Genomic DNA, 134,970 nt, shown 5'->3' with positions numbered 1-134,970 from the left:
AAGTCTATCTTAGTCCTGTTTAGAATAACAATAGACATACTAGTAAAATTCTCAGGATCTGGGGTTGTTGTGTTCCTTTCTTATCTGAACAATCGGTAGCCACTGGAAGGCAAGGTGGAACAAAGACTAAGCTGATACCTCCACTCATCTGTGAACCATCAGTTCATTTGGACATGGCTGCCAGTCTTTCCACACCTGAGCATCATCATTTGAGGTAGCTCTAGCCCTTCATGTCTCCCTACGAGTAACTTGTTCAGAGTAGCCTGCTGTCTTGATGTTTTACCCACAGGTTTTATTAAGAAAGTTTTACCTGTTTTAGAGTCTGACTTGATTCAAATCATAAACACATCTCTTATATTGAGTGTTTCCCCCTAGGCCTTAAGAACAGCAATTATAAAACCATAGTTAAAAAGAGAAACTTGTACAAATCCATCTCAAACTTCCCCTTCATCAGTAAGATTATTGAAGACGTTTTGTTTCAACAGATAAAGACCTTCTGAACCATGACCAGCTGCTCTCATGTCTTCCAATCAAGTTTCCTTGCCAACTACTGCCCTGATTAAGGTGTTGAATGTAATCCTTGTAAAAAAGTTCTTTTATCTGGTCATATGGTCATATGTTAACATGTCTCCTTGTGATGTCCTTTAAGGAACCCCCCATTACTTTTTTTAGAAATGTCCCATGATTACTCACTCTCAGATTGCATTAAACAATTTCTTAAAAACAGGCTCATATTGACCACACTTTCTCTCAGAACTTGTCAACCCCTCAGCACCATTTACTGCTGTATACTCACTGCTCCCATATACTTCCAACACTCCATCCTCCCTGCTGCAGCTTTTCGTCTTTTCTGTAGAAGCAAGACCTTTCAATGCATAATTAATTTTATTTCATTAATCTCATTTCCTTGATCTCCTCTCTTACCACAAACTCTCCTGCTCCTTAGTACTGTCATGGTATTGGTTCTGTTTAAGTATATATTTTTTTGAGTTTTCATTAATTTCATTTCCATTTTTTGTTGTTTTCTGCTGGTATTTGTCTTATGTCTTGTTTACCCTCTGTTGCCCCCTTGTGCCAGTCTCCTTTCCCTTGCCCCCTCTAGATTCTTCCATCCACACCTGCTCCTTGTCTGCTGATTTGCATAGTTTTTGTTCAGTCTCCCATATATATACCCTTCTTGTGCAGTTTCTCATTGATGGTTCCTCATCGTTTCTCTGCTCCTGAAGGGGTTTCCCTGACGTATGCTGTTATTTAGTTTTGGACTGTTGCTTAAGTTGTCTGTACTTTTTTTTATTAAATCTGCAAGAAACCACCTAATCTCGGGTACTCTAAAAACCTCCACCCAAAATGAAAAGTGCCTCCTTTCATTCTCCAGATCCACAAAAACCCACTTGGATCAAATTACCATCATTATTTTTTATCTAGTTAATATAGTATTTTGACTTTTTCTGGTCTCCTTAAAGTAATCATACCGGAAGGTTGGATGCCTAAAACCAAATATAATTGAAATGTTTAACGTCGAGGGTAGTACACATCAGTCTAAATTTATAACATCCCTCAGCATCAAGTTAGGGTTGGCCCCATTGCACCACATGTCAAGTCCTATTTTATTACATTTTATGTCAAAAGACCCAAATCAAATTAGTAATTATTTTTTTTATAATACTTTGATCTGTGAAAACTTCTAGTTTATCTCAAAGTTCAATCTATGTGTTGTGAACAGCATCATTCACACTGTACCTCACAAGGCACTTTACAGAGACAAGTCAACCAGACTTTACAGTCCAATTGGTTCAAAGTTTTCCAAGGAAAACCAGCTGATTACATTGACTCATTAACTCATCAGCGATCCCTCACACCCACACCCTTAAAACTCCCTTTTAACAGGAAGAAACCTCCATCAGAACCAGGCTCAGTGTGAGCGTCCATCTGCCGAGGCCGACTGGGGTTCAAGGAGACAGAAGCAGACATCCTGTCTCCTTGAATCTTCTATAAATCGCCTGATCAAGGCAAATGTAAACTCAAGACACTTTACTACACCAGCAGTTCCCATTCAGATCCAGTTGTGCATAACAAAATTAATCTAATCCATTCCTGACTCAATGGCATGAAATCCTCCAATTATAGTTACTATATGTTGCAATATCATTTCATTTTATTACACTAGATGGTATAAGTTTTCTACTTTGAAAGCTTACTTTGTTGCATTTAGTTATTTTCATTGAGAAAAATCCTTGCATCTGATGAAGTGTGTGTGGTGGAAGGAACTAAACTTTTTTAGAAATGTTTTATCATTGTTTAAGTAATCTGTGGGACAAAAACAGGTGCCTGTTTGAAGGTTTAAATGGCTATGACTCCTTTGGTTGCTGGATTTGCCTGCAAAGTAATCCAAATAAGTGGTCTTATAAGATAGAAACTAGAACAGTCTATTACCCCCCAGTGGTTTCACACTGTAAATATCCTAACACATAACAGCAGCAAAGTGCTCACATCATGATGAAAAAAAAACTTGCTTACGTCATTCTGTATCATTTCTTCTAAGATCTCTGCCATATCAGTACTTAATTCAACAGCAATATTTAAGTTACCCACATTCAAAATAATGCTAGAGCAAAGGTTCAGTTCCACTGAAGATAAACATCAGTCTAACAATGTTGACCTAAGATTTCTCTCTGAAGCCTAATCACTCACTGAAAAGCTGTTGAAATGAGAAGTAATCGAGTTTTACTACCAACATCATTTGGAATGGTAAGATTTAGGTCAAGAATTATGATGGAAACTTTACCTAGTTTTTTCTGACAATTAGTTTACTAAAGCACTAAACAAAAAAATTGTCTTTGGCGGGTTCACTTTATTGTACTGTTGACTTCCTTTGATTTTCAGTCTTCTACAACCCTTTTTATACTATAAAATAATATAATAATGGGATAATGATGGGATAATATAGTGTATATAAAAATAATATATACTATATTATCCCAACCATTACTGATTGCTACAAAACCAAAATCTTATCCTATGCAATTCCTACCTTAGTCCTAAACCTAACCGTTTAAAAAAGTAAGTAATGACCAGCACAATTTCCTCACTCTGGTACAATCAATCCTTTATTGGTACAATCAGCAAAATATTCTTTACACTGGAGCCCACTTTACACACACCCCGATCAACATAACCAGAGCCATCTGTAGTGGTGTGCAAAGCGTCTAAAGTGCTCGATGCCCAACTTTTCAAATTGAAATCGTGTTAATTTAAAGATGTTCTTTTATATGACAATGCAAAATGAAAGCCTGTCATTTGGGATTTTAGAAATTCTGGTTTAATTTCATCTTAGATCTGGGTTGAAAACAGTATAATTTATAAGTAAGTTAACTTATTTTAAACAGATTTAATCTGCATGTTATTTATTAACAATATGGTCAACCACAGTTAAAAATGTCAAGTACAAAGTCATACAGAGTTTAGAAATGGTAAAAATGTTAACTCTATTTAAATTTGATCAACGTCATATAGTAAGATGTTCCAATTTCTTAAAAAAACACACTAAATAATATGTTTGTATTGTTGCTCTCCTCAATAACTGTGTATTATGAGTCTACAAGAGTAAATTTTGAGTGGCAGTCTTGTTAAAAATGCTGTCCTCCAGCCACAGACTTAGACAACTCATTTGCATTTTGTTGCTACAGCAACAGGAGCAGAAGCGTAAATGAGACTAAATGAGCATTTGTGTTTCCTTTCTGGGCTTGAGGTGAAGGGGCAATCTCAGATTGTCGCTTAGCACAATAGACTAGCTGGGTCATAACCGGCTAACGTGACAGCTAATATGCAATAGATAGTATGTAGCACCTTTTGTCTGGGTTTGATTTTTTTTTTTCTGTCAACTAAATGTAACATTAAGCAAATCCCTTTTGTAGATAAGCTAGCCTTTTGTTGGAGATAATGATGCCACTAAGGTATGAGTGACCAGTCCAGTTCATATCACTGTCTCACTGTGTAAATGTATTCTTGAATGTTTAGCCTCAAGGTGCATCATATACATTTCTTGTTGTATATAAGGTATCTTACTTATTTTACCGTTGATCTTTAGTTCTGATTTAGTCTAAACACCGTGCAGAGTTTTCTTAATCCTTTTCACTTAACCGGGTGACCAGCCCCCAGTCAGCTGAACAGCTGAAAATACTAATGGTTGCAACCAATCTCTGAACAGGCTTTTTACTTTCTGAATCTGAATCATCCACCTCTGGAAAGTAAACACTGCTCATTTTAAAACAAAACAGGGACACATGACTTTGCAAACAATCCTGAAACAGACTCCAAACACAAGACAATCAAGCAGAGACTGATGTGATGAAATAATTTCATCTTTATCATTTAAGGTTCTCCATTAACCCCTGACGATAACAATGAAAAAAAAAAATTAAGGTTATAACTATCTGTCTGATTCTAGGTGCCTTGTTAATGAATGAGACATAAACTTCTTTGAACCCTTAAAATAAGAAAGTAAAATAGTAATCATCTGAAATTTGGAATAGATAGCATTCTATGATTCAGCCCACCTTTCTAAAAATCTTATTATTAACAATCTTAACATTGGTTGCTCTGCTTTGGACTTCTGCAGTCACAAGGGGGTGCTGCAGCCTCAGTTCTTAGGCGCTCTTAAATGCTTGTGGTCCCTAACACAACATGATGAGGCTGCTGTCAGCTGGGCTGATGAAACATATGGGAAGAATGGGAAACATTGCTGCTGATGTGTGTGGGCAGATCTGAGCGGCCTGCTACTCACAGAATGAGTCTGGCAGTGCAGAAACTATCTTCATAAACATACATTTTCATATATTAACTTCACCCACAGAGTGCATCAGACTGTGCGGTTTCGCTGAAGATCATTTCATTGGGAGAAAAGAAATATGTTGATAGTCTGAGAAGTGTGAAACAGTACTGTTAGTGTCACATTTGCTTGGCTGTGGTGCAGGCTGATTGATAATGTTGACAGTTTATATGAAGCCAAAATTAATTAGCTGTGCAAAAACTCTTCTAAGGGTAATATAACAAAACTGACACAATTTTTTTTTCTGTCATGGTTTTATGATGTTTTGGAATGAAAAAAAGGTCAAGTCGTATCTAATTTTTATTATTTGAATGTTAATGTGTTTTTTTTTTCTGGGTTAAAGTATGTCTTTAAGTGCCAATCTCCACTATTGTCATATTCGTTTGAATATTACTGGAGATGATGGATTTTTAGGCTGATAAGAGACTTAATACCCCCTGGGCCTAATATGAGATTTGTGCGAGGGTGTACTGTCACTTACTTCATCGTTGATTATATCCTTAGGGCCACCCGTACAGAGAGAGAGCCTCTTTCTTTGACTGCTCTCCAGTCTCAGAGAACTGTTCTCCACTGATAAGACTGTAATGAGGAACAGAGGATGTGGCTAATCAGCCTACATTTTCACCTCTGGTATTACAGGTAATTTTCCCGTAAAAACCCTCAGAGGAAGCTTTGCTGAGCTGAAGAGGCAAATTAAAGAGCTTTACTGATAAAAGTTAAAAGGTTCAAGGCATTGGCTGTTTGTGAAAATGTGAATACGATTTTCCTCTATGCACACAAGAACAAACCAGTAGGCATTGTGTGGAGATTGTAATGTAGTGATTATAGAGGCTTTTTGGGCTTTTTTCAGGTTGAGATAAAACACCAGCACTTCAAGAATGACTTGAGTCTTGTCTGTTTTTATTTAGGCTTTCAGATTGAGCAGCATTATGAGGTCAAATTAAATGAATCCATATAAAGGCATATGTAAAAGTAAATTCTTTGCCATTTATTCAAAACACTATTATTTATTTAAAAATGTTATCACATGTATCTCCCACTACTTCCAAAAGCTCATGATATTATTTTGACAAAGTGAGCATCAAAGAAAACTCGAACGTGCATGTAAAGTTTGTTATGTCTGATTTCTTCTTTATATTGCTGTCAAAAGGTCAAACTTCCTCAGGATCTCTATAAGATGTTTGGTTATTGTTGTTCAAACTCTCTGATGGAGTCTCATAATGCTTCTTTGTAATTTTGCTTTACTTATTTTTCCCAGTATTTTATTTAAACCATTTAAAATAAAGCTTTGCACTGACCTACGAATCTGAAGGAGCAAATCAGAGTTTTACCGATTTTGTTGTTGCTGCGTTTTAGCCCTTTTGTTCTCATGTCCTTAGTTGGACCTATGACAAATACAAGTAGCAGCTTTAGAGGGTGAGGCTAGCATTTTAGTACAAAGAGATTGTGTAAAGAAATTAAACTAACTCAATTGATGGAGGGGCTATATTTATTCAAAGTTACGTATGTTTTACCAAACTTTGCTTAAACACTAATAAATATCACTTAAAAATGCATGAAAGTCTGGCTGTTTGCAAGCAAAAACATTGAATTACTAAGTTGTTTACAATTGCACAGTCTGTATCTGACAGTAATTTCTTTAAATGTCTGAAAAGAACACGGAAAAAATAAATAAAACTATCGTTCTTTTTTTAACAGAATGTTCAGAATAATAAACCTATTCCGTTTTTTTCCCCCACTAGTCTTTGTCCTTCACTTATCAGAGATCGGGTCACTGGGAGTAACCAGAAGATTCAGGAAGAAGACCCAGGCATCCCTCTACCTAACAACACTCTCTAAATCTGTAAGGGAAGGGGTTAGAGTTGAGAATGTTCCTGGGACTGTAAGAGTCCTCCCGTAAGTGGGAACTCCAAAAAGAAGGTAATTCTTATTAGATGCCCAACCTAGCACAGCTCAATCATTTTGATCCATAGAAGCAATGATTCTACCTTGAGCACAACCAACTTCTCATCTCATTCTCTGGGTCATAATCTATATAATAAAACCATAAGAGAGGTAAAGAATATGCAGCTTTCACACTGAAAGTTTGCAGTTCTTTAAAGTTCTGAAATTTGTGGTCCACAAAACAAATATGTACAAAATTGTGGGTAGAAATGTCAAAGCTTTCGTTATCTTCTTACATCCCAGTTTGTGTAGGATTCACTGCACCATCAGGGGGATTTCTATATATATATATATATATATGGGGTCACAGACTAATGCATTTTTTTGTAACCAAAACAGAGAAATACATAAAGCTCTATCTGATTAAAGTTCGTTCAGTTATTTCTTTTAGCTGTGGTCCATCATCCATAAGTGACACACAGATACTCCACCACAAACACACTCACACCTAAAGACAATTTGGAGACACAACTTAACCATCATGTTTTGGGATTGTTGGAGTACCAAGAAAAAACCCACATATGCATGGGTAAAACATGCTAACTCTAAGCAGTAAGACTCTAGGTCAGGACCTTCGTGTTGCCAGGCAACAGTTCTACAAACTGTGCCACCATGCGGGGTTTATTACATAATTTGAGGCTAAATATGATTTTGTAAAATCTTTAACACAGAAAAGAAGCTCCATGTCTGAAATAAACTGAATGGAGTCACATTTAAGGGCATTTAGATTAGCTTTGGAACTCTAGTTATTTCTCTTTTGCAAAGGTTTACGTTACTGATGCAAACTGTCAAGGCACGTCAAAAGTTTTAGTAAATTACTGCAGACTTTCAAGCATTGTCAGTTTTTATACTGTGCTGAGTTGTGCTGAAAAAATTTCCACCTCAAGATTTGTGTGCATACGCATGCTTTGTTTATCAGGTTGCTTTAATTTCCTATGTTTCATTCAGACTGACCCCTCAAACAAGGGTTGGGCAAGTCTATTCCTTAAAGGCTAGTAACTTGTGACTTTTAGATACCTCCTTGGTCCAACACACCTTAATCAAATGGTTGAATCCCTCAGTATGTAGAAAAATCTCCTCTTGTCTCATCTGAGTCCTCTTGTCTAATTACTTGATTAATGTGTGTTGGCTCAAGGAAACATCTAACAGTTGCAGGATACTGGCCCTATAGAGGACTGCAGTTGCCCACCCCTGCCTTACAATGAACAGCCCGCCTTTTCCTGGTTGAGAAATATGGTCTCAAATGTAGAGGAATTCACATCTCTGATTCTGTTTTTGGTGTTCATAATCAGGATCTCAAACAAAGATCTGGGGAGAAAATAGAATAGGGTTTCTGAATTAAAGGCCTCATGGCGTTATTTAAATTTTTGCCAGATAGGATAGTTCTTTTGACATTTCGGGCTATGACCTTCTGCATTCATTGGAGCGTTTTGCAACCAAATGAAGCAACTAGCTCAGTTTTCTTTTTTCTTTTTATACCACAAGTCCTTCCTTTCAAAAAAATTAGAGGCCCTGGACCAGTCTGATATTCCAGCAGTGACAGAGGATATGGGTAAAAAACAAGAGATAAGTGAAGAAAATGCTTGGGGACATGTTGACCTTTCTTCTTTACCATAAGTACAAAGAAGATCACATCTAACCCAAGAATAAACATATCTAATCTGACTGTAGAGCCTGACTGTCAGGCCTGAAGAACTGAATCTCTCCTCTTTGCATCTCATTGGCTCACGGAGCATCAAACAAAATTTTGCTTACAGTTAGACCTTGTGCACTCCTTGTGAAAAATTATACATTTAAGTAAAAAGTATTATTAGCAACTGTAGACAATGTTCTTTTTTGACCTCCAGAGAGGTAGAAAATTCCAATTTAAAGAATGTGATGAGTTAGCATTATTACATGTCCAGCAGTGGGGCAGCTTAGCTAGAGATTTCACAAGAAGTGGCATTTTGAGATACAAGCACAAATGCTGATACAGTAATAGACACACACATAAAAAAGTGGATATTGTGCCACCTTGAATTTTGAAAAAATATATCCAACACTGCAAATAGTTTCTTATACGTTTTTGCATCAGTGAGACATTTATTGAGATGTTTACTGATATAAAAGGCCTTGGTTTGTCTACCATAATATTGACAAGTATAAGGGGTTAAGCCAGTGCGATTGACTAGCAACCTGTCAAGGGTGTATCCCGCCTTTCGCCCATCTACTCCTGGTCGTCAAGGTGAACAAAAACAAAATGTCCAACCATATCCCAGAGGACCTCATAACCTGATTTTTAAAACAGCAGGAGCATTAGTGAGCCCAAAAGGCATCACCAAAACTCATAATGGCCATGGGTGTATTAAAAGCAGTTTCAATCATAAGGCCTATATGGATGTAGAGCAGTGGCTCTGCTTTTATTAAAAACCCCCCAGTGATTGTGATACTCCACAGGAACCTTAGAGAGATTGGGGTAATAATCATCCTGACTGAGGCTTCTGATTTGGCTGAGCACAAGAACCAAGACAGGAAGTAGCCCAGCCTAAAACCTCCAACTTCTGCAAGTCGATATATGGATTGTGCTTGGTTAACCAGGTTAATCCTAAAATGACTGGAACCTGAGGAGAATTAATGATTATAAAGGAAATAATCTCAGCATGATTACCACTCACCACAAGCTCCACCAGTTCATGAGCAATGACTGATTAAGTTCATGACCATCTAAGGCTAGAACTTAATGGCTTAATGCCGGGTTGTCTGGCCAAGTCCCCATCCATAAACTCTGTGTCAGCTCCATCGTCCACTAAAGCTGAAACACTAGGACTGAGAGCGCCGACAGAAACAGTCACAGGAAGCAGGAGTTCTGGGGAGGTTCTAGCTTGGCTCAACAGGATCCTCCCCGCTCCTACTGAGCCTGTCCTTTTACTGGACAAGATCTCAACAGATGTCCCTCACCACCTCAGTAGAGATAGAGGCCCAGCTTGAAGCAGCAATCCCTTTCCTCCCTGGAAAGGCATGTGCTTCCCAGCTGCATCGGCTCTGGACCAGAGGAATGAGGAGGTTCTGAAGCAGTCATGTGAGCCACTGAAGCAGAAGAGCAAGTGAAGCGATGATCTGCAAGTCCCCGCTCTCCACGTTGCTTCTGAAGGCGAAGATCGTTCGGGGTTGAAAACTCTTCCAGCTGCTTAAGGGAATGAGGATAATCCTGGGTGGAGATCTTGTCTTTCACCCTCTCACTGAGTCAAGTGATGAAGACATCTATGAGAGCGTGCTCATTCCACAGGCTTTCTGCAGTCAATTAAGTAATCAGACACAGACCAATTCCCCTGTCTTAAAGAGGTCATAGAATGCAAAACCAAGTTTACATTGTCATAGATAAATAATGATAGTTCAGTGGATGAAATGGATGTACAGACAAGTTCAAACCCCATTGACCCCTCCTTTCTCTGCAAATCTCACAATTCTAAACTTCCACCATAAACCATAGCTCTGTACAACTGCGACTATCGAGGAAAACGGATTAAAATATGACCAATGGAGCTACTTGTTGTTATATTGATGATATAAAAACGTTTAAATATTTCTCTCATGGGAAAAAAATGTGGTTATTTTGTAGATTGATTTACAAAAGTACGGGTGTTATGATCAACATTAAATCCAAAGATTTTGTCCGGGGTACGGCTGTTTTATTTGTTGTGCTCTCTTGTTATTCACACACAACAATAAACAGCGATAGCCGGCGTGAGTTTTGAAACTGCAAAGCTTTGTCTTAAGCGGAAAATCAAATGCGCATCAACACAGCACAGCGTTCAAAGACCAGTGTGATGCATTCAGACATTGGGACATTTCACATTTACAAGGAAAGAGACATAAACGGAACAGAACTTTACTCATACAATAATGTATTTACTCAGAAACAGTGTGGGCTGTCTTAAAATATTGTATGCTCTGTTGGGATCCGGAGGCTTGCCCACCAGAGGGCACCGGTGATCCCTTCCTGAGGGCTTGTGCTCACCTGCAACACCTGTCTTCTATCTGCTCATCAAGAGGACTCCTACTTAAGGAGGAGGAGACGGACACTCCAGTGCCAGAGTGTTTGCCAGTAATGATATACCTGCCTGACAATCTGAAAACCTGGAGAGAAGACTCTCTCTGGAGTCCGCCTGTCTGCTCTCAGTGAAACCCTGGAGGGCAGTTTCTACCTGGAATCTGCCTGCCCGCTCTCAGAGAAAACTGAGAGAGAAACTCAGTCTGGAATCCGTCTGCCTGCACTCAGTAAGCCTCCGCTCCGCCCTCAGTCCTCTGCCTGTCGACCAGCCTCTGGACTCACAAGGTTCCCCCTCTGCAGATCTGAATCCCTTCTCTCAGCCTGAAACCTGCCTGCCTGCACTCAGTCTCAGTCTCTGCCTCAGCCCTCTGCCTGCCGATAAGCCTCTGGACTCACAAGGTTCCCCCTCTGCAGATCTGAATCCCTTCTCTCAGCCTGAAACCTGCCTGCCTGCACTCAATCTCAGTCTCTGCCTCAGCCCTCTGCCTGCCGATAAGCCTCTGGACTAACAGGGTTCCCCCCACCTGCTGATCAGTTCCACCTCTAGCAGTGGAGATCCAGCCGTGACCAGTCTGACCACCCCAGTTCCTGTTCACATTTTATTTACACTTTTTGTCAATAAACCTTTGAACTTTCTCCTAACCTCCGTGTGTTTCTGCATATGGGTTAGACATCTAATCCCATCATGACATGCTCTATAATTGTATTTCTGTTATTTTTTATTCTGCACATCTGCTAGCTTTTTATTCTAAAAAATCTATAATATTACAGCAGCAAATTATCAAAGCTTTTCAAAAGCCTTTTTAAAAGCTCCAAATGAGTTTTCAGATCATACAGCGACAATTACACTGTCATTGTTTTACAGGGCAGAATTTGCATTTGCTGACCCTTGTCCTTTAACTACTGATGGATATACAGGAATACAGTCATACAAGTGTCAACTACTCTGAGATAGCACGGAATGCCATCTTTGGCATTTCTATTTTTTTTTTATTCAATGTATAACATGAATGCAAATATACCTCATTTTATTTAAGTGTTAAATTCTGCTTAAAGTAACAGATCATTAAAAATGTCTCCAGACCTTTACTGGTTGATGATTTTTTTTATTCAGACCTTGCAGATTTTTAATTGGTTACCCCTGGTTTAATGTTTACAAATATTTATTTCATGTCATGTGAGCCATCCAATGCAGATCTTTGGTGCCATCCAAATCTAGTGAAAACTAGTGTAATTGGATGAGTCATATAATGCAAACACTCATCGGCAGAGATGGCAAAAGTACTCACTTTCCGTACTTGAGTAAAAGTACAGATACTTGTGTTAAAAAATACTCTGGTAAAAGTGGAAGTACTGATTAAACTTCTTTACTCAAGTAAAAGTAACAAAGTACAGGCTTGTAAATTTACTTAAAGTATAAAAGTAAAAGTAGAAACCACTTTTTTCATGCCGTTGCCTACATTTTAAATGATGTCTGCCAATAGGACTAGATCTCCGTTGTGTTCATTTTCAATCATCTCGTCGTCCATACTACTATGCTAACGCCACCGCCACCAAGCTGCAATGATTTGCCGCGAATGAATACCGCCGAATCTGTCGATTCATCTTTTAGTGGTGCGTCAAATGCAACGTAGATTCCCATCCAATTAGATTGAATTTGGTATTGATGACGTGAAAAATAATAACGGTAACTCCATTGAAATGATTCAAAACTAAAGTAACGAGCCAATTTTTTAAAATGTAAGGAGTAGAAAGTACAGATATTTGTGTTAAAATGTAAGGAGTAGAAGTAAAAAGTCGCCACAAAAATAAGTAGTAAAGTAAAGTAAAAATATCAGAAAAATCTACTTGAGTACAGTAACAGAGTATTTGTACTTCGTTACTTCCCATCTCTGCTCATCGGTTAGCTATTTGTCAAATTTGCCCTGATGCCAAAGGAAATCATCAAAAGCAAGCAGGTGTTCTTCAAACTGCAAACGTGAATTGTCTATGCCATGCTACAATGTCGGATTCATTAACAGATGTTGAAATGTCTGAAAGTTCAGACACAGGTGAGAGCATATCGGGAGATGGAGACGGAGACCAACAAGACCTCCCTCATCCTTGGCCCTATCTCAAAGAATTTTTCGAAATTGTCATGATATACATAATAAATTATATATAATGCTTGCATATGTTATAGTGATAATATTTTATTCATTCAATTGTGAAATAAGTTAAACAAAATTAATTCATTCTTTAAACATTAAATTTTACATGGCATATGGAGGTTTTTAAGCTTTATTTGGACAAATTGCTTTCTTTATCACCCCTTTATGAAAGACAACAGCGTAAAATAAAATATGACACTAGGCACCCTCAAATCACCCCCACAACCCCATTCCAATACACCACTTCCCTATCACAACAGGGACTTGTGCCACAAGTCCAGGGGGACTTGTGCCACAGACGCCCCTTATTTTCATTTATAGGAGATGGTAAATCTACACATAATATAGAGCATCCTGACCTGCATCCAAGGGGAAACAACTTCAATAGGTCATTAAGACTGCTTCGTGAATCATTGGCACACCACTCCCACGCCTGCATAAAAAGCTGAGTGAGCTGTCTCTTACATTGGATCACAAAAGTTTGGATCGACACACTTCACCTTCCATCTGACTTTCCTCTGGGAGACTTCTCAGCTTTTCTTCATGGTTGTGAACAAACTGTCATAGGAGCACACCAACTTGCACACAAAAAACAAGCACATACTTCTGCCTCAAGGTCCAATAAATGAACTACAATATTTTTTTTACTCTAAAATTAATGCAAACTGTTTAAGCAATATACCTAAACTATGTCCAACTCACATTGACATATCTTAAAAGAGACGCTGCCAAATGAAACTGTTGTTTTATTGGGGAAATTGCAAAAAGCTTCTTCTATGGAAAAAGTAAAAAAACATTATTAGACTCAAAGTGTTCACACAATGTAAAGCAAATAATTACATGGCTTAGAGCAGAGCTAAAATTATTTCAACCTATCAAATGATAAATGGTGGTAATTATGAAGCAAGTCATTAAAGACTTATTCTTGCTCTTGAAAGATGGAGATATATCATGTAATGGATGTCATTCTTGTCTTCACATATCACTGGCTTTCTGAAACAGTGTTTTTATTCAAAAAGCCTGATGCCTAAACTGGGATAACAAAAACAAACAAACAAAAAACAAACAAACTGGGACATATTTACTTACACTAAAACAGAATTTGGGCTTCTGAGCATGCCTCTGACATGAAACAATGGTGTTAAAGTGACTAAAGATGCTTATGTAGATCCAGCGTTTAATAGAATTTTAATAGATTTTTTGTTCAGAGTGAGCATTTAGGGTGTTGGCTTTATGGCTAGAGCGGTGCGCTTCTGCTCTGAGAAGGTTGCAAGTACCCAGTTCCATGCCCACAGCCTGTACTCTGGTTTCCTGAGCAAAATGCTTCACCCCACATTGCTCACTGGGTGCTACACAGTGGCAGCCTACTGCTCCCCAAGGGGATGGGTTAAATGCAGAGAGTTCATTTCATTGCTCTGTGCTTTAGACAGTGTAATGACAATTAAAAAAAGCTGGGAAACAAAATTTTATACAGAATAACATATATTTTTCTCCTACTACAAAGGATGTGTGTGTATTTAAGAACTAAGTTACCAACAGATAAAAAGCAGCTGAATTAAAAAAGAGAAAAGACAGCAAAGCCAACTATTGTGTAGATCATCCTGCGTTTGTGCTGCTACATAGCGTCTATTAATAGTGATGCAGAGGAAACTGGGAGTTTGTCTAAGTCTAAGCTGAATGGTTAAATTGGGATGTCCTTTAAGCTAATGACCATACTGCTTTCTCTGGACCTCTTCCTTGTCCATCTCTTTCTAACTGTGGGACAATGGAGAGGGACTGTATTGAGCATATCAGCTTGGAATTGGATTTTATTTCTGAGATCATTTTAAACTATTTTTGTGTGTTTGCATTGTGCATGTTCCATGTTGCATGGAGCTAGAGAATCCAAAGGACCCATGCAGAATGAGCTGCAGGCCTCACGGCTGACTTAATGCTACATCCTGCAAATGTGAGCGTGACCTTGGGTTCACCAGCAGCTACTGTCAGGTTGATGCTTGTTTAACTTCTCCTTTTTTGTATGGAAGAGATTAACCTTTCTGTTCTGTCTTTGTATGTTGTGAATTAGATGCAGTATACAGTGTTTCTGCAGTCGTTCCAAAGAACAGTGCTTGTGTGTGTGATGTTCTCAGTGGTTTTAGTGTAGCAAAGGCTGCTTTCAATTTTTTTAATTTATTTATTAATTATTTTTTTTGCTTTCTCCTGCTGTTACGTTTAGAGCGCTCTTACAGTACTCCATAATATTTCAGCTTTGGTACAATATATGCAGTACATACATTATGTAGTCTATATTTTAAAGCTCACTGCTAGGAACAAAAAAAAAATTAAATTCTAAATTTTAAACCGAAACAGAAAATAAATTCTCAACCTTTCATTTATTATAATTTTATCTAATATAAAATACCACAAAGCAAAATTAGAGTGTATCCATTAGATCCTCAGAAAATGGTAGGAAAAAACTGAAGAAAAACAGTACTGGGACCTTCTTAACTTGTGTCATGATCATCTGCAGTGCCCAGGACATTCTTGTCTTGTCTGTCACCACAACTTTAAAATGCAGTTTTTTGCTTAGAATTCTAAGTAACTTTAAAATTGCTTTACCCCTTTTGGAGTAGTTTTCAGAGATTTTAAATGATACTGTTGTCTCTCACTAATCTTTTTTGCTATTCCCAGTTGGTTATTAGGCTCTTCTGTTTTCCATTGTGGTCATTTTGCAGCCACCTTATTTTGTTTAATGTTACAGATTTTCACTGTTATTTCTAAAAGTTTTTTTCTCTAAAATATAAACAATGTTTATGCCTTAATACAGCAATTATAGTAATCATTTATTAAAATTAGGTACAAAAGAACTATGATAAAGTTAATATTTTTACCTAGTAAATAGTATCCTATATGTAAAATGGACATAAATAATTAAAACTATCTACTGATTACATGCCAGGTCAAATGGTTCAGCTGTAACCTTACAACAAATGGGACTTGGTGTCTTCTCAGGTTTAACCCTACTGTGTGGCCAAACCCAATGCCAGGAAAGAGTCATGTCTGTGCCTCACCTGAGACCTGTTACCAAATTAAGAGAACTGGTTGTCATTATGAGGGATTTTGACTTAGGGAAATTTTATCTTAGATTCAAGGCCCAAAAGTCCAAGACATCCTGGTGTTTCATCTGCATAAGCTGAAAGTAACATCGACGTGGAAACAAGAAACTTCTGAATAAGTACAGCACAGCTATTTACGCTGGCACCTCTAATACATGTTGTTATAACACTACAAATCAGGTCAGATTAAGTTTTGTCTGGCTATTTTCTCTTTATGACAGTTTGGATAGCACAAGAGTAAAGTGTATTTTCTTCTTAACAGGTTTGACATATACACCTCAAAAAGACTAATTTTGCTGGCACACAGGGGAGATCCTTCGATTCAGCAGCTTTGCCTTTGGGCTACCTGACAACCAAAGGTATGAAGCATATTTCACAACAGACTTAAGCTGCTGTGGCAGCTATCATAAACAAAGACAGCAAAGGGCATTGGGTCTTGAACAAATAAAGTGTCACCACATGAAAAAAATGTGTTGTGCTCGTTCTTCTTATAAAAGTAAACTTGGACACAAGTTTAGTCTCAGTGGCATCGGAAGCATTTGACATGTGGGGGGACAACTTGGTTACAGGAAGGGAGGCTAAATTGCTATTTACCAGCCGCACACAGCTTTCTCTATTATTTAGAAAAATATTGACTTCCACATCCGTTTGACACACGTCTAAAATTGAATCTTCTCTAAATATACTCCATTAACCCTAATCTAACGATGTTTCCTCTCCTCTACTGTAATTACTATAGGCCCCCCTAGAAAAACACTTATGTGTATCCAAAGGAACGTACATGTAACATGTTTAGAAACTACTACAAACAATGAATCATAATCAGAAAGCAAACTAAATCCAGAGATGCCCTAACTCCACCTTTACAGCTGACTGCTTTACAACTTCTGTAACTATACCACCATCACAGTTGTACCCAGTGAGCTAATACCTGTCTAAGTATCACTTCTGTCTCCGTTTACCAAGCATCTACTCATCCATCGTCAAAAGAAGGCTTTAATAATCAAGTGAACAAGATAATTTAAAAGCTTTCTCAGCTTGGTCATTTCTTTCCCCTGCATTTTAAATCCAGCCTGAAAAAAATACCATTTACCAAAGAACAATGCTCTCCCAGGTAAATTTGTTGTCGAGGTGTTACACCATTTTCTGTGACTCATAGTAGTGGTACAGCGAAGTTTTAGCAAAAGCTAGACATAAATGTCAGAGATCCTGTCCAGTTTTCAGTTGCCATTCTTGATTATGCTTGCTTCTGCCTGGGAAGCAGTAAAAAGTTCTGGGTAGCCATGATAATGAGGAGTTTTAGGCCCCGTCCACACAAAGTCAAAACGAACACGAAACGCTGATATTTTCCAAAACGTTTGCCGTAAAGACAGAGACGTAAAATAAATGTGAGCGTCCACACGAATGCATGAAAACGCTGCAAAATGTATGCCAGGCCTGTAAGTGGCGCTGTGGTGCCAAAGCAAAAATAAGCGACGAAATGTTGGGCATGCGCACTAATATTTATACATGGTAGCCCTGCGGGTCCATTTTCGTGGTTAAGTCAAATTCAGGTGCTGAACTATGTCGTCGATATTGCTCTGTTCTTCCTGGAGATATTCCAGAAGAAGAAGATTCTGTTGTAAGCCCGATAGCAGGGTGAGTAGCATTAGCAGCAACGGCGCCATTGTTGTTGTGATACTGTGACGCCCATGCGTGTTTAGAGGCGACGCTATGATGCATGCGTGTAAGAAAAAAAATGCGCACTGCATGAAAAGTGGGATTTTCGTCAATATACGGCACTGTAGATTGTCGTGGAACTTCAGGTTAGCGGCAGTTTACGGCAATTTGCAGGCTTCGTCGAAAACTCCCGTAAATTGTCAGAAATTGACGTGGACTCTCTTAGGCAGTGTTCCCCCCATGCCTCCCCCCCATGGAATTCTAGGGGAGGCTTTAACATGTAATTGAACATGCTGTGAGCTATACAAATGCAAACCAGGGTTGCAGGGGGGGTTTTACCCCAAGTGACATCTTTCTGAGGAAGAAAATCTCTGATACAAAGAGATCAGGCTTAGTATAGCCTCTCACATTTTAGCTTGAATTGATTTATTTAATTAAAGTATAGAGACCAAAACAGATCTTTAGCTGACAGAGCAATACATTTAGAGCAGTAATTATTTTAAAAAAAATTTTCATTTAAGATAAAAAATAAAATATTGTCTGTCAATATGCTCAATTCACAATTACTTAAGTGGAAAAGTTTCAAGAAATGAGTCTGAGATGATTCACTTTATAACATGGCGCATTATCCTGTTGGAAGTAGCCATCAGAAGATTGGTACACTGTGGTCATACGGTCTGGCCAGGTCAAGATCCGCAATTGCAATTGCACCAAACAGGAAAAAGAACATCGACAAATTCCGGTTCGTCAAATTAAAATATAGCAGCAACAGATTGGTGACTAGAAATTATAGCACAATTCTTATAAATATCTAAAAAAAAAAAAAAAAAAAAAACTAACACCGTTTATTTAAATGATTGGATCCAAACTATTGGTTATTCACCAACCAGGAAGCAGATTTCTCATCTCCATTAAAATATTTATTTTATACCGAGGGACTTAAAGTTTAATCAAATCCAGTTAAAAGAAACTTCTTATTACAGGAATGAAAAGAGATGCTAAGTTGTAGAGAACAAGTTCATAAAAAAAAAAAAGCAGTTTTGAATTATCCTTATCTCTGTTACAAAAATCTACAAAAATATATATATATATATTTGGGCAGAAACTGAACATATGCTGGATGATGGTGGGATTTTTTTAATATGTCATATTAAATTAAGCGCTCACAGGGTTCATACAGGAATGAGTGACTCTAATTTAATGCTATTTTAATGCTATTAGAAATGATTTTAATGCCATCAACAAGAACCATGTACACAAGTTATTAGTGTACATGAAATATGAAGGAGCTGCAAGCAGAGTTCCATGACTCCTGTATGTATGTAGACACACACACACACACACACACATATATACGTATATATATTCTCTAGCTTTTTCTCTGCCTCGAGCTTCCTTTCCGAACATACGGCTTTATAAACAGTTCCACGCAAATTAATAGCGATATAATATCTGACGAAATTGTTTTTAGAAGCATTTTTATTAAAGAATCATAAATGCAACGATAAACATATTTAATTAATTTTAGTGCCAATTAAGGCCTTGATTAAAAAAAGAATTATGAATTGTAATTATTTTTAATGATCCGCGGAAACCCTGGTTCATCTGGCGCATGCCCTCTACGATCTCCAAGGAACTCAGAGAGGAGGGGAGGGGACCACAGCGGCGGCTGTAGGCTTTGCTTTGTGCAGGCGGTCTGGAGCGCAGCGGGGCGCAGACGGAGTATGTGGGATTTCGGGGTAAAACTCTTCTTGGACGCGATGGCGACTCTGCATCGAACAAGACGAACTCAAAGAAGAGATGCTAGCGGTAAATATATGTTTGATTACTGCCTGCTAAGCTAAAAGCGGCCTAGCCTGAGCTATGGCTAATAGCAGCCTAGCTATTAGCCTATCTAGCCTAGCCTTGCAAGAACAAGCTTTATTAAAGTGCATTTTTTGTGATTTACAGGATGCAGTACGCCGTCTTAACAACTCGGAGACTAATTGCAGGCGCTATGAACCGGAGCAAGGGTAAGATTTAAAGAATATGCTTTCATTCTGCGGTAAAAGGTAATGGATACCGATCATAGCTTTACATTTTGTTTTCACAGACCTCCTTTTTGCTCAGAGCCATAATCAGCAAGTCCAGATTTGCACGATGATGATAAAGACGACATTGTGTGTAAGTGACTTGTTTTAATGTTTTCTCCTTCCTTGTTGCTGTGACTTGCGTTTGATTTTTTATTTATACCGCTCTCATTTAATTGTTTTCCAGCTGCCTGTAAGACGTATTTTCAGACGGTACGCAGGAGCTTCAGATATACGCAGCCAGCCACACGCTGCGTGCGGAGGCTATCTGCTCGGAGTCGGGCCAGAAGAAAGAGGGTAAGACTTTATTTGGTGACTATTTTTCAGGTGCATTAATAGATGTGTTGTGTCCATACGCAGTGCGCTGATTCATTGTTTTTTTTTTCATCTGCTGAAAGCGAGGCAGAGTGTGCTAGCAGATGAGGAAGTGGAACTCTGGAAGTCCGCCGTCGTCAGCGGTGTCTCTGGATGGATTGTACGGTCGCCACCATTTCGTAGGCCGGATCCCTCTGAACTCTGTGTTAAGCTGCAGTCCCGGTTAGAAGCGATGCCGAAGTACAGGGCCACGCACAGTAGGCGTCTGCACATCGGACCTGCCTCGGAGGGAATGCTGCCAGTTACCTCCAACCCAGAGGAAGCAAACGGACCGTTCACAGACTTTTAATTTTTAGAAACGCATGTGTTTGGATATGCGTTGTATATAGTTGTGTGTGTTTTAATAAAGCTCTTTCTTTGCATAAACAGCTTCCTGGCAAATGTTCATTTCCTGTATAAATTCATTCATGTCCTTGATGGTAGCATAATAATTGTGTAGTAGTGTATGTGGTGGGATGGTGTTCCACCCTCCCAACTACACACACCAGGTGTAGTGACTGATTGGGGGGCGGGGCAGATAGCTTTAAAGCTGAGCAGTCCGCTGCGAGGTGCGTGTGCTTTGTTTCCTTACCGTGTGTCGGCTGCCCAAGTGGCTGGTGTGCTCGATCCACTCATCCAAAATAGTAAGTGCCATTTTGCCATCTGGGCTGGGGATTGTTGTCGGGTTCTGGTGCAATACCTGCCGTGCATTTCTGCAGCGTTGCGCGGCTGGCGTTGGCGGCTGCAGTTGGAGGTTGGTGCGGCGAGCGGCTTCCGTCCGGCCCTCGCCTGCTGATCCGCTCCCTCCCTGGTCGGCTGTGTCACCACATCTGGGTAAGCTACCGGTTTAGAATTTAATTTACTCTTACCTGAATCCACCGTTAACAAGTTTTCTAATTTAGGATTCTTCCGGAGTTGCAGCGCTTGGACGCTCCTGCTGTCTTGTCTGTCTTGCCGGTTTTGTTTGGGCCGCTCTCGGCGGAGCCTGCTGACGCTTGGGCTGGTGGAACGAGCGGGGCACGGCTCCTCTGGCCCCGTGAAAAGACATTAGAAGTCGGACAACGACAGTTTGTCCCATCGTTTGCAGTGGTTGTGTTCTTTTCTTTGCCGTTTGTTTGCTTATTATTTAAATTACTAATTTGTTTGCTTTCCTTTGTTTTGATTTACTAATTTGTTTTCTTTTGCATTGCATGATTTGTTCGTTCATTCATTTTTTTTGGGAATAATTTAAATTGTCCTCATTTTTGATGCCTTTTCCTTCTAGGGGCTGAGTAGTGGGCCCGAGGCCATGTTTTAAAAGGAAAATGTTTTAATGAAATTTGTTAATAAATCATTGGAGACTACTCCGTGCTCTGGTGCGTCTTGCCTAAAAAGATCTACCTCCTCTACTGGTCACATTTGGCGTTGCTGGTAGGATTCACCATTGAGCACGGACTTGTCTTTGTTTTTTTTTTGTTTTTTTTTGTGTGTTTAGGGTCTTAGCCGTGTTTTTATTCATGATGTTGTAAGACAAGACTGCAGTAGCTATCCAAGGAAAACTTAACTGTGGGTTCAGGATTTATTTTCACTGTTTGTTTTGTTTGTTTTTTTCTCTCTCGCGTTTCCTTTTGGTAGTCTTCCCCTGTAGGTATGGAGGAGGTGGCAGGCCGCCCGGTGGATGGAGTTGGTCCGCAGAATGTGACGGTTGGAGGTTCGCTGGGCGCTGCTCCTTCCCCAGCTGTGGCTGGTGGTGTCATGCCTGCTGGCGCTGTGGTTGCTGAGCGGTTGGTGGTTGTGCCCAGGGACCGGCGATGTCCCGTGTTCGGTGGTAGGACTGGCATTGGGATTGGTGAGTGGATCGAGGAGGCCCAATCATGTATTCGGGCCCGCCATTTGTCAACGGCAGACCAGGCTTTCTTCCTTTTTGATCATCTAGAGGGGGAAGCAAGGGAGGAAATAAAGTACCGCACCAGTGCAGAGAGGAATGATCCAGCTAAGATCTTGGCTATTTTGAGGGAGTTGTATGGTTGCACCGAGTCCTATGTAACTCTTCAGCATGCATTTTTTTCTAGGAAGCAGCAAGAGGAGGAAACACTGTTGCAGTTTTCCCTAGCATTGATGGCCCTTATGGAACCAGTTAAGCAGAATGCTCCTGATGGGTTGTTGAATGCTGATATTCTGCTGCGTGACCAGTTTGTAGAACATGTGTTGGATAGTGCTCTCCGCCGGGAACTTAAGCAGTATGTTCGGGGTCATCCCACTGCCACCTTGTTGGATGTGCGTGGGGAGGCAATTCGGTGGGAGAGGCAAGGGTTTCCAGGTGGCGCTAGGGAGCGTAGTCATTCTCTCCCTTCTACTTATGGGCTGCAGTACAGGGTGTATGGCAGTTCTCGGCTAACTCCACCTACTGCTGCCTGTTCTGAGTTTAGTGAGTTAAGGGAACTTCTAAAACAGCAACAAGAACAGATTAACCAACTCACCCAGTGTATTGCTTCTCTGCAGACCTCTTTACCACAGGTGCGGCATCCTCGTCCAGGTTCTGTGGTCTGCCACAGGTGCCAACAGCCGGGTCACTTTGCCAGAGAGTGTGATGGTGAGCGGGTTCGTGCCCAGGTTAACTCTGTGGCAAGGCCAGCTAATGTTAACCAGGCGGAAAACTAGCACCCACTGAGCTGTTGAGCCACAACTCAGGTGGGGGAATAGCAGGCTCGCAAACAGCAGCCGCGTCAAAATTGTTGGCATCCTGCCCAGTCATTGATGTCGTCATGAGTGGTGTCTCTGTTACTTGTTTAGTAGATACAGGTTCCATGGTGTCGACAATCACCGAGAGCTGTTTTCAGGAACATTTTGCATCATTGGGGCATGATGGCCTTCAGTCATGTCACTGGCTGCAGCTTCGGGCAGCCAATGGTCTTTCCATCCCATACATTGGCTATTTAGAGTTGGATGTCACTCTGTGTAACAAAGTGCTTCCTCATTGTGGAATTCTGGTTGTGAAGGACCCCACTAATGTTGGTTCTTCTGTTCCTGGCATTTTGGGAATGAACATAATTAATCGTGTCTACCAAGAACTTTTTGGGGCACACGGAGGCTCTTTCTTTGATTTACCTTCAGTAACACAGTCTCCTGGTCCAGTTGTGGAGGCCCTGCAGCAGTGTCATCAAGCAGCAGCTAAGTCCCCAACACAGTTGACTGGTGCTGTTAGGGTCCGGGGCCCTCGACCAGTGAGGATAACTGGTGGGGTTATGAAATTTGTAGCTGCAACCTGCCCTGAACAACTTGCTGGTCAGGTTTTATTGTTTGAGCCTCCAGAGTCCGGCTTACCAGCTGGCTTATTAGCCTCTCCATGTCTCATTCAGGCTGTGCACGGGTACTGCTTATGTTCCTGTCCTAAATTTTGGAACTACAGATGTTGTACTCTATCCCCGAACTCACCTTGGTTTGTTGAGTCGAACCGAAGTGGTTAGCCTGCCCCGTGATGTGACAGAAATAAGACCCTGTGCTACAGTTTCTTCTCATGTTGCTCTTGGTCCAGAACAGAGTTTGCTTGATTCTGTTGATTTGTCTGTACTGACAGAAACTGAACAAAGGCAGGTCCAGTCACTTCTACAGAAGTACAGCTCTGTCTTTTCAGCTCATGAAGGTGACTTGGGGTGCACTAATCTGGTGTCCCATGACATTCCCCTGTTGGATGAGGTCCCGGTCCGGCAGAGGTACCGACGTATCCCTCCCTCAGAGTACGAGGCTGCCAAGTCACACATTAATCAGCTCCTACAGAACCAGGTAATAAGGGAAAGCAGCAGTCCTTATGCCTCTCCCATCGTTCTTGTTAGGAAGAAAGATGGCAGCCTGCGTATGTGTGTGGATTACCGTCAGCTTAACAGCAAGACGAGAAAAGATGCTTTCCCATTGCCTCGCATTGAGGAAAGCCTGGACCATCTTTCTGGGGCCCAGTGGTTTTCCACCCTAGATCTAGCCAGTGGGTACAATCAGGTTCCTGTGTCAGAACAGGATAAGTCAAAAACTGCTTTTTGTACGCCATTTGGACTCTTCGAGTGGAACCGTATGCCCTTCGGGCTTTGTAATGCACCTAGTACCTTTCAGCGTCTAATGCAGAGGATGTTTGGGGACCAGCAGTGCCAGTCTCTTCTTTTGTATTTGGATGACATCATTGTGTTTTCAGGTTCAGTCTCCCAGCACATTGAGCGCCTGGAAACCGTTCTTGCTCGGCTCCAGAGAGAAGGTCTGAAGGTAAAGCTTGACAAGTGTTCATTTTTCAAGCGACAGGTTAAATACTTGGGACACCTTATCTCAGATAAAGGTGTAGCTACAGACCCAGCCAAGACTGAAGCTGTGGCTAAATGGCCACGTCCCACACATGTTTCAGAGCTTCGCTCCTTTTTGGGCTTTGCAAGTTATTACAGGCGCTTTGTGGAGGGTTTTGCTAGGCTAGCGGGTCCGCTTCATAGGCTGGTGGCACAACAAGTGGGCACAAAGCCCAGGAAGGGGTCTGGCCAGGCTTTTCAATCTGCTTGGACATCAGAGTGTGAGGAGAGCTTTGAGGCCTTAAAAGTTAAATTAACATCTGCACCAGTGTTGGCATATGCTGATTTTTCACGTCCCTTCATTCTAGAGACTGATGCCAGTCACAGTGGACTTGGGGCAGTACTGTCACAGGAAACAGAGGATGGAGTGAGGCCCATTGCATATGCCAGTCGAGGTCTTAAACCTTCGGAGCGTAACATGGCCAATTATAGCTCTATGAAGTTGGAGTTTCTGGCATTAAAATGGGCCATGACTGAGAAGTTCCGGGAGTATCTCTTGGGCCACCGGTGTATAGTTTACACAGATAACAACCCGTTGAGTTATCTTCAGTCGGCCAAGCTTGGTGCCATGGAGCACCGTTGGGTTGCGCAACTTGCTGCTTTTGATTTCGATATTAAGTATCGTTCTGGACGCAGCAATACTAATGCTGATGCGCTTTCCCGCCAGCCAACATCAGGAGCCAGCCTGGCAGAACTCTTGTCATGTACCTCTGTTCCAGAGGCTCTTCAGTGTGCCCCAATTCCTGCTCCATTGTCGGTAACCCAATCTATGGTGACCGTTTTGCCGTCTCATTCTGTGTCTGATCTTTGTGCTTTGCAGGAAGCTGATCCTCTCCTGAAGGACATTTTGGGTTTTTGGAGGAGGCAGGTTTATCCTACTCCTGAGGAGAGGCAGCGCTTTCCCAAATTATCCTTGGTTCTTTTGAGACAGTGGGGTCGTCTCGTGGAGAGAGATGGTGTGGTGTACCGTCGGGTCCATCGGTCAGATGGTGGTGAGGAGGTCTTACAGCTGGTTTTGCCGTCAGTTCTTAAACCGGATGTTCTGACTCAATTACATCAAGAGCATGGACACCAGGGTGTGGAGCGCACCACAGAGTTGGTACGGCAGCGCTGTTACTGGCCGGGGATGTCTAATGACATCAAACAGTGGGTACAAGAGTGTCAACGGTGCCAGGTTGCTAAAAATGTACCATCTAGCTCTGGCACTTTCATGAGTCATCTGTTGGCTTCTCAGCCAAACGAGATTTTTGCCATGGATTTTACCATGTTGGAGCCTTCACAAAATGGCCTGGAAAATGTTCTTGTAGTTACTGATGTATTTAGTAAGTACACCATTGCTGTTCCAACTCGGGATCAGAAGGCAGCCACTGTTGCCCAGATTTTGCTCACTGAATGGTTCTTTAGATTTGGGATTCCAAGTCGCATTCATTCAGATCAGGGTCGGAGTTTTGAGAGTGCGTTAATTCAGCAGCTCTGTAACCTGTATGGGGTTAAAAAGTCGCGCACTACCCCTTACCACCCTGCTGGAAACGGGCAGTGTGAGCGCTTTAATCGAACACTTCATAATCTGCTGCGCACTTTACCAACATCTAGGAAGCGGGATTGGGCTTCCTGTCTTCCACAAGTACTCTTCTGTTATAACACTACCCCTCATCAGAGCACTGGCGAGTCTCCGTTTTTTCTTATGTTTGGCCGTAAACCTCAACTGCCTGTGGATTTCTTGTTGGGTCGCATTCGGGACCCTGCACCAGGTGAAGTGGTGGACTGGCTGGCTGAGCATCAGACCAGGTTAACTATGGCGTTCCGTCATGCTCAGGATCACTTGTTGGCAGCTGCAGGGCGTAGAAAAGAGCATCATGATCAGGGCATCCGGGAGGTTCCATTGCAGGAGGGACAGTTGGTTTACCTGCGCGATCATGGTGCTAGAGGTCGCCATAAAATCCAGGACATCTTTAGCCCGGTTATCTATCAGGTCGTGAGAACTCCAACAGCTGGAGGGCCGGTTTATACTGTGGCGCCGGTGGGTGATTTGCAGAGAACTCGAAAGGTGCATCGTGACATGCTGAAAGCTCGGGTTGGGCCAGAGCCTACGCCAGTACCCCTGCAGTTAAAACCTACCTTTCCTTCAGGGGGACTGGATGACTCTTTGGAGGATGATTTGTGCTTATTGGTCCCCGATACTTCAGTACCATCCACCTCTGCAGCTCCACAGGTCGCTTCAGGACATGGTCACCCTGCTCAAACTTCTGGGACAGCTCCTCTACCCTTGCGTCGCACTGTTCGTTTTGGGGCTGGTCAGCACTCGAATGTCCATCACCTTCCTCGACCTGTGGGTCATACTGCAGGATCTAGTCAGCCAGTCTCCAACTCCCAGTTAGCAGTTTTTCGTCCTTGGTGCTGAGGTTTGTAGATTCATCGTCGGGGCGACGATGCAACACAGGGGGGTAGAATGTGGTGGGATGGTGTTCCACCCTCCCAACTACACACACCAGGTGTAGTGACTGATTGGGGGGCGGGGCAGATAGCTTTAAAGCTGAGCAGTCCGCTGCGAGGTGCGTGTGCTTTGTTTCCTTACCGTGTGTCGGCTGCCCAAGTGGCTGGTGTGCTCGATCCACTCATCCAAAATAGTAAGTGCCATTTTGCCATCTGGGCTGGGGATTGTTGTCGGGTTCTGGTGCAATACCTGCCGTGCATTTCTGCAGCGTTGCGCGGCTGGCGTTGGCGGCTGCAGTTGGAGGTTGGTGCGGCGAGCGGCTTCCGTCCGGCCCTCGCCTGCTGATCCGCTCCCTCCCTGGTCGGCTGTGTCACCACATCTGGGTAAGCTACCGGTTTAGAATTTAATTTACTCTTACCTGAATCCACCGTTAACGAGTTTTCTAATTTAGGATTCTTCCGGAGTTGCAGCGCTTGGACGCTCCTGCTGTCTTGTCTGTCTTGCCGGTTTTGTTTGGGCCGCTCTCGGCGGAGCCTGCTGACGCTTGGGCTGGTGGAACGAGCGGGGCACGGCTCCTCTGGCCCCGTGAAAAGACATTAGAAGTCGGACAACGACAGTTTGTCCCATCGTTTGCAGTGGTTGTGTTCTTTTCTTTGCCGTTTGTTTGCTTATTATTTAAATTACTAATTTGTTTGCTTTCCTTTGTGTTGATTTACTAATTTGTTTTCTTTTGCATTGCATGATTTGTTCGTTCATTCATTTTTTTTGGGAATAATTTAAATTGTCCTCATTTTTGATGCCTTTTCCTTCTAGGGGCTGAGTAGTGGGCCCGAGGCCATGTTTTAAAAGGAAAATGTTTTAATGAAATTTGTTAATAAATCATTGGAGACTACTCCGTGCTCTGGTGCGTCTTGCCTAAAAAGATCTACCTCCTCTACTGGTCACATGTAGGATAACATAAATACACACCACATGAATGAATAAATATATGAATGAATAAATATATGAATGAATAAATAAATATATATATATATATGAATAAATATATATATGTAAATATATATATATGCCAACCAATCACGAGCGACTTTACTTGTTCAAAAAGAAGCGGTTCCGTCCAATACTCAGTAAGAAAATTAAAGCCTGGCGTGGCCACGTGTGGTTTTGCTGCCAATCACGAGCGATTTCATTTGTTTGAGAATAGTGGTTTCAGCCAATACTGAGTAGGTTATTCAAGCCAGACCTGGCCAGCCGCGCGGGTTTGCTGCATTCATATGCTAATTAGGGCCATTAGTACAGCTGATCGCTCTCCACATACGTCACGGTACGTTTCCGACAATTTGTGGCACGACAAACGCGGGTTGCAAATTGTCGGAAACTGACGAAAATCAGGCAGATCTGCGGGAGTTTACGGGGGTTTACGGGGACGAAAATCTCACTTTTCATGCAGTGGCGGTTAGAGCGTAAAGATGGAAACGCGAAAACGGCATTTCAAAATCTTCCCACTATCAAGGCTGAATAAAAAAAGATCGTTTACAGACCCCCGAAACGCCGGCTTCGTGTGGATGAGAGGCTGGTTTGGTGAAAAATTTGTGCGTTTAGGCCAGGGTTCGTCTTCGTGTGGACGGGGCCTTATACTTAAAGGTATTGTGGAGGATTTTAGTGAATTTTTTAAAAGACCGGCCCTCTCCACTTTAAAAAAAATGCACATGCACAACCCTGTACCTGCTCCTGAGAGGGAATGCGTATTGAACGAGTGAGAGAGCATGCACAAGCCCATTTCTCCTCGTGCACGCTCCGTTTAAAAGTTGTTGTTCTCATAGCTCAAGCCCCAGCATCTGCCCTAAATCCCTCAATCAGTATATAGAGCGGGGACTATATAATGGACTTTATTGCAAACTCAGTTAACTGACTGTTTGGACAGATGATCACTTCTTTTTGCTCCGCTGGTCATGTAACTGCCTGGTGCCTGCACCATCTTTGTTATTAATCGCCGCTGTGGGGTAGCGACAAGCTATGGTGACAGCAGGCCGCTGTGACAGCAAATCACATAATGCTTTGCTAGGAGAGCTCTCTGTGAAAGGTTTTCTGGTATATGTCTATCTCTTCTGAGGCCTTTGTTTTATTCTCATACACTTCCTTGACACTTTTTCTGTTACGACCCTCTGCCATTTTCTGAGAACCATGAGAAATGTGAGCTTCCAAGACTGTCTGAAATCATAGCTCACCACAGATATACGCCTGAAAGTGCACAGGTGCAGAAAAAGATTGCTAACGGGACGAGCACGTAGGACAGCCTTATGTAAAGATATTAACAGAATGATTGACAATTATTTAGATGATTCACCTGGAAATAAAAGATTGTCCTCTATAAATTTAACTTTTATACAGTGATTCTAGAGGAATAAACTCTTTAGGGAAGCAAGAGAGAGAATAAGAGGAAGTCATCTTTTTGTGATGCCCATGTTTGGTCTTTATGTGCTGTTACTCACAGTTTCCCCCTTTTCTGTGCAGCTTGGAAAACTGTTTTAAGCTGCAGGCACTGAACACTTTTAACTGGAATGACCATTGATGCAAAACCATGAACCAATACCTTTGGCAGCATGGTAAGGCTGCTGCAGGGAGATGGTTAATTAAACTTCAAAAGGAGGTAACAGTCCTCTTAATGACCCCCAGTGATTCACAGTTAAACCTTCTGTTTTAATGAATTTTCATACATTTGTATGTCAATCTATCAATTTAAAGCTTTTCTACAGCTATATGACAGCAAAAACTTTAAACAATTTCTTTTTGTAATAAAAAAAAAAATTCATATTTCCTGAATAAATTGAGAAAAATAAGTTCATAAAATAGAAAATTTCTGGACCCTGTTGAATTAACTACACAGACATTTTGAAGGCAAAGGGGAATAAACCTGATCCTACCATAATAGAAACTTGCTATTGTGTCCCGCAGCAGCTGGATGGAGGCCAAAACCAAGCCATCTTTTAGCAGTGAAACTAAGCTGTTAGCCGAAATGTCCAATATGATGCCAGACAGTTACAACTTCTTTTATATGAATAACTTTGATTGGACACCTCAAAATACAAATCATTAAATAACAAAACTATTTTCATGGTATAACATGTTTTACTTTAGCTGGTTGGCTGTTTTTCCTCAGTCCCAGACTGCCCTTTTAAATTGCTGCTGTCGTCCAGTCAGCCTGTTCTGGTCCTCCGTGTCTAGGCAATTAGCAGTACCTTGTGTCACTGGTAATCACTAGGGGGGTTGAGAGTAAAATGTTAATCTTCTGTGTCCAAAAAAACAACAACAAAAAAACTACCAGCTAAATCCTCAGTGTGATAGCGTCTACACATTCAAACCTGCTTTTCAGTACCAATCAATTGCGCTCAGTGCTTACTATCAAGAAGCCGCTAGCGATCGATATACTTCGTCTTCACAAAGACTCACACTGTTTGGACACACATACCACTTACATTGATCGAGAAGAATGAGATGGTGGCAGATGTTTAGTTTTCCCCACTTAAGCCTGTCTCTGCTAAGTTCTGATGTGTCATCTGGTATCGATTCCTTAAAGCTGAATGTGGTCAGTGTTGTTAAGACACCAGTATTTGCAAATGGCTTTTTGGAGACCCCGCAATGTCTCACTCCTTTGTCCTTATGCGGCACAAGATTAGTACATTGTGGAACAAAGATTGCTCTGGGGCTGCATTTTGCTATTGGGGTTGACTGTTTCAGCAGAGCTTTTTATTAATTACACTAAACCCAAGAGACTATTTTTCCTTAGTCAAAGATTTTTGCAGCTATTTTCTTAAACTCAAAGCATAAATTAAAGCAAACTAGAAAAAAACACCCTACAATTTCAAAGCTCTACTTTGTTAATTGGTTCTGAAATGATAAGCGGATGTCTTGCCTGAGGCAAACTCTGAACAATGTTCCTCTAGTGGAAGTATCTGTGCTTGGCATGCTTTGTTTTTGTCCTATTTTATGCATGACATGAATTTAACACTTCATGTCTCATTAACACATTAACAACTTCTTCTCTGTTATCTTTGACTGGAATGTCAAAACTTAGGAAGTGGCACAGACTTTAGATTCAAACACATTAGTTATTTTACATGCTTTTGTCAGATTTTTATCAAAGCATTTTAAGATAAAGAGCACATTGCATAGTTGGAGGATTCAGGGTGACCTGAATGCATCCTAACTGGTTGGTTAAATTTCTGTTAATGTATGAACTCATTGATTAATTTTGAGTGGATATGTGACCTGCAGATCTTTTTGATAAAACTTTTACATCTAAAAAAAAATTGGTCAAAGATTCTTTCATCAATTAGAAAAGCAGCTGTTTAGTTTATTTCTGCTCTTTCATTATGGGTAGCTTCTCTTCTTTTCTTAAATCTTCTCCATTGTCTTTTACTATGCCCCATTGTTGCTTTATTCTTGACATTTTTAGATGCGTTCTGGCTCCAACAAGCTGGAAGCAAATGGCTGAAATGCCTGCTCAGCAATCATCAAGCTCTGAAGCAGCTTGTTAAAGACCTTTGGTAGAGTCCTAACAAACATAAATTTTTTGAAGGGTTGAAGAGTATAACAATATGTTTTCAGCTTTTTTAGCCTATAACCCATGCTATCAGGTAGGGTCAACATAAGTACCGTATTTTCACGACTATAAGGCGCACTTAAACGTCTTTTTTTCCCTCAAAATGTGCGGTGCGCCCTATGGTGCGGTGCGCCTTATGTGTGTTGTAACTGCGACTTTTGAGACCACCTCATTGAGGAGATGATGAAAGAGTGGCTGAATGTAAGGAGACCAGGTGTTTTTTTTTTCCACTCATCACCATCGCTGTTAATATGTAACTCCATGCGTGCCCATCTCACAGCTGATGTGAAAAACATGGGGAAACAAATTAAGGCTGTGCTCGCTGTTCAACCGCTCGACATCGGTGTGAACCGGACCCAGCAGGTGCAGCAGAAGCAGCGAGTTTACATGCAAAGTCAATGGTTGACGCGCGTATAGGCGCAGCAAAAGGTCCCGCAGCGCATTTTGAGCTGCAGGTGCAGCACGTCGGGAGCGTTTAAGCATCTGACGCACCACCAACGCGCTGCTGCTGCTCGAGATGGAAAAATTGAAGTTTTGCTGCTGGACGCGCCGCATCAACCAATCAGAGAAGCTGATCTGGGAGCTGACAGCGAGACAGACACATCGCTCTGATGACATATGATATTAACGCAAATGAAACGGGCTGGATGGATGAGAAGATGATGAAAGGCAGGTGTATGTGAGGAGACCAGGTGCTTTTTTCCACGCATCACCATCGCTGCGTGCCCATCTCACAGCCGATGTGGAAAAAAAGGTGAATCAAATAAACGCTGTGCTCGCCGTTATCCCGGGGGTCTGACAAAGGAACTTCAACCGCTCGACATCGGTGTGAAGCGGCCGTTCAAAGTAAGGCTGCGAGCGGCGTGGGAGCGGTGGATGACAGACGGAGACCACAGTTTCAGGATAAGTGGAAGGCAGCGCCGGGCAAGTTACGCCACCGTTTGCGGATGGATTGTTGATGCTTGGACTAACGTGTCTGCTGGCTCTGTTGTTCAAGCTTTCGCAAAAGCCGGCATTATTTCTGAGGAGCCGCGCTGCACGGAAAGTGACTCTGACAGCGAAGAAGGGGAAATTGGCATGTCTGATTTAGCGCAGCTGTTTAATTCAGAAACAGAGGATGACGACTTTGATGGGTTTGATTAATACTTTGTAATAAATACATGAATAAAGCACAATCATACTCAGTTTTGCTCCCGCTCTATTTTTCTACCTGAAAACTTAATTCAACAGCAGCCTCTGGGCGGGTCTCCTCCTCTTCACCGCGGTGGCTGGCAGGTGTTTTTTCATCTAAATAATCTAAATCTTGCAGATATATTTGCTGTGATCAGGGGGAATAAAGTAGTTTTAATATGTTTTTAAGTGAGAAAGGCCACCTGAAAACTTAATTGCAGTCAGTTCATCCAGATTATCTATTTCTGTCGGAGGCGCTCAGACCCCCACATACCAGCGGTGCACCGACAGCAAAAATCCCTTCAACAGCAGCCTCACCGCGGCGGCTGGCAGGTGTTTTTAATCTAAATAATTTACAGTGCAGGCACCAGGATACCGGCAATAAAAGCGAACATATTCCGTCGGCAGGTTTCAGGATTTTAAGTTAATTTAGGAGTAATCACAGCGCTGTGTCATCTGCGATGTGTCTGTCTCATGGCCAGCTCGCAGGTTTGATTAATACTTTGTAATAAATACATGAATAAAGCACAGTCATACTCAGTTTTGGGCCCGCTGTATTTTTAAAATACGCAGTAGAGCTATTTAAAGGTAGTAGAGGACATGTACCTGTATATAAAAAATGCGCCCTATAGTCCGGTGCGCCTTAAATGTGTGTTAAATACAGAAATGGGACACATAACTGAGACTGCGCCTTTTAGTACGGTGCGCCTTATGGTCGTGAAAATACGGTAACTGGCTGGGGAAATAACAGGGAAATCCCAGTTTCAAGTTAATTTAGATATCCCAAGTTGACCTGATCAGTTCTAACACACCACACAAGATTATCTGGAAGAGGAAGATTGGGGCAGAAATTGGCAAGATCATCTTATTGTGTGAAACCCCCTTTTTAATGAATGTCATTTACATTTAAAACTGTACTCTGTGTCTGATATTGGTAATAGTTTCATGATTAAAAAGTAAATATGGAATGAGAACTTTTTTATTACACTGAATCAATCACCAAAATGCTTGAGTTTGCTATATTTAATAATTGCTTGTTGTGTCGCTAATTTTAGCTTTGCGGTTTTCATAAACTAAACCATTATTTCTATTTTTTCCATTCATGCAAAATGAATCCAATCAGGTTTTGCTTTTCCAATGTGGGAACATACTACTAAAAGGAAAGTATAATTTTATCCTTTCTGCAAGAAGTTCTGCCTCTGTAAGCTTTTTGATTATAACACTCACAGTAGTAGGCGAAGCCTGTCTGACACTGACACAGGTATTTCTTTTTATGCGTTACACTTTTTTGCAAAGCTGTTGGACATTGAATTCTTACAAACCAGGCCTTTTTTATTTCTTAGCATTTTATTTCCACACTTCAGGAAAATATTGTGAATGTTCATGGTTTTCCCTCAATGAAGGAAAGGTGAAGTGAATGGTGAAATTATGCATTTGAACGCTCCTATTTAACGTGCTCTTTCACTGAGTTTTTATTTCGCATATTTCTGTCACTAAAAGTGTCTGATACCTCTACTAATGTATCACACAAAAACTTCAGGCAATTGGAAAATAACTGCCGCATCTGACCCATAGTGCAATCATGTCTTTCATTCAGCAAACACATAAATGGTGCTTCAGCAAGGACATCTGTTGATTAGAGAGCTGCTGGTATTTCAGTGAGATAGAATAAGGTGACCTCACGCTGCGTCATTAAATGAGATGTGCTACATAATAAACTTCTTTTTTGCTGATGTGTTGGTTCTGGTCCATCTAAAAAGACCGTGCAGAGAATGTTTAAGAGTCTGCCCGGGAGTGTACAGTGAATGAGCGAGTCTTTGCCTCGAATGATTTGCTCGCTCAGTTTCCTGCTGCTCTTATGGTGCCCCCCGATAAGCTGCTGCTGCAGCAGAGGGTTTCAGAATGGTGCTGGTGGCAGCGGAATTAGCTCCTATTGTCATGATAATGACAGTGATACTCTTGGCCCTTCCAACTCAGACCAGCTATTGTATGGAAACAGGAATGCAATTTCTCCTTCAGCAGCAGCTGACAATCCTCTGCGAGAGTGAAAGGTCTCTAAATGACTCTCCATTCATGCAAGGCTGAGGGGCTAGCAGCCAATTAAAGTGGGAGCAGCTAAACAGGGCCATCCAGAAGACCTGAGACCCTGTAAACATAGACAGAGCAACACGCACACATACACACATGATTTGTTGCATTTGTTTCCTTTTGTAAAAAAATATCTGATCCCCTAAACTAAATTGTCTTCTTCTTGCAGATCTGATTTTTGCAGGACCACAAGCAGCTTGCACTAAATAACTGAAGCTGCACTCAAACAGCCTCGGCAGATTTAAAAAGCGCCTTTATGGGGGGTTGGAGGGAAGATCCAGAGAAGACTAAAAACATTTTTCAACCCAATCCATCATGGTCCATCACTAAATTCTTTGGAAGTATTTAAGGGATCAGAAAGTTTCTTCAGGGCATTCATCTGGTAGCTGAAGCAGAACCAAGACGGTAGGTGAAAGGTCTCAAAACCGTTCGCTCTGTTGAGCTGTGAGTAAACTGAATTTGTGCTGCTGAACTTTGTGTGGTGGGATGGTGTTCCACCCTCCCAACTACACACACCAGGTGTAGTGACTGATTGGGGGGCGGGGCAGATAGCTTTAAAGCTGAGCAGTCCGCTGCGAGGTGCGTGTGCTGGTTCAGGCATGTGGATGGTCGTTTGGTGCATGGCGCGTGTTTTGAAGCTGCTTATGGAGAAATGTCTTGGGCCGTGAGTAGTGAGGAAACAGGAAGCGATTCTTGTGGGATGGAAGAGGGAAATAGTGACAATGAAGGTTGGAAGATAGCAACATCAAAAAATGAGAAAAAGCGGAAAAAACAGAGATCAGTTCAAGGGGAATCTAGTTCAGAACAATCCAGTGATGATCATTCCATACATTCCACAGCACAACAAAATGAATTCAAAGTCATATTCAAAGTCGTTAATCAGGCAGACTCTTTTACAAATTGGAATCCGGTTCACTTAACAAAAACCATCAATAAACTTGTCGGAGAAGTCAGAGGTGCCAGAATTCTGTACAGTGGAGACCTGCTAATTATCTGCAGAGACAGCGCCCAGCAAGGCAAAGCAATACGGATCAACAAAATTGACGGGATAAGAGTTCAGTGCAGCTTAATGGAGAACAAAAAGTTCAGCAGGGGAGTCATTGGAGGAGTTCCTCTAAAAATTTCTGAAAAAGAGATTCTGGAAAACATAAGAGGTGCAAAAGTAAAAGAAGTAAAACGGTTAAAAACAACAAGAAACGGAGAAAGATCTGACAGTTTATCTGTGCTAATTAAATTCGAAGAAGAGCAATTACCAAGCAAAGTATTCATCGGTTACATAAGCTATAATGTCAAAATCTACAATCCTCCACCATTGAGATGTTTCAAATGCCAAAAATTCGGTCACATTGCAGCAGTTTGTAAAGGGAAACAGAGGTGTGGAAGGTGTGCAGGAGAACATGAGTACGGAAAATGTGGAAAAGAAGCTAAAATAAAATGCTGTAATTGTGGTGGAGAACATACTGCTGCCTATCGCGGCTGTGAAGCAAGCAAAAGGTCTGAGGAAATTAAAAAAATGAAATTTGAGCTCGGAATAACCTACGCTGAAGCTGCAAAAAGGATCCCATCTCAGTCAGAAAAACCCAAACCTACAGTTCAACACACAGCAAATTCCAAACCTCTAGAGAAATCTCTAAAAATTGATGAAGACTCACTTATTGTTAAAAAGACAAATTTTGTTCTTTTCATGGTAGAAGTTATTAATTGTACTGCACAGACAACAAAAAAAACGGAAAAAATCAAAATAATAGTGAAGGCTGCAGAAAAATATCTGGACATTAAAGATTTGAACTGGGAGATGGTTGGAAGTATGATGGGAGGACCGATGGGACCATCAGAAACTGGCAGAGTTAAGATGACCTAGAGTAAATTAAAATTATATGGGCAAATGTGATTTAGTACTATGTTGGTTTAAGTTACACAGGTTTTTTTTTTTTTTTTTTTTTTTTTTTTTTTTTTTTTTTTTTTTGGGGGGGTGAATCGTTTCCTGTTTTCTTGCTTTACTCCATATCAGTTGGTGGCGGTAATGCACAATTCACAAGTCTGCCAACCGCCATAAAATCCCATAAGAAGAAGAAGAGGTGCGTGTGCTTTGTTTCCTTACCGTGTGTCGGCTGCCCAAGTGGCTGGTGTGCTCGATCCACTCATCCAAAATAGTAAGTGCCATTTTGCCATCTGGGCTGGGGATTGTTGTCGGGTTCTGGTGCAATACCTGCCGTGCATTTCTGCAGCGTTGCGCGGCTGGCGTTGGCGGCTGCAGTTGGAGGTTGGTGCGGCGAGCGGCTTCCGTCCGGCCCTCGCCTGCTGATCCGCTCCCTCCCTGGTCGGCTGTGTCACCACATCTGGGTAAGCTACCGGTTTAGAATTTAATTTACTCTTACCTGAATCCACCGTTAACGAGTTTTCTAATTTAGGATTCTTCCGGAGTTGCAGCGCTTGGACGCTCCTGCTGTCTTGTCTGTCTTGCCGGTTTTGTTTGGGCCGCTCTCGGCGGAGCCTGCTGACGCTTGGGCTGGTGGAACGAGCGGGGCACGGCTCCTCTGGCCCCGTGAAAAGACATTAGAAGTCGGACAACGACAGTTTGTCCCATCGTTTGCAGTGGTTGTGTTCTTTTCTTTGCCGTTTGTTTGCTTATTATTTAAATTACTAATTTGTTTGCTTTCCTTTGTTTTGATTTACTAATTTGTTTTCTTTTGCATTGCATGATTTGTTTGTTCATTCATTTTTTTTGGGAATAATTTAAATTGTCCTCATTTTTTATGCCTTTTCCTTCTAGGGGCTGAGTAGTGGGCCCGAGGCCATGTTTTAAAAGGAAAATGTTTTAATGAAATTTGTTAATAAATCATTGGAGACTACTCCGTGCTCTGGTGCGTCTTGCCTAAAAAGATCTACCTCCTCTACTGGTCACATTTGTGAACCACAAGCTTAAAGACTGCATTTGCCCAAATAATTTACAGTTAAAAAGTGCTTCTAATATTTTATGGAACTGACAAAAAGTCTGCAAAAAGGAACACTGCTCTTCCGTGCCCTATATTTACCTCACACAGGGTTCATGTAAAGTCCTGAACTGTGAAAATGAGCCTTAACAGTAAAATGTCCTGATTGTAGGCTTGAAAAATTCCTAAATAGGCCTTAGTTTTAATGCAGTTGCTCAAAATACTTTGAGATACAGCCATGTGAAAATAATGTTTGTTGTTGATGATAATTTGAAGTTACCTTGATCAATAACTAAAATGATTAAGAACTAAAAAAAAGGAAAAAAATTGAATACATTCAGGTTTTGATGGCTGAAAATACACACTTGTGTTAAACGCACATGAAAAAACCTTGTTTCTCAGCATTTGAAGCACCTTTTAGGCTTTGAGTTCATACAGATTTTGAAAGCTATGCTTTGAAGCTGCAAGTTTCATGGTTTTGGTTCTGTTTAAGTTTTCTTTTTATTGTTCATTTTATTTCCATTTTTTATGATTCTAGTATTTTTTGACTCCTTATGTATTTCTTGTTTGCCCTCTGTTTCCCTCTTATGTCAGTCTCCTTCTGCTTGCTCCCTTCTAAATTCTTCTGGCCACACCTGTTCCTCATCTGCTAATTAGTCCTCCCATTGTTTCAGTCTCCCATATATATACACCTCGTGTTCAGTTACTGTTTGCTGGTTCCTTGTCTTTTCTTAGCTCCATGTGTTTTCCCTGATGTTTCTTGGTTTTCTGTGTTTTGATATTGTTGGATTTTTGCCTCAATTACCACCCTTTGGAATATAAATCTGCAAGACACCAGCTTCAGTCTCTGCATTATGGCCCTTTAAAAACCTCAACCCAACCTGACAGCAGGGCCTTTGCAGTGAAACATCATAGGAAGGGCCATAAATCATATTGTGAAACTGAGCATGGTTGGAAAAAAAAAACCCAGAAAATATGTCAAAACATTAAGCTGTAGCAAAATAGGATCCAGGAACAAGACAATGACCCAAAACACACAGTACAAGCCACCGAGAACACAGGAAGGCTCCTTGACTGAGTCAAAGCCCATATTTAGATCTCATTTAGAGTCTGTGAGGTGACTTGAAACAGAAATCCAAAAGGCAAAAATCAATAACTGCTGCCCTTAAATGTTTCAATATAATATATTCTAAATTAAATGAGTTCAGCTGCAACAGATTTTTGATTCAACGTTCCCTGTTCAGACCACCAGCCATGTTCACATGTCAGTTTTTGTTGCAAAGTGTTTTATTTGCTTTTTTTGATCAACCCAACCTGTTGATTGATTTCAAACCAAAACAAATTTTATAAAAACAATTGCTGCAATTACATTTCTTTTATCTATTATCTCTTACTACAGTAGGAGAATGCTGAAATTTGCTCTGCTAAATTTTTAACTGATTTGACTTCCTTAAATTTTGTGTCTTCTTAGAAATTATACATTAAGGTTTAAAATCAACTACTTTAATTGTACTGTATGAGTCTAAATTCTGTATCAACTGTCAGCCTATGGTTAACAGGGGTTTCCACCAAAAATTATATTAGAATTGTGATCGAAATAGCCACTCTTATGGTTATTTTTATCATCACAATTTTATAATTGTGCCTTTTGGGGTAAATTAAGGCATTCTTTGGCATTTCTTTTCTAGAAATGTGAATGTAGAGCAATAGAACTCGAATCCTCTCAATCTCCTTTCCACATGTGATTCACAAAACCAGAGTTTAGATGAAAGCTCTCATATATCTGCAATCAGCCACCAATTATCACTCTTTACATCTAAATGAGGAACTCCAGCTGTACTGAGGGATCTGATGATACAGGCAGAGGAGTAACCGTTTATTTATATGAAGAGGGATAAATAATACAGACAGAATTACCGGTGGGTTTCTAATCATCTTTACAAATCAAGGGATCACACTCAGCACTCATCTCATGTCTTTATTCAGCAACAGTTTACCAGAAGTTGAACAAAGTGCTCATTTTTCTGATGTATTCATTTTCAGCCCTAGGTTTGGCATTTCTCTGCCACTGCCGAAAAAAAAAAAACAAAAAAAAAAAAACTACAAGAGATTTCAACTGGACTATTGAGAGTAAGATTTAATCATGATGATGCATCCTTTTAAAATATACAGTGCTTTTAATTAATTCTTTTCACTTTAGAAAAAAAACATCAGAGCCAAAACATCCAACTGTTTACAGAAAAAAATAAGAAGAAAAATCTGCATCAAATTCCCAGTTTAATTTTACATCAATGTCGTTCTAAAGGTAGTCAGCGGACCGCAGTGATTATTTTTCTCATCCTCAATCACCGCTAAACTATTATTTGTCCTTCCTTTATCTACACCATTCCCTCTAACTCACTCTCTCTCTCTCTCTCTCTCTCTCTCTCATTTTCTATTTTCAGAGCAGTCTGTATAGAGCATCCCACAGCATTTGGATGCAAGATGAACTTTGATAAGAGTTAATGAGAATACAGCATTGTGCAGGCAAAGAATGGCAGAGACTGCACTCGAGAGCTGCCTCTCCAGGAAATGGACTGCAAAGAGCCAAATCCAGCCACTCCTTAAGGTTCAGGAGAGGAAAGGAAGAGAAGGAGGAGGCAGAGAAGGGCAAAGAAAGTCATGCATGTTTCAGGCATGGAAGCACAGAGTACAGATATAATGAGTGATAATTACTGTATTTACACAAACCAGCTTTTATGCTGCAAAATACAACTGGGCTCCCTGCACTTACTGTATGTCCTTGTGAGTCCTACTGCTTTAATGGGTTGTAAACTATACACTAAGCATAAATAGTTGTGTAGATGTAGAACATTGATTTTCTTGTGAAAGAGTAGCGTAAAATGTTTGGTTTCTATTCAGAATTGTTGAAACTTTGAATCATAAAATCACTAATGTTTATGTTTCAAGCGTTGCCTTTAGTTAACAATTATAGAAGAACGATTCTCAATATTTTTTTCATTACATTTTGTGCAAATCGTTTTGATTGCATCATCCAGAAACAAATATGCATGTATCCATATTAATTAGTCAGTCAGTCAAGGAAATGGATTCAGTAATTTTACAGTGATTGTCTGTAATAGGTGTTTGGAAGACAAAATATTGAAAAATAGGACATTTTTATCCCTATGTATTTTATTTTCATGGGTTAGTGGAAGCAGAGCAATGCTGACAGTCTTAAATGCAACAATTAACCTTAAAGTGTCTGGAAATGACTATATTAGAAATACATTAGGGAATGGTTTACAGGGCTGCCAGAGCAGTAGAACATTTTCAGTTCAGGTTTGTTTAAAAGTTGGGTTTTCCTTAGCATAAAAATCTTTAGTATTGCTAAAAGTAGTTTCTGTCAACATACAAGTGAGGTATATCTTTTCATTCCTCTCAGTTTTCTGGAAGTTTACTTTCAAAGAAGGGCTACTAGAGCCATTAGGTTTCATTCATGCCATGTTAAACTCTTTAATTCCTTTTAAAATAACAAACACAAACTGAGACTGGGGCCTGCTATTTTGAGATCTCAGCTGTTTATTCCACTTTTCAAGTTTGCTCAATTGGTTTCCTCAAATCAACTTACCTATATCTCTGTGTGATTTTAGCTATTTAGCTTATCTCTTGCTCCTTAATGACCCTAAGGAGAAGCATTTCAGAAACAAAATGAGCAAAGAATGATATGAATCTGAGAAGTTTAATCTCATCTCAAGAGGTGGAGGATGAAGAGAGCCCACCTGCCCCCACCCATCCTCACCACCTTCTTCAGAAGCACCATAGAGAGCGTTCTGACCAGTTGTCTCACTGTGTGGTGTGGAGGCTGCAGCGCCTCAGACTGGAAGAAAGTGAGAAGAGCGGTGAGAACAGCAAAGATGATCATCGGGGCTTCTCTTCCCTCCATAAAAAAAAAAAACATTTCAACAGCGCTGTGTGTCCCAAGCCTGTAACATTATCAATGAGCCCTCACACCCCCACCATGGACTGTTCTCCCTGCTGTCCTCTGGGAAGAGGCTTCACAGCATTTGATGCAGGTCCAGTGGATTCTGCAACAGTTTCTTCCCCACTTCCATCAGATTGCTAAACTGTTGGAAAAAAACAAAAAAACAAAGCTCTAAATCATTTCATGCATCACACTGATAATGCCAAATCAAAAATACTGCATAATCGCACCCTATACAGTGGGGCCAAAAAGTATTTAGTCAGCCACTGATTGTGCAAATTCTCACACACAGGGCCGGATTTATCAAGATCTAATTTTGCGTGCAGTAATTTGCGCTCGCATACTGGAATTTTGCGCAAGGGGCATAACCATGGTTTGCGGGTGATTTAACAAGAGTGATTGCGTAACTGGTGGAAGGTGCAAAACTGTTGTAGACGCCCTATTTAAATGATGGTTTGCGCGTTTTGTGGTTTGCGGCAAAGTAGTTTGTAGTTTGTACAAACAAGTGCATTAAGAAATTTTAATCTTACAGTGACCCCCAACAAAAAAAAAAAAATATTCTATATATATATATATATATATATATATATATATATATACACTCACCGGCCACTTTATTAGGTACACCTGTCCAACTGCTCGTTAATAATAATAATAATAATACATTTTATTTGTATTGCACTTTACATTTAAAAAAAATCTCAAAGTGCTACAAAATTCATAGTTAAAACAAAACCGTATAATAAAAACGGTATACATAGTTAAAATGAGACATTACAGTAAAATAACATACGTAGTAAAAACAAAACAGTAAAATAACCATAAAACCACACAGATAAAATACTAACTAATGTTCATAGGCTTTTTTAAATAAAAATGTCTTGAGGCCTTTCTTGAAGGCCTCCACACTCTGTGGGACCCTAAGGGACTCTGGGAGGCCATTCCAGAGTTGTGGGGCAACTGCCTGGAAGGCCCTATCTCCCATTGTGCAGAGCTTGACTCTTGGCTGGTGCAGTCGGTGGGTGGAGGTGGTGGAGCGGAGGGTTCTGGAGGCGGTGTGAGGTGTGAGGAGTTCCTTGAGGTAAGCCGGGGCAGTTCCATGTATGCACTGGTGAGTGAGGAGGCAAAGTTTGTAATCTATTCTGTGTTGGATGGGCAGCCAATGAAGGGACCTGAGGACTGGAGTGATGTGTTCGTGTTTGCGCCTCCTCGTCAGGACCCGGGCAGCACAGTTCTGGATGTGCTGCAGCTTTTGTAGACTTTTGCCAGGGACCCCGACAAGGAGGGCATTACAGTAGTCCAATCTGGAGGAGACAAAGGCATGGATTAGCTTTTCTGCGTCGGGTTGGGAAAGGGAGGGGCGGAGTTTGGCGATGTTTCTGAGGTGGAGGAAAGAGACCTTGCAGAGGTGACGTATGTGGGAGTCAAACGTGAGATGTGGATCCAATTTGACACCAAGGTTTGTGACAGATGAGGACAGAGGGATGTTTTGACCGAAGATAGGGATACTGTTTAGGGAGAAGGACTTGGTTTGGTGTGGGGTGCCAATGAGAATGGCTTCTGTTTTGCTGCTGTTGAGCTGTAGAAAGTTTTCAGCCAGTTAACACTTAATTTCTAAGCAGCCAATCACATGGCGGCAACTCAGTGCATTTAGGCATGTAGACATGGTCAAGACAATCTCCTGCAGTTCAAAGCGAGCATCAGTATGGGGAAGAAAGGTGATTTGAGTGACTTTGAACGTGGCATGATTGTTGGTGCCAGAAGGGCTTGTCTGAGTATTTCAGAAACTGCTGATCTACTGGGATTTTCACGCACAACCATCTCTAGGGTTTACAGAGAATGGTCCGAAAAAGAAAAAACATCCAGTGAGCGGCAGTTCTGTGGGCGGAAATGCCTTGTTGATGCCAGAGCTCAGAGGAGAATGGCCAGACTGGTTCGAGCTGATAGAAGGGCAACAGTGACTCAAATAACCACCCGTTACAACCAAGGTGGGCAGAAGAGCATCTCTGAACGCACAGTACGTGGAACTTTGAGGCAGATGGGCTACAGCAGCAGAAGACCACACCGGGTGCCGCTCCTTTCAGCTAAGAACAGGAAACTGAGGCTACAATTTGCACAAGCTCATCGAAATTGGACAAAAGAAGATTGGAAAAACGTTTCCTGGTCTGATGAGTCTCGATTTCTGCTGCGACATTCGGATGGTAGGGTCAGAATTTGGCGTCTACAACATGAAAGCATGGATCCATCCTGCCTTGTATCAACGGTTCAGGCTGGTGGTGGTGGTGTCATGGTGTGGGGAATATTTTCTTGGCACTCTTTGGGCCCCTTGGTACCAATTGAGCATCGTTGCAACGCCACAGCCTACCTGAGTATTGTTGCTGACCATGTCCATCCCTTTATGACCACAATGTACCCAACTTCTGATGGCTACTTTCAGCAGGATAATGCGCCATGTCATAAAGCTGGAATCATCTCAGACTGGTTTCTTGAACATGACAATGAGTTCACTGTACTCAAATGGCCTCCACAGTCACCAGATCTCAATCCAATAGAGCATCTTTGGGATGTGGTGGAACGGGAGATTCGCATCATGGATGTGCAGCCGACAAATCTGCGGCAACTGTGTGATGCCATCATGTCAATATGGACCAAACTCCCTGAGGAATGCTTCCAGCACCTTGTTGAATCTATGTCACGAAGAATTGAGGCAGTTCTGAAGGCAAAAGGGGGTCCAACCCGTTACTAGCATGGGGTACCTAATAAAGTGGCCGGTTAGTGTATATATACATAAAGAAAAAACTTTGGCAACCTTTATTCCCTAAGGTGGTATGTGGCTGAATTTCTACTTCACTGCAGTAAATAAAAAATAAAAAAACTGGTGTTTTGTATTGGCCTGTAGAAAAATGCACATACCAAATAGGGGTGTAAATAATAATCGTTTTGTATCGATGCATCGATCCAAAAGCCGACGATCCGATGCATCGACACGTCCGCAAGATAATCGATTAATGTTTTTTTTTTCCCCTCCGGTCTATTTTTATCCATTTGCTCCTGGGCGTAATTCTTCCTCCCGTGCTGCGGTGGCGCTAAACCTATTTTCCCCTCCTACCGCGCTTCCTGGTTATACTCTTACAGCAGTTTGTTGCAGCAAGCTTCACACAGACATTTTTAAATTATGCTCAGTATTGAAGCGTGGTCTGGGCTACACGCTGTGGGTCTAGATACGGCCGAGGCGATGAGGAAGTGGGGGCGAGTTTAGTCCGACGACGGAGGGACAATGGGGCAAAAAGAGCGGAGATTCAGCTGGAAAAAGGCTCCCAGCGTTCTCGCGCACCTCGCTCTTCTAGCGGGTCAAACTTCACGAGTTGTTTTCCGCAATTTCGGTCATAAAAACAAAACTAGCCGGCCTCCTGTCTGGTGCACTGTTTGCGGTCAGCTACAATCTGGGAGAGGTGCAGCGGAGCGTCTCTCAAGGGGCGGTGACGTCAACACTCTGGAGCCTTCTTCTTCTTCTTTTTTTTAATGGCGGTTGGCAAACAACTTATAGCTGCATTACCGCCACCTTCCAGAATGGAGTATGGACCAGACAAACTATTATATTCTCCCTAAAATATCCGTTCTTCTTAGAAAATTAAAAATACCCCCAAAAACTACATCCCCAGATGACCTTTGAAACAATTCCCTTATATGTAGTTTATTTTTATTCCTGTCTAACTCTCTACACAACATCTCTCTTTCCTGAATATATTTATTACATTCTAAAAAAATATGTTGGACAGTTTCTCTGGAGCCGAGGTATTGCATTGAACTCATTACACGGATATTGTGCAGTATTTTTGCAGTATTTTTTGATGCAACTTTTCTACTTCTGTTATTTGCTGTTGTTTCTAAAGAAAATGCATAATGATATTACAGCTTTCATTGATTTATTTCAAACTTGAAACTTTGTTTAGCCTGTAAGGTGTAAAAAAAAATAAATAATAATAAAAAAAAAATTAACCGATTAATCGATTAATCGAATCGTGGTGTATTCTTAAGTATCGAAAATAATCGAATCGTTGGATCAGGAAATCGATACTGAATCGAATCGCCATGATGGATGTGATTTACACCCCTAATACCAAATGGCTCACAAGAAGTGACTGTGGATGAGATTACTGTGCGTACGCATCCCCGCAGCATTGGGATGTTGCTCCACAGGCGCAGGGGGGAGGTCTGGTTTCTCCGTTAGGGCGTCAAGGCGACATGGCATTTAGAACGTCAGACAGCACTTCTGAAAAACTCGATTGGGAGATCCAATGTTGCAAGGAGTTTTGTGATATCTGGTATTGCGTGGGTCCTCCTTGTGGCTGGCTCCAAATCCAACAGCTCCAAAATGTTCCCCCAACAGCTCCAAAATGTCAATGCTGGATAAACGATATGTTTTGATGATCGTTTCCTCATTCATTCCAAAAATATTCACACGGAGTGAAAAAATGCGTTCTCTGCGTCTCCTTGCTTTATTTCGATATCTCCTTCTTGCGACAATAACCGCTGCCATGTGTGCGCAATTACGCATACAGACCATTTGCACCTTCTTTTGAAACGTGTTAAATATAGAGTCAGATACCATTAGCAAAATTGCTTTCAGGTTTGATAAATCACTTTGTGAGTGCTAAATTAATATATTTACATGTTCTCCTCCAACAAGACACACTTTTGCGTGTAAACGCCCCATATTGCATATTAATTGCAGAAAAAGTACTAAATGGATAAGAGGCGCTATTAAGCACGTTTTAAAGACCAAATCCTTTTAGCACGCTGTTGATAGATCAGTTTGTACATTGTTTAGCGTGCGCAGTGAAATAGTTCATGTTTTTATACACTCAAACCTTTAACAGATCCGTCCCATAGAATAATGAGAGAGGTCTGTAATTTTCATCATAGGTAAACTTCAACTATGAGAGACGAAATGAGAAAAAAATCCAGGAAATCACATTGTAGGATTTTTAAAGAATTTATTTGTAAATTATGGTGGAAAATAAGTGTTTGGTCACCCACAAACCAGCAAGATTTCTGGCTCTCACAGACCTGCAACTTCTTCTTTAAGAAGCTCTTCTGTCCTCTACTTGTTACCTGTATAATTGGCACCTGTTTGAACCCGTTATCTGCATAAAAGTAACCTGTCCACATCTTCAAACAGTCACACTCCAAACTCAACCATGGCCAAGAACAAAGAACTTTCAAACAACACCAGGAGGAACGTGCATCAGGCTGGGTAGAGTAAATCTGTAGGCAAAAATCAACTGTGGGAGCAATTGGAAGAAAATGGAAGACATATAAGACCACTGATAATCTCCCTCAATCTGGGGCTCCACACAAGATCTCATCTCGTGGGGTCAAAATGATCATGAGAACTGTGGACAAATAACCAAGAATTACATCATAGTGGTATTTCTGAGCCGGTGTGATGAAGAATCTCACCAGATTTTTCCATCCAAATTCTTGCCATTCTAGAGATTTATTGTATTTCTATTGGTATCTCCACATTATATTCCGTTTCTCCTCTGTTATTGTTAAAGTGCCCTATCTATCCCATCTTGCTTTGATATGTAGGGTTGAATTGTTTTTTAATTCTATTAGGTTTTTATAGATAAGTGAAATTATTTTCCATTGAAATTTTTATTTATATTAATTAAAAAAAATTCCATTAGGTTTATGTTCTTGACTGTAGTTGGACTAATCTTTAAATTTATAAAATTTCTTATTTGTAAATATTGATGAAATTCTTGTTTGTCCAAAGAATATTTTCTCTTGACTGTTTCAAAATCATTTAAGATTTTGTTGTCCATTATTGTGCACAGAAAGGTGGTTTTCTTGGATGTCCAGTCCTTAAACCTGGTTTCCAGTTTTTTTGGTGGGAAGTCTGAGTCATATGCAATCCATTTTATAATTGTCAGGTCGTTCTCTAGTTAATTTTTTTAACAATAGTTTTCCACACCCTAGGGGTTGGGTTCATCCAATGGTTATCTATGTTATTTATATCCACATCCGTTCTGAGGAAAAAAACTAAACAAAAAACACAATGGTGCTAATATACACAAATCATAAAGAATTTAGATACAGAGAGTACTTCACTGTTGGCAACTTAGTGACTTTTCCCTATATTTAACAACTTTTCAGACCCCTCTTGTGACTTTTTCTCTGTGTTGTTGGAGACTTTGGCAACAAGGTGAAAGCTCTAATTGCTTTGAGCTACGAGCCCCTCACTCCTGCAAAGAACTGACAGGGGGTCAGACCAGCCAACGAATCTTGCTTGCAGTCAGACAGAGAGGAGCGACTCTCCTTTTCCCCTTTGAAAATGAGGCTGACGTGTAAAGCTTCCACTGTTCCACCCCAATATGGGATCTTTAAACTGCTGGATTAAGATACATGTCTCCCAACATTTAGTCCACTCTGTGTGCCTCTGCTAACAAGCTTTAACTTGATTACATAACAAGATCAGGTAAAATATTATTAAATAATTGAAATTATTTTGAGTAAATTTTTTTACTTTTAATGCGTTTGAATTTCTGTCTTGCCAAAGTTAATATTTCTCCCTTCGACTGCTGGATGGAAATATTACCAAATATGCATATTGGGCAACCATCTAACCTTTAATTTGCGGTAACCAATAATAACTTTCCTTGCTAAGAGTTTGCAACAGTGGTGTACTTACTCATGAGCTCACATATACACAATAAATAAATAGAAATAAATAATAGAAATAGTGATCTTGCTTGAGCTTCTTCGAGCAGCAAGTGCAGATTACTCACAGATATACATACTCTTGTTGAATTAACTGTCAGTTCATTGGTACATTGATGGACCCTTTAGAAAGAACAAAAGCAGGACAAGGGTTTTAGGGTCTGATAGGTGTCATTTAAGCTGTATGTCTGCCTCTTCATGTGGGACACTTAAAATTGATCTCTATATATCCTCGTTTCCACTGAAAATACCAGGTTCAAGCATTTTTTTCAAACATGGGTCGACCCACTAAGGATCGGCATTTGGCTCTCTTCCCATTGGCAAAAAAACCTGGGTCTAACCCTTCGCTGGCAGCTGCGCGGCCTCTGTCCCCCCACTGCTGCATGTCTGGTGACACCGTGATGTCACCAGCGCGACATAAATCAGGAAAGTAAACAATGTAAAGCAACATTGAGGAAAGCCAGGGCATAGTTAGTGTGCTTTATTGTTTTGCTCTATTATCTGTCAGAATCCCTCCCACCAGGGCTGCGCCATAATTATCAAATGGAAAAAAAGTTGTTTTGGCTTGTTAGATCAGATGCGACTGGCGCGGTGTGTTGATGCCTGCATGTTGCACACAATGTTCTCATGTAATTTAGCAGGTCGTCTCAGGTCTGACGCTACCAGAGCACGCTAATCAGAGCTGAGGCAATTTTAAACCACATATATAACAGGTAGGTTTATAAGGTAGGAAGGTATATCAAAGGTTAGAAGATATACTTGCTAAATGCAATAACAACAATATCAGGTCGGTATCAATTTTGAATCTGTGTTTTTGTCAGAGATCTCAACATGGAATAAAAGGTGTTGTCCAAGCCTAATTTTGTTTGAGCCCAGTTGCTATCTGTTTCATTTTTTTTCTTCCTTTCCTTTTCACACAAAGGCATTTTTGCATTTTTACCAGCGTCACTATGCCATAAACCTCCAAAAGTATTCTATGATCATCATGATTCTAAGAGTAACACATTAAAGGCATGTGGTTAACCTTAGCCATCAATAATTCAAAGTCTTTACTATCATACTTTAACCATAATGACATTTTTGAGACACCAGCTCCAAATACACATACAATACACAGACATGAGTGAAAAACCCTTTTACAAAAATAAGGTGAACGAGTATCATAAGAGGACACTGAACATCACAAAACAAGAAGATTTGTACATGTAATGTGGCATGTAGCCCTCCTTGATTTTCAGCAGGTATGTTTAGTGTCTGCCTGCAAGGGGACGATTGCTGCCCTGTTAACCCTTCATCTCCTCTGGAGGGTCAGCCTTTGGTGTAGTGCGCAGGCCACTGTGCTTACCCCACTTCTGCAGTACTTGTCAGTCTCTTATACCACAGAGAGGTGATGTTAAGAGCTGGTGTGAACTGTTGGCAATTTTTGAGTAATAAAATAGGGTTTTGGGAATTAATGTTTCTGCAGTAACAGCAATATATTGCAAAATGTCACCTATTGGCACATTAGAGTTTGTAAGTGTTATTGGAATGGGATATAGGCTGTAACAGAGGTAAGGCCTAAAAGAAATATAGGTTTGAATGGTTGAACCTTCAATTTTGAATTGCAATTAGGAATATTATTAGTTAGGTTTGCAGAGCGAGCACTGCTTTCCAGGAAGAAAGATTTAAGTAGATCTGGTGATGGAATAAAAAAAAAACATTTGTTTTTTTCACTTTTCCATATAAAGCTCTAAATATGTTATGGGATTTTGTATCACAAATGGCTGAACAGGATGAAAAGATCATGGTTCAGTGAATAGACTGTGTGAGGCATTTCTAAAGCAAGACAGAAAAAGTTATTTAATATAACCTTTGTGTTTTCTTAATGGCCTGTCAGTTTTAGACAACAAAGCAATGTTCACTTACCATAAAGACATTTATCTGATAATTTTATTTTTGAATTGGCTTTGTCCAGTCTGTGATCTGCTAATACTCTTTATAGGGAAACTCCAACAATTGCAATAAAAATAAAATAATTTTTGCTCAATTCCTGCTCTAGACTGCCGGTAAATTTTTGTTGTTTAAGCAGTAGCTTAAAGCAGGGATGTCAGACTCCAGTCCTCAAGATTCTGTGTCCTGAACCTTTAAGATGCATCTCAGCTTAACAAACCTGAATCAAAAAGTTAGGACCTTTGTAGGATTCTGCAGAACTTGACTTCAACTGAGGAGATAATTAAGCCATTTGGGTTAGGTGTGTTGTACCAAAAAGATATCTAAAGGTTGCAGGACAGCAGACCTTGAGTACTTGTGTTTTACATTCCTTGCTTACTGCAACAGTTTGTATTTTTTTGACACTGTGGACACAAGACCTGTAACTTCAAAGTTTTGCACTCCTAAGAGCCCTTGACAACAATGCACTGTTGCAAAATCAGTCTCTTCCTTGTTTTGGGTTCTGATAGCAGACCACTTTGGAACAGCAGATTGAGAAATCATGAAGTTATTTGTAAAGAGAAGACCACATTAACCCCCCTAAATTAAATCCTGGATCAGAGAACATAAAAATATGTCAGATCAGGTAAGTTTCATGTCTATGTTATTGCCTAACAAGAACTCTATCTTTGTCAGTTCTACTCAATTCAATGCAGTTTATTTATATTTCACAACACGTCATCTCAAGGCACTTTACAGAGACAATACAACAAGATCATATGGTTTGATTCTATGTTGATTGCATTGATTAATTGACTCAATAGCAATCGAACCAAGCACGCTTTTAGCAACAGTGGAGAGGAAAAACTCCCTTTTAACCAGACTCTGTGTGAGCAGCCATTTGTCGAGGCCGACTGGGGTTCAAAGAGACAGAAGCAGACATACAAATTAAGGCAGGTACAAAAGGCAACTGTCAACCAGTTCCACAGATGGCCCTGTTCAGGAAACACACAACCAGGCAGACAAGCTCCGAGCTCCCATGTTAAGATGGGATGAAAGAGAGCACATACAGTTAGTCACAGTCAGAGCAATAGAACTACACTGAGAAACAGGACGAGCTCCAACATCTATAAATAAAGGAGTTAATGACAGCAGCACATCTGATATTTCTCTAGAGGATGGTGTCACAGCCAAACAGGAACAGACCAGATGAAGCTACTATGAGAAACAGCAGAGAGAAAAATAACGTTAGAAATTGAACTAACAAATTTTGCTAAGTGGGAGAATAGAGATAGACTTAAACAGAATGATGAAAAAAGGGTCCCTATGTCCTCTAGCAGTCTAGGCCTATAGCAGCATATCTATAGAGATAGCTCTGGATATTGTTTATAAGCTAAAGCTGAGACTTCCTTAACCCTTAAAACCCGAGGCCCATTTTTCTCAAGAATACATACTAAATTAAAATCCATATCTCTGCAAGGTCCATTTGAATACATTTTGTGAAAAAACAAACAAGGTAAGAGATCATTTTAAAACTAGTTTGTGGCTAAGACGTTTTATCTTGTGCTATTTATTGGCTGGTATCTGCAATGTTTTGGTGTAGAGCAAAGTGAAGCACATGACTCTGCTTTCATTTGATGTTTATTTTGTGTTGGTTTGATGCAAGGTTGTTGCTGTGGAGACAGAAGAGATGTTATTATGTTGCTATTGTGTTCTGTATTTATGTTTACATCTTTCATTTAATTTAACTTTGGCCTTGTTTGGCACCTTTTTAAAAGGTTTGTGCTGACTTGTAGCCTAGATTCTTCATTTTGAGTTGATATGCAACATTGCCTTTTTCTCTGTCATTAATACATCATTTATCACTGTTCTGGTTGAGTAACAATTAAGTGGTACCTAAAGCAACACTCTAGGTCCCCTGACCCATGTGCTAATAGATCCAACCTTCTCAGGTTATGTAGCTGATTTTTTATTTTTTAAAGAGCATTAATAAACTGAGTGCTAAATATTGACATGAAGAAATAAATAAAGTATATATATATATATATATATATATATATATATATATATATATATATATATATATATATATATATATATATATATATATATATATATATATATATATATATATATATATATATATATATTATACACACACAAAAATGAATCTCTGGGTCAAAAGGTACACAGTGTTGCTTCACACAATAAATCATAAAAAAATTACATCATAACTGAGAGTAAAAAAAATACAAATTAATTATGAACAAAGCCTCTGGTCACAATGGGATGGTAATGAGAAAAGACTGGGGATATTGTTGTTAGGAAAATAGTGAATAGACTCTAATCAGAATATAAAAATAAGAATGAAAGCAAAGTCCACATAAGGAAATCAAAAAAAAATTTCTACAGGCGGTGAACCTCTTCCAGCAAGGGAATGGATCCCAGACAGCAAGAGAGTCTGAGAGAAAATGTATGAAGACCAGGAGGCTAAGAGATTAAACTTTGTGCGCAGCCTATTGATAAACAAATGTATAGAGAGCTAAGAATGAGAAGGGGGTACTCAAGGAAGCCATATCTTAATTACAAATGACAGCTTCAATTAAAAATGTAATCATTTTGACTGTTTTCTAATTAAAAGTGCAAAGACTGATTGTATTGATTCATTAACTTCAAAGAGTGGTGCACCCTAACTGAGTGAGGAGGGGTGTATCATTTATTGAATGGAGAAGGGTTCAGCAGATGAGAGGTGCTGAAGAGGATAAAAAGAAGCATTGCTTAGAGAAATCATCAGTAGAAATTTTTCTGGATGATGATAATTTGAAAGCAAAGTGGAAATATTCAGAAAGAGAGGTCGTTAGATCTTATAAGAGCAGCTGATATCAATAAAGGAGAGTACTTATGTATTAAAAGCAGCTCTTTTGTCATTACTGTTCATTTAATTCTTAACATGTGGCATCATCTAACGCCTCCTTGTTGAGTAACCATTGCATATGCCTGTGTAAATTCTCAGTCATCCAGGTCATGGTAACCCACAAAACAAGCTTAAATTGGAAGGCAGCTAAAGTCCATTTGCCTTCCAATTTAAGCCTATTTTCTTGTAACAATGGGAATGTTTACAATCTCTATGGTCATATGAATCCATTGAATTAAACTAGTATAGCACACATTTACAAAGCAAGTCACAGAAACACACTTCAAGAAAAACCTGTTTATGTGGAATATTTTTAGTATATTATCATGGGGGAAACAACATTTAGAACGCCTCCATAGACGTTATGACCTTACCTTTAAAAAGCTGCTGAACAATATCATTCTCCAATACCGGAAAAAAAAGGCACTTAAGGTTACAAGCAGACCAACGCAGGCAATGAAAAACAAAAGCTCATCATGTCAAGATCGTTTCTAAACATTTTTGCTAACGAGGATCTGCCATTGGGTAATTGAAAGACATCCTTTTGTCCTCTTCAGGGATCAACAAACAGCAAGCTAATGAGTATGTATAATAATGGCTTGGAAAGCTGTTACACTGTTTACTTCTCCTAAAGGTCTTTGAATGTCTTCTCATTATTATAACTGACTATTAAAGAGCACATTACATGTTACTTTTAAGAAAGGCAAAAACCCCCCCACAGAATTAATAAAATTGATCAATTCCATTATAAAACAAAACATCCTTGTGCATATTATTTTTTTTGTGTGATTTTGTATCACCTTAAAGGTTTCATTGTTATAAATCAGCATTAGAAGCAATATTAATACATGTTAGAATAAAAGAATCAACACATTTTTCTGTGTTTTCCCAGCTTTAATAAGGTCATGTTGCAATGTTGGAATCAGTTAATTGTTCAGCACAATCAATAATGTCAATATTTGCTGCCTTTCAGCATTATTTCTGTAATACTAGTGGACTTTGGTCTGTTTTGCACCTGAAAGAATGCAAAACATGTGAGATTTTTGCTGTATAAAAAAAAAGCAGTTCCGCAATGAAATATTGCATATGCAGCAGAATTTTCTTGTTTCTCTATTTTTGATTTTGCGTACCTAAGCAGTCTCCTCCACCTACTCTTTATCGCAAATAAATGGACCACATTGATCTTGCTTTGTTCCCTAAAATCAAACATGGAACAGCAAAGTGGTCTGAGCCATATGAAAAAATAGTTATTATGTACTTTATTTCCTCCCTGCTATATGTAGTGTTTAGCTTTTGAAGTAGTTTAACCTCATCGTCACCCAGTCCCTTATCTCCATGTTTTGTTTACCAGCTTTAATTTCTGTGATTTAGCAGTTTGAGAGGAAAAAAAGCCCATCTTCTGTTTCTCAACCACCTGGCCTTTCTTTCATTCCCTCTTCTTATGACCTTTAATTTGAACTCTGATAGCTTTGTTTTTCTGCCTTTATATTACAGTTTTGCAAATGCAGATTTGATGTAGTGAACTTCTCTCAAAACTACAAGTCGAAACTATATTTGCCTTTTCTGCTTAATGTATTCATAATGCCAACAAGAAAACAAACATTACACATGCATGGACCACTTTCCTTACCATTAAACTAATTAACTTCTGAAAGCCTAACCTGCTTCATTACTTATTTAAAAAGAGCCATGTCCAACAATAACTTTAATGATATTACTCAGTTCTAAGAACCCAAATAGGAAGCCCAAACCTGCTGTGTGTGTCTCTTTGCCTAAGAAAAATAAACAATTTAAATTTAGCTGCATTCATTGCTCTCAAAACCAAAACAGTATAGAGATAACAAAAATTGTGTGGTGTTAAACATACCAAGGGCCGGTTCAAACCTGCACTAGGATCATCAAACTGAACGTGGTATAAATGCACTATAAATACTTTCAAAACTGTTTTTTTTTTCTGAGACCTATCAGACAGCTTAAACCTTTATGCTTTTATTAGTTTGGCAGTCTAAATTAGGTAAATTAATTAGAAAATTGTAAATGAGAAATGTAATTCTCCTTATTTGCAGGAGCTCCCTACCAATCTTTCCTCTGATACATTTTTATTTTGAATTTCAAATGTATTACAGTATTAAGTGTTTTGCTGTGGAGCACAGCAGTTATCTTGATCTGTGAGAGCACATACTTAAATATATTTAGCTAATGCTACACCGATTTTGCATGAAGTGTTTAATAGGTTGTGCAATATAATGCTTGTGACTTAGCTTTTTAACTCAACTGACTTTGTACCCCATTTCTTTTTTCCTCTGACTGTGAAATACCTGGGCTTTAACCTTTTAATAACTTACCTGAGCCAACGTTAGACCTGTTAGAATATTTTTGAATGAATGGGTGGTTAGGTCAAAATAGATAGGTAATGCTAGAAGCTTTTCTATCTTCACAGTAGACTTATCTTTTGTAGTCAGAGGTAAAATCATCCTGGGTTATATGGAGCTTTCCCTTTGTATTAGGAGGCAGGAATATCCGCCTACCAAATAAATTTAAAATGTAACTTTCCGAAAAGTCAGAATTATGACTCGAAAAGTCTGGGCAACATAAGCATGACTGAAATTTCACATTCAAAAGGTTGCTACCTGCATTCATAGTAGTAAAGCTGTCTTACTTCAGTATTTTTAGCAGGTATTTCTTAAAGGAATAGTACACCTAAAACATGATTAGCCTTCATTTTCTACTCACCCCCATGCTGAACAACACTCTAGAGTACTTTTTTGATATCTCAAATGCATCTGGAGATCTGGGAGGCTTCTTGCTGTCTGCTGACATTCAAATAATGGAGGTCTATGGTGCCCGAGACAGAAAGGTCCATAAAAGTCCACAAAAAACGTGTCAATATTCCTCCATACTGCTCGTCCAATGTATTCCAAGTGTCCTGACTGGGTAGCATCCAGAATTTACTCAAAACGAAGTCAGTTAGAATGTTTTTAGAGCATAAACAGTAGTGTATAGGATTTCCTGAAAGCGCGCGCCTGCGCGTTCTTGACGCTACGGAAGCCGGCAGACCAAACCAGATGAAAGTGCGCATTGTTCCTTAAGGACTGGTGTGGACATGTCCCCACCAATATTTTGTACACGTATTTTGCTTTCGGTGCTGTGTATATCTGATTAAAACCCCATTCATGCCGCTCCTCAGAAAGAAAATAAAAAAAGTTCTCCCCGCTGCTCACCGTCCACAAACCCCGACAAAAAAACTCAGAAAAAAGAATCTGTTGCCTCTCGCTTTCTCCCCATCACCCCCCTCCAACCTCTCCCCATAACATTTGAATTGAAGATATCCGCGGGTGACGGGTCGGGTTCGGTAGTCATCCTAACGGGTTCGGGCGGGTGCGGGATGGTAAAACTCGACCCATGCAGGTCTCTAAGCTACACTACATTCAGTATCGTTGCCATAGAAACAGACAACAGCGCCAATATATCAGAATTATACTAAAACACACGCAAATAATTTCCCACATAAAAAACAGGACTTTCAGTCCATTACAGTTTTCCGTTTTTAGAGGGTTGTTTATTTTGCGTTTATTAAGTGATGGCTGTGGTATATTAGCTTTCACTGCTATAAGCTTTCGCAGCAGTGATTGATTAATTTAAACACCTGCTCTACTGATGGTCTATCGGAGTTGGTGTTTAGGTTGAACATGAAGAACACCTTTTATTTGAAGCTTCTTGTAGCTACGGTTTTAATCCCGGCTTTACTTAAAACTTTTTCCTGACTTTGATAGTGTTGCCATTCAGTAGCAAGCAAAATTTGGGGCCCTAGGCAAAGACAGGCAGGGGGCCCCCTGAGAAGTAAACCCATAAAACAGACCCATTCTACAGATAGAGAAATGTTAATAGAATAGACATCCATTATTTGTTCTAGGTTTTGTCCCTCTCTTCTTGTCCCTTTTTCCTCTCTATTTATCAGCGTTCTGATGGCATTTTAGCCAAAGGATTTTTATCAAAAACATAATTAATGTGCACAAATAAGGATTAGTTGTATTAACCATACATGGAAACAGAGTTATTTTATGGGGGACCCAGAACTTGGGGCCCTAGGCAACTGCCTAGTATTGCCTAATGGTAAATCCCCCCCTGGATACCCTGCTGGTGGATGTTCTTGACAGAAAGACGGAGTTGCTTAATCATATTCTGCTTAAGGTCCCATAAGATCTTGTCCGAGTCCTGGTTTAAAAGTAAATAAATTTTAAAAAGTGACCCAAAATTGACTGTCAATAAATGTTCTACAAAATTGATATATTTATTTGATTTCTTTGATTTGTACTGTCTGTTTAGATTTATGTGATATTTTTTGCACAAAATATAGAAGTGAATATTGTAACAGTTATGTTTTCAACTGTAAGCATTAAATTGATAAATGTTATTCGCATTTTTTTGGCTTTATCCTTTCCAACAAAAAAAAAGGCGTCGCGCAGGGACCTCCCTTTCCTTATGAGCCGTCCCCACCAACTTTCAACACAAAGTTACACCCTTGTCTTAGACAACGCCTTAGCAGGTGCACTGAAAACATTCGGTTCATTATTCATTATCTTCTAGGGGCTGAGCCACCCTTGTCTCTTAAACCTAGAGACGCCCCTGCATCTTAGTAAGCCTAGATGTATGAAAACACCAGATCAGAAGTAGATCTGTTACTTCTTTGATCTAAAGCAGAAGGACAGCATAGCAATAGCCTCTTGCCAACGAAGGCACTGACTGCATATCTGAGAGATGCCCTGTGGCTTCTCTCTCTAAAATAAAGAAAGTGTGGAACCTCTTTGTACGGGTACTGTACTACCTTATTTTGTATATCCCAATAATCTCATTTGGCGGGTAGCTGAGAAGTTTGAGGTTGATTCAACCAGTTACATTTTGATTAGCTTTACAAGTGTTTCATAAATGTTTCTGATAAATTTGTGTTAAATTTGTTGGCATAGAGTTGTTTGCAGATCCCCAGGTAATAATTTTCAGCAATACAGTGAATTGAACTGCATAGATAGTATATAGAAGTAAATACCCTCTTGGTTGTATGTTACAATTTCCTCTGTCAGAAGAGTAAAAATAAGCAGCAAAAAGCAAAGGACCTAAATTATTTATATCAAGTTACCAGTTCCATGGAGAGAGACTGATAACTGGAGAGAGAAAGAATTAACCTTTAAACAGCAGGTAATTCAAACAATCTCTGGCTAAACGATAACCTTGCCTGCTAACTGAATTCTCAGTGTATTTTTGGCTTGGCCCATCACTGCAGAATTATGGTTTATGCAGGACAGACAACTGTATCGAAAGCCAGAGCTGCCAGGCCCACAGCCAAACCCAAATAAAAATGGCAGCAACTGTGAAAGCACACATAGCTGCTGGTAACAAATCTGTTTAGTCAGAATCTGTAATTTAATCTTTAAAGAAGAACAGAGAGAGCATTACAAGCATAGGTTGTTGTTTTCCATGGCGACTGCTGCTTAAGACATTTTGTTACCTTGGTTGGCTAAACGCAATCTTTAATGGGCAGTCAGTAGGTGTCGCTTTCAGCTCAGAAAGTTCTGCTACATTTCCCTAAGGGATTCGATGGTAGCAGTCCCAGATTGGTAATGTGTAGAATTAATTCAGAGTGCTACACATTATCAATCTGGCTTGTCAGGTTAGCTAAAGGAGGAAGGTAACTAAAATCCAGACATACGATAATTCAAGGAAAAGGCAAGATTAAGGGGGTGGAAGAGCTGGTAAGGCAAATCAAGGGAAGATGAAGAGCCAAGCTAACAAAGACAGAAGGGAAGACAGGACCATAAATACTTAGAGAGTCAGAGGAGATGCTGATAGACATAATGAGGACAATCACAGGACGAGAGCAGAAAGTAATATCAGAGGCTCACAGACTACTTAGACCATCTCCAAAATTCAATATCCTGTCAATCCAGTCCTCAACACAACCCATATATATTCAGTGAATCAGTCTTATTCGGTTTGGTGGAGTTTTATGTGATCTGATAAAGTTATAGTCATTTCAGTATCTGGGATTTTATTTATCTTTCAACCAAAAAAAAAAGACATTAATTGCTACTTTCAAACTTGATTAAATCAAATCAAAATCAGGGGATCACAACTACCTTTTCATCACATAATAACTCTCCTTTGTCTCAGATAAATATAAATTTGCCATGCAAGTAGAATACTGTCCAGTCTGTATGTTATGTTCTATTGAATACCTTATCTGGTGTAAGGTTGATCCTTACGATATACTGATAAATTCCCTGTAATAAGGAGCATGTAAGGGATTTCTGTATATGTTTTCCCCAAACAACTTAATGTAATGAAGGGATTTGATTATCTCAATAATCTATGTATGCTGAAGGCTTGGCTTATTGCTGAATCTCCCATAGGAAATTTGCATCAGGAGATGAGTCAGTCAGCTGATGACATCAGAGAATGAAAGACCATGATACTTGATCCATTGCAACATGATTTATCACATGTCCATGAGTGGAAATTTTTCCTAGTGTAGAGTTGCAGGTGTGGGCACCAGATCTGCTCGGGGGCCTGCCGCTGCTGATGATGTCACAATACGGCAATGTCACTAAGACAATCGCATTGCACCCGTTTCATCAGAATCAAACCTCTTCTGGAGTCTCAACTTATCATTAACTATATTTGCTGTTATTTTACCTTTCTCTGTCGATCTAAAGTAGCCGAAAGTAGAAAACAATCATTCTTGGTCTTGAAGGAAGGTACCGCTTTCTCAGACAGACTGGGCTCTGCCATTTAGAGAGGTGACACAAACTGTGTCAGTACTTTTTGTGAAGATCTGAGGGCAAGGGAGGACAAATTGAACATCTTACAAAAAGGACTTTCGTGGAGATTTTAGACAGAGAAAACAACAACTATTCTACTTGTAGAAAATGGAGAATTGTTGTTTACATAAAGTTAAAAATATAGCTTAATATGGATAACTGACTGAGCTAAAAGAGGCTAACCTGTTAGCTGGGACATATCCACAATCAGGGACATAAAGATAAAGTCATAAGTCAGGGGACATGTTTTACAGTGGACTATGGAAATTGTACCTTTTGCTTATATTTTACACCTCACCTTACAGAATAAGAACCCAAATTATCCCCAACAGCCACAGTGCAGCTCCAGGATACCAAATATAGTTATTCAAACCAAAATAACGTAAAGGTATAGTGGAGGATTTTCTTTTAATGGGTGGATCATCTAAATAAGTGTTCGTCCTAATTGTCAATCATTCAGGTGATATGTTTACGTAAGGCCGTCCTATGTGCTTGTCCCCATTTAACTATCTTTTTCTGCCCAAACGCACTTTCAGGTGTATACTTGTAGTGAGGTAAGGTTTCAGCCTGTCATTCAAGGTCACCTTTCTCACCGGGGTTCTTTTAAAAATGGCAGATGGTCATAAGAGAAATAGTGTCTATAAAGTGTATGAGAAGAAAAGAAAGGCAACAGAAGATAGAAACAAGACCAGACTGTTTTTGGGAGAATTCTTTACACAATGGCATACACAGAACGCTCAGGTCAGGCTTCCCACTGATGCCTCAGTTACAAAGTTTGTATGGAAGATATGTTTATTTATTTTGCAATATAGAATAGAATAGAAAATCAATTTATTGTATCACAATAGGTAAATTGTGGTGTTTCCAGCAGCAAAAAAGTTTATAGAAAAAATCATCACACAAATGTGGACCTTAGAAAAGTGTACAACAATAACACAATAGTAAAGAGTTAAAAATAAACAAAAGAAATACTGTACTGTAAAGTGTTTTAACAATATAAATACTGTGCACCTGTAGAAATTTTTACAGCAATGGATATCTGAAAATAACAGCAACATCAGAGATGTGCAAAAAGACAGTAGCATGTTATTTAACTGACTAAGATAGAAACTGTGCAAAATCAGCATGAATGTAGCAACTAATTGAGGTTGTTGGGAACAGTAATGGTTATGTTTGCATTGTTAGTAGTTTTACGGTGGCCACAGATTCTTATTTACCCCGCAAACATTTCCATATTTTCACTGCACCGCACACACATACACACACACACACACACAAGCAGGTCATGAATTTTTTTATGTACCTGTAGTCTTATTTGCGGGGAAACTTTTTATATATAAATATGGGTGAGATGAGATCCATTCATTGCGTCCCCACACCTCCACAAGGAAAACTGGGCTTGTGCATGCTCCTGCCAGCGTTATTCATGTGCAGGGTTGTGCATGTGCATTTTTTATGGAGAGGGCGGGTCTTTTCATAAATTTGTAAAATCCTTCCACTTTACCTTTGAAGTTAAAGCTGCAATAATCCGGTTGAGATGTCATAATTACCTTCTGACATCTACTGGTTAAACAGCAGGAAAAGAAGACAACCGGAACATGAGATTTTTCATAAAGAGCTATTCCTGCTGGCAAATTATTCCTTAGCACACGATATGGAATAAAAGTGACAGGTTTCAGAAGTGTGACTTCCAAACGATTCTACCTTATGACTGACATATTAAGTACTGAACCCTTAGTGTAGATCTATGGCTCATCCTCTTTGAACAGAATGGATCATTCTAAATCAAATCCCTGTGAGCTTACACAAAACCCCTCTGGATAGAAGCAAATTAAAAAGTTACTTTGTACTTGTGACAGTTTAATGACAATAAAGTTGAATTCTATTCTGTTCTATTCTATTTTATAATACACAGTGACTATCAGTGTTATGGGATACCTTCCACATGAAGTACCTGTAGATTTTTTTCAACACATTTCTTCAATTGAAAGAAGATATTCGTAAAGTGAAGGTAAGTTGCTTTCTGTTGATCCATCTACTTTTGCAAACAGCTAAACACATCTATGTCTGTAGCTAAATCTTATGATCAATATATCAAATGCACCCCTTTCACATGTGTCTAATCAGTGCAATCACTTAATTTTTCAAAAAAAAAAAAAAGTATACCACATTAATTCAGTTAACAACAGCTTAAGCTAGCTCTCCCTACTTGTTTTTTTGTTTTTGTTTTTTGTTTAACAGTGTCCGGCGGTGGGGCAATAGGAATAATTGTCTTGATGCCAAAAAAAGAGCCCAACAGATTTTGCTTTCACAAGTGGAGCAGTACGGCTATCGCCATAATCTTCTGCTTGATTTATGCATATAAATAGCTTTATTATAATTCATGCAGGGAGTATTATTGATTTTATGGACACTGCAATGTAAGTAGAACAAGAAAAGGAAAAAAGGAGAAAAGATGAAAGAAAGAGGAGATAAAAGGGGAAATAAAAGGGAGATAAAGATAAAATGTCTTCAGTCTGCTTCATCACCTGCAAAGGGATGTAAAAAGAACAGCACAACCATATATATAGTATATATATAGGATATAGTAGAAGAGATACAATAAACTAACACCTTGATACTATCGCTGAAGTATAAGTAGTATTATTTAATCTAACATGTATACTGTGGTGGCTAAAGATAAGAATATGTGCTTTTGTATGAAAGTTAATCCCTAAGTATCCCTGCAACCAAGCACCTGTAGTTGTTTGTGAGAGTGCACTTGTGCAAGTACAGTAAAGTTTGAGATCTCCCTACTTGTTTTGAAAATCACCTGATACGAGATGTACACTGCACAGACGGCTATATGCAGTCAGTGTCCAGTAACCTCCTCTCATCACCGACAGTCATCTCTGATGAAGTCCATTCATTTTTGTAAGCAATTAATAGAAATTTATCAGTCAGCATTTTTATCACCAAAGTCGATGACACAATATGCATCTTTTATGCACAAGGGATCAGAGCAGGTACTCAATATGGTGACGGCTAGATTCAAACTTATCTGAAATCAGCTGACAGGCATCAACAAACGAAGTCAAGGACTATCTGAAAATGAGCTTTCCATGATATACTGGCATTTATTAATTAATCATCATTTAGTTATCTTTATCTAATTTTAACAGCATTACTGACCTTATGCAATATGTTTGGTAAAACCTGTTCAAAGTTTTCTACCGTTGGCTGTCTGGCTGCTTTGCTGAACATCCCAACATGCAATCATACACATTATGAAGCTCTGCTCAACCTCAGCAGCAAGTCTCCTATCTTTGATCTGCGGCATTAGCAATCTACACTTATGTTGGGCTTAAAGATGGCTTGCAAAATCTTAAATGCATGTAAATAATATTTTGAAATGTTGTAGTGGCTTAAAAAGTGTTGGGGACAAGGGGAACATAAACTGTCCCACCCTTGCACCCCATCTGTGATGCCCATGGATTCATTTATCTGTTCTCCCTGGAGTAGACCTGGAACTACTGTAGCTAGAGAGACTTTATAACATCTTGTTTAAAGCATTCTAAATCTATCTGGACATCTTAGAGGTGTTTGCAGTAATGGACATCAGAGGTAGAAACTTGAGCAAAGATATGGTGTCTCTCATTGGCCAGAGCAGTATTTGGTTAAAATAGAAATTGTTGATGGAGACTCGTTGACAAGCAAAAGCATTTAATTAGGAAATTCTTCTTGATGGCTGGACCTAAATATAAATAACACATGCTAATCTCAAGTTATGTTTGATCATTTAAAATCAATCTGCGCATTTCAAGGAAGATATTGATTTATCAGGATAACAGAAATTTTCCTTAGAGATCCCAAAAAAGACGTTTCGAATGAACAAAGATTTAAACTGACACTTTGTGCTAATTTGTTTTCTGTAGTCTTTACATTTAGGCATCAAAAGACTTTAACAACAAGGTGACAGGAACATTATCAGGTATTCATCTTCTTCCTTGATAGCTTAGTGAAATGATGCCTGAAATAAGAAAAAACAAACAAAAAACTACTTCATCTAATTTTCCTTAAGTTAAATAAAAAGTTAATGAATATTCATACATGGTTAGGCGATTTACAACAAAAAGATCCTACATTTTGTTGCAGATCAGGGTCATTATGGGCAAACTAGATAGGTACCTTCAGCTACTTTAACATTATTAAAACTCAATATTTGTGGTATTACTTAAATTATCATTTGTCTTCTTTGCTCTCATCTCTCTGGCTGCTCTTATTTAAATTGTATCATGCTTTCAAGCTGTTTCAAGCTGTATCATGCTTTTCAAATGTACACATATAGACATTACACTACACAATAAAACACACATGCTTGCATATTTAAAAGAGCTCTTTTTTTGTGTGTCACTGATGGGCAGTCAAAAGGCTAGCCCTGACATGCAAAGATAGGGCTGTGGAGGATGATGAATGGGGCTGCTTCAGAATGCAACTCAGTTCAGCCTCAGTCAATGTTCTCCCCATTTCCCCGCAAGATGTAATAAAAGTGGGATAGTAAAAACTTAAAAGAGGTTCAGATTCTAAGTATCTCAGACAGTAATTAAATCCTTCATCTTATTACTCTTTAGAGACTGGCCAACTAAAATTGAATCACCCTTTAAAAAAAAACTGCTGTGCTTCTCTTTCTTCCAGCTTTCTTTGTTTAGCACATCACACATATTTATGGTAATAATTGTTAGTTTTTAAAAACACTGGCTGGTAAAAAGACCGAACAACACAAAACTGAAAATTCCTTGTTATAGGGGTTCAAAATATCACATTAAATGTTTATGTGATTTTTACTAAACGTATTAAAAAAGTGTATATGAAACGTCTGCTGAGGTGTTTACAAATAAAACATAGAGAGGGTCAATTTTGAGTATTTCATGAACACCCTCCCATATTTAGCAGGTTCATGATCTTTCAGAACAGATCGAGAATAAAATGATCTGATATTGGGATTTGGGAACAGATTAATAAATTTTTATATATTCCGTAATTGATATTGATCTTATGTCCTTGTGAATATTGAATTGTCATGGCATGAATTCTGCCTTATATAGACTATATCAAAGACAACAGATAAAAGTCAAATAATCCATTACAATTTTACCAACCTCAGGCCCTTTCAAAGCAATCAAGAGAAATACTTACATTCTGGTGCATTGTATTAAAATGTGCACTTAAAATAAGACTAAAAAGTATTAGGGGGGGAAATTAACAAAATTATGATTTAACAGTAAATCAAATGTAATTTTGAAAGATAATCAAGACTAACATAAACAAATAACCAAAAAATCAATTCCTCTTTTGAATCAACAATGTTTTCTTACTACTAAATAAATAGAACTGAGGTAAATAAACATAAAAGAATAGATAAACATACATAAACTACAAACTATGATAATGCAAAGGGTCAATGATTAAAAGGGCTTTCAAAGTGTTGCAGTTAAGGTGTTTTGTTACGATTTTTGCATTTACATGTTTTTATTTATGGCAAGTTCTTTTGTTTATTCCTTTTAATGTATAACCACCTCAACTTTCTGCATAACTGGTTTTCATTTGTTTATTTAGTTATGTCTTGTTTTAGTCCTGTACATCATAAATATCGATTGCTTCTTGTGCTTCAAAGTAAAATAAACATTTTTACTTCTTTTCTCATTGAAAACAAAGTTTGGAGGTTTTTTTTGTTGTCTTTTTTATTTTGCAGCTGGCTAGTTACACAAGCGCTAGATTACTCCTTAGACCTGCAAATATGGGTCCCTGCTATATTTCAATCTAAAAAACTCACACAGAGAGAAAAATCAATTAGAAGAAACGTATCGATACAATTACTTAGGCCCCGTCCACACGAAGTCAAAACGAACACGAAACGCTGATATTTTCCAAAACGTTTGCCGTAAAGACGGAGACGTAAAATAAATATGAGCGTCCACAGAATGCTTGAAAACGCTGCAAAATGTATGCCAGGCCTGTAAGTGGCGCTGTGGTGCAAAAATAAGCGACGAAATGTTGGGTGTGTAAAAAAAAATATGCGGTTAGAGCGTAAAGATGGAAACGCGAAAACGGCGTTTCGAAGTCTTCCCACTCTGAAGGCTGAATAAAAAAAAGATTGTTTACAGACCCCCGAAACGCCGGCTTCGTGTGTATGAGAGGCTGGTTTGGTGAAAAATTTGTGCGTTTAGGCCAGGGTTCGTCTTCGTGTGGACGGGGCCTGAGTCTATGGTGAATAGAACTAAATTTTGATTGATATGCATGAACAGAGTGGAGATAGATGAAGATGTACCTAGAAGATGGAAGTCCATTATGGATAACACAGATTGAGAGAACCTGTCCATGATGAGTAAGCAAACTCCCCATTGGGAAGAAACCTCTGATGAAGCTACAATGGCGGAGGAGGGCCTGGAGATGGGTTGAAATGGGGTCATCAGGTAACAGAGTACATGTAAAACTAAATAATTCTGCTTCAGCGATAGTTTCAAGGTGTTGCTTTATTGTATATCTCGTACCATGTCTTTCGGTTGTGCTGTTCTTTTTACATCTCGTTGCAGGTGATGAAGCACACTTAAAATGTTTTGTCATTGTCTCCTTTCTATCTCCTCTTTCTTTCATCTTTTCTCTTTTTTTTTCTTTTTCTTCTTCTGTTTTTCTTGTTCTGTTCTATTTACATTGCAGTGTCCATATAAACTGTAAAACTACCTGCATAATTATAATAAAGCAATTTATGGAGCATGAAACAAGTGGAACAACATGACAATTGCCATACTGCTACACTTGTGAAAGTAAAATCTGTTGGGCTCTTTTTGGCATCAAGACAATGATTCTTATTGCCACATTGCCAGACAGGATACTGTTAAAAAAAAAGAAAAAAAGAGAGCTGATAGGCTGTGTCGTAGGCGGATGCAGGAAAATAATCAGTTTATTCAGTTGAATTTTCCGCCTAGGCTCCATAAGTCAGATGATGTAGAGTTGTAAGAACCTGATTTTATGAGTCGGCTGTAACAGAGAATGCTAGTTTCTATTTTGGATAGGATGTTTTTTAAAGGCTTAAAGATGTGTCCAAGAATTTAAAAGTCAAAAACGGAACCTTGTCAAGCTTCACTCAAAACAGTCATAAATATGTTAAACATTATATACGTATACTCCAACAAAACCCATACCACCTTGGTCTTCTGCCGTGACTGTAGCCTGCTGTCCGATTGAGTTTGCTGGAATAGCAACAGGATATAATGAGGTTTCAGGCTCTCACACTCAAGTTAAAAAGAAAAGTGCCGGAGAGATGGTTGGGGGGTTATCAGCGGGTGTTACACTGAGACAGAAGGTGAACGAAAGAGAAAGGATTCTCAATGATAATGTATGAGCTGTCTGCTGTGCTCCATGGTGAGGGCTGGGGGATGGAGAGCGCAACGGTGCATTTAAAAAGAAGATTATCATATCAGAATACAGTAATATGTCGCCAAACACTGATTGTTATTGGTTGTGGCTCTTCTACTCCACCAACTTTGATGTTAACACTCAGAACAAGAATTAGGCTCTTCTTTATGTCTTTTAGAGAGCTATAAACACCTTTTAGAGAGATCCTCAGTGACTCTTAAAAAGACTACAACTGATATTTTTATGGTTAGAACTACTACAGAAGAAATGTAATCACCATTTCTTCACACTGCTAATTACACTTTTATACATCCGTGCAATTTCACAACTTTAGTGCATTGAGCAACAAATAGCAACGAAGCCTCCAAGAGTGCTGCAGTTTGCCCAGGAACATTTAAGCAACTAGAAGTTGAGAAGATTTGCAATTTGATTTAAACCTTCAACCCCTCTCCTCCTTCCAAAACAGTGAAAAGACTAAATGGTAGTAGCTCTTATTGGAGAAACAACACAGAAAGCAGCAGGTCATCCTTGGTTTTATGGAGCGCTGTAGTTAGTCTCTGCTCATTATTCAGTTGTACATGCCCAGAACTTTTCTGTTTTGGCCCATTCTCTCTGCTCTAATAGCATCATTTTACACCTCAGCAGGCAGCTCTGTTACTTACACAAAAAGGAAGAGGCTAAAATGGCCTACCTTAGGAGTAGAAAAAAAATCTGAATGAGCAACAAAAAGGCACAAATATAGAGTCCGTCTTAGAAGCCAAATAGCCTCTTTAGTCCCTCAAAAATAGAAAAAGGACCAGAAACTTTTATACTTTACAGTAACCCTGATTGATTTGCTTCCGATGATCTCACTTGGGTGCTTAATGGGTTAAATGAGAAACAATTTCCTATAGTAAAAAAAACTTGTATATAAATTCTGGTTAATGGATATAATTCAGGCATCCCCAAATTCGGTCCTCAAGGCCCCCTGTCCTGCAGGTTTTAGAGGTTTCTCTGCTTCAGCACATCTGGTTATAATGATTGCAGTAGACCAAAAGCCTGTTAATCAGCTTTCAATTAAAATCAGCTGTGCTGGAGCAAGGAAACCTCTAAAACCTGCAGGACAGGGGGCCTTGAGTACCGAGTTTGGGAATGCCTGAAATTTCTACATTAATTTCGGTTTTGCTGATTCTTTTAACTTCCTTACAAAAGTGCTTGTCAGGGTTTGGTTGTGGTTTGGAGGACCCAAATGCAGAGGCAGAGGCTGAGGAGATTTCTTGCAGCTTTAATGAAAATAAACAGGGGTAACAGAGGCGGGAATCCAAAAATCCAAAATCAAACATGAAAAATCTAAAGCAAACCAGAACTAGGGAGACATCTGGGGAAACCAAACACGAGGAGCCAGGGAGAGACGAAGAACGTGGACAACAGCACGGGAGTACAGCAAAGACAAGGAACCAACAAAGAGTGAGAGCAGAGGGAGAGCATATATAGCACAGACAGACAAAGGGAGGGCTAACGAGCAGACAAGGAGCAGGTGTGAGAGGAGACAATGAGGGAGCCAAGGGGAAAGGAACACACACACACAAGAGGGCAATAGAGGACAACAGAAAAACATGAGAACTAATATAAATCTAGAAATTACAACAAAACTGGAATTAAACCAATAAATGTAGAAAACAAGGAGCAAAGTAACCCCTTGCTCACACTGGCTCCGGTGCGGTTACCGAGCCGACGGAGACCGCAACTCCCGCACACCCCCTCTCACACCGCCCTTTTGACTACGGTGCGGTGCGGCTCTGCGGCTCCGGCAACAGGTCCGGAGATTTAACTCGCGAGAACAGAAGTTCATTTGAGTTCACTTAACTTCACGCGATAACACGGCCCAAATAAGGATATTTGCGAGAGCTTGTTGCGGAGGGCTCCGGCACGCCGCAAGGATAGCTTTCTTGCGGAATTTTCTGCAGCGCCGGAGTGTCTCGGTAACCGCAGCTGGACAGCTCAGCAGCCGGTGAGAGAGGTTTACGTCTTTTTATTGACTTGGAATCACTGCGGCGCCGCACCCACCGCACCGCAACGGTAAGACCGGAGTCGGTGTGAGCCGGGGGTAAAGAACAGCAGAACCAAGACCATGACAGTGCTAGATATAAATGATCAGAATCAGGATGTTGCTAAAGTAAACAAAAAAAAAATCTTTCATCTAAGGCTGTTAAGCAAGCTCTCAGGTTTATATAAAAAAAAATTCAAAAGTAGGATTAAGAGGAAAATTTTACTCAATGTTGATCCTCTTGTGTTATAGAAATGATCAATTATGCAGCTGGCTCCTCAAAGATTTGTATTGCGTTACCTCTTATGGGAGAATACTTCATACTGAATAATTCTCGTGGTGTTGTAGCTGTGAAAATATAGAGGAGTCTGGGCAAAAAAAACTGGTAAAGTAAGATGTTAAAGATTTGAATAAGTAATGCAATAAGGTTTGGTCTGTGCAGCTGGCTTCTTGGTGGCAAAAGAACAGATTAATAAAAAGAATTCAGCATTATGATGTAATTTATTTTGGAAATTTTATTATGGTCTTTTTAATGTTTACAGTAAACCAAAAAGTAAAAAAAAAAAAAAATTGTCTCACAGAGGCATTTTGAATATTTTTCTGTGATGACTGCTACGCATCTGCCAGTGTGTTTATTCAAAATTATAACATGATATAAAATCCAAAATTATTTCTGACACAATATATATATTCTATATGTTCATATGTTGCAAATAAAGGTGTGTTTTAAGCAAATAATTATTAGTGTTTTTATTAAACAGGATTTGACCAGAAATATGTATAGGCTTGGTGTCCATAAACTACACCCTTCAGGAATTTTATTCTGATTTCTATGTAATAAACTCACAAATTAAAAAGTGTGGTGCGAATATTAAAAGGCAAAACAAAATACATTACATCAATAAAACCTATGTTTCTCTTACATCAATTTACCTCAGCTTCTTTCTTTTTTTTTAATGAATGCAGGCAAAAATGTATTAGTTCTAAGAATGACTCAAAATTAGAATTAAAGTTTAGAAATGTTAATCTATTAAAAAGAATAAAAAGATTTACCAGCCAGCTGGGCTCTCCTGTCTGTGGCATGTCACACGCAGCAGAGAGAAAGAGATTATTTTACATTGAGGCCTTGTATGAGCTCTGCTCTTGTATTACATCACCATACAGCTCCAACCACCCATGTATTAGTAGAGAGTATGCATAAGGGTATAATTGGTCCATCTGTGTTTCCAAAAAACATAAGTTTAAAATTACCTAACCTGTCCTGGCCAGAGGATTGCTTTGTGTGATAAAATACCTTTATAAATGTTCTATGAAGTCCTCCGAGACTTGGTAGAGGACATTAGTAAAGAAAAAACACTATTTAAAGACCAGGGAACACAACAGACAAGATGTTTAAAGAACAGCTAGGTTATTAAATCTAATTACAGCTTTGAACACGCTGCTGTTTTTTTCTTTACCTGGAATAGGGTAGAGTTTGGCTCAGAGACCCACTGAGACTTGGTTGCTTAAATGGACGCGTGAGCATTAAAGAGGGGCTTTGGTAGGAGAGTCTGTTGACTGGACCGCTATGATGACTTTGACTCAGCAGGTTTAGAAGTGTCAACAGGTAATCCATTGTTAAAAAGAAAACATCAAGAATTAGCTGCAAATTTAAAGATGGCATACCTATTTAAGAATACATTCTGATTATATTAAACCATATTTAACGTTTTGGCCTCCATACATCTCTTTATTTAAACAGATTACCAAACCACTCTAAAACTACATCTGGCAAACTGCTCATATACTGTCTGATATCCAGCTGCATTTCACTGCTGAGAAGTGAGTTACTAAAGGGTTAACAGTTTAATAATGTAATTGTTTTTGAGTTAAGTGTGGTGTGAAAAGAAGTAATGATCTTTTCTTTTTTTTTTTTCCATAGTGGACTAAGATTAAGGTTTGGCTTGCAGCCAGTCTTGCCCTGGGTTGGCTGTTAAAAGAAGCCAATTAAACCTACATAAAAGCCTCTCCTCAGGAGAAATAGAGATTAAACAGTGTGGTGCAGCTTCATGTTCAGTACAACCAACATGAGCAGAGACAGTGTGTATGCAAAGGGTAGGGGAAACCTGTAAAAATGTTCAAATTGTTGGCTTTTAATGTATATTTTGAATAAAATTTAATTTGCTTCTGTCCAACAAAATAACACTTAAAAATGTATTTATGGAGTTCTAATGTTTGATTAAAATGTCAAAATATTTGTTTGTTTTAAAGGGCAGTGTAAGGTAGAAGCTATTAAAATACATGATGCATAATGCATAGAAATAAGGGTACATTCTGCAGCAGCTTCCTATTTGCAAGGCTGGAATTTCTAATATCGAGCTCCTGTTGCAGAGAGTGAACCAGCTGCACATGCATCCAGACCGCTTGCATGTTTAATTTTTTTTTTTTTTTTTTTTTTTTTTTTTATGGAACAGCCCGGTGCACCACTGTCCACCCCTACCACATGATGACATATGGTACAACCCACTGGAGCTTCTCTATCTGGTTTGTCACTGACTCAGTAGTACCACAGCAGGCAGCATCTCAATCACACACACATGAACACACTCAAGAAGACAAAAGCATACACACATCAAAAGTGAGAACATCAGAAGAGTTTCGAGAGAAGAGAAGAAAACCTTTGGCTTGTTCCTCTGCTCTCCGTTTTTTTATTGCTTTGCATCCCTGATATGACCCTGTTCAGTCCAAGATGTGAGTATACTAAGGAAACCCTTTTATCTGTGTGGATGTCTTAGTGACTGTTTGAATGCTGTGGTGTACTTTCAAAAGCAATATTTTCCTAATCTCCCCCCTGCACGATAAGCTGTTCAGTCAGCAGTTTTTCTATTTCTGTATTTCTGTTGTAAATATTTCTAATATTATCAGAATTTGTTTTTATATCTCATTACTTTGTATGGGTACAGACACATTTGGTTTTGGAAAATTCTGCAGATTTTAAAGCTCTGCTTTAATACATTTGCATTAGGGTGTAAAAAATGCTTTAGGTCCCTATACACCAAAGATAAGAAATAGTTCAACTCCTACTACTTCTAACACTGCCAAGGTCAGAACCTGACCCAGACTGTGAAGGCTTCAGAGACCGAAACCTCTGTTGACTTCCTTTAGTCTTGCTCCCACTCTCTGGTGGATGATCAAACCTACATGTTCTTTTGTTCTTCAGCTTTAAAGTGAATGTCACCTTTAAAGCCGATCCTTAATAAGATTACTTTCCGAGGCTCGCAGGAGCAGAAGCTTGACACTGACTGAGTACTTAGAAGTGAATGCAGACACAACACGCTTCTCTCTCTCTTTTTTTTAGATGGTTGAGGCAAGTTTGTTGCTTTCTGACAGATTTTACAGCAAAACCATGACTTATTTTTGGCTGAGGCTGTATTATTTTGTGAGGGACGCTTCAGTGGTATTGCTCAAAATTTAACACCTCTGAATATTCTGAATCTGCCAGGTTCTTCCTGAACATAACACATAAAACTTTATCTGCTCTCTCTCTCTCTTTCTTAGACATTTCCAGCTACAGTCACACTACAAAGTCATCAGCATTGGAACTAATTTTATGACAGTGAAAGGATATGTAGAGTAGATCAAGTCACCAAAAAACAGAGGTGCTATTAAACCACATTTAAATGTATACTACCAGAAGGCAGAATAACAGATCTCCTTTGCGGGAAATTAAGACTTTGTGCGAATTGTTTTTTTATTTCTAGAAAGTGAAGAAAAGTACACTGTGTTTTTGCAAGAAAGAAAAGTGACACATTATATTAAACTAACTAAATTAATATTTTCAGTACAAAATACATGCTAAAAATAAGGGTGCTCTTCATAATCAAATCAATGAAAAGGTCAAAAAATGATTTAGGCCACTGTTTGTGCTGAGCATTAATTAGAATATGATTAAAAAGAGACAATAAAAAGATTAAAAAGCACATAGCAAGAAAAGAAACAAATAAAGGATTAACTTGAAGAGATGCATTGTGGTTCTGATGGTTAATGCTGTCAGCACAGGCCTGGAAGGTAAGCTTTTTACTTTCCAGTAGGAATTTTCTGTGACTGCTAGAGTTCTCCACTGATATCAGGCCTCTTCCTGCAGTTCATAGCCAAACAGGTTAGGATAATAAACAGCCCCTCAGGTGTTATTGTGTGGTTGTGTCAGTCTGGTTGTTTGTGGTGGATGTTTTTGGCACAAGGGTAGAGGGTGGCAACCTGTCCACGGGGGTTAACCTCCACTCATACAGATCCTGATGGAGTTGTTCTCATCTTCGCCACAACCCTAAGGAGGATATATCAAGCCTAGAAAACAGTCACCCAGAAACAGACATTAGGTGAATCAACTTAAATGATAAATAACAGAAGAGCTATTCCATTAAAGGAGTTTGAGTATCAGTAATAACTGCATTTTTCATGTTAAAACGTTTAGCTGAATTAGATAGATAAATAAAGATGGGATTTTATCTACCCTATTAAACTACAAGAAAAAAAAGCTGAGAGAGAAATTCCCGCTTTTTTATCCATTCATAATATTATATCACCTCCCAAATATTCCTAGCGTCAGATTTTGGATTTCTACAATTATTTAGAACCTTGCTTTAAAGATAATAATGAAAGCAAAGGCACTAAAAAAGAAAAAAATGTTTTTTCTGTTAATTTAAGCACAATTTCCCAGGGCAGCTGCTTAGTGACTCTACTTATTGAGAAACCCCTGTAGGGAATTTGAATAAGAAAGGGTTTGTTTTATTATTTCTGTGTTATTTTGTCATATTAAGTCAGCTTTGACGTTGTGCCTGTATGAGGGATCAGTCTGGCTCCCACTGTAGAGCAAAGAGACAGGCTGTAAAATGTGGCAGAGGATTTATAATTCATTATGGCTGATTGCATGACCTCTGTGTGTCATTTAATCCAGTTTTAGCGACTAACCCTAAACATCAGCTCATAATAATGTCTCATTTATGTCTTTTAAGTTTCTTTACAATATTATCCCTAAAATGTTGCTCTGAATTAATTAATTAATGGAGAAAACAAATATAAATTTAATATAATAATATATATGAATATCTTTGAATTGTGAGAGGACGCTTAAAAATGTTTCATTTTATTGAAGCCAAAAAAGGAAAAAATTAAGCAGCAAAAGTTTTTTCACATTTGTTCCATTAAATATTTTTAAAGGAGAGCATTTTCTGATTGATTTCTAATTTCCCTACTAATTTAAATATGGTGCAAATGAATGACCAGTCTATAACCTAACCCAGTCTATATCTATATTTGGGCTTTGAAACCAGGTGGTAGTTCAAATTTGGCATGAGCAGCAAGTAAGTAGAAGACACAGCTAAAGCCATAATAAAGAACAATTAATGTGAAATTTAGAAAGTTTTGCAGACTTAGTCAGAGATAAATTTGAACAAGGTAAAACACAGAGTGAAGATCAACTAGGGGTTTGTGGTTTAAACTGTTAAGAATTATCTGTATGATCCACCAGTTGTGATGTAAAAGGAATGTCAAAAATGCTTTTGAAGGTAGAATCTTCTACCAGACAGTGACAATTTGTTGCAAACTATTATACATAATCAATAATTAGTTATTCAGTGTTATATTTTTTTAATCTGTGCCTGTTTACAGACTAGAGGACAGCAGTGTAATCTGGAGGAGTAAAATAATCCAGTCTATTCAAAGAAACCCTTTTGTGTCAATCCCAAACCAATGAAATTACCTCCTGGTAACCATGGAGCCCAAAACTAAATCTGAGGAAAAAAAAAAAAAAGTAGTGGGACTATCAAAATAATCGACAGGTTATTTGACTGGGCAATTTTTTTATATTTTTTTTATAATCTAAATGATTCCTTTGCAGGCGTGGTTGCAAGTTAAGGGTTGTCAATATGTTTTTTATGCTGGTGAAAGTTCTCAAAAAATTAAAAACAATCCACTGGACTTTGTTTCCAAGTTTGAAGACGTTTTGCTTCTCATCCAGGAAGCTTTTTCAATTCAAAATGTCAGGAATAGTGTTGATTTCTACGTTTTTTTTTTTCTTTATCCAAAATGTGAACATTCCGGTCCTCAATAGAATGTCCTTTGTTCATAAGGTGTTGATGTACCGCAGAGTCTTGTCCAGGTAGCTCTTCTGTGTTTGACCATGTGTCTGTGGAGAGGTGGTTATAGGTCTGTATTTGAGAAAATAGGTCGTTTGATAGTGGCGTGAAGGTAGCGATTTATGTTAAGAAAGAAAAACCAACCCTAAACGAGGGGGTGGACTCAGGTTCCAGCTTTCAAAAACCTAGAATGCAGCAATTGAGTAAATCCCCTCCCATTATCATCGCAGCCCCACCCCCTGTACAGGAGAGCGGAGGACCCCGTCAATTCAGCCAGTCAAATGATCCCCTTTAATGACCGACTTTTCAGACACTTAGATGGGTATGGAGTATTGCAGTCTAACAAAAGAAGCCAAACGACCCCCATTCCGAACGGGTGGACCCCTTCGTCTGTTCCAATTTGCATGTTTTCAAAACAAAAACAAGGCCTTTTCGGGGTACTGTAAAAAAAAAAAACTCTAATTCAATGCTATAACTGACATTTGAATTGAAAAAGCTTCCTGGATGGGAAGCGAAATGTCTTCAAACTTGGAAACAATATCCAGTGGATTGTTTTTAATTTTAGCTGGTTTTAGAAGAAAAAAAAAGAAATCTTAGCATGATGCTGCCACCACCATGTGTTATCATGGGAATAGCTATTTTATGGCGATATACTGATTAAGAATCTCTTCCAAACATTGCTGGTAGGGCATTAGTAATTATTTTTCTTATCAGTCTAGAACACCTTTTTACAATTACTTTAATCTTGAAAATCTTGGGTGAGTGTAAAGGGAATTCTCCTTCTACCATCAAATTAGTCCACTTGAATTAAAAAATATTAGCAGAAGTTTACCCAGCTCGTCAACATTAATCTATCCACAACTTTATCCTTGGTCTGTTTGTTTTGGGTTTTTTTGGACAACAAATGCTCTTTAAAATAGTTGGTTACAGTTCGAGCTGGACCTCTGATGGCAATAAGAAAACAAGCTTTAAGAGTACCGGAGAATAGAGGGCTGCTATGCCAAACTTTTTATCTGACAAAGCATCCTTTCTCCCTTTCTCTCTTCTACTTTACAATTTCTTAGTTTTTTCTCATCTTAAAAATACATAATCAGGTTTACGTACGTCTGTAGTTTTAGTGAAAAACAGTTTGAAAAGGTTTGAGTACTATGGACAATTTAAATGTGTACTGTGAACTATAATTATTTACAAAATCTTGAGCAAAATAATGTTTTTGAAAACTAAACCAAACCATCAAAACAAACCTGATTATTATCACCATTTCACGGAAGCTATCCTGTTAAGTTTGTGCAATTTTCTTTTTCAACAAAGAGAGCAAATCTCCTTACAAGTAAATATTAGAAATATGCAATCAGTACTTTTTATGATTAGTATGCTTCCTTCTTGCTTGTATAATTTTGTTGAGCACAAGTTAAAGGACCAAAGAATACATTTTCTCTTTTATTTGACTGAAACAGGACAGCGACTAAGAACAGTGAGGGTTTTGAAAATACTAAGATAAACATATAATATCTGTTTTATATCTCTTGTGCTGTCTCTTTTTTATTGGACTTGCATTAATTAATTAAATTTTTTTTTAGCCCCGTATAAATCTGGATAATAGCACATTTTCTGTATGTGTGGCAGTGTGTATGTTTTCTAAAATTTCTTGTTTGAGGATAATTTTTGCAACATATAATACATTGTAAGTACCCTTTATAAAGTACTCTATGGTTAGATTTAGAGTTAAGTTCTGGCTATAGAAACAAATATAAAGAAGCTAATGTCAAGTCTGTGTAACTATCGAAAAAAAGGTAATATGTGTGTGTGTGGCCTAGAAGTGAAGTCTGCTCTGGTGATGCTAATTATGGCATGTAGGATCCTGTTTACGAATAGGCACGCTGATTACCTCCTGAGGTTTTGCACCCGTTGAGAGAGACAACTGTGCTCTGCAGCATCTTAGTATCTAGTTCTGTTTAATGGCTCCATCATGCAGTCAATCACAGCGTCTTTGCGTTGCTCAGTAAATGCATCGTAAAACATCAGAATGTTTTGTTTTCCAAGCCTGTTTTGTGCAAGAAGGTGGTGAAACAGATAGAAGTGAAATACAGATTTCTATGTCTTGTTTTGTCTGAAATAGCACGAAACTACATGCTTGAGACGACTCAGGTGCTTTAAATTCTGTGAATTTGAAGACATAAAAAAATATATAAATTTTTTATTTTTTTTACTTTATTTTCCATAAGCTGTTAGGATGTGCATGAGTTTGCGGTTCTGAATAAGGGATAGATTTTCTGTCTGCTGTTGGGGCAAGTGCACTCCAGCAGAGAAACCTTCGACTGCAGAGAAGCTTTCCAACAGGGCACTGTTGGGCCACAAACTGTCACAAAAGTGACTCTGCTGTGGGAGGCAAAGGCACGTACACATGTCTAATTTTCCTTTCACACATTCAGACCCATACTTAATTAATTGTAGCTCCCAGCCATTTGACAGTCACACTGTGTGAGTGTATGTGCAGCTGGCCCAGTCACACTCCATTCACCGCCCATCTGTCCATGTCAAGCCGGACTACCCCCCCTTGTCTTTCTGTCTTTTTATGCCTCTCTATGGGCAAATCAGCACCCCACAACCACTGTGCAAACACCTAACTGTTGGCGTAGACTGTAATCAAGGTGATTTATGATTAATTAGCTGGTGAGAACATGTGTATGGATATGTATGCTGAACGGATGGTGGAAACAAAGCCATGATGCGAATGTTTGAAGTCACCTTGCAAACTATAGACAAAACCGACACACCATAATTGGGATTTTAGCTTAAATCGGGATGAGAAGTAATAAACACTGCAGTGTTGTATTAATTACACAAAAACTTTAAACAAAAAGTTTAACAATTGTATTATTAATGCTGCTGTAATGTAATCGGTTTTCTATCTTATCAATAATCTTTTTGTTGTTTGAAGTTGATGTATTTAGCAAATTTTCCAGCTGTAATTTGTGTGTATTTTTTTTAAATCATAGGGAAGTCATATTTAAATTTCAAATCATTCTGGCTTAAACATGTATATAAATGTATTGTTTATCACACCATATTGTCCCAAAAGTTAGAAAACTTATATTTAAAAAAAAATCCTGCCTTAAAATCTGTGGGGGTTTTCTTTCTTCGTTATTTCATGCAGGCCAGTTAGTTAGACGTCAGCTTGTACACCTAAATTCGGTCAATCATATATCAACGGTCATCTGTCAATCAAATTTTTTCGGTCATACCATCTTGATTTATATGTCGCAGCTAATATACGCAACGATTGAAATAAGAAATAGGGAACATTTACTTTACCATTGAGTTACGTCCCAGTGTTCACTGGGATGGACGTCTGTGTCTTCTGCAGGCGTAGAGCTAACAGAACTGGCAGCGTTGCGAGGCAAGGGCTCAAACATGTACGGCTGTAAGCCTTCTACACCAAATGAAGCTTCTGCCGCCCTGGTGTCCTGTTCCAGAACAAATTTGTCCCCACTTTCCTCCTCTAAATAAAAAAATGTATGACGGAGGAGACTCATCCATAACGTCCGACACAGAACTCTTCTCTTGCATGTTTCCACTGTCCATAGTGTTCCTCAACAGTGTCAGTGCTACTTGGTCCCAAATTCCCATTGGGAACCTAGTAGCACTAAGTTGGACTTTTTGTGACCATAATCCCTGCAGACAAAAACTTACACATAGAATATTTGGTATCAACATATAAAAAACAAAACAAAAAACATTTTATTCATTGTGTGTCATATTTCGTCTCCCTGATTTCATTAACAAAAAAAAATTTATTCTAAGATTAAATTAATTGAATGCTTGTGTACAGATCGTTCAGAAAATGTTGTGTTTCAATAACATATCCTATTGTTATATAAATCAAAATAGAAACAGACCAGATGTTTCCATTTAGATCCCATTTTATCCATTCTACCATCTAGTGAATACAAATCTAACTTTATATTAAAAGGTAATTTTAACACAAAGAGGGAGATTAAGAAAAGGTGCTCATGAATATTTTTTGTTAATGGAGATGCATTAGAGTCCAATATGTGTAACGTTTAAACTTTAAAGATGTGATGAATGTCAGGCAGGAACCAGCATTGTTAAACTAACAGTCTGGTCACCTAAGCACCTCCTCTGACCTATGAAAAGTGCCTTATAATGTTGGATCCAAATATCTGTGAAGATTATCATTTACCCAGGTCATAGTTAACTTGAAAAAAGATCAGTTTAGGAAAATGGAGTTGAAGTTTCGCCTCTCATCCAATAAGCTTCTTCAGTCCTAACTAGTGTTGGGGAGCACTGAGATAAATATATTGTAATATATTGTACAAAGAATTAGGGGGACAAAAGGTGGCTCTGATCCCTCCTACTGGATTCGCCATTACATGTCACTAGTTAGAACTGAGGAAACATCTTGGATTATAGGTGGAACGAATTCTAGAAAACTTCCCGTCCAGTTGCTTAAACTGAACATTTTCAAGTTGGAAAGAAATGTTTTGAAACTAACTTTTGAAATCCTCAGTATACTTTAATACCAGCAACTCATCTGTGCAAAACTGACACCTAAAGGACAATGAAATGAATCCTTTTCTCTGCAGATAAACCCAGCTCCATGCATAGTGAATGCAGCTTAGTTAATCGGAGCATTCCTCCTGTTGTTTGCTTTGTCCATTTTGTTTATTAGCTTTGTTGCTCTTGACTCGGTCAGCGCAAAGTTAATTGGTTGTTCTTTGATGCAGACATGAGAATGAGTGGAGAGTTGAAGTCAAGCCGCTCCAGGGCAACCAGCAAGAGGGCCAGCAACACCACTTATGGGTGAGTATCAGCCCCCCCATCCACACTCAGAGGGATACTGACACTCTAATTCCCTCACACTTTCAGAGATAATCAGGTGTTCGTTTATTTTCTGCAGCCCTCTACCCGAAACTCTGCTGCATCTCAGCTTTCCAATAAATGCAGTGTTATTCAGCATTAGCTTCATACCTGCTGTGTCTTTAAGCACCTATTGATTTCAACCAGAGGTTTGGTCTCCATCAGTCTGTGTTTTAATTTATCTGTTGTGTAGTGCACCACGTGTGATTGGAGCTGATTACTGTTTATTGCTGGCAGGTCAATGCCACACTATGGGGCTACAGGGGATCTTTAGAAAGAGAATGGAGGGTGCTGACTTTGAGTTGGCTTGTTAAAAGTTATTTATTTCTTCCATGGTTGACTTTCTGGAAGTAAAGCTGATTTTGTTTACATACTGGTGGTTAATTTATTATATGTCTTGATGTGCATGGAGTTTGTGTCAAGCCAGATTAGATTCTAATTTATTTTATTTCTGCTCTCATTTCTGCATTCTCTGTCCTGCCATAGAAGTCTATATGTTGATATTTCTTCCCCAAACTTTTGATCTCTAAAAACCTCCTAATTAAGCCACACTTACTGATGTTTTGAAAGATTAATTTTGTTGCAACCCCCTTGTTGCAAACAATGCTTTCCAGTTTTTTACCAAAGAACTTTCTAATATGAGGATTTAGGTTTTTTTTTTTTTACCCGTTTCTTTTTTAACAAGAAAACTAAACAACTACAGAGCTCCATATAGTTTTTTTGTTTGTCTTTTGTTCATCTGGCAGGATTTGGACTTTCCCTGAAGTCATTGAACCTTGATTGCATGTTGAAAGGATTAATTACTTATAGGAAATCGCAAACAAAGTGAATGAAAAAACAAATAACTGCTGTTTAGAGAGAAACACAGATATTGTTGTTCCTTTAGCTGCTGTCACTCTGTTTCCTATCTCAACATGTTTTCTTTTGTTTTAGAGAAAGCTTGACACATGAAGGAAATTAAGTGTATATATTTTTCCTTGCAAATAGCTAAATCACAGTCAAAGTTAATGTAAAGAGTTTGTGAAGAGTTGTTTTTGATTTGTGGAAGTTCCCTGCAGCCTTTAATGATGTTTCTGGGCTTTGCTGGATTGATTTTTATCCGTCTCCCCATTAACTCCCACCAGCTGTCCTGTCCCTGCTGCAAAAAAAATCCTCTCCACAGAATGACACTGCCACCTACATGTGGCCGTCCACGCACAGTGGAAACGTGGAAACCTGTTCAGGCTAATGTGTCAGTTTTATGCCACACACACTGTAGCATATTAGATCAAGTTTTTCGACAGGACCAAAAAAATATCAACAAATCTTTTCACCTGTACTGTTTGTCTCGGCAGCTCCTCCAGACTTATCAAAGGCTACTGAGCTGCTGCTAGTAAATAGTTTCATAAATTTAAGGGCAAGCTTTGTAAACTTTGTAAGGAGTCAGTGGTAAATCTTGAACTATTGAACTATAGAAATGGCCTTTTAGTCAATGAGTCAATGCAATCAACTGGTTTTCCTTAGCCTCTCAAAATCCGTCGGGTCGCTGTCGGTCGGTCCGTCGAACGCATGAAACTTAAACCGGTATAAATGTTTACCAATATAGACATGTAAGACATCGTTGGAAAGCTTAGATTCTCCACAATTCAACCATCTAGTTCATTTCATGGACACAGCAAGCACCAAAGCACATTTAACACATATATAGCAGCATATCAAAATGTAAACAAAGCAGCCACAAAAACATACATTTAAAGGCATCCAGAAGCAGTTTTATAAATCCAGTCTTCCATTGTTTATACTCCATTCATTCATAAGTGTCCACAGATTAAAAATAATCCAGCGTATTCGTAATAAAAACTTTCCATGATAAGAAAATCGCCACATAACATCTGGTTGTTAGCTGGCCACAGCTTATGCTTAGCATCTTGTTTATAATTACTTACTAATACTTATTTCCTCAGTTGTTTGCCCACGAAGTTGGGTATGTTTCTTTACATCGTCTTTTTATCTAAAAGACAAAAGTGTCTGCATCTTTGCATGACTCGATTTGAGTCATACTAAGGCTAGACATGGATGGGTTGCATAAAGCTGAGCCGTGTTACCTGCTTGCATAAGAGCGAAATACACAGCTGAGAGTGGATCAATGCATGCAGCTCAAGGCTGAATAATGACAACGGTCCTTTTTTTTTTAAGTTTAGATGCTTATTTTGTTTTATTAAAATGCCTAAGGCTGAAAAAAAGTAAAACAAAAATACAGCTCAGAAAAGGCACTTGGGTTATTTTTGCTTTAAAAGCAGTAGTTTCACTATTTTTTATAGATTTTTATGTTATTGTAGGTTTATAAATGTTACATTTTGCTATATACATTTTGTATACATTTTGTTGGTAATCAAAATGCTTCAGTGTTATTCTATGGGTCAAATAGTTGAGTAAAAGCATTTTGCACAACTTGGCACAATTTGGCACATTTGGAGATTTTTGACACCGAAAAATAAAAGCCCCACAGCTCTGGAACTGTTGTAGCTAGAGGTCTGAAAATGTCTGCATTTGTTGTTGAGATGATTTATAACAAATGTAATACAACAAGACATGCCTATTCTCTAGCCTGTCTTTATTACTGTACTATTATTTTCATTAATAAAAAAAACAACTTTGAGTCATGTTTGAACTTATGCAGCTTGGGCTGTGTTCTACTCACCCAATTTTCATTTATATTTTCAGAATCTAGAGGGTGTTAGCTGTCAAATGATGTACCACAAATATAATTTGGGCTTACAGTTCCTCAATTATTTGCTTTTCCATTTGGGTATGCAAAATAGGCGAGGATGACTTCAAAATGAGGTGGATAGAAAACTTTGAATCAATTTGACTGTATAAAGTAAAGTGCCTTGAGATGACATGTGTTGTGAATTGGCACTATATAAATACTCAAGCAATGTCCAAATATACTGGTCGTTAAACCTTCATGCAAGAAAATGGCTTTCTGCATGGAGTTTGCATGTTCTCCCTGAGCATGCGTGCGTTCTCTCTGGGTACTCTGGCTTCCTCACACAGTCCAAAAACAAGACTGTTATTTGGCTTCTCTACATTGTCCTTAGGTATGAGTGTGTGTGTGTGAATGGTTATTTGTCCTGTTTGTCTCTATGTTGCCCTGCGATGGACTGGCGACCTGTCCAGGGTGTACCACGCCTGGAGATAGGCACCAGCACCCCTCGCGACTCCACTTGGGTTTAAGTGTGTAAAGAAAATGGATGGATGGACGTTCAAAAATAAGGGGCAGTGATGTTTAAAGGCTACAATCATTTTTTTTTTTATGATGTGATGAAAACATCAATTATAATTTAAATTAACATTAAAGTTATCATTATTACTGTTACTGATAATGTTTTTGTTGTTTTATTGTTGCAACTACTACTGTCATAATCAAGATTATGATTACTGAAAGGAAGGATAGCTTCTTCACATTGCTGATTTTGTAATTAGAATTGCTATTATTCCTGTCATTTTGCTGTTTTTCTTGTGATATACAAGTACATAAGAATATTTACTCATATCTATATAGGAAGTATTTAAAGTTATGTCGCAAGAGGTGTATTGAAATAAGTATTTGCTTCTTTTCACTTTCTTTTGAAATAGACTTTTAATTTAATGTTACATAATTTTTTCTCACATCGTTTTTTTATTGTTTCCCCCTATTTTTTCTTAGGGGAGTGGTGGCATAGTGGTTAGGGCATAGAGCTTGGAATCCTGAGGCTCTTAGTTCAAGCCCCACTCCCACAGACTGAGACTATCTGATCAAAACCCTTAACCCCACACTGCTCCCTGGGCGCTGCATAATGGCAGCCCGCTGCTCCCCAAGGGGATGGATTGAATGCAGAGGTAAATTGCTCAATGAGAGATCAATAATATTCATTCTTTCTTTTTCCTCTTTTATGCATATTTGTATGTCTCTCTACCAAACTGATGTTATATCAGTTATTTTCAAGTTCCCTGTCCACTACTTTTAAAACAAACAACACTAACAAAATTGGTTTGGAAGTTTGTTTGGAAGAAATAATGCATAAAGTCATGGAAAAAAAATATTGGACCATGTTTTGCATCAAAAACAATAGTTATGCATTCAAGTAGTGACTCCTGTTTATGTAATGGGATTAAAGCAGACAGCGGAGACAAAAGGAATTGCCTTAAAGCCTTTTTATGGTATCACAATGCCATGGCTACTTATATAAGATTGTATGTGATTTTGGTTATTGTCAATAGAACATGGAAAACAGCTTAAATTAAACCTAAATAATCCAATGTTGTTGTTACCATCATGATTGTCCAAAACAATTTTACTTTAGGTGTAGCAAGCATTAAAATGTACGTCAAAATGGAGACAAATAGGGTTGTCTAGTAATGAAATGAAATTGTCTTTCATCTCAAGTCAGTTATAATCCAGTTCCTCCTCTGGTTTATCTACCAGACATGATACTAATGCTTGATACTGCGTCTTACTGCTGTGTCAAAAATCATATATGATATATTTTGTCCTTAACCTGCCCCTGTCTTTGTCCGGAATGTCTTTAATCAAGCTGTTCCCCTTTTCTGTTTCTCTGACCTTAACCTGAAACATTATTTGCACTGAGCATCCTGTGGGTCTTTTAGCAGAGTGCATCTGCATCAGTGCATTAATGAGGTTAGTCATACAAAACGACACACATGCATGCTCTGAAAGAAAACCACCTGAGGTATATATGGCTTCATATTGCCTATGCATTGTTTTATGGGGATGATAAAAACAGCTTGTTAAGTTCCTTAACAAATCAAAAAAAGGTCTTCAAGCAGCACCAGTAGGTCTGTAAGGCCTCTCCTATTCACACTTTCAGACTTTGAGGGTGTTGCTCAAATTTATGGAGCGGTGCTTGCATACAGCTGTTACAGCTGCTATATTAATCTAAGTATCATATGCTTATTATTACCTTGATGTAGTGCTCTGTGAATATTCTCCAAAGATTTGAATCAATACGACAAATGGTTTACACTTCAGTCCTTCAGTGTATAGATATTTATGATCCTCTATAAATATTGTGTTTATATATCTCCTCCTCCTTCCTTCAGTCTTTTCTTCCTTTATCCAAAATATAGAGCAGAAGCATACCGACTTTTTTCACATGGGTCAAACTGTCAAGTTAAAAGTAGTCACACGTCAGAAAACAATTTAGTCTTAACATTTCTGGTTTCAATGTAGCTGTTATAAGAACAGATAAATGCACAATATTTTCCAGACAGAAATAGGGTTGTCAGATCTTTCATAGTAAATCTTCAAAAATAAAAATGCACTTTGAAGTTTGCCTTTTCCAAACTAAAATTGCATATTCTTTTTTTATTTATTTTTTTATCTAGATGCTTGTAATGCAGAGGTGGGTAGAGTAATCAAAATTTGGCCCAGAGTATGACTACTTTACTTTAACATTTGTTTTTTACTCAAATAAAAGTATAAAGTAATTATCCAAGGGTAAAAAAACTACTTGGTAAAAGGTCTACTGAATTAAAACTTCCTTTATTTAGTTACATTTCATACACGGATTTGGCCAAGTTCGCCTTACAAAAAAAAAGGAATCAACTTAATTTTTGCAGTCTTACGAACAAAGAGAAAATTATAAACCAAAAATGTAGTTTGTAAGATTTAAATAACTTGCTTAATTTTTTCATTTTAAATTGCATGTACATTTTTGTAAATACCTTTTTAAAAGACCAATTATTACTATGAATTTGCATGTCAGCCTAATCTTATTATTAACATCCTCATCATTATCATCATCATCATTATTATTATTATTATTATTATTATTATTATTATTATTATTATTATTATTATTATGGACACTACTAATGAGGACTAATCCTTTATTCCACTTTTTTTATGAATGTTTGTATTTGGCATAGCGTTTGCCTCACATTTCTTTTAAAATTGATGTTTTAAGCATTAGAACTCATCTATAACATATTTGCAAACACCATGGAATGCAAACTCAAGTAGAACCTTCTGAATTCTGGAACATGACTTATAAATGTACGGAAGATAAATTAATGAAAGCTTACTTTCACAAACCTATTTCTGGTTTAAATCAGATAATACTGACCAAGTAGAAAACATAAGTTGCAATTTACATATGTATTGTATTATATAAAGCAGGTGCAAATCACTTAATCCTCCCGATCTTGTTCCTTTCTCATTCATTGCAGAGGTTTATGGTAATCTGGCTAAGACAGGCAAAAATGGCAAAGTCCAATATCCACATTGCTTCTAGTCACATGTAGACAGAAAACTGCATGAATTTGATTACTGTTCTAAAGGTGTTGTATAATAGAAGTCAGCATCCGCCACGAACTCCAAATATCTCTTAAATCCAAAATAACTGGAACAAGTAAATTAAAGCTTTTTCCAATTTATGGTACATGCTAATTTTTTTAGAGCCAAAAACTACAATACAGCCACTGTCACAAATGTAAATCAAGGGGAAAAAGCTACCAAAAATGTCTCTGTCCAGACTCCAACCCTCCAGCTCTGTGGAGCTGGCAGCAGAGAGCTCCGTCTGCTCCTGCCTCTTTCCATCCTCACTTAGTCGGCCAACAAACACTTCTGCCTGTGGCCCAGATAATTGAGGAAAGGAAAAGATTCGAACTCCTGTGTAAGACAGTAAAGCTGTGTAATCTGTTAAACCAGCTCCATGTTGGTTTACAGTATTTATTAACTGATTTAATTGCTGGAGAGTCTTTGCCTGATTACATTTTCAAACTCAGTTGGAGAACCTAGTGACTCTTTTCATTTTATGTTCACAATGGAAATATTTCACTTTACATGTTAGCAAGCCTGTTTTCTCTTGCCCTCGTCTCCTTCACCTTCACATGCCTCCCCTCAGGCTGTTTCCTATTGAACGGCCACAACAACACATGGGTGTTGTCATTTATTGTTATTTCCTGACAGACACAGGTGTCCTATAACTGAGAGAGCCCCAGCTGTTGGTAGAGAGAGTGACGAGTGTTTCCCTCACCCATAACCAGATGCAAAAGCCTGAGAATGCTCCGCTGAACATCAATAGATGCTGACATCTCTGTGGCCTTTATAGTGAGGCTCACGTGGCAGAGGTTTATGTTAAAAATGTATCCATGAATTAAGATCTAAGGTTATTTTTTGTCCTATTTTTCTTTATCATTTATATTGGAGATGGTTGCAATAATATCCAGATCTGGGTTAATTCAACGCTACATGGCTTAGAAGTTTGAATGGCACACCGTTGTAAGGGTTTCAAACCAGACAAGAATTCAATATCTGTCCTTAAAGCTAACAATGAGTGGATTGTAAGAAATAATCAATATTCTTGATCATTAAACTAATATTTGGATTAAAATGAATGCTTTATACTCACTAACAGTGCTACAAAGTAGGTTGCAAATATCAGTATGTGAATGTCTGAGAATGGGTGAATGACTGAATGTAGTGCAAAGTGCTATATCCTCTATATGTGCATGTCATTTACAATCCATTTCTGATTCTGGCTAAATTTTTAAAGGGTCAGTGCGGCGGATGAGCACATCTCCACCGGTCAGTGAGGAAGCATTGGAGGTACACTCTGAACAGGTTGCCGTTCCATCACATCGCAGCCTAGAGACACACAAGACAGACAATTATGGCATATAGCTCATATGTATTTTTCTGATGGTGGTCAGGGGAATCTGGAGAAAACCTTTGCATGCACAGGAAGGACATGACTAATAGGCAGTCATTGACATCAGAAAAAAATCATTGAATGTTTAATAATAATGTTTAATGTTGCTCACAATCATATAGATTGTGATAAATAACAAAAACAAAGACCCAAATAACTTTTCTTTATCTTAAACCTCAGATAAAGAGAAAACTTTCATATATATACAAATAGAATTAAACTATATATCTTTATCCAAATAATAAAATTTTATTGAAAATGTTCTTTATCAATCTGTAGAGGTCACCTTCTTAGAGAAAAATAATTTGACTGCATCACTCCTCGATGTTTGGCTAACATGTACTGACGTACTGACAGGATCTTCTTTCTTCAAGCCAACAGTGTTTATTAATAATAAAATTGATATAAAATCTAATGAGAATTCAACAAACAATTAAATATGGATATATTATGGAATATTTGACAAAACAACTGGACATGAAGTAAAAAAAAATACCAGACAAAGTGCAAATTTCTAACCTACCTGCACTTGATCCTGGAAAATACTTATCAGGTAACGGTTTAGGTTATTTTAATGTCCACAGTACAAAATAACATAAATCAAGTGACAATCATTTGACCATATCCTATGTCATCTAATGCAAAAGGTTCAGTGAAGTATAATATGGTGATTTTATAAGGTAACATCAGAGTGAAGAACATTTTACTTCTTTCAATTCCTCTCTCAAGCTCAACAAACTGAATTTAATCCTTTGGCTTGATTTAAAAAAAAAAAACCTGTAATTTACTATGTTCTTTACATATTATGTAGAGTTCTGTGTAAATCTATGTCTTCAGTTCCTTGTTTTTGACACCATAACCCAGATTTTTCCCCCCTTGGAGTGTCATGACACAGGTATGATAATCATTTTGGAGGCTATTGCTCTGCAAATTATGGTGGTGGAGCTGGCAGGGTGACGATAAGACTGTAGAATAGAAGAATTCAGGTGTGAAAAACAAAGAAAAACTTGCTTACTTAAAGAAATAAGCAAGACAAATCTAATATCTGATCCAAATTCTGTTTCATTAAAGCTTTAATCACTGTATAAAAGTTATGACATTTATTATCCGCTTCATTTTATCTCTTATTGTAGAGAGAAAGAAAATATCCACAAAGGGAGGACAGGGCCTGGCCACCATGCACAGAGTGAATGGAACATCTGCTATCTGGTAGTTTGGTTTGTTTATTTCCACTTCAGCTTTAATTCACCATTACGAGTAATTATCATAAATAATGAGAGTGGCCAGTCACAGAGAAGCTAAAAGAAGGATGGAAACAGTGCTGCAGGGGGATGTTTAGTGTTTTTTGTTCACCTAAAAAGGATCACCAAGATAACAGAGGTTTAATTGAATTTTTTACTGAGCTGTGCATTTGTTTATAAATCACAGGAAGGTATTTAGTATAAAAGGCTAATTTAATGACATTTAGTGTGTTTTTTCTTCCTGAAAACAACAAATCTGAGTAAAATAATATGCAGTTTAGGTCAAATATATAAGATAAATATTGTGTATTTTGCTTACAGTGTCATGATGGGTCAGAGAGGCCCAAGGATGCAGAACAACACGGAGGCAGAAACAGGGGTAAAAGTTATAACAGAGTTTATTGATGAATGCACAATGAATAATGAACTGGTACTGGATCACATCTGGGGTTCTGGTACTCAGGTAACTGAAAGGGAGACAGTTCAGTTAGCCACGTAGCTGAGGAAGGTTGGGATGAGTTTGTTCAGAGATCTACCTTGTAGAATCCGGGTTAGATCTTTGAGAGAGGCACTGTGGGTCCAGAGACTGTTTGGATCAGCAGAGTTCGGTTTCAGCTTCAGCGTCTTGCATCTAGTTATAGGACAGAACTTGGTTCTCCAGCTCTTAGTCCAGAGCTGCGTTGGAATCCAGGAGGAGTCTTCAGGTTTGGCTCAGAGGGCGGTTTAGACAGGTTAAGCTCATCCAGAGCTTACAGGACAAAAACAGGTTTCCAAACTGGATAAACACTGCGGCGTTGATGCGAGGTCTGAGGGCTGCTTATATGGTGGAGGATCCTCCTGATGATGAGATGGGCTTCAGGTGTGTCGAAGGCTCCCCTCAGGAGGATCCACAGCGAACTCTGCTGGAGGCAGGTGGTACAGCTCCAGATCCCAACATACTGTGTTTCACTTAAACAAGCTTTAAACATGTCCCTCTTGTCTTTTAGAAATTTCATCCTATTAAAGTTAAAAGATTTCCTCTCTTTACTTTAGACTTCTTATGAAGCTTCGTTTTTTCAAGTTTCTAAGGGGTGTAAATAATATTAAAATCGATCAAAAATATTGCTTTAAGTCTTAAAGACTAACATTGAACACCAGAAAGCTGTCTTTAGTTCATCTCTTTCTCCGTCTCATTTGTTACTGTGTAACATCTGACACTTCATCTGACAGATTTTTATTTCAAAGCCTGCAGCACTGCTGGCTGACATCTGTAAATGCACCTCATGCTGGGGGAAGGCAAAGGGCAAAGCTGAAGTGCATTGGTTTCTGGGATCAAACTCTCTCTTCTAAATCTACATATTTCTGTTGACTCTCATTATTCCAATAAATTGTTTCTACTTCCTTATCAGTTCAGAGGTTTATTAAATAAAATCTCATTGCTGCATAAATGATTTGTAAAGATAAATATCAAGAAATTTTCCTGAAATACAGTATATCTAGAAAGATTCAGAAATTGTTGAAGAATTTGTTAATAGTCGAATAATTCATAGCACTTCACTGAGTTTGAAACTTGAATGAATTTATAAGTTTGCACTTTTGTCTGCTGTTTAATGATGGTGGATAAAGGAAATGTAATGTTTGAAGATGTGGCTTAATAATATTATCAATGTATTTCTTCACTGCTTCACTAAAAGGAATGATACCATATCTGTCAAATAACAACAAATAAATGTCATTTTTTTATTAAAGCAGGTTGTTTAATAATTTGACATTTCAAGAAGATGTTCTTGTTCTATCATTTGCACATTGCTTGTTTCAGATCTATACAGTCACCTGAGGGGTTATCTGGTTGTCTGCTGCCACACTAGAATAAAAACACATTAGATTCTGTGGCATTCATTTCCTCGCAGGAAAAAACAGCAAAGCTGTTCTCCTGTTGTGACTCAAAAATAGTCTTTGACCAATGACTTAGGTGTGTTTTGTTCAGATGAAAAACAAAGCAAAAGCAAAACATCATTATAAAGCTTTATGTCTGTAAAGTGACTGATATCTACACATTAATTTCAATAAGAATAGCTTTTATGTTTTCTTATGATTGCACTGTGGTTAAAGGAAGAAAATGATAAATGGGGAGAACTTTGTCTGGGAGACATTTTAGTGCTTTCAGTGTGAGTAGAAATGTTCTGGTGGCTGACAATAAATCCAGTCAAATATGACACAAATAGGCCAACGTTGCAGCTCAGTCCTGTCTAAACATTAAAGCAGTATATAGCATTACTATATACCACTGATAAAATCAGTTTCTCTACCAAATTATGTTTAATCATATCATCTTAACATAATGGTATTATGAGTAAAAATTACCTGCCAAAAGTAACTATAACAATGGCACAGAAAAGAAAATATTTTTGATGATTTTTGAAATTTTTACTCTGATTTGAACACTTCTGCAGCTTCCAAATGTTTTAAAACCTGATTACTTTTACTTTTTTTGACCAAGTAACAAGTTACTTTACCAAGCAATTGGCCTTGCATTATAGCCACATTTAAATTTGTTACACATTATATTTAGCAGACCACTTTATCTCTCTCTCTCTCTCTCTCTCTCTCTCTCTCTCTCTCTCTCTCTCTCTCTCTCTCTCTCTCTCTCTCTCTCTCTCTCTCTCACTCTCTCTCTCCTCCAGCTTTTTTTTTGTCGTTAAACTGTCAGAAGTTCAAAGCAACAAATGAACTCTGCATTTAACCCATCCCCTTGGGGAGCATTGGGCTGCCACTGTGCGGCGCCTGGGGAACAGTGTAGGGTTAAGGGTCTTTGCTGAGGGACCCAGAGTGGCAGTCTGCGGGAGTGGGGCTGGAACGCAGAACCTCATGATTCCAAGATCTATGCCCTTACTACTAGGCCGCCACTTCCCATATTTACCGTATTTACAGTACTGGAAGCCGCCACTTTTTCCCCCACACTTAGAGCCGTGCGCATTAGAGCAAGGTGTGGCTTTTTTGTGGATTTTTCCAAACCGCCAGAGGGGGAAGTTAAAATTGGAAATGAAAGAATAAGGGGCTAATTTACATTTTGCACAAGCAGCAGGCACAACAGAAAACAAACGTCCTGAATACACACATTTTGACATTTATTTGCCGCATTAAAACTGACCAATGAAGAGACTGGGGTCAACTCCTGCAGAGCTGAAATAAAAACCTGTCGAAGCCCCGTCCTTCAGTAGAAACTGCCACGTGCCAAAACGTTAAAGGGGCTAGTATTCTTCTTTCTCCCTACTCTAGAGGCTATATGTAAAGCTCCCCCTACAGGTTTGATGGGAGACAGTTCAGTAGACCTCTGCAGCTTATAGTCTGGTGCGGATTATATGTGTACATTTCCAATATTTTCAAAAAAATTTGTGTCGCAGCTTATAGTGAGGTGTACTCTATAGTTTTCATAACTACAAATAATAACTACGAAAGCAAATATCTAATGAGCTTTACATATTTAGCCTCTCAGTGCTATGAACAAAAGCAAAACACAAAAATTATAAGCATCAGAAAGTTGTCTTTTTCTGCTATTTACCCACAGCTCCTTCCCCCACCAAGGTTTGTGTGTCTTGCAAAACAAGTGTAAACATATAAAACATAACTTCACTTTGTGCTTTAGTTGAGGAAGAAGGAAAAATCCTGTTACGAGCTGTAAGAGATTTGCACTTTTATGTTTTTCTGTGTAATTTTATAGCTGACTGTTTTAAGGCATGAAAACCCTCTGAAGTTTAGGCCCTTAGTGAACTCACACATGTAAAGTATAGTAAGTGGAAATATTTAAATTCAAAAAGAAAAGAAGCGCTTAGGTTTAGGTTTAGTGCTTGGGAACACTTCTGGGCATCAGACAACCAACAGAGCTGACACAGTCTAAACCAGAGAAGTTCACAGTGTGGAGCCAGATGCAGTAGAAATTGGGGGTAAATTTGTATGTATGTATGTATGCTCAACAACACAAAATTGGCACAAGCCCTCTTCCCTTTTATAGTATGAAGGATTTAGTTGATTTCATTTAGATAACTTTCCAGAAGCATCTCTCCCTCCTGGATAATGCCAGATCAATCAGGATTGCAGTATTTGAATCTGTTTTGTCTGTAAGTATAAGTGAATGACTGGGGGACAGACCGTCACTGGCAAGCATGCACCATGGTGGCCGTTTTCAATTGCGCTGTGGACGAAAAACAGCCCACTGACTCTGCACTTATGCATGCTGTCCCTCCCTTTTCCACTTTAACATCAATTTTACAGCATAACTGCCATTTTCACTTTGCTGTTCAGCCTCCGTCTCTGTCCCCTGACAGCTCTCTTCCTGCATGGATACACAGACAATGTGATGTTTGCAGTCCATTCCTAAGAGGTGACTGGAGCCATACAGTAAAGGTCAGTGCAGTCTGAGGTGAATCTACTGCTGGGGAAAAGGTCAATCCCAGTGGCGGAGGAAGGAAAGTGCATCAGATGGTTTCAGGGCCACTAACAAAGCCTCTGAGATGGTCAGAAACAAGAGAGAGGAGGAGACGGTGGATAGAGCTTCCTAGCTGCAGGCAGGATGTTAGGGAGAGATAAATTGAGGAATAAGAATTATGAAACATGACCAAGAAATATGACCAACAGTGCATTACAAAACATAATCAATCCCTTCCAGTTTTTCACAATTTGTTTTACTGAAAAAGTTCAGTTCTCCCACTTACCACTTCTCTCAGTTCTCCTACTTTAGCTGAGGAAGCTCCTTTATAGATTCAATGGACGACTTTGCTTCTCTGATTAAATTTCTCCTTGGCAGGCCTATGGGTTTACATGGATGGCTGTTTACTGGTAGAGAGAGATCCAGTTGTGGGATTGTCTTTTATTTTCCATATAATGGATAGAATAATGCTTTCTGTGACAATTAAAGCTTCTGATGATGTTTTATAAACTAAAATCGCTTTAAACCTCTCTACAACTTCCTCTCAGTTCTATCTGCTGCTTTTATTAGTCCGCTAATTGTCTCTAAACACACCTGTGTGGCCATAACAGAAATGGCTGATTCACACTAAGAAAATATTACATACTGGTGGACTTTAGTATTTAAGTTACTGTTGTGATGGTTGGTTCTGATTTTATGTGAAGGTCTTAGAGTAAAGGGGCCTGAATACAGTTTCTTGCCACACTTTTTAGATTTGTATTCATAACAAAAGATTTAAACCATCTTTTATTGTCCTTTCATTTTCCAATGATGTCCTACTTTGTGTTGCTTTATCACATAATAGCTTAATAAAAAATCTAACAAACAAACATACAAAAAAGGTTTGATCATAATGCAACAAAATGGGAGAAATTCCTGGGGCTTTTAAAATATTTCCAATGCATTGCATCGGATCCACTGCTGTAGCTTAAAGCATCACCAAGTTAGGTGCGTAGGCTTATCTATGTACGTTTGTCCCTCTGCTAATTAAGTCATCATGCCATTTCTCCTTGTACAGTGGTGCCAGGAGAAAAGTGAGGGAAGCAGGTGGGAAACGGAGTAAAGAAGACATAAATGAGGATTAATGTAAAAAGGTTGAGCGATAAGCAGGGTGCAACAGCAAGGATCAGCGAAGGACAAGTGTGGAACAACTGCAGGAAAGAGTAGAACAGAGAAGAGAAAAATGCAGATTGAGAAGAAATAACAGCAGTCAGGGAGTGTGAGGGGTGAAGAAAGCGAGGGAGAGAAAGCAAGTGAGCACTGCACTGCGTGTCATTGCCCCCCTGGCGTGAACAATCCATCTCAAATTGATCTTCCAGCTCGGCCTAGCAGGGCATTCCGAATCAATCTCAAATTGATCTCTGTGCCAGAGGTCGGGAAAACTAGCAGTGGAGCTTATCAGAAATATAGTGGTGCTGTGAGGATCTGACAGGGAAACTTATCACACCGCACAACAGGAAATGGGCTCTGAGCCCCCCGGGGAAGAAAGAGGACGAGCCCGCTCCCTATACACACACAGATTCCATGCCTCTACGTGTACCAACCCCAGCCGCGTGCTGACACATCCTTCCCAGTGTTCCGCACAGTAAGGAGAGAGTGAGCTGCGAAGAGATGCCAGTGCTGTTACACACCTACAGGGCACCTGCAAAAATACAAACTTTGTCAAAGCATATAATGTCGATATATTTCTAAGCCAGACGGGTGAAATTCAAGGCCCGAAGCTCTTAATGACTTATACCACATTTAATGTGTCCTCGGCGAAGCTTTGTGAAAGACCTAAGGAAGGACGATCAATACCAGCCTGCATTTAGACACTCAGTCAGCTTAGGGGAGCAACTTGCCACTTCAGGCTCAGTATAAAAAACAACACTTATAAACAGCTGCCCCAAAGTGACTTTCAATGGAGTCTCAAACTTAGAAAAATAGAGTCAAGGTAGCTTGCAGTACAGCACAAAATGTTACTCCATACTCATCTATTAAAACCTTTAGCTTCCAGGAAGTATAAATCTGGTAATCTTTTACTGTTGCTTTCTAATGATAGTTTAAACTTAGGTCAGTTTGTAAGCAGAAATTTCCAACACATTCACCAACAGATTCACCAAAGTTTTTATTTATCTAAAACATCACCTCTAGGTACTTTACAAGAAAAACAGATCCAGCTTATGGAGAAAAATTCAATCTAATCGTATAGCCAGAAACCAAATTCAATTAAATACATTCTAATCCAATCCAGGCTTTATTACAATCAAGCGAAATTTAAAAAACTAAGTGCAGAATAAATCTAATGAAACCTTACATCTATTCCTTGATTTTGCAGCCATCTGTTATATAGTACATGCATGTGGGGACACTGGAAAATAACCTCCTCTTTAACAGCCAGAAAACACACATATAACTCAGCTTGATGTGAATCTCCATCTCCTGGGTTTGAGAAGACAGAGTAATCTTATATCAGCAGCCTGTTTGAGAAGAAAAGAATTAAAAAAGTAAATGGCATGAAGATCTACCAAAACCGCTGCACTTACATGAACTTCAGATTTATTAAAACCAGATAAAGGTAAGGTATTTCGATGCATAAATAAGGACAGCCTCAAAATGATTTCATGTTCTTCTGAGTTCACATTCTTAAACAAGCTGCTGCATATTTTGGTGTTCCGTTTTATATGCTGAAGGGCCTCAAAAAAGACAAACAAATAAACAAATGACTGTGATCAAAATCAGAATGTACAGGTTGAAATGGGAAAATAAACAGCCATTAAAACCTTGATATTTAGATTTCTGAAAATCTCCAGTAATGGTCCTATAAATAAATATGATCAATATATAGAGATTTAAGGTAAAGTAACTACATAAAGCAATGCCATGATGTTTTGGACTTTGTTTTGTTCCTTTACTTTCGATTTAGTGTCCTTCTGTATTCGGCACATTTCATAATTTTGCAATGAATTTTGATTTTGTTTGCAAACTTTACTATTTAGTATTGTTTTGTTTCCCTGGTTCATTGTGTTTGTTATTAACCATGGTAATGTGTGGAGATAACTCTATAGTCATGTCAAACTGTGTTTTCCAAGGTTAATCCTTCTCTAAGGTTTTATCAGGGACTATTTCGCGTGTCCCCTGATTTACCCATTACCTTAAGCACCTTCCCTCTGTGCATCAGCTCCCTGCCTCCCTGCCTCATCAGCTCCCTGCCTCCCCCAGCATTAATATCTCACGGTTTCCTTGCTGATGTCAGAACCTCTGTTGTTATCACCAGACTGTGTTGTTGGTTCTTGTGAATTCATGTTTTGAATGTTCCTGTGCTCTGATTTTAGACTTCCTCTTTTCTAAAAAAAAAAAAAAATGCTTATTTTCATTTCCCTGGCTGCTCTCTTTTAATTGATTATCCACTTCAGCATTTCATAAAATAAAATTTCAAGAAATCAAACAACCTTTTCTGCACAGTGTTTATCAGCCAAATGGAAAAGAGCATTCCACAGATTCCTAACCAAAATATTTTCATGTTTGTACAAACTACTTTCTTAACCGTCTATGCAAAAGTCCTCCAATTGGTGCTCTGGGGGAATATGGACTCTGCAGTACTGTCTGTGCTTTCTGTTGCTGCCCTGGTCACCAGGATGTTGCTGAAAGTGATTTTACAGAGCACAACTAGGGACTGAAACACACAACAAACTAACAAAGGTCATTTTAAAGGCAGAGCAAGCTGCTGAGCGACACAAAGATAGAACTGGGGGAGCAGTAAAAAGCAGTATGAGACTCAGGGAGAGTGGAGGAAATGGGCGGGAGGGGTGTGTTTGAATATGTCAGCATTTGGGAGCCAGCAGTAGAGACTTTTCTATGGCTTGGGCTGCAAAAGTTCTCTGTCAGCAGAGAGGGGTAATGGGGGTTAGCATGTGGGGAGGAAGGAGGAGTCAAAATCAAAGTATATAAAAGAATGTGACTGACAGCCCCATTCCTCCTTTAGTTACCAACTCTATTACAGAAAAATAACTGCTGATACATTCTTATATGTGACAAAACAAAATAGATAATACTAATAACTGATTACAATATAGATTTCCTCAATTTAAATTAATCTGCCAACATGATGGATATTTTAAACAGATTCTCTACCTCCAGTTCATAAGTTGGGAGCAGAAAAAGACATAATGAATGAGCAATTATGATAACAGAACTACGGCTGAATGTATTTTAACAAGCTAAATACCCTACTAATGTTAGTGGTAGCGAAAAGTGCTTTCCAAATAGTGCTAGCAATAAGGTGGGAGGTAAGAAAAGAAAGCAGAATGCTCCCTATTTATAATTCATTTAATATAGGGAGTTTCTTATATGGTTCATAGGAGCTTTATGGTTGCCCACAATCCTTTGAGTGACAGGTGGTGTAAGTACAGTCCACCTCATCACATTAAAACTATTAGAAATTAGAAAAAAACAAGATAAATTTATATAGATACATAGAATAAGAAGTTAATGTGAGCAAACTTTTCAGCTAAGCATCTAGCATAAACAAGGGCAGCTGGCTAATAGCCATAAAAAACGCATGCCATTTAATAAAGCAAGGTTACGCTCTGATCACTTTGTTAGTGGTAAGGATATTTCTTTTTTTGTTTGTTTGTTTTAAGTGAATATAGCTTTTAAAATATAAAGCATCCTTCTAAACAATGGAGAGTAATAAAGAAATGCCAAATTATTACGTGACCACTAACATTGGGTGGGACCGGGCCGTCGGCTGAGCCCATGGGCCCACTACTAATGCCCCGTGGGACCTCTGCACTATGGCACTCTGGGGTCAGGCACCCCAGGGACTGGGCCCCTTTGGGATTTGGCCCCTTGGGGGCTCTTGTCTGCCCTTCTGTGGTTGGTGTGGCTGGAGATCTGGGGTTAGCAGTGTCTCTTTTTCTGTCCTTGGCCTTGTAGGGCAAGTCTGAGGCCGCCAACACCTGCTATCAAGCATATTTTCCATCTGAAGAGGCTTTGTAAGTCCTTTAGAAGCATTCCGATGCATACATACCACGGGAGTTTGATTAGAGGTGTTCACAGATACACTAATACTAAATACTACGCTGCAGCTACAGAGATAAACCACCCTGAATAATATAATGTAATCATGATTTTTGCTGTTTTGTTTTATTTTCTCTCTTTTCATGCGCTCTCTACTGTCTCTATCTCTTTCTATCTCCCCTTAGTTCTTATACTGTCTTTCTTACCTCCCTTTCCATCTGCGTGTCTCCGAATCTAATTTTACTCCAAAAATAATTTTCAATATAGTTTCATATACAAGCACCGAGCATAATGGTCTGCTTGTGAAAGCAAATCTGTTGGGCTATCATCTAGCTCTGGGACATCTATTTCCAAAGCTATATTTGCAAAACAGGAAACAGACAAAGAAATGTGCAAGACTATACGGCTGAATTATCCATAGCACTTCTAATGTGTCTATACATACAAAAGCCATCTTTACTGTATCTTTTTAAGGACTTATCATCTAACATGTATCTATGACACCCCCCAGCACTTGACAAAGCCATTACTCCCACAAGTCTAAGTAATTGTGGTTGTAATGTTGTTCCTGTCTAACACCATCTACTGATATCCTATCTATATGGTACATTTCTAAATCACTTACTTCCAGCTCTGGTCTTCTTAAAATGATCTGTTCAGCTGAGTGATTGAATTATTATTGACTTCTTTCACTCTTCTCTCACACCACCAAAGAGTCTTCCCTCTTTCTTGAAATGTAGATAAGATATTGATTTTTGACTCTAAATTTGCTATTCAATGTTTGGCCATCTTTTTGTGAAGATGGCTGTTAGTACTTCCAGTGTAGAAGGCTGAACATATCTAAGTTGCTTGTTTGTTTGTTCACTGGAAAGACCCAGCCTCTGTCAAGCGGTGTTTGGGGTTAAAATGCAGAGAATTATCATGCTTGTAAAATAATCTTCTTCGACTCTCAGATATTCAAGCCACATATGATCCCGATCCAAACAAGGTTAATTAATTACCAGAAGATATAAAAAAGGAACATAAATAATTCACTCACTCACTGTTCAAGTGATTAAAATATGTTGCACTAATCTAAAAGATATCATATATTCTGTTATAGGATAAAGTGACAGAACAGAAAAATATGCAGCAAAAAATAACAATTCGTTTTTGATAAGATCGGTGAACATGAACCGCACTACCAATATACCATCAGGGTGTAAGATAATGAATACTCTAAAAACCCAATTAAGAATTGTTGATGTTTAAAAGACACAAAATGTTAGGTTATGGATTATCTGCAAAAATGAGTTAAATTGGCATGTGATCAGCTTTAAAAATGGATGTGTAATCCGTTTTGTTATAATTTGAGCTCTTTATTGATTTAAAAGCTTGCATTGTTGTACCAGTTCATATTAAAGTCAAGAATACTTCTTTATTTGATTGTTTCTATAATCTTATGTCACTTTACTTATAACATATATTACCTTTTGTTTTCTTTTTTAAGATGCTTTAAAAATAGACAACAACCTCCTTTCTTTAATAGATATCTCTCTGATAATATCTAGCAGATGTCTTTCCTAACTAGAGTGGCTACGATACACAGCCTAGGTTGAGTAGACAGAGCAGGGCTTGATGTTAGCTGAGGCTAAAGTTTTGTCCACTGAGAGATATAGACTGCAACAGAAGTTGACTCAACAAATGTCAGTCCTGTCCATCAAAGCTGAAAACCAGGATTGTATCTCCTGAGAACATCTCTGAATGGCGAGATATTATTTGTCCTTGATGCTCCATGTTTACCATCCTCTCTAATCAACCAATTCTATTCAAGGCAAGATCACATTTTTTGTTCTTTACTATTGCTCCTTTTCTCATGTACTACAGTCTTAGCTGTGGGTAAATGAGTGAAGGGGATTAACGGTGCTGTTTTGTCGTTCACTCAGCAGAGCCAAAATTACTTTTAACTTTTAATATTTCAGTAATTTCCATACAATAGAATATTTCAGGACATGACAATGACATGGGGATGAACAGGAACTGTAAAGGCTGGAGGGATTATTAATCTGGCTGCTTACAGAAACATTTTAACTTGGCTACGTTCTGACGAGGACCCTGTAAAGGAACATCTTGGCAAACTTCACTCTACAAGGCTGCAGACTGTAATGTAATTTAAATAGCACCAAGAATCCTCATCTGTGAAATTTCAATTACTCCTCCTCTTTAGATCCTCTGCTTTTAATGAACCAGTAAATTCTTCGCTGCTTGGTTGGTGCAGGATGCCCATCTCAAATGAAAATTAGCTTTAATCAAAAAGCTGTTTTCAAAGTAGAGAAATATTGAAAAGATAAGATGTTAGCTCATTTTGCTACTGTGTTGTGTGCAGATGGCTCCAAGTCATGCAGAATAATCTATGGTTGTGATCATTTATGCCTGCAAGCAGAAAAACAAGGCTTTACTGTGAAAAGGATGCTTCCAAATCATTGAGCTCATTCTTGCTATTCCATGTGTATACTGTAAACAAATATGTTTAAATACAGACATTATTCATACTTATGCACATTAAGGTTAAAGTAATCTTGATTTTTCTCCTTGGAAATGTTATTAATGTTTTGGAGTGGCTAAGCTAGGGTTTGAGGCTGAATCCAGAAAATTTCTGCAGAGCAAGTCACTGATCCCAGATAAGTATAAGGGGAGGGGTGAATGGCCCGTCCAGCTGTTCTAGTTTAAAATATGCATAAGGTTGGATGTCATCTGCATAGATGTGATAGGAGTTGTCAGAAAAACCCTGACATCCTCCCTGCTGCATGTAGTGTGCTTCTGTCTTTTTTGCTCCATCTTTGCAATCTGTGGTCTGCTCAGTGCCTTCTCCCTGCTGTGGCACTCCCACTCTGCTGTGGTACTCAACAAACTAATCTAACACCCTTCTTTTTGATTGTGGCTCTGCAATCAGACCTAAAGGACTTTCAGCTGTTCAGTAAAGAGCGAGGGACGAGTGCAGTCTGACACATAACCCTTATCAATGTGCTGTCGTTTCTCAGACTGAATAAATTATACTGAGGTTGTAATTTAAACTTGATTCCAATTGGGAATAAAATTATGAGCTTCTTGGCTCGCCATTACTCTGTGGCCCATTGGGCCAAGCAGTAATAGATATGTAGAACTACATTATTGATTGGCTACTACAATAGGAGTCATTCATTAAACCAGCAAAGTGTGTAATTACTGGATGTTTGAGTCAGCTGCCAAAAACATTCTGGATGTTTGGCTTAAAAAATTAGTTTCTATAGGTATGTGTCTGTACATATTTACTGCAGTATTCTATCAGTAAGACAGTGTTTAAAAATAGGTGTGCTATAAACTTGTAGCATCATATTTAACAACAACTGAAGCTTCAATTGCTGCAAAATTTGGATCTGGATCAAGCAAAGCCTTTACGAATAATACTAACATAAATGTGTTTCCTCTGTTCAACGATCTCAAACAAACTTTTTTTCTTTTTGATTTTGTTGAGATAAGTTCAGTGCAATTTGTAATCAGGCTGTAACTTAGTGAAATGCAGCTCTGTAAATACTTTGCGGATGCACTGTATAGCGTAAAAGTAAATAAATCTAATCCAAGTGGAAGAAACAAATGAGCAGAAAAAAAAAACAATTTTCAACTACAGGTTGTGTTCAGTTCCAGTCCAGTGTGTTAATTATCAGATATATTTATTTGTTAAATGTAACTAAAATTAAGGCAGGTTAAATTCATCCCATTACCTTAAATTTATTCCAAAGGCTTTGTTTTAGGTTGAAGTCAGGACTCCAGTTTGTAGGCTACTTTGATCTTTAATACGTAAACCCCATGTCATGGTCTTGGTTCTGTTGTTCTTTACTTTGCTCCTTGTTTTCTAGATTTATTGGTTTAATTCCAGTTTTGTTGTAATTTCTAGATTTATCTTAGTTCTCATGTTTTTCTGTTGTCCTCTGTTGCCCTCTTGTGTATGTGTTGGTTCCTTGTCTTTGCTGTCCTCCCATGCTGTTGTCCACCTACCTCGTCTCTCCCTGGCTCCTAGTGTTTGGTTTCCCCAGATGTCTCCATAGTTCTGGTTTGCTTTTCTTTATTAGTTGGATTTTTGCATCCCTGCCTTTGTTTACTTTTTCCTTTGATTAAATCCACAAGAAATCACCTCAGCCTCTCTGCCTCTGCATTTGGGTCCTAAACCACAACCAACCCTGACACCCCACCTTTCACTGTAGTGACAGTGATTTAGAGCATTGAGGAGATTTAATCTTTAACTACACAGAATATTTTTTCTTTTGGCCCAAAGTTCAGTTTTGGTGTCCTTGGCACATATAAGGTATCTAGCTTGGCTTTTGGCAGACATTAATGGGATATCATGGCTCTCTTCCAGGGAGAGTATAATTAAAAGCCCACCTGACCTGCAGAGCTCTGCAGCTCCCCTACAGTTAGCATGGGTCTTTTTACACTTAGACACACAGATTTTATTATAATTTTGTACACACAGAGTGTATACAAAAAGAAATTTCGTTCAGTAAAGTAGCTCCCGAGACATTTTCATTTTAATTCACATTCATTTTAAAGTGCAGCCATGATAAATGTAAGCAGCAATGATAATGTAAACATACGACTGTATATTAGTCACAATTCCAACATTCTAACGAAGCTGTTATGGAATCTGCTTGACCTGCATCGGATTCTTCGAAGCCTCTTCCCAGAGGGCAGCAGGGAGAACAGTCCATGGTGGGTGCGGGGTCATTTATAATGTTATGGGCTCGGTACACGCAGTGCTGGGATGAAATGTCTTTAATAAAGGGAAGAGGAGCCCCAATGATCTTCTCTGCTGTTCTCACCACTCTCCTCACCTTCTTCCAGTCTGAGGCGCTGCAGCCTCCACACCGCATAGTGATACAGCTGGTATGAATGCTCTCTATGGTGCTTCTGTAGAGGTTCGTGAGGATGGGTGGGGGCAGGTGGCTTCTCCTCATCCTCCGTAAGAAGTACATGCGCTTTTGTGCCCTTCTGAACAGTGAGGTGGTGTTTACAGTCCAGGTCAGGGTGTCTGTGATGTGACTACCTCTACAGCTGAGCTGTTGATGAGCAGTGGAGCGCGGTTAGGCCGGTTCTTCTTGAAGTCAACGATGATCTCCTTCATTTACTCTACATTCATGATCAGGCTGTTATCTTTACATGAGTCCACCAGCTGCTCCACCTTCTCTCTGTAGTCCTGGTTGTTGTCGTCTCTGATGAGGCCCACCACCGTGGTGTCATCTGCAAACTTTGCAATGTGATTGGTGGTGAACCTAGCGGGTAATCATTGAGTGAGGTGACCTGAGGCGTCTTTGGGACTGGAATGATAGTGGCAGACTTAAAGCATGCTGGCACTACGGATCGGTCCAGCAAGGTTTTAAAAATGTCTGTGAGGACACCAGCCAGCTGACCTGCACACTCCTTATACACCCGCCCAGGTATGTTATCAGGCCCTGGGGCCTTCCTTAGGTAGACTTTTTCCTCAGAGTTTTCCTCACTTCAGCTACATCCAGGTTTAGTGCCTCCTCCCCCTGTTGTGGGACAGCTTTCAATGCTGGAGTGCTGTTTAGTGCCTCAAACCTTCCAAAGAAGTTATTCAGTTCATTTATGAAGTCAGTGTTTGCTGCATCTACCGGGGGGGAGGGTGTGTTGAGTCTGCAAACATACAATAAAAGCATGTGTACTCATCCCCCCTCAACCCGACTACTGGTTGTTTAGCTTTGTGTCTAACTGTTGCCCTGCGGCAGACTGTTGACCTGTCCAGGGGGTACTCTGCATCTCACCCATAGACTGCGGAAGAGAGGCACCGACCCACCCACGACCCTGACAAGGACTAAGCAGGAGGATGGCTGGATGCCCTTTTTGGGTGATAGATTAAACATTACTTTAAGATATGTTTGAAGTTCAAGATTTTGTTCTTGTATCTTTGGCTTTATTTAAACTTTTGTATACTTTTCCCCTAGACCTGTGTGCCTTATGTCTTTGCCTCTTGATGATGCTGTTTGTTTTTTTATTTTGAGTAGACACTATTATTTAAGCAATCACTAAGCAACTGTTGCACTGGATTTTATGATGCTATCTCTGAGTGAAGAGATTTGTGAGGTCACCTATCTTTTAACTTTTAACATTTTTATTCTTTCTTCTTATATTTTTTTCTCCAATAATGAACGTGGAACTCTGCTTTAATTACTTTTTCTTTTTAGAACATGTTTCTTAGTATCCCTATTTCAGAAAAACACATGTTTTTTTTATCTAGAAGAGGCATTTCTTTCTGCAACAACCTGTGTGAAAATATTTCTAACCTTTGGAAAAATTTACTAATGTTTTATGTGAGAGAAATCATAAATCCCAATAAAAGAAATGTTCAGGTCTTCGCATAATGATCTAGAAGCCAACATTAGCAGTACTGGTTTTTCAGTTAATAACAGCTCACATATAATTAATCTTTCAATGACTACTTGTGGGCTAGCTAACATTGGATTTATATATCTTCATGATAGTGGAAGAATAATAAAACATATCCTGAATATCAAAATAAAACACTCTGTCTTGCAAATATACAATAAAAGCATGTTTACTAGCACCAAATACTGCAACATTGTTCTGTAATTAAGTTCTCTGTGTTAATCATACTGAGGTCAAATAAGATGTAATTTCAAAAATATTGATATAGCAGGAATTTCAGTGAGGGTAAGATCTCTTCTGATCTAAAAGTTAAATAAGTATGGTTTAGCATTTTTCTATATATTTGATTTAAGCAGTAGGAGGAATACTTTGAAGATAATCTAAACCCAACTGATACGCCCTCCATGGAGGAAGCAGAGACTAGGTGCTCAGGGCCGGACTTGTTCATGACCAAAGCTGAAATTGAAAAAACTCCAGGGTGTCAAGGCCACAGGGGTGGAGGAGGTCTGCCTAGAGTGTTTTGGCTCTCTGGATGATGTTGGGCTGTTGTGACTGACATGCATCTTAAACATTCTATGGTGGTTGGGGTAATGTTGTATGCAGAGATGGGAAGTAACGAAGTACAAATACTTCATTACTGTACTCAAGTAGATTTTTCTTATATTTTTACTTTACTTTACTACTTATTTTTATGGTGACTTTTTACTTCTACTCCTTACATTTTTACACAAATATCTGTACTTTCTACTCCTTACATTTTAAAAAAATTGGCTCGTTACTTTAGTTTTGAATAATTTCAATTGAGTTACCGTTATTATTTTTCACGTCATCAATACCAAATTTAATCTAATTGGATGGGAATCTACGTTGCATTTGACGCACCACTACAAGATGAATCGATAGATTCGGCGGTATTCATTGGCGGCAAATCGTTGCAGCTTGGTGGTGGTGGCGCTAGCATAATAGTATGGACGACGAGATGCTTGAAAATGAACACAACGGAGATCTAGTCCTATTGGCAGACATCCATTTAAAATGTAGGCAACGGCATGAAAAAAGTGGTTTCTACTTTTACTTTTATACTTTAAGTAAATTTACAAGCCTGTACTTTGTTACTTTTACTTGAGTAAAGAAGTTTAATCAGTACTTCCACTTTTACCAGAGTATTTTTTAACACAAGTATCTGTACTTTTACTCAAGTACGGAAAGTGAGTACTTTTGCCATCTCTGGTTGTATGGCATCAGGATTATGACAAAAGTGATCCACAAGTGTACAGGTGCTGGTCATAAAATTAGAATATCATGAAAAAGTGGATTGATTTCAGTAATTCCGTTTAAAAAGTGAAACTTGTATATTATATTCATACATTACATACAAACTCATATATTTCAGATGTTTATTTTGTTTAATTTTGATGATTACAAATGACAACAAATGAAAATCTCAAATTCATCATATCAGAAAATTAGAATATTGTGAAAAGGTTCAAAATTGATGGCCCCTGGTGCCACACTCTAATCAGCTAATTAACTCAAACCACCTGCAAAAGCCTTTAAATGGTCTTTCAGTCTAGTTCTATAGGCTACACAATCATGGGGAAGACTGCTGACTTGACAGTTGTCCAAAAGACGACCATCGACACCTTGCACAAGGAGGGCAAGACACAAAAGGTCATCGCTAAAGAGGCTGGCTGTTCACAGAGCTCAGTGTCCAAGCACATTAATAGAGAGGCGAAGGGAAGGAAAAGATGTGGTCGAAAAAAGTGTACAAGCAAGAGAGATAACCGCACCCTGGAGAGGATTGTGAAACAAAACCCATTCAAAAATGTGGGGGAGATTCACAAAGAGTGGACTGCAGCTGGAGTGAGTGCTTCAAGAACCACCACACACAGACGTATGAAAGACATGGGTTTCTGCTGTCGCATTCCTTGTGTCAAGCCACTCTTGAACCACAGACAGCGTCAGAAGCGTCTTGCCTGGGCTAAAGAGAAACAGGACTGGACTGCTGGTGAGTGGTCCAAAGTCATGTTCTCTGATGAAAGTAAATTTTGCATTTCCTTTGGAAATCAAGGTCCCAGAGTCTGGAGGAAAAGAAGAGAGGCACTTCATCCACGTTGCTTGAAGTCCAGTGTAAAGTTTCCACAGTCAGTGATGGTTTGGGGTGCCATGTCATCTGCTGGTGTTGGTCCATTGTGTTTTCTGAGGTCCAGGGTCAACGCAGCCACATACCAGGAAGTTTTAGAGCACTTCATGCTTCCTGCAGCTGACCAACTTTTTGGAGATGCAGATTTCATTTTCCAACAGGACTTGGCACCTGCACACAGTGCCAAAGCTACCAGTACCTGGTTGAAGGACCATGGTATCCCTGTTCTTAATTGGCCAGCAAACTCTCCTGACCTTAACCTCATAGAAAATCTATGGGGTATTGTGAAGAAGAAGATGCAATACACCAGACCCAACAATTCAGAAGAGCTAAAAGCCACTATTAGAGCAACCTGGGCTATCATAACACCTGAGCAGTGCCACAGACTGATCGACTCCATGCCACGCCGCATTGCTGCAGTAATACAGGCCAAAGGAGGCCCAACTAAATACTGAGTGCTGTACATGCTCATACTTTTCATGTTCATACTTTTCAGTTGGCCAACATTTCTATAAATCCTTTGTTTTTATTGGTCTTCAGTAATATTCTAATTTTCTGATATGATGAATTTGAGATTTTCATTTGTTGTCATTTGTAATCATCAAAATTAAACAAAATAAACATCTGAAATATATGAGTTTGTATGTAATGTATGAATATAATATACAAGTTTCACTTTTTAAATGGAATTACTGAAATCAATCTACTTTTTCATGATATTCTAATTTTATGACCAGCACCTGTATATATGCTCCATGGGCTCATTAGGATCACCTATTTTGATTCTCCATGAGCTTGTATGACACTAAACAAGTGTATTTCACTGTACACACATGAACGTCAAATGCACACATTTCAGTTATCATGAGTGTAGCTGAGCTGCATGAACCTAACGCTTGTGGTCACTGACTGGCCAATATTTAAAATGACATTATCTTAAAAACAGCAGCACAATTGTCCAAATCTGCACCAAATAAGACATATTGTAAGGTGTGTTCCAACCACACTGCAAACATGAACTGAAAATAAGTAATAGTTTGAGTAGGTAAAAAAGAGGATGTAATAAGACAATGTAATTGTTTTTCTTATTTTAACATTAAATTTTCTTGTTCCATTGGCAAAGCGTCTCACTTACCTGCTCAATTCAAGAAAAAAAATGCACTTATTTTAAGAAGAAAATTATTTTATTTTATTTATTTTTTTGCAGTGTATAGGGAGATCACTTTTCCAGTCTCCTCAGGATGGCCTATGCCAGGGTGCTGTAGAGTCAGGCTGATTGTGAAAGCTAGGCTTCAGGAAGAGCAGCATGGTTTTCATTGTAGCAAGTTATCTCTCATTGCTTATGAATGTGTGTATTTAGTGCAGTTTATGTCCTGGTAAAATCTTTTACTCATTTTATAAGAGACAAGAACAGTTCAAAGAAATAAACTGTGAATGTGGGTGAGGAGCAGAGACAAATAGAGAAAGTGATTAAATGAAAGCAGAAGTGGACATAGATTAGCTCGGAGTCTGTCCTTAGAGAGTGCCTGAGACCAAACAGGCTCCAAGCTTTCTTTTCATTTTCCTCTCCCTCATCAAAGCCTTTCTGCTCTAATCTTGATCATCCAATGGTCTTGCTTCTTTCTTTTGTGTCTCTTGTCTAATTGTCAGTCAACCAACTCTCACAATTTTCTTCTAACTTCTCTGCAAGCCAAGAGGGAAAAACACTTTGTGCAGTTCTTCAGACATAATCTCATTTGCCTCCCAAACGCATGCTTTGTTCACTGTCTCTATGTAGGTGTGGGGTGTAGTGTGTTTTTTCTTGATTGTTGTGCTGCATTATGTTCTCCATACACTTTTATATAACCAACACTTTCCACTCCCACATTATGTAAAGCGCTGTGCTTTAGGAGCTGTGATAACTAGATTCAATATCCAACACAGCTTCTGTAAAGTGGGAAATAAGTAGTGATACATTAGGGGAGGCTAGATTTGAACTCATTTTATCTCCCACTGGACTACTGACGTTATCTGAGATCCTGGATTTATATCAAGATTCATGCTGAGAACCAAGGATATAAACCTTTTTTAATAAAGTGATGGACACCTCATAATTTTTTACCTTTGATGTAGAAAGACATGACTTCCTAGCCTTAATAGAGTCTACTTTATAAATCCCGTTATTTGCTCAACCGGCGTCTTCCCACTGAATGAAAGACAAATTACCAGACAAGGATCTGACTCCTAAAGCGTTGGGGAAAGAAACACAAAACTCTCTCAAGATCATTTATTATTTCAGATTTTGAAAAACAGAGCTTGGCTTTTAACAGGAACTAACACCAAGAGCAAAAGTAAAGAGGGTCATACATCTCATACTCCTTTTAGGTTTTTCTATAATCCTAACTTAGAACCAAATCAGTTTGTGATGTTTTATATTTAATCCAAAGTCATTTTGATGTGGTGTGTTCTCTGTTCTGTTGTGGGTATAAAAGAAGTGACTGCATCAAACAATTGAATAAATGCACCATGGTTTCATATTAAAGCATGAAGAGCATAGGATAAAAATGTAGCATTCTAGCCTAAAGTGGAGAGAATCAATGACCAAATCAGATATTCTCCAACTTAGAGGGTATATATAAAATAAGCTGGTTCTTGCTTTAGCTTTTGCACTAGCTAAAAAATTATATTTCTAAACTAACATGAGACTTGCATGCCATATGTTTATGCATTTACATTTAAAACACATCAGCTGGAGTATCATTTATGTATAACCTGCAATGAGTAGTATACAGAATTTATGAGCAGCAGATTTACCAGTGAGAAACAGACATATGATGACTTTTAAATATTACACCGATATGAGCATTTCTTTTTTTATATAAAAAAAAACATATAATTTGTCATGATGATGTTGCTGTGTTGAAAAAATTAGCACAAAAAAAATGTGATGTATTTGTTGTCACATACATTTTTATTGCATATGTCAAGTTTTAAACAGCTTTAACGTCTCAATTGCTTCATCTTAACCACCTACCTGATGTGTTTTGTTCTTCCTGATTAAGTATCTAAGATTTTACTCTTTATTTTACATTTTTTAAGTTCTTTGTTCTCAAAAGAATCTCTGGGATGTTCTATTCACAAAAACAACTTTCCTTTTTACTGGTGTGCACAAGACTCACGCAAACATGCTGAGGCTGAGATGATTTATTGCCAGGCACGTCTAATGGATTGCTTTGGCACTTGAAAAATTATGAAAAGAAATTAATTAGCCTTTAGTGACCCTGCTGTCCATCTGCTGCCGGTCTCCCTCTCTGGTGGCCAAGGAGCTCAGCTACTTTCTTCGCATGTAATTGTAGTTTTAAGGGACTTTGCTTACCTGTCGCAGATTTATCTTCACTAAGTCGAATGAAAACTCTGACAGCATGTCATTACTACAACTTGATGACATTCCAAAGGCAGAGCCATCATTACAAATAATGAAAAATGATATATTTGTTTTTCATATTATTATCAGGTGAGTTTGTCACACTGAACATTGTGATGTGCAAACAACAAATGATTCTTTGTTATGTAAGGATCTGTATTAATGACATTATTCCTGACCAGAGAAACAATTTCCTGGCTTTTCCCCATGCATTTCTCGGAATTAAATAATAAAATATAATAATATATCATCAATGAATTTGTTTAATTCTAGTGAGGACTAACAGAAGAATGACAGTTTAAATGGGGCAGAATACAGATGCAGGTAATGAGTAAAACAAAGATAAACAGAAACTACTAATTAACTGAAGAGTCTGATAAAAGAAGAAATTAATTAAAGCAAAGGTAAATAGGGAAAACGGCTTTGAAAAAATCATACCAAAAATACAGAACAAACCATAACCTTATAAAGCAGGCCAAAATTAACATTTCTATAGTAAACTGGAAAAAAAGAAATTTGAGTTGTAAACTATACACCTAAAGATCACAGTAACATTGAGAAGAAACATAAAAAAAAAAGAAAACAACTGAGAAAGATTTCAACCAAAAGTCTTTTTAACTCTAAACATAGACAGTTTGAATTGGGGGATAAGTCAGGTTGCCTGCTTAGGTCCTGATAGTCGAGGTGTGAGAGCCATGCTACTATTGTAAGAGACCATTGTGGAGATAATGAAAGCATTCTCCACAAAACTTTACAGCTCAAACTTTAAAATAGCCACAGTGGGGGCACATTTATCGATCTTCCACCAATTGCCTGTCATGGGGGACTAGTGTCTATCTCCAGCAGTCCATGGGTGAAAAGTCGGGTAGACCTTAGACAGGTCAAACGTACATCATAGAGCAATACAACATGCAAGCACAGACTCACACATTAAGAGTTTCAAAAAAACTATAATTAACAGCCGTCATTTTGCACTGTGAGAGGAAGCCAGAGTACCCACACAAGCAGGGATGAACATGTAAAGTCCATGCGGAAACATCATAGACCAGCCTTCTAAACCCGGACACAGACAATGTTATAATCATAACAATAATCTTAATCTTAAATTTGCTCTCTGATGCAGACTATCTCTTTGATGACCAGTGTGTTGTTCCTTGATAGGTAGTGCCTCAATTTTGTTCACAAATGGCAAGTCCCCTTAGACAGATAGCAAATGCACAGTATTTCACAAAACTTTTCAAGACACAACAAACCCTAGTCATAAAAATATGTTTTAGCATTCAGTGGAGACAGGCTCAATACCTTCTTCCTTATGCCCACCAAAAAAAAAAAATAATAATTAATTTTGAAAAAATGATAATCTTGCAAATGTGGCTCATACCTTCCTATTAATTTGGTAATTTTTTCACAACTGATTGAGTTATGTTTTTGAAAGCACCATGGTAAATGTTTTTGCTGTTTTAATTTTTGCACGTTTTTAGATCAATGATGTTAGAGCATCAGAATTTGACTTAGGAAGATGTACACATCACAGTGATTCAGTTTCCACTCTTTGCTGTGGAACCCTGGGCTAAGGCTGTCAGGATGCATTTAGATATTTTGGATTTAAAGGATAAAATCACATGTTTAAAACTGCATTTTATGCTGATGAGATACTACTATTGACTTCTTCTACACCAAAGCTGATTGTCATATCAGTGGCACTACTACTTGGTTATGACCAGAACCCTCCAACTCTTGATAACTTTTCAACTTCTTGGTCTTTCTGGATTAATCTACTTATTGATCAGTATTTTACCAGGGGTTAAAACTATACTAAATCATAATATTCACCGTTCCATCGTTGAAAATGAATGTTACACCCAGATTTCTGAACATTCCAAGGACATTTTTCCAAAAAAAAAGCTAATGGAAAAGACTTTATGTAAAAGCGAAGAAAACCTTGTTCGAGGATGAGGACTTTGCTACTGCTAAAAGGGAAAGATGGCCTGACTTTTCCCAAAATTGGGATGTACGACTGGACTTGTCATGGCTCTCCTGTTGGGGACTGAAAAACCCTGTCCCTGATGGAGCTGGTTACAATGTCTTCCCATGCAGGACAGAGACCCTCTAACTGTTCTCCCTGCTGCCCTCTGGAAAGAGGCTTTGCAGCATTTGATGCAGGTCCAGCAGATTCTGCAACAGTTTCTTCTCTGCTGCTGCCATCAGACTGCTGAACTGTTGAAAAAACTCTATAACACCAAACCAAAATCCTGCATATTTGCACCATATATATTGATGCTCTGAACTTCCATATCAATGCATTTTTTGCACCGTGTTTTTTTGTTTGTTTGTTTCGTTTACAACCATTCATAAGAAATAAACCTAAAGGAGACACTTTAGTAACAGACATGTGGAAACCCCTACTTGACTTAAGGTCTGAACAACATTACTGTCAAAGGCTCAAGCAAAAAAGTTTATAAAATGTTATTATAAAACAAAACTGATTCATAAGAAAACTTAAGTATACTGCGAAAATATGTATCTTACTCATTAAATCAGAAGCAGAAAACAGTGTTGCATTGTCGTGGTAAAAGTAGGATTAACTATTTTAAACAAAGACCAGATATGTATAGAGCTATCATTAAAACTGTCTTTAGCATCACATATAAAATATTTAGGGTGACCATATTTTCATTTTGAAAAACCAGGACACCTTGGAGCGGGGGGGGGGGGGGGGGGGGGGATTTGGCGGCGGGGGATCTCTGTTCCCATGCATAAGCCTAGGTAATCCTACAATGACATGATATTAACAGTTGATTTATTAAAAATACTTTTCAGTAAAAGTCAACAGCAATAACTCCAATAACAAATGATAATTTTATTCAAAATGTATTTATTAAAAATGCTTAACAATTCCTGTAATGAATGAATAGCAAAATGAAAGAAATAATGTCTCATCTAAACATCCCTCACTTAAAGCTACAGTGTGTAATTTTCAGCGACATCTAGCGGTCAGACTGCAGACTGCAGCAACATGAACGTCTCCCCCCCACCGCTTCTCCCCCCCAACAGTACGGCGAGCGTTACGGGACAAAATGTCTTCCACGACGTCCGCATCACCTACCTTCTCAAGTGATGAGGTTTGTTTACATAGATAATTTTACAGATAGTATTTCATTAGTCTGTGTAGGGTATAGATTTCATGTAGACTTAAGATAATAAATATACCCGTTATTTTTTCTACGTCGTTGTGACGTTTTGGTGAGCTGCTTTGCATGGTGATATAAACAGACGAAGTAATTGTAGTCATTAGTTTAACAGCGAGATTGTGTTCGCTGGAAGAATATATATTCCCCGTTTACAGAGTCCAAGTCTTGTTTGTGGCACGGGGGTTACAAGGCAAGGAAGAGGGAAAGGAAGAGGGCAGAGAGGCCGGGGTTAGCGTGCAGCTGGGGCCAGGCGAGAGAGGGGAGCCAGCGGGGTGAGAGCAGAGGAGGAAAGGCTTGAAGATCTCCAAAGGAGCCGGAGAGAAGTAACCGAGGTATATATCCAGAAAATTATTTTACAGAAAATTACTGAATCATTACCTGTGAAACGTCAGGGACGTTGCTGAATAAGTATACTGGAGAGTAACAGCATCATCAAGCAGCATGTTATTGTTTTAGACAGGTCTGAGCATCCTGTACTCCAAAAACTGCAGTGATATTAGACAATTGTGTGTGTAGGATTAATTACCTGTCCAAGAGAAAACTGGCAACTTGAGCGTCACTTTGAAAACCTTTTTCCTCCATCAGTGACTTCCATCGTGTAAATGCCGTGCCAATGTTGATCCGTGTTTTTTGTCATTTCTTGTCACTCTTGCGTTTATTCTCGTCGTGTTTCCGCTTCTTAGATGACGGGGGTTCGGTGTCCGCCGCTTTTCGTTGTGATACAGAGTAGGCATGATCCTCCATTCGTCTGATGTTTGGCCACACAGTGCCAAACAGTTTGCAAAGTCACTCACGCCTGCCGCCTTGTTTACCTTTCTTGTTACCGAGGCGCAGTATACCTGCTTCTTCCTCTTCTTTGGTTTCAGGCAGACTAAACGCTTCTCAGGCATAATACTGCCATCTACTGTTCAGTACCGTCTCAGTTCATCTCTCTCAACTTGCCGTAGTTATTTTCGAGCGTCATGGGAGATCTCGCAATCGCTAGTTTGTTGCCTCTGCGCTGCCGTAGCGCAAAGATGTCAGCCTCCATGGCTGCGAGACCCGCTCCTATGTAATTATAAATAACGAATTCTAAGGCAACGCAAATGTTATGGTTAAAAGGCTGAGCTCATAGGTGATGATAAATAACATAGTTATGTATAATATATTAAATTTCTGAATTTATATGCCTGTAATTATTACACACTGTAGCTTTAACAATAAAAGTTAACAATAATTCTCAACTCCCAATATGATGATACTCGGCCTCAGCAATGAACGAAATAATGTCTGTTCTGTAGGTTATTGGAAAAAATAAACAAATGAGCTAATTAACAAAAAATACCTCTTTTGTAGCAAAAATAACTCAAAATGTACCAAAAACGAAGAAACATATCAATAGAATATCTTGACTTTCGGAGTCCAGGTGGCTTTTCAGATCCCTTGCACCTCCATTGGACACCGAGACATATGTGCCTGCTTTGCACACTGTGCACAAGGCCTCCCATTTGTCTCGATCCGGTCTGAAAGCGGGGAAACTCTTTTGTAAATCGTTGGTAAACATACATTTGTGCCTTTGCATGTTGTTGGCGTACTGACAGCCACGCTATATTCTGATTAAAGGAATAGTACACCCAAAACATGATTAGCCTTCATTTTCTACTCACCCCCATGCTGAACAACACTCTGGAGTACTTTTTTGATATCTCAAATGCATCTGGAGATCTGGGAGGCTTCTTGCTGTCTGCTGACATTCAAATAATGGAGGTGCCCAGCGCCCGAGGCAGAAAGGTCCATAAAAGTCCACAAAAAACGTTTCAATATTCCTCCATACTGCTCGTCCAATGTATTCCAAGTGTCCTGAGTGGGTAGCATCCAGAATTTACTCGAAACGAAGTCATTTAGAATGTTTTTAGAGCATAAACAGTAGTGTATAGGATTTCCTGAAAGCGCGCGCCTGCGAGTTCACGAGTCTACGGAAACCGCGGCAGACCAACCCAGATGAAAGTGCGCATTCAGCTCAGCAAAGAACTCATGCTCTTCCTCAGACATTTTTCTTTCGTTGTTTCTTTCTTTGCACAGGTAAACAGCACATTTCTTCTTCTACGCTTGCATTATTGGCAGAGCAGATGCTGAATGCGCACTTTCATCTGGTTTGGTCTGCCGCGGTTTCCGTAGCGTCGTGATCGCGCATGTGCGCGCTTTCAAGAAATCCTATACACTACTGTTTATGCTCTAAAAACATTCTAAATGACTTCGTTTCGAGTAAATTATGGACGCTACCCACTCAGGACACTTGGAATACATTGGACGAGCAGTATGGAGGAATATTGACACGTTTTTTGTGGACTTTTATGGACCTTTCTGCCTCGGGCACCATAGACCTCCATTATTTGAATGTCAGCAGACAGCAAGAAGCCTCCCAGATCTCCAGATGCATTTGAGATATCAAAAAAGTACTCCAGAGTGTTGTTCAGCATGGGGGTGAGTAGAAAATGAAGGCTAATCATGTTTTGGGTGTACTATTCCTTTAAGAACAGGGCTGCCCGCACTGGCGCGGCTCAGGGGTGACGTCACACGCAGCGTCGTGCGCAGTGCCCTAGCGTCTGTAAATTTAATGGTCCAATTAAGGTAATTTAAAAAAACAGGACATTTCCTCACTTTCTAAAAAAAACCCGGGACACCCAGGATAGGACGTGAAATACGAACATGTCCTGGGAAATACGGACGTTTGGTCACCCTAAAATATTAGCATGGTTAGAACTACTTAAACACCAAAATTTTAGTCTGAGTCTATGGAATACTGCCTTAAGTCTGAGGTTTCCAGTTTTCATATTCCAGTTAGGGATGAATGGATTACTAAATTAGTGGATTTTTATAAGCATAATATTTTATAGATAAATAAGTGGAATGGAGTTGAGTTTTAATGTCTGTCATTTTTTGACATTTAGAAGAGTGAAAAATTGCGGATATGGATTGTGAGCGTGTAAGGACACCGAGATGTGTGAGTCTCATACCCAATGGGTGAGAGTTAACAGCCCGGAAGATTGTCATAGTAATGCAATAGTTTTAGATAACCTGGCTTAAAACCAGGTTGATATGTGTATTTATTCTTAATTGCGAATAGATCCTCCCATAGAAAGTGTAAGGACTCAAAACAGAGGGACCCAGTATTCAGGAAAGACAGACAGTGGGATAACTTAAAAAGCATTTATTAAAGCAACAACAGATCAGAGTTGTAGCGGCTAGGTCCTCTGAGGCAGGTAATTCTGGTGAGATGGAAATACAGATAAGTGACCACAAAAACCTGAAGGAGGATAATCTGAACATGTGAGTCACTAACCTGGTTTAGAGTTTACTCTGTGCCCGGAGAACGAGGTTGATAGCAGCCGGTCAGCTGACAAGATGCAGAGCTTGCTGCACAGAGAGTTCCAGACGCCGAAGCCTTGAAGGACACAGAACTTTCAGGAGATAAGATCTGAGCAGATGACTGAAGGAAGGCAGCACAATCCAGAGGTTGAAGTCGAGGGGCAGATCCAGGTTTAGTCCACAGTAGAATCCAACAGAATCCTAAGACAGGAGAGGTAAACAGATCAGAACAGGGGCAGGCAGGCTCAAAGGTCCAAAGACAGAAACAGGTCAGGATCAGGCAATGAGAACATTATAAGTAAAGCTAAAAAACCTTCACACCAAAAGTTAAAAAATAATCCAGAGCTGACAACTGGGAGCAAGCACCTTTTTAGAGGCAGAAGCATGTGGATCAAGTGAACAGTGATGAGAAAACCGGGCAGAATTGAACTTGTAAACCTGGCTTACCAATTCAGTCCGTAGCAAGAGAACACGGTAGAATCCAGCTGGTGAGTTGCCAACACGATGAGGCGGGTGTCATCCAGAGTGTCCTAGATATTGCAACCCGGAGAACAAGCAGGAGACCGAAGACAGGTCAGCCAAAGAGATCAGAACAGGAACAGGCAGGCTCAGAGTTCCAGCATTAGGATCAGCTGTGCAGTGATGAGAAACCAGGCAGAATTAGACAGGTGAATGGAATGAGTGATTAAGCCAGTCATCAGTGCCGAGATCATGACACAATTGCCTTTCTTTATTTTAATGAGTTGCCATTTTTTTCTTTTCCTATCCATGGCCCTAATCCTCTATCATATGTTTTTTCACATGTGATGGAATTACTGATGTCCTTTGGGTTTTTAGTGTTTTGGCCAGCTGTCTATGGTATTTAAAGCTGAAACCTGTAAATTCCTGGTCAAAACAGGAAGCCTTTTTATACAATTTTTTCTTGTTTTTATTGTTATTAAACTGTCACAAGTACAGAGCAACAAAATGAACTCTCTGCATTTAACCAATTCCCTTGGGGAGCAGTGGGCTGCCATTGAGCGGTGTCTGGGGAGCAGTGTGGGGTTAAGGATCTCTGCTCTGAACAAACTTCCAAACTATTTATGGTATTGTTTTTTTTGTTTTTGTTTTTTAAGTAGTGGACAGGGAACTTGAAAATAAGTGATATAACATCAGTTTGGTAGAGAGACATACAAATATGCATAAAAGAGGAAAAAGAAAGATCTATAGCATACAATAATTGAATATTATTGATCTCACATTGGAGAAATTTACCTCTGCATTCAACCCATCCCCTTGGGGAGCAGTGGGCTGCCATTGAGCGGTGTCTGGGGAGCAGTGTGGGGTTAAGGATCTCTGCTCTGAACAAACTTCCAAACTATTTATGGTATTGTTTTTTTTGTTTTTGTTTTTTAAGTAGTGGACAGGGAACTTGAAAATAAGTGATATAACATCAGTTTGGTAGAGAGACATACAAATATGCATAAAAGAGGAAAAAGAAAGATCTATAGCATACAATAATTGAATATTATTGATCTCACATTGGAGAAATTTACCTCTGCATTCAACCCATCCCCTTGGGGAGCAGTGGGCTGCCATTGTGCAGCGCACGGGGAGCAGTTTGGAGTTTGCTCAGGGATCTAGAGTGGCAGTCTGTGGGAGTGGGGCTTGAACTTAGAACCTCTGGAATCCAAGCGCAATGCCCTAATCACAAGTCTACAACTCCCCTAAATTATATGATATGCAGTCATTCATTTAATCAACTTAACCTAATCTAGCCCAACTCCTTTGCTGTTGCGAAGGACGTCAGTCATCTGGTCACTAGCCTGTCACAGGAGCCTACGCTGGGATTTAAAATCAAATGTGGAAAAAAAAGAAGAAGGTATTCTTGTGCAATTTTTTTGTTATCCTTTTAACCACATCTGATGCTTAATTTTTTTTCTTTTAAACTTTTCAACATTCATTGTAGTTTTAATTCAGAGAATAAGACCTGACCTAAGATTATTTCAAATAAAGTATCGTAAGAGAAAAAAAATATTAAAAGTGATATTTGGCATATTTCTTTTCAAAGAGATGATTAGCCTGATGACAGTTTGTTTCCCAGAACTTCATCACAAGATGAATAACCACAAAACAAAAGAACTAAACAGAAAGTGAGCAGCAGCATCCTTCAATGAGGATTTTATTGAAATTATGTTATTTGCTGTTTCTCTTACAGATGAATTCATTCAGAAACACAAAAGTCAGCTTAGTTGAAAAGCTGAGAATTCCAGCATTTGTATGTGCTGTGTTCTTCTGTCTCATGGATCTTTTACAGGAACAAGATGTAAAAGTCGAGAAATGCTCTCATTATATTGAATTCTCAAATGGAAGACAAAGATTTTCAAGTGTCTTAAAAAAAGAGAACAATGACAACCCAGGCAACTTTTTGTTTGAAATGGGAAAACAAAAAGAATGCCTTCAAATTGTGCATTTCATTAGTGTAAAGTGTGTCGCTCAGAAAAGAGCTTGTTATAAATTATTTTGAGGTTTTCTGTCCCCTGAGCTTGAAAAAAACAGCTGGCATGAGACACAGAAGAGACAATTAGAGCAGAGCTGGGTGAAAATGTTAATGCAGTCCTATCCAAATAAGTCTTAAGTTCAGATTCAGTCTTTTTCTTCAGAAAATCACACATCCCCAAACTCACATCTCTGGTTAGATATGTTTCTTGTACATCCCAGTCAAGTGGAACAAACAAAATGTAATTTTAAAATGTAAAATGTAGAAACAATTCAAAATACAGTGGGAACATCTGACCAGGGTCGACCCGCTAACAAGCCAGAACAGCTCTGCTTACAGTCGATAAACGTGGCCATTCAGGGATTCAGAGAGACAAAAGAACGAAACACTTACTACGCGCTGGCTCACTTCCAAGTTGGCCTTTCCTACTTTCCTGATTTCTGTTGCATTGGTGACATCATCAACACTAACCCAGCGTGATAGTGTCGCCATACATGCAGCAGTAAGAGGAAACAGGACATGCAGCTTACCAGCAGTAGATCAGACCCCGTTTTTTTTTTTTGCCAATGGGAAGGGAGCCAAATGCCGATTCTTAGCAGGTCGACCAGTGTTTGAAAAACCCGTTTTCACCCACTATTTTCAGTGGGAAAGAGGCTTTAGTAAAGGATAAGCTAATATTGAAAATGGATGGATGGAAAAATTACACAGCATACAATCAAATGAAAATGTAATTGTTGTTAAGTAATTCAATAGTTTAAAGATTATTCCTGAAAAAAAAACAAAAGCGTACAATACTTATATATATATAGACAATCCAGTGCAGAGGTTCTACTTTCAGGCTTCATAGATGTATCTCTTGTCCAACTTTGAAAGATTGCAATTGAACCCTTTTCTTACCATAAGTAGCCATGTGGACAATCTGCACTATGTTATAGTAAGAAAAGGTTTATTATTCTAAACTGTACTTTTAAATACCTCTACATCATGGATTTGCTGTCAATCTAAGCAATTTTGCTCCAAAAGAAAGATAGTTTAATAGGTGTCAAACTTGAACAATTAATTAATCAAATATGTTTTTCTTTAGAGTTTTAGAGATAAATGTAGGAATTGAAGTTAGTTTTAAAAAGGGCATAATGATGAGGACAGAGTCACTCAGACAGAGCAGCAGACAGCATGATGGTGAGCCAAATGCAGGGATTATTAGAGACTCATCACAGGGATTTGGTTGGAATCTGACACACCAGACTGTGCTCTCACTGTGGCTTAGTGTCACTGTTCTTTTACTTCCTCCAATCTTTTTTAATAGATATGCTTCAACTGTATCAGCCCTCATAAATATCTGTCACATCATTCATTCTCCTTTCATTTTTCTGTCTCACTCTTGCCCATGGTTCCCAGCTTACCTCACCAAGCTCAAACATCGATGTGTTCAGTGGGTGATACGGTTGCGGCACGATCCAATTTTTATAGATTTTCCACCTGGATGCTGCAGCAGAAAAAGAAAAGCCCATGTTTTCTTCCAATTGGCTAGAAACCATGAAAACAGCTTTCTTTTTTCCAGATGAAGAAGCGACATCAAAAAACTATATTTAGGCTCAGACATTTATCCACATACCCCACAACAAATTACCCCCTGAATGAAATCAATGATAGCAGCAACAAAAGCATCTCAAAGTTTTGCAACCACTTCATCTGACTCTGTCTCCATCTTCTCTGCAGATCAGAGTTTGATCTGGACTATGACAGCTACCACGAAGACTACTATGACAGGTACTGTCAGAAAATGTGACTTTTTACACAGCTCACTGCATGATCGTGAGTCCCATAATGGTAGAAGTGTTTTGCTCTTGATTGTTGTCTGCCTTTATGTTGTCCTTTCTATTTTTATTTAGTATGACCTTTTGTGCCTCACAAGCTCACTTCAGATATTACTGAAAAACAAACTCTTGTTCTTCCCTGCTCCCTGAATGATGTCTGTAAAATGATCGAAATAGCAGGGACAGTCTTATTAGGGTGTTTATTTTCATGAATATGTATCATATGCTGTTCACCAGAACATGCAAAATACTGGGTGGAGGATATGCAAATGTAATCATTTACCCCCTGCAATGCGATGATCAAACCAGGAATAACCTGCTGGCACTTTTGAAAGCAAACTTACAGTAAAGGCAAGAATTGCTGCAATAAGTGTAAGGTGCGATGACAGATGATAAGCCCTGTGAAAATGTCAACATATTTGTACAGTCAGAAATTAAGATAGAAGAGACATATAATCTATCAAGGGCAGACTTAGAGCTGATCCGAGATCTCTTATGGAAAGACTCCTCGCAACACTCAATCTTCTTGTATTTGGATGGACCGTTCATTCAGATGTAAGATGATGTGACTGGGGTTATTTTGTGATGTTGCTTTGAGAAATGGAAACAATGACCTTGACCGGTTGAGACAGATGGAATATACCAGATGCCAGATGTTAATCTACTGTATTTTGGCCTCTAAGACATCTTAGTTAATAAGTCCTGTTGATCTTTTTCTTTTAACACAAACCTAGAAGGCACTATCTCCTCTCCACTGCCTGCATCTTGTCCACATCATACCTGCCAAGTGTGCACAGTGCTTTTACATATTGATACTGCCTCTGGAAGGTAAATAATAAAACCTGTTCTATTCTCCTAAATTTTTTCATGGTTGCACCTTGTAGCACACACAAAATGCTCCTCTAAATAGGGCAGTCTGCGGCAGTTTTGCATCATTCAAAATTGTGCACAAAATCAAAATTTGCAGGTGAAGTTAAGTATTTATTACTTATTTTTGGGCTCTAGCCCTAAATTTACTCTTCGTGTGGCTCCACCCTGCGGCAAACTTCTACTCCCCTCCAATTTACAGTGCAGTGGAAGTCAACAGTGGCTTCAAAGAGAATATGCAATAAAAGCCAGTGATAATGTGGAAACCATACTGAAAATAAATGTTACAATGCTTGCAATTGTTTCTTTTGCGTTTTTGGGCATCCAGATATTTTCAGAGGTTATACTCTAAAATAGGGAAAGAATCTAACAAGCCAAGACAAGAAGCAAAGAGGCTATATCTGTTGCTAATATTAGTGCACGAAAAGTGCAATAATGTTTTGAAAGAGAAAGGGGAAACACTCAGATTAGCTCAGAATTGTTCATGCACTACTGCAGGAATGTGCAGGGCTCTTTATTTTTTTAACATTTGGTTTTGTAATTTGTTGCTTTGGAAGTTTAAGTACATATATGAATACAGAAGTCTTGCAGAAACATTATTTCCATTAAACTTCTTTTAAGCCGAAAGTGTATGAGAAGGAATAAAGTTTACACACTGTAAGTTGAAATCTTATAATACAAAATATAAAACTTATATTGCCCCCAAGCACCCCCCCCCCCCCCCAAAAAAAAAAAACAAACAAAAACAAAGTAACATTCTCATTGGTGGTAGCAGCACCATCCTGTTGAAAAGCCTGTCTTTTGTCAGAAAACTAAATTAGTTAGGGTTGTTGACGAGATAAGTTGATGTAAATGCAGGGATGTCCTGGGAGGAAACGTGTTGAATTAATAAAAAAAGTGTTCATATCACATGTTCATGTCAGAAGGGCCCATTCCCCGTTTATTCTTAAATTTAATTTGGAATCTCAAAATGTTAAGTTTAACAAGGAAAAGACTGCCCTGGTTAACCATTGAGGATTTCAAAAGATTGTATTGTCAAAGCAGTGTTCTTTAAAAATTATTTTTAAAAATAGGCAGAAATATCTTACAATAAGCATTTGTATTGTATTCAGATAATGCAGTAATTTGTACAAGAGATAAAGAGTTAAGAAGCATAGTTAACTCTGTTTTAATTTTATTTTCTCCCATAATAATCCAAAGTTTCATTGCATCCAGTACTCTTTTAAATTTTGTTTAAATGCTTCTTATTGTTTGTTGTCTCTTTTTTTTTACTTGAAACATAAAAGCATATCAAGTGATGCAATTTTTGTCAATTAATTATTACAATTATTATTAAATCATTTTAATATTAGAGAAAACAACCCTAGAGGGAATAATTGAAGGATTCCCTTCAGGTTTTTAATTTCTACTTGCTGCATGGCCAGGTTGACAACCATAAAGTCAAAACACTGTGTTGTAAAAACTTTAAAATCAACTTTATTGTTAAATGTCCTAAAATTGTGGGTTAGCAGTAAAAACAAAGCATTTTGCACTGCAAGCTCAGCGCACAGAAAGACAAGGGGGTGAGTGTTTCTATATAATCTGTCATTTACTAAAATTGCTCTTGGGCTGTCCTAAATCTCTACAGGCCTAAACTGTAACTGCTGTGATCAGCACATCTGAATAACAGTAAGCAATCACATCACATACAGATATAAACACACAAACAGGCAAAGGCTTAATGATCAACACTTTTCACCAGTTTTTGTAATTTATTTTTTGAACAATTACTGCTCAGATGCTTAGATTACTTAGCTTTTTTATGTAGCTTTCTCTGTTTTGGTTTTCCTTCTTTCACTCTCTTTGTCAGGAGGAACACTCGCCACTGATTTTCAATTTGTTTTTACCACAGTGCCTGATTATTCTCTCTGCTGCTGGCTAACTCTACAGACAGCTTTGTTTGTGTGTGTTAGGTGGCGTGTCTTACTATGTGTGTGTGTGTGTGTGTGCAGGACATAAATTAACTATTCATGTGTATATGCATGTCCCTCTAGGTTTGAATCTGTGAAGTCTATGTGTGCATTTATGTCTGTTAGTTGTAAACATCACTTGATGAGAAAAATTTGTGTTTTGGACGACTGTCCTGTTGTTCAAACACAAAAGTAAAATGTCTTTCAGTGCACTGATAACGGCTCTAGCTGACAAAGCTGCTTTCCATGTGGGGTCTAATCCACAGAGACAAACACTCTTACACACACATACGCCCACACACGTTTCTGTAATCCTCACTCGTCTGCTTTCTCTCATTGTCTGAGCTTCCTTTCTCCGGGATGACACTTCAAAGCCGCGGTGACATCACGTTTTGTATCTGCCCCTGCAAACTGCTCAAAAAAATACTTTAAACCCCAAAAGTCTTTGGTCTCAATGTCTCCCTTTGCGGATGGTTCTCAAAGCCTGTAAGCTCTCGCACTTATGGTGTCCTAATGCACTTCATCCACATGTGACGTTCTGTTCTTCACGGCTAAAGGAGAGGCGCAGGGAACAAAGTGCCTGCATAGATGTTGTTGCCAGGCTTTCAGTGTCTTGGAAAACAAAACAACACAGAAGTAAGATTTCAGCTTTTCAACTCAATGACGACTCAATCGGTACATCTACCATCTTAATTTGAGCTCCCACAATGGATGTTCACCCTGCTTCTAATTGATACCCAGATCTATTTCCAATTCATTTCCAATACTGAATTGTTCTATTTTCCTTTTTTGTCACACTTGAATAATTGAAGTCATTACATGCAGAAACTATCATGTCAAATGCCTAGATACATATTTTAAGCCAATAGAGTTTAAGTTTCAATTTGCCACCTAGGATCCAATCTCATCACTATTTGGCCATCATGGTGTTCAAAATATTATAATGGGATAAGCACATCTCTGCTGCCTGAACATGTGAGCTCAGAAAATAGAGTAAATCCTTGATACATTCTGCAGCGTGCTTGAAAGATTACATGTGCAGACGCTACAACTGGAGTTGAATGCCTGATCTAGCTTGCAGCCGTCATCTCCTTGAAAGCGTAAAAGCATTTTTTTTTATTATAGTTGGTACAAGAAACTCTTCCAAATAAGTTTTATCTAGTGTCTATACTATCCAAACGGGCTCCTAATACCAAGTTAGGCCAGTAAACCTAATATATTTTCAGAGTGTTGGTTCAGGTTTGGATGTAGGCTGCATCTTAAAACTGTTTTGATGATTTTGTGCTCCCAAGAAACCCTGTTTCTTTTGGGGTGACAGGATAAATATGGATCCTCATTCAGGCTATAAACACAGGCAAAAGTTGAATTTTATCTCTTATATTTAGACACAAGAAAAACCAAAAGTGGTAGATTAAAATTCAACGGTTCAGGGCATTTTGATCAACTTCAGAAAGTAGTGTATGCACGTCAAATTTGCTCTAAATGTGTTTTACAACAAGTTTCAGTTTTACATAAAGGCCTCGGTCTTATTAAAAGCTTATATATTTTTTTTCTGTCATTCATCTGAACAAATGTGATCAAATGAAATGCTGGAATTCTAAACATTTATTTATTTATTTACTGCAAAGCTTTTTATCTGCTGACCAATGTTTTTTTTTTCAAGGCAAGGAATAGTGAAGGGTCTAATTTAATCTTGTTCCTGGTTTCAATTGGTCAATGGGTCATGAGTGCTGTGGATTTTCTTTTACTTGTTTATTTACTTTAAATCACAGCCATATTTCTCATTTTACTGAAACAGCTATGCACCAAGTGCCATTTCTGTAACCACAATAGGGGTTGACTGTGATACACCCGCTGTCTGCAGCACTACCAGCCTGGCGGGGAGATATTGATTGGCCCTGACAGAACCAATTACATTCAGTGACAGATAGAGACATGGAGCGGTCCGTAGAGAGAAGGCCAGTGCTAGAGGGAAACACTTTCACTCTCTTATTCTGGATAGAAAAAAGAAAAAACAACAACAAAGGAGCTGTGTTTAGATGTATATTTATTTTAAAAAAACACTTTCTTATTTTACCCAGTGTATCTTTTATATATCTACAGTCTGTGTATTTTTTTCTGAAGACAGTAGGAACAGAATCTATACTATTTGATGTTGGAGCTGAATATTAACCGTTTAAAAGATTAACTATTTTCAACCTGCTAAAATATATAAAATATTCATCTTATTTTATACATACAACTCACCCAAACCTGTCAATAAATATGATATATTTTACATCTTACAGTAATTTTGCTGCAACCAGTTAGTTTGTTTTTCATAGAATAAGGACTGAGCATAGAGTAAGACTGTTGATTATCCATAAATTCAAGTAGGGAGTTCGTCGCTTTACAACATTGCTTTTGTTTCCAGAAACTTGTTTGCAATGATATAGATTTTAAAGAATTAAGAATTTTGAAATGAAATAATTTAAGTTTTATTTGATTCATGCAAGGAAGAGTGTTCTTTGGTGTTCTCTGGTGTTCTTTATATTTATGAGTATTTTGCTTTAAAATCTTTTCACTGACTACACAGTCGTTCCCTCGGTTCCACCCTCCAATTAAAGCTGAACTGGCCTATTGTGTTTTCAGTTGTACCCTCTCTGATCTGGGTCACCTGCCATTTTAAAAGGTTAGTCATAATATGCAGAGCTTAGTCATTTTCTTCTCTTGGTTGTTTCCATCTTGCTTGGTTTAGACAATGTCAAGAGTTTCCAGAGATTGTCAAGAGATTGATTTGATGCAGTCACAATTAAACATAAGTTTTCTTTTTCAAAAACTTTTTCTGTCTTTATTATTTTCAATTTTTTTGCAGGGCATGTGATTACCAGCGTGTGCCAGCCTCAATCTCTCCTCTCCCTTTGGGACCAAGTGGGGCCAAGAGATCCCGTTACTCCTCCCATTCCTACTCCAGCAGGCACAGACGCAGTCGAGACAGAACCCACTCTAAAAGCTCCAAAGCCCAGTCCACAAGTTCAAACACAGCCAAGTGTGAGTGGTATGAATGAGTTGAGGCTGATATATTTAAACTATTCAAAACGTTTAAAAAAAAATACAATTACTTCGATTATAACTCTGACAAAGGCATTGTATTACCAAAATAGGTAGCTTTGGTTTATTGTTTTCTGTCCTTCCTCAAAATCTAAATATATAATTTGAAGAACAAAAAACATATCTAAGTGTATGCCTCCTTTAATAAAAGCAAACAAGGTGAGGCAGCCTAAAAAAGAGTGATTCCACATTCTCTAACAAAAAGAAATATATATAAGGACCATAATAAAACAGAATTTAAGACAAGAGACAAATACAATGAATATGCTGACATAAAAATAAAAATGGAAATGATAAAATGCAAATGAAAAAATAAGACACCAGAAAAGGAAAGAGTTATAATAATAATAACATTTAAACACTATAGAAAAAAAAAGAAAGATCCTAGTTTAAATGAGCCAACCCTTCCTGGACATTTGGGGAAGTTGGTTGCAGAGATGATGCACTAAAAAGCAAAATTCAGCTTCCATTTTAGTTGAGGGTTTGTGAAATCACAGTAAATTGGTCTTTAGTGGTTCAACATATATGTTTTAATACTCTATGATGGGACCATAATAATTGGATCATGTAGAAAATAAATGCAGATGGTGCAGTAATGGAGCCATGAGGAACACCACAGTCAGATTAATAGCTACCAAAAGAGAGCAAGTAGTGTCAGCTACTCAATAGACCCATACCATCAGACAAGCATGTAGAGTCTCAATAAAAGTGACCATAGAACAGTTCCCAGGGGAACTCATTCCATGTTTTATGCAAATGGGTCAAATTCAGTCAAGTTCTAGAGGCCTGGCCACATTTTCTATGAATTCACATGTTAGAAAGAACGGTCTGAAGGGCAGCATAAAGCATGTCAAATGCTTATCATATAAGCTGTACCTGTTGTTTTCCAGTTTTGAAGGAGATCTCAGTCTGTAGTACATTAGTTCTCAAAGCAAGTCAACACCCCCCTCATTAGGGACAGAAAAGACCATGTAGATCAAACTGATAGGAGTTTGATCTACACAAAAAAGAGGTTAGGAGAGGAATAAAGGAGGTAGAGATTATGGATTATGGAAGTTTGTGACTGATACCTGAACATGCCATACCTACACAATGTTTACACCCCAAAAAGTAAAAGGCAGCTTACCTTCTTCTAGCACTGTCAACATATTGCTGCAAAGTGTGTAGTTTTCCAGATACCCTCAAACTTAGCCTCTAAATAAGCTTATCTTTGCTGAATTTAGTAGCAGTGTTCACTTACTGGCCGGACCGTAACTAACTGAAAGGTACTTTAGGTTCTTTTTATCTCTGTGTAACCTGTTTCCCTTTCCCTATGTCTTACAGTGGGGATGGAGGAGCTACAGGTGATTAAAAAGGAGCTGACTCTGATAAAGACACAGATCGATGGACTCCTTGAAAGTCTTGACAGGATGGACACACAGAGGGATGACCAGAAAGGTGAGGTACTCACTCAGAACGACAGTGGAGGCACACGATCAAATGATAGATAATATACTGGTGCATCAAAGTCCTTTTAAAATGGACTCAGTGCAATCTACCCTACTTTCAGATTAATTCTAGTCTAGATATTTCAGGCATCAGTCCAAATAATAGTGATTTAGAAATGGTGCTTTAGGGGAAAAGGAGGATGGGAATGTGATGCATGAATTGAGCCACTTCTCTTTCAAATTATAAATAGGTGACTTTCATTATCCACTAAGGATATGCTTCAAGTTGAATTCACATTGGTTTAGTGGCACAGTCATTTTGCGCAATAAAAGTAATATTAAAATGAAACAATGAGTGCAGCATCTAATACACTGCATAGATTCTGCTGCCATCATGTGGAAACTTCCTGCAAGTAAAATATGAGCGCCTTGCAAAAACATTTTTTCACATCGTCTAAACTACATTTGCATGTAATACAATTTAGTTTTAGAAGTTTTTTTTGTTTTGTTTTTTTGCTTTAGGTGTTTTTTATATGAGCAGCAATAGAAAAGCTGCTAAGAAATCAAATTTAGAGCAGGGTTAGGTTATAAACATCTGTTTAATCCATTTTCCAAAACATGGAAAGACAGTCTGAGATATACCATGGCATGGTTATCCATCTACACAGTCAAATAAGGCAAGGAGAGCACTGATTAGGGAAGCAGTTAAGATTTATTTCATAATTTTGGAGGAGCTGCAGACATCCACAGCTCAAATGGGAAAATTATTTTTATCAGAACAGCTATTTGTAGTGTAATTAAAAGATCTAGGCAAATCTATTCAAGAGAGGATAGAACCATTGGAAATTCTGTTTGATGAAAAGCATGAAGGAGACACTGCAAACATGTTGGAAAAAGACCAAAGTGTAAGTATAGCCCATATCCAAAACCATGTGTGAGTTGAAAAACTATCATCACGCATACCAGACAGCATATCCCTGTGGTGAAAAGGGTTTTATTGAATAATGACATTCAATTAAGGGAGTGGATGGTGCTAACTAAGGCTAATTATGAAAGACAACATTGTAAAAGTTAAAAAAAAAAGACTGGGAGAAGGTTCATTAACATCAGGACAGTGGCACCAAGAATACAACCTGGGCTACAGTGGTTTGGTTCAGCATGACATGTTGGAGTGGTCCAGTCCAAGTTTGGACAAAAATTGTTTTAATATAAAACCTGAAAACCGACGTATAGCCACTTTTCTTTCAGTCTGACTGAAATTTAGGTATTTTGAAAAGAAGATAGGGCCAAAAATGTACGTTTCTGGACTGAAAAAACTGATAGAGAGACGCCCCAATCGTCTGAGTGTAATAATCATTAAGATAAGAGCAGATAACAGAATAATGGGCTGCATACAAGGTCATGCCACACTTTTTTTCATAATAATGAAAAATATAAGGACTTGGAGGCTCGTTCCTGAGAGCTCCATGGACTTATGTTTAACAAAACCTCTTTTGACAGACCGAAAATTTATGTCACAGCATCCCAATATAAAGAAGTATTTTTGTTTCCTGTTTGGAGCAATCTAAGCCTTCTGTGGGTTGCACCTACCCTGAAAGACCTTAATGGATTGATAGCTCTGATCATTTTATTAATTTACCCCATCATCATTCGACTCGTCTGTCTGTCACCATCTAGTCTGGACGTCGTTCACCTCCCTCATCTTGTCACCTTCACTCTGAGGCTCTGTCTTTCATTTCCATAAAAAATAAGCTGGTAGTATTTTGCTTTCTAGACACTGCTACCCCAAATGCTTTATTTCAGCTTCTCATTTCTAGGAGTGTATCTCCTTCTTCCTGTGTTTCAGACTCTCCCCTGAGAGAGGACAGTCCGCTCAGTCTGTCCTATGACGTGACAGCCAGCAGTCCGGAGCATTCCCTTTCTTCCCTTTCCCCACCTAGTTCCCATCATCGGATCAGGGAAAGCCCAGACATGAAGGTGTGATGATGACTATATGTTTTTAAAATGCGTTATTGTATTGTATTTTATCATTATATTAAAAAAAAATTAAAAACACGTTAGAACTGTAAATTAACAGTCATATGTTTATATTACTGATTTTATATATAGTTTTTTTTCCTCACTATTTTTCAAGGCTGCAGTTTTAAAAAAGATAAAATTGTCCAGTGAGCTGTTTCCAAATGAAATTTCTTTTTGTTTTTACACTTGTGTAAACAAAATGACAAAATCTGTCTAGGTCTAAGTCTAAGACTACCACTTCATGGTGCATTCCTTATTGTTTACAAATATCAGGAATTTCTGTTTGGTTTTTTGGTTTTTATTTCTAAAATTGTCGGTTTAGAATGAGACAATCCAGTCTGTCTTCTAAAGTTCATATGAACCAAGACTGTGAAATCAGGTTATTTTAATAGAAGGAAATTTTCCTGAGTCATTCTGAGCTGGCAGCTTATAAACCCCCTCCTTGTCTTTCCCCTCCACTTCCCTGTCTCCGTGTCTTCTCTTTGTCTGTCACAGATGAGCAGCCACAGCTTCGACCCCGAGGAGGAGATATGACGGACAAATATGAGGAAAGAGTAAAAGATGGGGGTTAGGTGCCAAACATGGACGAAGAGAACCGCAAACCTTCAAGTTAATGCCCACCAACAAAGCCTAACTCACTGCAGGCTGGACATATCAGATCAGATTACGTATTTATTGTTACCACAGCTGCTTGGTTTAATCTAACCTAGAAACAAGGATGCAACAAAAAAAAAAAAAAAACATGTGAATAAGATTGAGGATATTAATTAAGATAAGCTTAAGAGAAAGAGGGTGGTGCACTGATCCTATCTATAAAGCAGATGTAAATTAAACCTGGAGGCTGAGTGAGAATAACAGCCTCACTTTTTATTCTCAAGACATGGATCAATATGAAAAGCAATTTTTCACACAAATCAGATTGGTTGCAAATGAATTAAGTCTGAACTCTGATCACAATCTTGCTCCTGTGTTTACTTACATATCCCTCATTTTAAAAGAAGACGTTCATTTTCAGCATTAAACGCTAGATACACTGTTTTTTTTTCTTTGTTTTTAACAATTGTGGAAAGAGAAAATACAACCAGGCTGAATAGAGGTCATGTTGGAACAACAAAACATATGAATAAATCTGGGTGGATGCTCAGGGTCACAGATCTGCTCGAATGTCCCTTCACCCCCATCTCAAGTCTTACACAGAATCTGAAAGGTTTATTTATTATATTTAATCACAATTCCCCTGTATTTAGCTCCAGCTTTCATTACTTTGCTGAAGTAAATGATCCCCAGAGCACGATGCTGCCACCACTATGTTCTAGCTTGGAGGGAAGTGGTGTATCCAAATCGATGAGCAGTGTAAGTTTTGCTCCATACATGGTGCTGTGCACAACTTCTGAAGACCACAGGAACTTATATAGAGTTACAAGAGTAAAGGGGATTCAATACACTACTCTGCATGCTTTCAATTTGTGTTGTTTAAAAGGTTTAAAATATCAAATTCTTTTTCTGTTTCCTAACAACAGCCTAAAACTCTCAATGAAATACACTAAAAGTTAGTTGCTATAACATGAAAAAATGTGGAAAAACTTCACAAATTATAAATACTTTTGCCAGGTGCTGTACTTTCTTTGCACCAGGAGTCCTGGTGAAAGATTATAGATCCCTCCTGCTACACATTTGGCACGTTGAAACATGTAAAGGCTCTGATCAATGTGTAATATTGTGTATTATTGTATACTTTGATGTAATTGTTTAGCTCTTGGAACCTAGCTTCATTTAGAAATTCCTGTGTGGTACTTTTTTTAAGGAAAATTATGATGTTATACATAATTGTATAATGCCTCTGTTGTTACACGTTTTGATTTGCACTATCAGGATAAACCTAGTGGAAATACTTGTTGTTGCTGTGGTGAAAGTATTTTCATATTGACTATATATGCAGCACATTGTGGTGTGTTTTTATCTTGAAAGACTATGAGAGAAATGGAAGAATAAAAAAAATGGTTAATGAAATGATGTCAAGATTCAACAATGATTTTTCTGGTTTTAGACATCATAGCATATAGAAAGGAGGGAAGCTGGGTTTAACTTGTGTCTGTTTGCTCAAATCTCACTTTTCACTCATTCTTTCGGCGGCTTTAGTAAAGAGGAGCCCTGAATATAAAAACACTTCCCTCAGAAACTTTCAATCCATGCAAGTCTTGATTTATCTGTAATCGCACACTAACTGCACAGAGATGTTTGCAAACAGCAGCTTTTTTTTTCCCTCATGGAGCAATTTCTCTGAGCGTTGACTCTAAATATCTGTGTCATTATACATCATCTTGGCACCAAGCGCAGCAGAAACAGATAAGGAACTTGGATGCTATTTTTTAAAATCTGTATGCATTACGGCATCAGAGGCATACGACATCCTGTTGATTTGCTAAACAGACATAACATCTGATTTCTTTAATAAAAATCCTGAGAAAAGGCATCAAGCACTGGCTCTACTAACGACGGGTACGCCTGAGAGAAATCAGTGAGAGAGAGAAGAACAGATCCATACAGCTGAGATAATAAACTCGCATCAAGCAGCAAAATGACCACGTCTGCTGTAATGGTTTATATTACTCTTTTATATTCATCAGTTTACATATACTCATTGAAAAATAAATTATTAGGGTTTGTTGAAACCATGTTTTTCAGTTCCAGACACTGTAATAAGGCTTACTTGCTGGCATTGATAGAATCTTAGACAAATCTTTAATATATAATGGCTGCGGTCAATTTTCAGTCACAAGTTTGCATGTTTTGGAACCTAAGACTGGAGTACCCAGAGAAAATCAACCGTTCACAAAGCTAATCACCAAGCCATGTCTGTTTAAACATGGCTATCTTGACATTAAAGATTTTTTGAAAGGTAAGTTTATTATTTTCATAGAGCCAATAAGTCCAACAATAATAAACAGTGAACTGTTACGTCTAATAAATGTTCGAAGAGCTGAATGAAGAATGTAACCAAAGGAAACGCACAAGAGGTCTACTGTTCTCAAAAAAATCTGTTATGTGTCCTGAAAGCCAAACAGAGTGGGACAGTCTGCAGGATGTTACAGGAGAAATGTGTGAAAAGTCTGATTCTGTTTCTCAAACCACAAAATGTAATCAAATTTCATACTTAAGTCCAATGACCCACTTTAGATCTTATTTATAAGTGAACATGAGCACATTCAAGCTGCAGCCACGGGAGAGACACATAACCTCTGAAAGTACGGTAAGCAGGAAGTTTTTATTAGATATATTGTAAATCTTATTTTTCTGTAAAACAAACAAACATATCATCCTTGTTTCATGATTTCTTGATATAGAATTTCTTGATATTTTTGATTTTAAATCTTACAATTTTGAGATAAATGTTTTAACAAGCTCTTTTTTGCTTAAAATAAGCTCTTTTTTGTTACATTTCTATGTAACAACTAAGATACATCATGAACAAGTTTTCAATGAAATTGCTATATAGAAAACAAAAGTTCAGCTAATTAATGTTTTCTTTCCACAATTTTCAAATTTAACAGAACTAAACTGAAATCTGGAAAAAGCCAGGTCGTCATAAAATAGTCCTTTTTGCTAATTGTTATAACAGTTAATTCAGATTTTGCAGAAAAATTGTTTATTTGGTTATTTAAATATCCTAAATAAGCAGGTCATATCCTGTTGGTCGTTACGTGTGAGGTTATTGTTTTTATTTAGGCCCGAGCAGCATAGCGCTGCGAAGGCCTATTGTATTTCGAAAGTTTCTTATTATTATTATTATTATTAGGCCCGAGCAGCAAAGCGCTGCGAAGGCCTATTGTATTTCGAAAGTTTCTTATTAGGCCCGAGCAGCAAAGCGCTGCGAAGGCCTATTGTATTTCGAAAGTTTCTTATTAGGCCCGAGCAGCTCACCGCTGCGAGAGCCTATTGTTCCTGTACCGTTTGTTATTATTATTATTAGGCCCGAGCAGCTCACCGCTGCGAGAGCCTATTGTTCCTGTATCGTTTGTTATTATTATTATTATTTATTA

The 134,970-nt window shown here is 38.6% G+C and overlaps 1 protein-coding gene and 3 long non-coding RNA genes across 5 annotated transcripts; all 4 read left to right on the top strand.

The window, feature by feature from the left end:
- The first annotated feature begins 20,605 nt into the window (after positions 1–20,605).
- Positions 20,606–21,130, top strand: LOC119798945. Its single transcript, XR_005282791.1, has 3 exons — positions 20,606–20,773; positions 20,849–20,963; positions 21,032–21,130. It is a non-coding gene; the product is annotated as an uncharacterized LOC119798945 (long non-coding RNA).
- A 5,332-nt stretch (positions 21,131–26,462) lies between these two features.
- On the top strand, positions 26,463–27,417 carry LOC119798939. The gene is made up of 3 exons (XR_005282788.1): positions 26,463–27,060; positions 27,136–27,250; positions 27,319–27,417. It is a non-coding gene; the product is annotated as an uncharacterized LOC119798939 (long non-coding RNA).
- A 7,797-nt stretch (positions 27,418–35,214) lies between these two features.
- LOC119798944 lies at positions 35,215–37,238 on the top strand. The gene is made up of 4 exons (XR_005282790.1): positions 35,215–35,307; positions 36,807–36,881; positions 36,957–37,071; positions 37,140–37,238. It is a non-coding gene; the product is annotated as an uncharacterized LOC119798944 (long non-coding RNA).
- A 34,701-nt stretch (positions 37,239–71,939) lies between these two features.
- LOC119798986 (heterogeneous nuclear ribonucleoprotein C-like) lies at positions 71,940–132,505 on the top strand. 2 transcript variants are annotated; one of them, XM_038308663.1, is made up of 7 exons: positions 71,940–72,136; positions 80,268–80,343; positions 121,481–121,531; positions 127,249–127,424; positions 128,808–128,921; positions 130,758–130,888; positions 131,426–132,505. In XM_038308663.1, exons 1-7 carry the CDS (start codon positions 72,115–72,117, stop codon positions 131,462–131,464), a joined length of 609 nt encoding a protein of 202 aa, XP_038164591.1. In that variant the 5' UTR covers positions 71,940–72,114; the 3' UTR covers positions 131,465–132,505. The 2 variants fall into 2 exon arrangements, with proteins under 2 accessions (XP_038164591.1, XP_038164592.1); XM_038308664.1 differs by lacking the exon at positions 121,481–121,531.
- Positions 132,506–134,970: the final 2,465 nt, after the last annotated feature.

This window comes from Cyprinodon tularosa, unplaced genomic scaffold (assembly GCF_016077235.1).
Source record: "Cyprinodon tularosa strain WSP-4 unplaced genomic scaffold, ASM1607723v1 ctg642, whole genome shotgun sequence".
NCBI lineage: Eukaryota > Metazoa > Chordata > Actinopteri > Cyprinodontiformes > Cyprinodontidae > Cyprinodon > Cyprinodon tularosa.
Note: the sequence above shows the minus strand (reverse complement) of the source record. Positions and strands in the feature narration are given on the sequence as shown.

What these genes read in the sequence shown, in the direction of transcription:
- LOC119798986 (XM_038308663.1), top strand. Translation starts at nt 72,115, where the DNA reads ATGACCCTGTTCAGTCCAAGAT. An exon ending in CACGAAGACTACTATGACAG is followed by an intron (nt 121,532 to 127,248) that starts GTACTGTCAGAA and finishes ATTTTTTTGCAG; the next exon opens with GGCATGTGATTACCAGCGTG. An exon ending in AAGTTCAAACACAGCCAAGT is followed by an intron (nt 127,425 to 128,807) that starts GTGAGTGGTATG and finishes TATGTCTTACAG; the next exon opens with TGGGGATGGAGGAGCTACAG.